This window comes from Microcaecilia unicolor, chromosome 7 (genome assembly GCF_901765095.1).
Source record: "Microcaecilia unicolor chromosome 7, aMicUni1.1, whole genome shotgun sequence".
Lineage (NCBI taxonomy): Eukaryota > Metazoa > Chordata > Amphibia > Gymnophiona > Siphonopidae > Microcaecilia > Microcaecilia unicolor.
The window spans coordinates 68,150,375-68,294,553 of record NC_044037.1 but is presented as its reverse complement, the minus strand read 5'-3'; the positions used below and the strand labels follow the sequence as shown (position 1 = coordinate 68,294,553).

The following is a 144,179-nucleotide window of genomic DNA, read 5'->3' as shown; positions in this document are numbered from 1 at the left end:
CTAACCAGTTAGCGTGCGGTAATGTAGCCACACTAGCTGTTTAGCACAGGAATACCCATGCTATGCCCCCCGGTATGTCCCCTCTAAGAAAAAATAAAAACAATTTTTAGAGCATGCAAATTTGGCACTTACCACAAGATGTATGAGCGCATCCTGGGCCCCTTTTACAAAGCGGCAGTAAGCCCAATGCAGGCTTACTGCTCACCTAAAAGGAAGTACCACCAAGCTACTGCTACAACTCTGCGGTACTTCCCACCCCCAGTGTGCCCAGTGTGTACCCGGCGATAATCGGGCAGTACATGTTCAATTTCACTGAAAGCGTGCTCAATTTCACTGAAAGAAGCATGCAGGACATCAGGAGGAAGAGCGAGCAGGGCAGGGAACGCGGCGGTGCCCCAGACCGGCGCAAGAGAAGGCTTCAGCTGGTGGGGGTTGGGTAGGGTTACCATTTTTGCTCCACCCAAAAAGAGGACACATGCCCCACCCCACCCCATCCCGCTCCCTTTCACATACCGTCCCACCCCTTTCACACTCCCACCCTGTCAACCCATCACAACCCCCCTAAGGGTATCCTATACTCCCCTTCCCTTACTGTACTGCTCTGGTGGGCTAGTGACCTCTTTGGGGCAGGAAAGAGCCCCCCCTCTTTCCTGCCCGGAACAGCTGCAGACTGTTTCTTGCTGACTCCGATCCCAGCGCTGATTTAAAATGGCCACTGAGAGTGACCTTGCAAGACTTCTGCAGAAGTCTTGCGAGGCCGCTTGAACTCTTGGCAGCCATTTTGAATTGGCCCCAGGAACGGAGTCAGCAAGAAACAGCATGCAGGTGCTCCAGGCAGGAATGAGGGGGCTCTTTCCTGCCCTGAAGAGGTCACTAGACCACCAGAGCAGAACAGTAAGGTAAGGGGAGGGGAGGGTAGGACACTACTAGGTACGCCCGCCCACCAGCCTGCCCGTTTGTCCGCAAATCGAGTCAAACGGGCAGGCTGGCAAAACCCACCCAGTTGCCCGGCCATATCCTCAAAAAGAGGACATGTCCAGGTAAAACAGACATATGGTAACCCTAGGGTTGGGGACCCCTGCCAGCAAAACCAGGAGCCCATATAAAATTTGGGGAGGCCATGCCCCTGTGGCCCCATCTAGCTACGCCACTGATCAGAGGTCATGTTTTTTACTTACGTATTTATTGGGATTTATTAACTTTATAATGACTCAACGAGTACTACTCCCAATGTTGGGTGTGTGCCAAAGAAACTAACAAACAAGGAACAGAAAGAGAAACTCTACCAACAGACACTTTCAACTTACAGACTTCTCACACAGATGTACAAGAAAACTGGGAGGTAAGAATACATTTTGTTCTAATTCTGACTGATAGTTGAAGTAGTTTGTATTATGCTTTTATTGGCAGGAAGGTCTTTTAAAGAGCAGCAGCAGGGAACTTGCATCTAGTGCTTAAAAATCCTCTTTTTCTCCTGTGGTTTGGTGTCCTGCCTAGAGTGTGAAAAATGTGATTGTAGTAAAACTCAAACCATCATTTCTTCAAAACTCCCAGGCTATTGTGTAAAATGATGATGCAGTTGTTTCTTTTGGGGGGGAGGGGGAGGGCAGGTTTCTCTACATTAGCATGAGGAAATTGTTGTGTTTCTTTGCTAGCATATTCTTGCAAGCATACTCTTATACAAACCATTTCCTGAGCTGTGAGTATCAAGGATATCTAAAAAGTGGCACCTAAATTAAAGCACCAAAGGAGTGTGCTTATAGGACAGTAACATTAATCTGATTGAGTATTTATTTTAAATATTTCTTGCCTGCTTATACCCTAAGTGAATCCCATAAAAACAAGCATAATAAAACACACATAAAAACTACAAAAAAAATCAGCTACCATCAAAAATGATAACAAGTGCTGCCATTAAGACCCCTCTATCATTGCCCATCAAACAAAAGAATGGACAAAAAGCTGTGTTTTTTAACATCATCTTAAATTGCTGAGTACTTCAATATTTACATAGAAACATAGTAGATGACGGCAGAAAAAGACCTGCACGGTCCATTCAGTCTGCCCACAAGATAAACTCATATGTGCTACTTTTTGTGTATACCTTACCTTGATTTGTATCTGCCATTTTCAGGGCACAGACCGTAGAAGTCTTGCCCAGCACTAGCCCCGCCTCCCAACCACCATCCCCGCCACCCAATCTCTGCTAAGCTTCTGAGGATCCATTTCTTCCAAACAGGATTCCTTTATGTTTATCCCACGCATGTTTGAATTCTGTTACCTTTTTCATCTCCTCCACCTCCCGCGGGAGGGTATTCCAAGTATCCACCACTCTCTCTGTGAAAAAATACTTCCTAACATTTTTCTTGAGTCTGCCCCCCTTCAATCTAATTTCATGCCCTCTAGTTCTACCGCCTTCCCATCTCCGGAAAAGGTTTGTTTGCGGATTAATACCTTTCAAATATTTGAACGTCTGTATCTCCTTTCCTCCAGAGTATACATGTTCAGGTCCGCAAGTCTCTCCTCATACGTCTTGTAACGCAAATCCCATACCATTTTTGTTGCTTTCCTTTGCACCGCTTCAATTTTTTTTACATCCTTAGTAAGATACAGCCTCCAAAACTGAACACAGTACTCCAGGTGGGGCCTCACCAACGACTTATACAGGGGCATCAACACCTCCTTTTTTCTGCTGGTCACACCTCTCTCTATACAGCCTAGCAACCTTCTCGCTATGGCCACCGCCTTGTCACACTGTTTTGTCGCCTTCAGATCCTCAGATACTATCACCCCAAGATCCTTCTCCCCATCTGTACATATCAGTAGTCTCTCCCCACCTAATACATACATCTCCCGTGGATTTCTACTCCCTAAGTGCATCACTTTGCATTTCTTCGCACTGAATTTTAATTGCCAAACCTTAGACCATTCCTCTAGCTTCCGCAGATCATGCAAGAGACCAGGCAAGGCATTCCACATAAGTGGCCCTGCAATAGAAAATGCTGAAGCACAAGTAACAGCATAACGTTACTTTCCTTTCCTTACATAATTTCTATCCTTTCCTGCCTAGCTCTGATAGAGGATAGGCTTTTCTAACTGCTTCTGGTCCTGTAGCATTCTAACTTTGTGGAAAGGTTCTGCCAGTCCTAGGCAAAAACAAAAACTTAGTCTCCCAACTGGTTATAAATTTGCATTTTACATTGATGAAACTGCTATAATTATTGGGAATATTTAGATTTATTTACTAAAGGAAAGCTATATTCTAGTGCAATTTGATAGTTAAATCAACTGAAAATTCTTTGATCAGACTGCATCAGTTCTGGTCATACCTAGAGAACTTTTTTTGGCTGACTTGGCTGACTCACTGTGAGGTGGGTTGAGCTCTGAATAGGGAGACACAGACCACTTTGTTTGTAGCATTCCATGAGCTGGACCAGAACCAAAATACTGCTAGGTGATTTCTGATTATTTTATTCTAATTTCTCAACTTTTTGGCTATAGGCTTAGCTACCTGATATAGCTATACTCTTGAATTTAATTGCTTAATTAATTTGTCCTGTGAATCTGTATTGTGGTGCACTTCTCTGTCTTCTAACCCTGCCCCCTCCCAAAAAGACAAAAAAAACAACAAAAAAATAATACCCTCTTTCCTTTCATTTCCTGCCTAGCTCTGATAGAAGATAAGCTTTTCTAACTGCTTCTGGTCCTGTAGCATTCTAACTTCGTGGAAAGGTTCTGCCAGTCCTAGGCAAAAACAAAAACTTACAGGCTTATTTTCGAAAGAGAAGGGCGCCCATCTTTCAACACAAATTGGGAGATGGGCATCCTTCTCTCAGGGTCGCCCAAATCGGCATAATCGAAAGCCGGTTTTGGGTGTCCCCAACTGCTTCCCATCACGGGGACGACCAAAGTTCCCGGGGGTGTGTCGGAGGCGTAGCGAAGGCGGGACTGGGGCGTGACTAACAGATGGGCGTCCTTGAGCGATAATGGAAAAAAGAAGGGTGTCCCTGACGAGCACTTGGCCGACTTTACTTGATCCATTTTTTTCTTACGACCAAGCCTCAAAAAGGTGCCCGATCTGACCAGATGACCACCAGAGGGAATCGGGGATGACCTCCTCTGACTCCCCCAGTGGTGACTAAACCCCTCCCACCATGAAAAAAAACAACTTTAAAAACTTTTTTTGCAGCCTCAAATATCGCAGCAGTATGCAGGTCCCTGGGGGGGGAGGTGTGTGTGTGTCAGCGCAGACATAGCAAAGTCGTGGACGTCCTTTTTTCAAACATTTTGAACGTTCTGAACTGCGCCCCCTCCCACAAGGACGGCCAAATTTCAAGGGAGTGGAGTAGAGTTGAGTGGAGGAGTAGCCTAGCGGTTAACGCACTAGTCTTGCAATCCAGAGGTTGCTGGTTCAATTCCCACTGCTGCTACTTGTGATCCAAAATCCAAATAAATAAATAAAGGGGGTGTTGGAGGCATAGAAAAGGCATGGACATCCTTCTCACAGAAACATCCACATTTTGAACATTCTCAACTGCAGGGACAAAGACATAGCAAAGGCACCCAACACCTGGATGTCCTTCACCCATACTCAAAAAAAAAAGACGCCCCTGACGAGCACTTGGGACGTTTTCACCTGGACTTGTGTTTTATGAAGGTTGTAGACGGCAATTTATTTGAGGTTGTAGACGGCTATTACACAGGCAGCTTGTCTGCATGTATGAAGCCGTCTTTGCCATGCGCAGAGCAGCCACGCATAATGCTTGGCTGCTCTGCACTGGCTTCCCCTCCTTAGGAAGGAAATCGTGTGCAAATGAGCATGCCCATTCCTTTCCGAATCGCTAACGGATCGGAAAGGGAAGGGCTTTTTCCGTTCAGTTAGTGCATCAGTTAGTCCACTGCAGTGGCCCCTAGGGTGCCCGGTTGGTGTCCTGGCACGTCAGGGGGACCAGTGCACTACGAATGCTGGCTCCTGCTATGACCAAAAGTGTTGGATTTGGTCGTTTTTGAGATGGGCGTCCTCTGTTTCCATTATCGCTGAAAACCGGGGATGACCATCTCTAAGGTCGACATAAATGTTGGGCATCTCCCTACCCCTTCGCGTCCTCAGGAAAACTTGGGCACCCCGTTCGATTATGCCCCTCTTAGTCTCCCAACTGGTTATAAATTTGCATTTTACATTGATGAAACTGCTATAATTATTGGAAATATTTAGATTTATTTACTAAAGGAAAGTTATATTCTAGTGCAATTTGATAGTTAAATCAACTGAAAATTCTTTGATTAGACTGCATCAGTTCTGGTCATACCTAGAGAACTTTTTTTGATGCAGCACTTGGCTGATTAATGTGAGGTAATCACTGCACAGCAGGAGGCGGGTTGGGCTCTGAATAGGGAGACACAGACCACTTTGTTTGTAGCATTCTTTTGCTCCATTACAGCACTGTGATAGTAACATAGTAGATGATGGCAGAAAAAGACCTGCACGGTCCATCCAGTCTGCCTAACAAGATAAACTCATGTGCTACTTTTTGTGTATACCTTACCTTGATTTGTATCTGCCATTTTCAGGGCACAGACCGTAGAAGTCTTGCCCAGCACAAGCCCTGCTTACCAACCACCAGCCCCGCCTCCCCCCACCGGCTCTGCCACCCAATCTCGGCTAAGCTTCTGAGGATCCATTCCTTCTGAACAGGATTCCTTTATGTTTATCCCACGCATGTTTGAATTCCGTTACCGTTTTCATCTCCACCACCTCCCGCGGGAGGGCATTTCAAGTATCCACCACTCTCTCTGTGAAAAAATACTTCCTGATATTTTTCTTGAGTCTGCCCCCCTTCAATCTCGTTTCATGTCCTCTAGTTCTACCGCCTTCCCATCTCCGGAAAAGGTTAGTTTGCGGATTAATACCTTTCAAATATTTGAATGTCTGTATCACATCACCCCTATTTCTCCTTTCCACCAGGGTATACATGTTCAGGTCAGCAAGTCTCTCCTCAAACATCTTGTAACGCAAATCCCATACCATTCTCATACCTTTTCTTTGCACCGCTTCAATTCTTTTTACATCCTTAGCAACATACAGCCTCCAAAACTGAACACAATACTCCAGGTGGGGCCTCACCAACGACTTATACAGGGACATTAAAACCTCTTTTCTTCTGCTGGTCACACCTCTCTCTAGACAGCCTAGCAACCTTCTAGCTATGGCCACCGCCTTGTCACACTGTTTCGTCGCCTTCAGATCCTCAGATACTTTCACCCCAAGATCCCTCTCCCCGTCCGTACATATCAGACTCTCACCGCCTAACACATACGTCTCCCGTGGATTTCTACTCCCTAAGTGCATCACTTTGCATTTCTTTGCATTGAATTTTAATTGCCAAACCTTAGACCATTCTTCTAGCTTCCACAGATCCTTTTTCATGTTTTCCACTCCCTCCCGGGCAGTGTTGTGCTGGTAAATGTTTAACAGGCTGTCTCCCCTGTTCCCCTCTGTGCCCCTGTCCCCCTCTGCGCCCCCCCCCCCCCCAAATTGCAGAACTGGCTATAGCCAGGGAGAGAGCCTGGGGGTGGGGGGCAATGCATTATTCCAGGAAAAAAAAATTAAATGATCCCTGGTTCCAACCTAATTCATGTTTAATGTGCAATAAAATGCCATAAATAAGTAAATAAATATAAACTTTTAATGTTGAGCACCTGATTCTCAAAGTGAACATATTCCAAACACTATAATGAAAATAAAAGGATTTCTTCTACCTTTGTTGTCTGGTGACTTTGTTTTTCTGATCATGCTGGCCCGGTATCCGATTCTGCTGCTATCTGTCCTCTTAACTCCGTTTCCAGGGCTTCCTTTCCATTTATTTCTTTCCTTTCCTCCTTTCTTCTTCATTTATGGTCTTCTGCAGACTTGACTGTCCAGTGGATCCAGCTTCTGCCTATTTTCTTCATCCATGTGCAGTATTTCTCCTCTCTTCCTTTTCCCTCATCTCATCTCCTTCCTCATTCTTCCCTCTCCTCCATCCATGTCCAGCATTTCTTCCCTATCCCCTGCCCTCCCCTCCATCTATCCATGTCCAGCGACCCTCCTCTCCCCTGCCCTCCATCTACCCATGTCCAGTGACCCTCCTCTTCCCTGCCCTCCATCCACCCATGTCCAGTGACCCTCCTCTTCCCTGCCCTGCCCTCCATCCACCCATACCAGCGACCCTCCTCTCTCCCCTGCCCCCCTCCAGCCACCCATTCCCAGCGACCCTCCTCTCTCCCCTGCCCCCTCCAGCCACCCATGTCCAGCGACTCTCCTCTCTCCCCTGCCCCCCTCCAGCCACCCATGCCCAGCGACTCTCCTCTCTCCCCTGCCCCCCTCCAGCCACCCATGCCTAGCGACTCTCTTCTCTCCCCTGACACCCCTCCTCCAGCCACCCATGTCCAGCGACTCCCTTCTCTCCCCTGCCCCCCCCCCCCTCCAGCCACCCAGGTTGTCCAGTGGATTCTTCAGGGCAGGCAGGAAAGATCCCCAGTCTTTCCTGCCCGCTGCCGGTGCTGACTCTCCCCCGCTGCCGGATCGCTCTTCAAAATGGCCGCCAAGACTTACAAGGGCGGCCTCCAAGACTTCAGCAGAAGTCTCACGAGGCCACCGCTGGAAGTCTCGGTGGCCATTTTTAAAGAGCGATCCGGTAGCGGGGGAGGGTCAGCGCAAGCAGTGGGCAGGCAAGACTGCCTGCCCCGAAGAATTCGCTGGACAAGGGAGGGGAGGGCAGGGACAGGACCCTGTAGCTGGGAGGGAAGAAGGAGAGCCAGCTCGCCCTCAAGAACAACCAGCTCGCAAATCGGTAAAAAATTTATCAACCGGCTCCAGCACACCACTGCTCCCGGGTGTCCACTCTGTTACAAATCTTAGTATCATCCGCAAAAAGGCAAACTTTACCTTCTAACCCTTCAGCAATGTCACTCACAAATATATTGAACAGAATCGGCCCCAGCACCGATCTCTGAGGCACTCCACTACTCACCTTTCCCTCATCTGAGCGAATTCCATTAACCACCACCCTCTGGCGTCTGTCCGTCAACCAGTTCCTAATCCAGTTCACCACGTCAGGCCCTATCTTCAGCCCGTCAAGTTTATTCAAGAGCCTCCTGTGGGGAACCATGTCAAAAGCTTTGCTGAAATCTAAGTAGATTACATCTATAGCACGTCCCTGATTCAATTCTCCATTCACCCAGTCAAAGAATTCAATGAGATTCGTTTGTCACGATTTACCTTTGGTAAAACCATGTTGTCTCGGATCCTGCAACTTATTGGCTTCCAAGAAATTTACTATCCTTTCTTTCAGCATCGCTTCCATTACTTTTCCAATAACCGAAGTGAGGCTTACCGGCCTGTAGTTTCCAGCTTCTTCCCTATCACCACTTTTGTGAAGAGGGACCACCTCTGCCGTTCGCCAATCCCACAGAACCTCTCCCGTCTCCAAGGATTTATTAAACAAATCTTTAAGTAAGAGGACCCGCCAGAACCTCTCTGAGCTCCTTCAATATCTTGGGGTGGATCCCGTCCGGTCCCATGGCTTTGTCCACCTTTAGCTTTTCAAGTTGTTCATACACACACTCTTCCATGAACGGTGCTGTATCCACTCCATTCTCATTTGTACTTTTGCCAGTCAATCGCGTCCTTCTCCAGGATTTTCTTCTGTGAAAACAGAACAAAAGTATCTATTTAGCAAATTTGCATTTTCTTCATCATTATCTATGTAGCAGCATCTTTAGGTCTCACAATTCCTTTTTTAGTCTTCCTCCTTTCACTAATATACCTGAAGAAATTTTTGTCACCCCTCCTTACCTTTCTAGCCATTATTTCTTCTGCTTGCGCTTTCGTCAGACGTATCTCTCTCTTGGCTTCTTTCAGTTTCATCCGGTATTCCTCTCCGTGTTCCTCTTCTTGAGTTTTTCTGTATTTCAGGAATGCCAACTCTTTAGCCTTTAGTTTCTCGGCTACTTGCTTGGAGAACCATATCTGTTTCTTTTTTTCTCTTGCTTTTATTTACTCTCCTTACATAATGGTTTGTGGCCCTATTTATAGCTTCTTTCAGCTTGGACCACTGTCCTTCCACTTCTCGTTCATCCTCCCAGCCCATCAGTTCCTTCCTCAGGTATTCCCCCATTTTAAAAAAGTCAGCACGCTTAAAGTCCAGGACTTTGAGTTTTGAGTGGCTGCCCTCCACTTCAGCTGTCATATCAAACCAAACCGTTTGATGGTCACTGCTGCCCAGGTGTGCACCCACTCGGACATTTGACACACTATCCCCATTTGTGAGCACCAGATCCAGCATCGCTCCCTCCCTCATTGGTTCTGTCACCATTTGTCTCAGCAGAGCACTTTGAAAAGCATCCACTATCTCTCTACTTCTTTCCGATTCCACAGATGGAACCTTCCAATCTACATCCAGCAGATTGAAATCTCCCATCAACAGAACCTCTCCTTTCCCAACTTTTGAATGTCTGCGATCAGATCTTTATCTAGTTCCTCCATTTGTGTTGGGGGTCTGTAGACAACACCCACGTGGACACAGGTTCTATCCTCTCTTTTTAAGGTGATCCATATCGCTTCTTTCTTTCACCAGGTCCCTGTCATTTCAGTTGTTGCGATATCATTTCTCACATACAGAGCTACTGCTCTACCTTTACGACCATCTCTATCCTTCCTAAATAGATTATAGCCTGGTGTGTTTGCATCCCATTCAAGGGAACCATTGAGCCACGTCTCTGTGATTGCAACAACATCTAAGTCTGCCTCCAACATCAGGGCTTGAAGGTCATGAACTTTATTGCTTAGACTGTGAGCATTTGTGGTCATCACTTTCCCTCTACATTTCCTGGTATGTGTTTCAACATTAGCGATTTGGGGGTGTCTTTTCTCTTTGAGTACCTTCATATCTTTTTGTTTCACCTTCATTGCTTTTTCTTCGGTTTCAGTTCTATTTTCAGGAACATCACAGTGCTGTAATGAAGCAAAAGAATTCTGTAGGGGCAACACTTGTGAGGGCGGATGCTTTTGTGTTACATTACGAAATCTGCCTGAGCTTACTGTGACAGAACAAGTCAAACCAACAAAAGAAAGGTCCAAGTCTCCTGTAAAAACCACATGAAACAACAAAAAGAATGGAAGATAACCAAGATAGACCAGATACAAATTGGAAAGAGTAAGAGCACCAAAAAAATCTATAACAAGGCATTCGTATCTATGCTTGATATCCGATAGCACCAGCGACCCCTGAAACACGGACCGTGTAGGGTCTTAATAAAAGATTTTTTTGTGCTCTTACTCTTTCCAATTTGTATCTGGTCTATCTTGGTTATCTTCCGTTCTTTTTGTTGTTTCTTGAGCCTACTGTGATCCATCTATTCTTAGGTGGTTTTATCCTTTGTGGCAGTGATGGGAATTTGGTATGATTCTGTGCAGTATGATTTTGTGCAGGCCTAGATGTTGCTTTAAGTACATCCAGTTCCTGCTTCACTTTACTGAGCTCGTGTTTTAAACTAGCGAGCTGAAGACAGGACAAGCCTTAAGTCTCCAGATGATTGGCCTTGAAACTAAAGCACCACAATTATTACAGATAATAAAAGTCATCCTGATTGATTGAAATAGGTATGAATAGGTGTACTATGATAGAGTCAACAGTCTGCAAGACTGCCTGTGCGTGACCGAGAAGTAAAGCCAACGAGTTTTGGCTTTATATATGATTGGAAAACTCTGGGGTGGGTGGGATTATTAGTCCCAGTGAGTTAGCCAAGTGCTGTATTAAAACGTTCTCTAGGTATGACCAGAACTGATACAGTCTGATCAAGCTTAAGAGCTGTGGAATGTGTTTGCTGTAACCTATCTATAGAGCTGCATTTAAATGCACCAGAAATGCCCAGAACCACAGCTCTAAGGATTTGGACAAGCAAATCACAATTTTAGCAGAGTAGATAAAAACAGTTTGTTTTTTTTGAAAGATATAAATGCAGAATTAAAGCCAGAGCAATCTTATTTATTTATTTATTGCACTTGTATCCCACGTTTTCCCACCTATTTGCAGGCTCAATGTGGCTTACAAAGACCTGTTATGAAAACGCCATTCCAGGGTAGAAGATACAATTGGTGTTACAAAAAGATTAAAGATGAAAAAAAAGAACTAAGCACACAGTGATAGAGAGAGTGGGTGTCCTTCAGGCAGGAGTCAAGAAAAGACCTTGTGGGTTAACTGCAGCTCATTCACAGAAGCTTTAAGCCACACCTGATCTTACAAATTGTCTTTAAAACTAAATACCAGGTGGGGGAGGGTTCAGCACACTTTTAGGAAGCAAAAGAGATCTAATACTTTTTGGCAGTTATTATATCTATCTAGTTTTCAGATTAAACAGATAACAAACCAGTTTGAACACAGCAAGCAAATCACAATATTAGCAGAGTAGTTAAAATCAGGGGGGGGAGGGGTTAGGAAAAGAAGACCAGTGGAATGTGTTTGCTGTAACCTATGGAGCTGCATTTAAATGCACCAGAAATGCCCAGAACCACAGCTCTAAGGATTAGGACAAGCAAATCACAATATTAGCAGAGTAGTTAAAATCAGGGGGGGGAGGGGTTAGGAAAAGAAGACCCGTGGAATGTGTTTGCTGTAACCTATGGAGCTGCATTTAAATGCACCAGAAATGCCCAGAACCACAGCTCTAAGGATTAGGACAAGCAAATCACAATTTTAGCAAAGTAGATAAAAACAGGTTTTTTGGAAAGATATAAAGATATAAATGCAGAATTAAAGCCAGAGCAATCTTATCTGTGGGTGTCCTTCAGGCAGGAGTCAAGAAAAGACCTCGTGGGTTAACTGCAGCAGAAGCTTTAAGCCCTGAAAATAGAACTGAGGCGGAAGAAAAAGCAATAAAGGTGGAACAAAAAGATATGAAGGTGCCAAAAGAGAAAAGACACCCCCAAAGCACTAATGTGAAACTCATACTGTTGCAGGAATTGAGATAGGAATTTGTGATACTTCAGGAGTCAGACAGCACACACCAGAATGAGGGAGAAATCTTCTTTATTTGCCAGCAAACAAAGCAGGACATCAGTTCTAGCTCTCTTCTCTTTCTCTCAGCTCTTTTGTATCATGTGGCTTCTGTCTCAGCTGCTTCTCTTCTGCTGTCTCTCCTGTTGTCTTCCAGCTTTCTTCCTTTCTTCTGACGTAAACTGCTTCTGCTCTTACTTAAATACAGTTTCTATCCCCCTCCTAGCCTAGCCCCCCCTTACTCTCCAATTGGTTAAGGAATAGATTGGTCACTTTGCCTCAACCAATCATTACTTTTGAAATATCAGTTACATAGGTTTGGTATTCCTCAAACTGACCTCTAACCTGGGGCCCCTCAAGCCAGACAATATGGCACTAGAACTCTTATATTCTCATCATGATTGATTTCTCAGCTATAGCTTAAATTGCTTACTGGACTCTGGCATTCATTAAAGGGGTCAAAAGTCAGTCTTACTTAATGGCATTCAGGACCATTTCTACATTTACCTACAATTAATCAAGGAGAAGAGAGCTGACTAGTCCTGACCTCGTTCACCTATCAGCTTATACATTGAACCAGCCAGAACTGCAGATAAGTCAAAACACGTTTGACCTCTTCACTGCAGTCCTTGCTTAGAAAATACAGCAGAGAGTAACATTAGATTTAAAAAGGTATTCTACATTTAACTACACAGAGTAAACATATTCTAAAATGAGCATCCTTATAAGACATATTCTAAATATCAAAAACTTGTAAATACTAATCTATTGCCTCTCTCTCTAAATAGTATTTTCTATCTTGTAAACTACAATATATCTGGCTCATGCCAGAGCTTACAAAGGCTGCTCAGCATGCCTAATAATATACAGATGTTGAGCTAGCTTTCATCATTCACCAGGGTGAAAGAAATTCCTGTCTCTGACCTTTCTAACCCAGCCCGGCAAACTAGACTTCTAGTAATCTGAACCAGCCTGCATTCCTTTATCTTGCTTGCAAGGTAAAAAGCTAGAATTCAAACACCACTTTTAAACCCCAGATTTTAACAGAATTAACCCTTAATATGATTTCTCAGAATTATTCTTTGCCCATGGCTGCCTCATTCCCCCCTTTGAGACTAAAATCAGCTTATGCAGAGATAAGTCTCACATCTCAAACTCTGGAGATTATAGTGATCCTAACTGGGAATAGACTTGTGAATCACCATTACCTTACTTGTTAAGGTCCGACGGCATACTGCCGAAGCACATGAGGCCAGGAAACAAAACAAAAACCCTGCTAAAACTAAGACTATTAGGGAAATGAACAAGGGACGTATCCAGGAGGTCAATGACCACCACCAGGAGGTAAGGTCTAATCCTCCTCGGTAATCCTCCACATTAAGGCTAGCCAACTGTAGGACTTTATCCATGGCATGCCTAACTACATGCGTCCTATTTATGACAATAGTACAGCACTCTGAAGAATTTAACACTGTGCAGAGACCACCCTGGGCTGCAAAGAGGTAGTCAAGACCCATACGATTATACCGAGAAACTATACTTAATTCATTAATTTGATCCTGCAATGCATTGACTACCACGTTCAGCTCATGAACTAAAACATGAAGTAGGGACTGAAGTCTCCGAGTAGCCATACCTAGTTCAGTAATACCCGCTACCGGGCCTCCAATTGGAATCCAGGCCGTGGCAGAAAGGGCTACAAGTCTCTTTTTAGTCAGAGGATAAGTAGAATTAATATACTGGAGGGCTAATTCAATCGCCTCATCCTCTGTGGCAACGGAGGAGGGTAAGGACAAAGCCTCTCGCTTAGAACGGTGCGGGGATAGTGGCTTAAGAGGAATAACTTTAGGAAAATAATTCAAGGTTACCAATACACAAAAATCATATGTGGAGGGAAGAATCATGTGGAGGACATTATCACAGAGCCAGTAATGACAAAGGAGAGGGTGAAGAAAGTTCCCAATAAATGTTGGCTCAGGCTGGACAAGGTACTTAGGGTGCCCATAATGCGAGCCCCTATCCCAGGGGGAACGAAGACGAAATGGAGACTTTGCACACCATAGGCGCCAATCCCCAATTGTGACAGGCTGCTCATTTGTTAGTAACTCTTCATACCCCGGGGACTTATGAAAGTAGAAAATAAGCTTGGACGCTATAGTCCTCTCAGTGGTACGCTTAGGAGCCAGATAATCACCTGGGTCATAATCTGCAGGTACGGTAGCAGGGCACATAGGAGTACCTGGAGAAACTACCCACACAGATTCTCCTTTTTCTGGGAGAACATTAGTATAGTTACAGGGAATGGGAAGAACAGTTGAGATGCTTCTTGTTAAACAAAACACTCCAGAGGCTGGATAGGGAGACGTAAAAACTGGCCTTAGAGAAGAGTCAGAGGGGGAAGTAGCATTATAAAAGGACCACCAAGTATAATCCTGGCTCCAAGGACCTGAACTCGAAAAATAGGGAGGTATAAGAGCTGGGAGCTGCACAGGGACAGGTACAGCTGGGACATCTGTAGTATAAGGAGAAAATCGGGAACACACAATACAAGGGGAAGTAATCTTTGCCTGGCTAATTAGTTCCTGGACAGAGTGTAACCAAAGATTGGAGCGAGTTGGGGTATTAGGAACAAGGAGGCAAGGAGTAGAAAACAACAAAAGCATCCAAACTACTAACATTTTCTTTCTTCCTAATCTAAAACAAATACAGCAAACTAATTAAGCAATAATATTTCAACAGTCTGTGCTAATCACAGATTACTCTCATATAGTGTTCTCAGTCTTTGAGTTCTTATACCAGTTGGGATAGACCCTCAACTGACAAGGATCAAGCTTTCAAATTCCAAGAAAGCCAGAATCAGGCAAGAAAGAGTCTCAGTGTGAAGCCGAAGTTCAGCCGCTCCTGCAGTATACAGTTGACCCTTCTTTTCAGCTAGTAGATTCTTTGGTTCGGGTCAAGCGCAACTTCAATGGCTCCGCTGGATCTCTTTCTGCTCTCCACTGTCTAGGCTCCGTCTGATCCGTGCTGGGCTCAGTCTGGTCAGCAGACTTAATTCGAGACCAATGGACCCATGGAGTTATCCCTGCGACCTTCACAGCTGTAGGGGTAGAAAGCAAAACAGTAAAAGGTCCTTTCCACCGGGGCCCCAAAGGCTGAAGCCTCCAATCTTTCACCCAAACTCTATCCCCTGGCAGGAAGGAATGTACCTGAGCCTGGAAGGGGACAGGGTTTATTTCTCTCACATAAGACTGAAGCTCAGAAATTATCTTTCCCAAGAGGGCTACCTGCTCCTGCACCTGGGCAGACCCTAAAATCCCTATGTCTCCCTTAATTCCCTGTAAAATGGCTGGGGGCTTCCCATACACAATTTCAAAGGGAGAGAGGGCTGTTCCTTTAGTTGGGGTGCATCGGAGGCGGAAGAGGGCTAGTGGCAATGCCTGTGGCCATTTCAATTGGGTTTCCTGACAAATCTTTGCTAGGCTATTTTTCAAGGTTCTGTTTGCTCGCTCAACCTGCCCTGAACTCTGGGGACGATAGGCACAATGCAATTTCCAGGTAATGCGCAATGCGCGGGACAGGGCCTGAAGTGTAGCTTCAACAAAGGCGGGACCATTATCTGAACCTATGGCAAGGGGCAGTCCATACCTGGGGATGACATCCCTAAGGAGAGCTCGAGCTACTTCTGTGGCTTTCTCAGTGACTGTAGGATATGCTTCCACCCACCCAGAAAAGGTACAAACCATAACTAAGAGGTATCGGAACCTACCACTCCTGGGCATTTCTGTGAAGTCTATAACTAGGGACTCAAAGGGTGTTAGTCCTCTAGACTGAACTCCTGGTGGAATACGGGGTCCCTGACGAGCATTATTCTGGGCACAGAGAGTACATCGGGCAGAGGCAGTGGCAACCAGACTATCCAATCCTTCCAGCACCACTACTCGATTGAGTAGGCGGGCTAGTGCTGTTTTCCCTAAGTGTGATAGGTCATGAGCTTGAGACACTACAGGCCAAGCTAGATGGCGTGGCACCAGAACTCTGGTATCAGGGAGATGTAACCAGCCATCAGGTCTCCTTACTGCACCTTCCTCTTGAGCCCATCTCTCTTCCATTTGGGTATACATAGGTGTCCATTCTTGCAATCGAATTTGGAACAGGGGAGTCACAGTACTTGCTGGGGGTCCTCGAGCAGCTTCCTTGGCCACCCGATCAGCATGGCGATTCCCTCGGGCCACTGGAGTATCTATTCTTTGGTGTCCCCTACAGTGAATGACAGCTACCTTCTTGGGGGCCCAAACAGCCTCTAGCAGCTGAAGTATTTCAGGTCCATACTTAACAGGTTGGCCTGCAGCATTTATGAGTCCCTTTTCCTTATACAAAGCTCCATGAGCATGTAGGGTTGTGAAGGCATACTTAGAATCAGTATAAATATTGGTTACCAGTCCTGCTGCTAGCTCCAGAGCTCGTATGAGGGCCACAAGTTCTGCTTTCTGGGCTGAAGTTCCTTGGGGCAGGGCTCTTGCTTCTATCACCTTGTCCTCTGTCACCACAGCATAGCCTGCCAGTCGCTTAGAGTTCTCCACATAACTGCTTCCATCTGTGAAATAAATTACATCTGGGTCCCTCCACGGAACATCTTTAAGATCTGGTCGACTGGAGTACACTTCATCCATAGTTTGGATACAGTCATGATCCGGTGGTCCCTCAGATGCTGGCAAAAGAGTGGCAGGATTAAATGTAGCCACTGTTTCCAGGTGTATCCGTGGATTCTCACACAAGCTAGCTTGGTACTTAACCATGCGGTTATTTGTAAACCAGTGGTTGCCCTTATACTCCATGAGGGTGAGAACTGCATGGGGGACTTTAACAACCAGTTCTTGCCCCAAAGTCAACTTATCAGCTTCCTGGACCAGTAAGGCTGTTGCTGCAATGGCCCTCATACAGGCTGGCCATCCTTTAGCCACTCCATCCAGCTGTTTAGACAGGTATGCAACAGGCCTCTGCCAGGATCCCATCATCTGGGTCAACACACCCAGAGCAACCCCCTGTCGCTCGTGGACATACAATGAGAAAGGTTTCTCCACATCAGGAAGGCCTAACGCAGGGGCTTGGAGTAGGGCTTTCTTTATAGCAATGAAGGATTGTTGAGCTGTAGGTCCCCATTCAAATGGTTCCTTTTCACCCCCCTTTGTGGCTTGGTAAAGGGGTTTCGCCATCAGTGCAAAATTTGGAATCCAAATTCTGCAGAATCCAGCTGCTCCCAGGAATTCCCTAACTTCCCTTCTGGACTTGGGTTGGGGAATTGCAGCTACCGCTTGCTTCCTACTAGCATCCAGTCTCCGACTTCCCTGGGAAATGCAAAAGCCCAAATACTTCACTTCTGACTGACAGAGTTGGGCCTTTGAGCGTGAGACCTTATAGCCTGCATCCAAGAGTAGCTCCAGTAATTCTCTAGTAGCCTCAAAACACTCTTCCTGGGTCACTGCTGCAATCAGGAGGTCATCTACATACTGGAGTAAAACTCGCCTGGAAGGCTCAGATTTAAAAGTCTTAAGGTCTTGCCCTAGGGCTGTCCCAAAAATAGTGGGGGAATTCTTGAACCCCTGTGGCAGGCGGGTCCATGTATACTGAAGCTTCCTTCCTGTTACTGGGTTTTCCCATTGAAAGGCAAAAGCAATTGACTGGCTGGGGCCACCCGAATACAAAAGAAGGCATCTTTTAGGTCTAGTGTCGTGAAATGGGTAGCTCCAGAAGGTATCAATCCTAGCAGGACATATGGATTAGGCACTACAGGGTGTAATGAGATAGTGGATTTGTTGACCACTCGTAAGTCTTGGACTGGCCGGTAGTCCTCAGTCCCTGGCTTCTGAACTGGCAATAGTGGCGTATTCCATGGAGACTGGCAAGGACGAATAATTCCATGGGATAACAAACGATTCAGATGTGCTTGAATCCCTTCCAGAGCCTTTCGGGGAATTGGGTATTGGCGAAGATGGATTGGCCGGGCACTTGGGAGTAAATCTACATGTACAGGAGGAATATTTCGGGCCAACCCTGGGGGATTATCTTCTGCCCATACCCCACTAACCTGAAAGCTGTCTGCCAGGGGTAGGTCAACTTGGCTATGTGACTGATGCAGCCGCCATTCTTCCTCAAGAGGGCAGCAGAAACTCAATATACCCTTAGGGCTGGATATCGGGGGCCGAAAGGAGACTGAAGTCTGGCCATCAGAATCAAAGGAAATTTGGGCCCTAAGCTTGGACAGCAGGTCTCGGCCTAACAAAGGGATTGGACAGTCTGGCATATACAGGAATTCATGAGTGACTGTGTGTGAGCCTAATTGGCATCTACGGGTCGTCAGGAAAGGCCTCCGGTTCTGCACCCCCGTGGCACCCACCACTCGGACAGTTTTTCCAGACACAGGCGCTAATCGCTCCGTTACAACAGAATGTTCAGCTCCTGTATCAATCATGAATGGAATTGAGCGGCTCCCTATAGTTAACTTGACCATAGGTTCCTGGGAGCCCAGTTTGTAGGAACCCGGTCTGTCCTATTCATCCCATTCTGCCATCTCAGCTATCCCGATGATGTCAGATTCAGGAGGCTCATATCTTCCCTCTCGAACTCGGCCTCGGCTTCCTCGATCTCCTGGTCCCCTTCTCAGTCCCTGGCGCCTCTGGGGGCATTCATCTTTCCAGTGCCCTCTTTCCTTACAATAGGCACACTGATCCCTCTCCAATCTTGGTCTGGGATTCTCCCCCCTTGGCCGGGATTGATTGAAGGAATCTCGGGGCCTGGCTGGTGGTCCGGGGTCCCACTTTGGCTTCCCATTAGCTAGAGGTCGACCTCGGTTAAGGGTGGAATTAGTAATGGCTGCCGCTAAAAGGTCGGCCTTCTTCTGCATCTTCCGGTCAGCCTCTCGGCGCACCTCCTGATCTCTATTAATGAAAACCTTGGTTGCGATCTCAATTAGCTGGGTGGTATTCATCCCTGCGAATCCCTCCTGACGCTGCAACTTCTTCCGGATATCTGGCATACTCTGGGCCACCAATGCGCTATTCACCATTCTCTGGTTTTCTAGGGCTTCAGGGTCAAATGGGGTGTATGTTCTGTAGGCTTCAATTAGTCGCTCTAGAAAGGCCCCAGGGGATTCAGTTGCCCCTTGGAGAATTTCAGAGACCTTTGCCAGATTAATGGGCCTCTTTATGCCTTTCCTCATACCTTCCAGTAAGTCCCGGCGATAGCCAGACAACAGTTCATAGTGCTGCCCATCATTTGGATCCCAAACTGGAGCTGCGCGAGGAAACCGAGCTCTAACCCATCCCTCTGGGTCCTGTGTCCCCCCAGGGACACGCTCTCGCGTGATGGCCTCAGCATTTTGCAAAATCTTCCGCCTCTCCTCAGTTGTGAAGAGGGTCAGGAGAAGTTGTTGACAATCAGTCCAGGTTGGGTTATGGGTGGCCATAATGCTAGTCACTAGGTCCACCACTGCCTGAGGCTTTTCAGTATAAGAGGGGTAATGCGTCTTCCAATTCAGGAGATCGGTGGTTGTGAAGGGTACATACTGGTAGGCCTGTGCCTGTATAACCTGACCCTGATTATTAGGATCCGGTCGAGTGGTAGTTACCTGACGAAGTGGCAGAACTCTCGAGGAGGTGGGAATGGAACCTGAGGTAGAGCTAGGAGCTACCCTCCTATCATGCTCAAAAGTAATTGCAGCAGGTCTAACCCATTCAGTGGAGGTAGGTTGAAATCCTGAGGGATGGGGAGGGGTACTCATAGACTGAGAGGTGGTCACAGGTGAGTCAGTCCATTGAAAGGGATGCCGGGCCCCTGATGAGTGGGTAGGGGTACTAGAGGGAGAGGCTGGGCTGTCAGGAGTTGAGGAGTCAGGGAGTGGAGCCCAAAGTGGGTCTTCGGAGGTTAACAGGAGAGGATGTGGCAGAGGAGGATAGAGACTGGGTGAAAAGTCCAACCTAGGGTGTGGCAGGTTTTGCACAGGAGGGGAAGAACTATCCGGAGAAGCCTGTGCTGGAGAGGCTTGGGCTGGGCGGCGTGGATCTCTAGGGGTGGCACGGAACCCCAACAATGGGCCATAAGGTGGTGGCTCAAGGTCTGAGGGGTCATCAGAGAGTATGGGTTTCTCGGACAGGGTAGGGGCGGAAGCCACCGATTGGGTGGTAGGCTTCCTGGGGCTCTTTCCCTCTTCTAGTTTAGATTTTCTAATCTTTCTTTGAACTTGGCCTAACATGAATTTTACTGGGGATCCCATATAAGTTTTCAACCACGAGGGAGGGTCAGTCACAAGGCTGTCCCAGGAATCTATATAAGGGAGTTGTTCAGAATATTCTGGTTCTCCTACAACTATGCTGTAGACCTTCCAGATTACTTCAATATCTAAGCTGCCACTAGGGGGCCACCCCACTCCCATAGATGGCCACTCAACTTCACACAAGGTTCTTAGAGTACTTGAGCTTAAAGTCTGTCCATAGTCATTAATTAAAAATCCTTTTTTGAAGTTCTTAAGCATACAATCTAGGGGGGTAGCAATTTGTCTAGATGATGTCCCACCCATAATGCTTACAGTTACAACACACAAAAGGGAGGGAGTTTTTGGATTTGCGGTAAGGGGTCCGCAGATCCGGAAACAAAAGGGTAGAACAAACAACAATCGCTTCCTTCCGTTGCTGGTCAATTGAACTCGCGTTAATTGAAAACGCAGCTATAAGAAGTCCGCACTCAGTTAATCATTCACGCATCACACATTCCATACAGAAAATCCCACCCAACAATTTCAGATTTCTCAGATACAGATAAGCTCAAGCGTTTTCGCTTCTAATCTCCTCTAGATTAGAAGGTACTAGGGCCTTCGCTGAGAGTTGATCAGGCTCTCCTTCCCTCAATTTTTGAGGGGCTGATTTACAATTTTCTAGCTAGAATTACAATACAAAATACAGAATACATACCCGGTGAATGTTCTCCAGTCAGTTGGGTGCTGGGATTAATGCAGGATTCAGGATCCCACCGCTGCCACCAAGAATTGTTGCAGGAATTGAGATAGGAATTTGTGATACTTCAGGAGTCAGACAGCACACACCAGAATGAGGGAGAAATCTTCTTTATTTGCCAGCAAACAAAGCAGGACATCAGTTCTAGCTCTCTTCTCTTTCTCTCAGCTCTTTTGTATCATGTGGCTTCTGTCTCAGCTGCTTCTCTTCTGCTGTCTCTCCTGTTGTCTTCCAGCTTTCTTCCTTTCTTCTGACGTAAACTGCTTCTGCTCTTACTTAAATACAGTTTCTATCCCCCTCCTAGCCTAGCCCCCCCTTACTCTCCAATTGGTTAAGGAATAGATTGGTCACTTTGCCTCAACCAATCATTACTTTTGAAATATCAGTTACATAGGTTTGGTATTCCTCAAACTGACCTCTAACCTGGGGCCCCTCAAGCCAGACAATATGGCACTAGAACTCTTATATTCTCATCATGATTGATTTCTCAGCTATAGCTTAAATTGCTTACTGGACTCTGGCATTCATTAAAGGGGTCAAAAGTCAGTCTTACTTAATGGCATTCAGGACCATTTCTACATTTACCTACAATTAATCAAGGAGAAGAGAGCTGACTAGTCCTGACCTCGTTCACCTATCAGCTTATACATTGAACCAGCCAGAACTGCAGATAAGTCAAAACACATGTTTGACCTCTTCACTGCAGTCCTTGCTTAGAAAATACAGCAGAGAGTAACATTAGATTTAAAAAGGTATTCTACATTTAACTACACAGAGTAAACATATTCTAAAATGAGCATCCTTATAAGACATATTCTAAATATCAAAAACTTGTAAATACTAATCTATTGCCTCTCTCTCTAAATAGTATTTTCTATCTTGTAAACTACAATATATCTGGCTCATGCCAGAGCTTACAAAGGCTGCTCAGCATGCCTAATAATATACAGATGTTGAGCTAGCTTTCATCATTCACCAGGGTGAAAGAAATTCCTGTCTCTGACCTTTCTAACCCAGCCCGGCAAACTAGACTTCTAGTAATCTGAACCAGCCTGCATTCCTTTATCTTGCTTGCAAGGTAAAAAGCTAGAATTCAAACACCACTTTTAAACCCCAGATTTTAACAGAATTAACCCTTAATATGATTTCTCAGAATTATTCTTTGCCCATGGCTGCCTCAATACCAGGAAACTGTTGCTACTAGGGGATTCCATTATCAGAGGCATTAACTTTGAAACTCCCCATGCAAAGTGAAATGCCTTCCAGGCTCCTCAGCTACCAGGAGTACCAAGCAAATAATCTCTATAATCAGAGAAGAAACTAAGGAGTCAAACACTGATGTTGTTATCCACCTGGGAACAAATAACTTGTCCTGTAATACCTTACTTACAGTACAGAGAGCTTTTCAGGAGCTGGGAGAGGGATTAAAACCTTTGATACAAACAACAGCTTTTTCTGAAGTACTACCTACCTTTGGAAACGGAGAGAAAAGATTGCAAAGTACTGAAAATTTCAATAGCTGGCTCAAAGACTAGTGTCACCAAGAAGGATTTAGGTACATAGGAGGATGGGGCAATACATGGAAAAACAAAAGACTATATTGTACGATGGGCTGCATCTCACTGTGAAGGGAAAAAAATCCTTGGGGAGAAGTACAGACAATATATTTCTAGGCATTTAAACTAGAAGGCAGGGGTGGCATATGGAGGCAGTTCACTTCAAGTGGTCACCCCCAGCTAAAGCTAAAGACAAGATGCAACTGTAGAAAAGAAAGCAATGAAAACAACAATCTTCACAAATCACTTCTTACCAACACAGCAGAACAAAAAACTAAACAGAAGATAAAAATTCCACTGAAATGTAGATGGAAAGCGATGACCACAAATGCTCGCAGTCTAAGCAATAAAATTCACGACCTGCAAGCCCTGATGTTAGAGGCAGACTTAGACGTTGTTGCAATCACGGAGACATGGCTCAATGGTTCCCGTGAAAAGGATGCAAACGTACCAGGCTATAATCTATTTAGGAAGGATAGAGATGGTCGTAAAGGTGGAGGAGTAGCTCTGTATGTGAGAAATGATATCGCAGCAACTGAAATGACAGGGGCCTGGGAAAAGGAAGAAGATATATGGATTACCTTAAAAAGCAATAATGGAATCTCTGTCCATATGGGTGTTGTCTACATGCCTCTGACAGAATCGGAGGAACTAGATAAAGATCTGATCACAGATATTCAAAAGTTGGGAAAGAAGAGAGAGGTGCTGTTGCTGGGAGATTTCAGTCTGTCGGATGTGGATTGGAAGGTTCCATCTGCAAAATCGGAAAGAAGTAGAGAGATTGTGGATGCTTTTCAAAGTGCTATGCTCAGACAAATGGTGATGGAATCCATGAGGGAGGGAGCGACACTGGATCTGGTGCTCACAAATGGGGATAGTGTGTCAAATGTCCGAGTGGGTGCACACCTGGGCAGCAGTGCCCATCAAACAGTTTGGTTTGATATAACAGCTGAAGTGGGGGGCGGCCACTCAAAACTCAAAGTCCTGGATTTCAAGTGCGCTGACTTTAGTAAAATGGGGGAATACCTGAAAAAGGAACTGATGGGCTGGGAGGACATACGAGAAGTGGAAGGGTAGTGGTCCAGGCTGAAAGAAGCTATAAATATGGCCACAAACCTTTATGTAAGGAGAGTAAATAAAAGCAAAAAAAAAAAAGGAAACCAATATGGTTCTCCAAGCAAGTGGCTGAGAAAATAAAGGCTAAAGAGTTGGCATTTATGAAATACAGAAATTCTCAAGAAGAGGAACACGGAGAGGAATACCGGATGAAACTGAAAGAAGCCAAGAGAGAGATACGTCTGGTGAAAGCACAAACGGAAGAACAAATGGCTAGAAATGTAAGGAGAGGTGACAAACATTTCTTCAGGTATATTAGTGAAAGGAGGAAGACTAAAAAGGGAATTGTGAGACCTAAAGATGCTGCGAACCGCTATGTAGATAATGATAAAGAAAAAGCAAATTTGCTAAACAGATACTTTTGTTCTGTTTTCACAGAAGAAAATCCAGGAGAAGGATCACAATTGACTGGCAAAAGTACATATGAGAATGGAGTAGATATAGCACCGTTCACCGAAGAGAGTGTGTATGAACAACTTGAAAATCTAAAGGTGGAGAAAGCCATGGGACGGGATGGGATCCACCCCTGGATATTGAGGGAGCTCAGAGAGGTTCTGGTGGGTCCTCTTAAAGATTTGTTTTATAAATCCTTGGAGACGGGAGAGGTTATGTGTGATTGGAGAAGAGTGGATGTGATCCCTCTTCACAAAACTGGTGATAGGGAAAAAGCTGGAAACTACAGGCCAGTAAACCTCACTTCAGTTAAAGGATAGTGAATTTCTTGGAAGCCAATAAGTTGCAAGATGCAAGACAAGGTGGTTTTACCAAAGATAAATCGTGCCAAACGAATCTCATTGAATTCTTTGACTGGGTGACCAAAGAATTTAATCATGGACGTGTTATAGACGTAATCTACTTAGATTTCAAAAAAGCTACATAAGTACATAAGTAATGCCATACTGGGAAAAGACCAAGAGTCCATCGAGCCCTGCATCTTGTCCACGACAGCGGCCAATCCAGGCCAAGGGCACCTGGCAAGCTTCCCAAACGTACAAACATTCTATACATGTTATTCCTGGGATTTTGGATTTTTCCAAGTCCATTTAGTAGCGGTTTATGGACTTGTCCTTTAGGAAACCGTCCAACCCCTTTTTAAACTCTGATAAGCTAACCGCCTTCACCACATTTTCTGGCAATGAATTCCAGAGTTTAATTACACGTTGGGTGAAGAAACATTTTCTCCGATTTGTTTTAAATTTACTACACTGTAGTTTAATCGCATGCCCCCTAGTCCTAGTATTTTTGGAAAGCGTGAACAGACGCTTCACATCCATCTGTTCCACTCCACTCATTATTTTATATACCTCTATCATGTCTCCCCTCAGCCGTCTCTTCTCCAAGCTGAATAGCCCTAGCCTCCTTAGTCTTTCATCATAGGGAAGGCGTCCCATCCCCGCTATCATTTTAGTCGCCCTTCGCTGCACCTTTTCCAATTCTACTATATCTTTCTTGAGATGCGGCGACCAGAATTGACACGGTTCCCCACAGGAGACTCTTGAATAAAATTGACAGGCTGAAGATAGGACCCAACGTGGTGAACTGGATTAGGAACTGGTTGAACGACAGACACCAGAGGGTGGTGGTTAATGCAATTCGCTCGGATTCAGGAAAGGTGACTAGTGGAGTTCCTCAGGGATCGGTGCTGGAGCCGATTCTGTTCAATATATTTGTGAATGACATTATCGAAGGGTAGAAGCTTGCCTTTTTGCGGATGATACCAAGATTTGTAACAGAGTGGACACCCCGGAGGGAGTGGAAACATGAAAAAGGATCTACAGAAGCTAGAAAAATGGTCTAAGGTTTGGCAAGAAATGCAAAGTGATGCACTTAGGGAGTAGAAATCCACGGGAGACGTATGTGTTAGGCGGTGAGAGTCTGATATGTACAGACGGGGAGAGGGATCTTGGGGTGATAGTATCTGAGGATGTGAAGGCGATGAAACAGTGTGACAAAGCGGTGGCCGTAGCCAGAAGACTGCTAGGCTGTATATAGAGAGAGGTGTGACCAGCAGAAGAAAGGAGGTGTTGACGCCCCTGTACAAGTCGTTGGTGAGGCCCCACCTGGAGTGGGTTCAGTTTTGGAGGCCGTATCTTGCTAAGGATGTAAAAAGAATTGAAGCGGTGCAAAGAAAAGCTACAAAAATGGTATGAGATTTGCGTTACAAGACATATGACTTGATGACCTGAACATGTATACCCTGGAGGAACGGAGAAACAGGGGTGATACGATACAGACATTCAAATATTTGAAAGGTATTAATCCGCAAACGAACCTTTTCCGGAGACAGGAAGGCGGTAGAACTAAAGGACATGAAATGAGATTGAAGGGGGCAGACTCAAGAAAAAAGCCAGGAAGTATTTTTTCACGGAGAAAGTGGTGGATACTTGGAATGCCCTCCCGTGGGAGGTGGTGGAGATGAAAACGGTAATGGAATTCAAAAATGCGTGGGATAAACATAAAGGAATCCTGTTCAGAAGGAATGGATCCTCAGAAGCTTAGCAGAGATTAGGTGGCAGCACCGATGGTGGGAGGCAGGGCCATTGGTTGGGCGGCGGGGCTAGTGCTGGGCAAACTTCTACGGTCTGGGCCCTGAAAATGGCAGATACAAATCAAGGTCAGGTATACACATAAAGTAGCACATATGAGTTTATCTTGTTTGGCAGACTGGATGGACCATACATGTCTTTCTCTGCCGTCATCTACTATAGAATATTGGGTATTATTAGGAAAGGTATGGAAAACAGGTGTGAGGATGTTATAATGCCATTGTATCGCTCCATGGTGCGACCGCATCTTGAGTATTGTGTTCAATTCTGGTCGCCGCATCTCAAGAAAGATATAGTAGAATTGGAAACGGTGTAGCGAAGGGCGACTAAAATGATAGCGGGGATGGGACGACTTCCCTATGAAGAAAGACTAAGGAGGCAAGGTCTTTTCAGCTTGGAGAAGAGACGGCTGAGGGGAAACATGATAGAGGTATATAGAATAATGAGTGGAGTGGAACAGGTGGATGTGAAGCGTCTGTTCACGCTTTCCAAAAATACTAGTACTAGAGGGCATGCGATGAAACTAAAGTGTAGTAAATTTAAAACAAATCAGAGAAAATTTTTCTTCATCCAACGCATAATTAAACTCTGGAATTTGTTGCCGAACGTGGTGAAGGCGGTTAGCTTAGCAGAGTTTAAAAAGGGGTTAGACGGTTTCCTAAAGGACAAGTCCATAAACCACTACTAAATGGACTTGGGAAAAATCCACAATTCCATGAATAACATGTATAGAATGTTTGTACGTTTGGGAAGCTTGCCAGGTGCCCTTGGCCTGGATTGGCCACTGTCGTGGATAGGATGCTGGGCTCGATGGACCCTTGGTCTTTTCCCAGTGTGGCATTACTTATGTACTTAATGTATAGAAGACACTAATCGTAACATTTAGGGGCCCTTTTACAAAGGCATGGTAGGCTCTACACGTTTGCAGTGTGTGCCAAGATGAGACTACCGCCAGTCTAGCATGCCCCCCTGGTGGTAATTTGGGATTTGGAACACGCCCATAATGCCAGAACAAATTATTTTTTTATTTCCTACCCTTCATATTTTCAGCTTTAATCAGCAGTTGGCACTCACCAACCGGTCACTGCACATGTAGTACATGAGCCCTTACCGCTAGGTCAATGGGTGGCAGTAAGGTTTGAGGCTGAAAATGCACATGCACTGGTTTCGATTTTAGCACATGTCCATTTTCCGGCCCCTTAAAAAAAAGGTATCTGCAATATAAACTATGAAAGTCCCATTTCATCACTCTGGTTGCTCTTTTCCAGCTCTTCCACACGCTTCCATGAGGAGGTCATAAGTACACTTCCCTGGGAGTCTTTTAATGGAGAAACAGAAAATCCAATGTCATTCTCTTATCATTTTCTTGTTCAAAACACCAAACATTAAAAACACAGGGTTCAACAAAAATATGGCCTTGGCTTTCTGGTTTTTGCTAAGGCTGTGCAGCCGTCCCAGTGTTTGAAATCACACTAGATCCACCTGCAACTGTTGTTGACCCTTTCAAACTGAAACCTTCCAGCCCTGTTTTCTTTATAAAAATCACAATAGCAAGATAATGCTCACGAACTTAACTCTATAGGTTCAACGAGATTAAGGTCTTCTGCTCCTGCAGTCTCCTTGCAGTTTGTCTCCTCTGCTTCTATCTGATTTAAAAGGGGTTTCCTTACAGTCCATGGGCTCAAGATCCTCCCCTTCCTGTCTCAACAATCTCCCATCTACATCTGCCCTTCTAGTGGGCTGGGGGGGGGGGGGGCAGGCCCAGTCTCCCAAGATCCTCCTTCCTTGTTTCTTGGGCCAAGCTTGGGTGTCTTATTGGGATACCTTTGCTATTCTTCCCCACAATATATATGTGTGTGTGTGTGTTTATTCAGCACTGCTATACTGTATGACACTGAGTAGAAGTAGAATACAATGATTGATGCTAGCTATCACCACTGTGAATATAAAGAGTATAAGTTACTTTAGGACTGCAAGCTGTGTTAAAAGTAAACCACATAGCCATACATGTGGAGGGGCATTTTTAAAAGAATGCCCAAGTCAGAACTGGGATGTCCTGCTCAACAGGAAAAGTATTGACGTTTCCTGTTCAAATTAAAATATGTGAGAATGTCCAAAATGAACAGCCATTTTCCAAAATAAACCCCTACATTCTATATATATGATGCCCAAAATTGGGTGCTGCTTTTTGGGCACCGATTCAAAATATGTGCCCAATTTAATTGACTAACAAGCCACAGTGCCATTGAGTGCTAATTGGCATTAATCAGCACCAGTTTGGAATTGCACACAAATCTTTGATACTCTCAAAACTGGACTATTGTAACTCGATTTATATTGGTTGCACAAAGTTGTTGAAGTCTAAATTACAATGAGTACAGAATGCAGCAGCAAGATTTATTTTTGCAGCAGACAAATATGGTCATATTACTCCTGTGTTATTCCTTTTGCATTGGTTACCACTGGAGGCAAGAATTCAATTGAAGGTATCACCTTTGACCTATCAAACATTTGTATAGATCAACTCCTGCTTATTTAGGTGTTCATCTTGGTTTTTTTAATGATTTAGGGGCCCTTTTACTAAGCTGCATAAACGTCTATAGTACCCAATGCGTGCCAAAATGGAGCAGTTTCAGCAAAACAGTCAAGCTGCCCCCCCCCCCTACAGAGTTACCACATGGCTACTACGTCAGCTACGCACGCCAAGTGGCATTTGGCGCATGTAGGTCATTACCACTCGGTTACCGCATGAGACTTTACCTCTAGGTCAATGGCTGGCGGTAAGGTCTCAGACTCAAAATGGATGCGCGGCAATTTTCATTTTGCTGCACGTCCATTTTCAGCAAAAATTTTAAACAAGCCTTTTTTATAGGTGCGCTGAAAAATGGTTTGGCACATGCCCAAACCCCGCACCTACACTACCGCAAGCCATTTTCAGCGCATCTTAGTAAAAGGACCCTTTATTTTTAGACCTACGAGAAATCAATTTTTACTAAACTTTCCCTCATTTTGCCATGTAAAGACAAATAGGATTTTTCAATCTACTTTTTCCAATCAGGCTGCACAGTTTTGGAATTCTCTTCCTTCTTTTCTTTTAAGAATTGGTGGTTATCTTCAGTTTAGGAAAGCTCTTAAGACATTTCTTTTTAAGAAAGTATACTAATTTGTGGTAACGGTGTATTTTTTGAAAATTATTGTATAATTTGGTTTAAAATATTGTAATTTCTGATGTTTGTTCTGCTTTTGTCTGTTGTTACCCACAGTGAACGTTTGGTATTTTTCTGGTTATAAGACTGTAATTATAATAATAATAATCTTGCTACATGTTATTAACAGGGGCGTAGCCGGACTTTGGCAGGAGGGGGGTCCAGAGCCCGAGGTGAGAAGGCACATTTTAGCCCCCCTCCCCCCCGGCACCGCCGACTCCCCCCCTGCTGCCACCCCCCCCCCCACCACTGACCCTCTCGACCCCCTCCCACCGCCAACCCTCCCCCGCCATGGGCTACCTTTGCTGGCGGGGGACCCCAATCCCCGCCAGCCGAGGAGGTCCTCTTCTTCCCCCGAAGGCGTCGTTCTGTTTCTGACGTCCTGCACATTGTACTTGCAGGACGTTAAACTCACAGAAACAGAACGACTTATACAACGGCACTATCACCTCCTTTTTCCTGCTGGTCATACCGCTCTTTATGGACCCAAGCATCCTTCTGGGTTTGACCATCACTTTTTCTACCTGTTTGGAAGCTTTAAAGTCATCAGACACAATCACCCCTAAATCCCGCTCCTCCTTCGTACACTGAGGCACTTCACCTCCTATACTGTACTGTTCCCTCGGGTTTTTGTGACCCAAGTGCATGACCCTGCATTTTTTGTGATTAAACCTTAGTTACCAAATATCGGTCCATTCCTCCAGCTTCGCTAGGTCCTTACTCATGTCATTCACACCATCCAGGGTGTCCACCCTGTTGCAGAGTTTAGTATCATCCACAAAGAGAAAAACCTTACCAGTCAGCCCTTCCGCAATATCGCTCACAAAGACGTTAATAAGAGCCGGTCCTAGGACCGATCCCTGACGACATTCTTTTCTTCAGAGCAAGCTCCATTTACCACTACCCTCTGTCTCCTACTAGTCAACCAATTTTTAACCCAATCAGTTACTCTAGGTCCCATACCGAGGGCACTCAATTTATTAATCAGTCGCCTGTGCGGAACCGTGTCAAAGGCTTTGCTGAAATCCAAGTATACCACATCAAGCGCCCCTCCCACATCAAATTGTTTGGTCACCCAGTCGAAGAAGACAGTCAGATTCGTCTGACACGACCTGCCACTAGCGAAGCCATGCTGCCTCGAGTCCCACTTTCCATTTAGTTCAAAAAATCTCACAATCCTTCTCTTTAGAAGCGTTTACATTCGCTCACCACCGAGGTCAGACTGACAGGTCTGTAATTCCCAACCTCCTCCTTACTTCCACTCTTGTGCAAAGGAACCACATCCGCCCTTCTCCAGTCCACCAGGACCACTCCAGTTTCTAAGGAAGCATTGAAAAGGTCTGTCAGCGGAGCCGACAGAACTTCTCAGAGTTCCTTAAGCACCCTCGGGTGTATCCCATCAGGCCCCATTACTCTGTCTACTTTTAGTTTGGCAAGCTCCTCACGAACACAGTCCTCCGTAAACGAGTCTTGGTCTACCATACATCCATCCCCTTTAGCCTTTGTTTTCTGCAGCCCTACCCCCGGTCTTTCATTCGTGAACACAGAGCTAAAATAATTGTTAAGCAGTAAAGCTTTATCCTTATCTTCCACATATTTCTCTCCCTCAGCTTTGAGCCTCACAATGCTATTACGGCACATCCTCTTGTCACTTATTTATTTTTATTTTATTTATTTGTTGCATTTGTATCCCACATTTTCCCACCTCTTTGCAGGCTCAATGTGGCTTACAATACATCATGAATAGTGAGAATACATGAGACAGTATACATTTAGTAATAACAGAGAGATTTTGGGTAACATGATGATGATAAAACATGGTAGTGTTTTAGCAAGCAATTATAGTAAGAAATATTTAAGAAATATATAAGAATTATGTAGAAAATGTACATTTAGTAATAGCAAGAGAAAAAAGCATGATAGTGGTTTGGCAGCAAATGTATGGGCAGTTCTGGATCTGTATACAGGAGTTCATATTTATTGATCATTGTTGTATGCCTTGTTGAAGAGATGGGTCTTCAGTAGACTTCGGAAGTTGGCTTGTTCATAGGTCGTTCTTAGGTTTTGCGGCAGCGCATTCCAGAATTGTGTGCTCAGGTAGGAAAAGGTTGATGCATGCATTAGTTTGTATTTAAGGTCTTTACAATTTGGGAAGTGAAGATTAAGGAATATACGGGATGATTTTTTAGCATTCCTGGGTGGTAGGTCTACCAGATCTGACATGTAGGCTGGTGCGTCTCCGTGAATGATTTTGTGAACTAGGGTGCATATTTTGAACGTGTTTCGTTCTTTGAGTGGGAGCCAGTGCAGTTTTTCTCGTAGGGGTTTAGCGCTTTCGTATTTTGTTTTACCGAATATATGAGTCTAGCTGCAGTATTCTGAGCTGTCTGGAGTTTCTTGATTATTTGCTCTTTACAGCCGGCGTAGAGTGCATTGCAGTAATCTAGATGGCTGAGTACCATTGACTGTACCAGGTTGCGGAAGACGGTTCTTGGGAAGAAAGGTCTTACTCTTTTTAATTTCCACATTGAGTGGAACTTCTTCTTGGTTGTATTTTTCGTGTGACTCTCAAGTGTTAGGTGTCGGTCAATGGTAACTCCAAGATTACTTACATATCTGAAAATGGTCTTATCCCCCAATTTTACCTTATTAGCTATATTAAATAACAATATGCACCCAAATCCCATAGCACACAACCCAAAAGGGGGTGTGGTCATGGAAGGAGCACGGGCGAGGGGGGGGGGGGGTCGGGGCATTTCTAAAATTTGCACATACATAATATAGAATACCAGGGATGTATGCCCAAATCAGGTGCTGAGAATTACACCAATATTTAGACTCCTAACTTTAGGTGCCAACTTCTAGGTACCAACACCATATAAACGGCAGATGTGAATGTTAACATGTTGGATTTAATTACTTTCCTTTCCAAATCTGAGCTCAAGGCAAACTACAAGAGGGCTGACAATCTAATCCCTATTTTCTAATAGAGATTACACGAGTGTTTGTGTAATATAGTTACTGAATGCTTCACTAACTAGTGACTCTCACTGCAAAGGTATTTTTGATTGTAGCACACCGTACTCTGGTATTACATTTTTATGGTGTTGGTGAATTTTTAAAACTTTCCCCCACTCTGATCCCTGATGCATTGAAAAATTCTAAAATCCCCCCTCCCCCTCTTTGCCAGAGGATGTGGTAACAGTGGTTGGTGTATCTGGGTTTAAAAAAGGTTTGGACAAGTTCCTGGAGGAAAAGTCCATAATCTGCTTTTGAGACAGACAATTGCTTGCCCTGGGATTGATAGCATAGAATGTTGCCACGATTTGGGTTTCTGCCAGATACTTGTGACCTGGCTTGGTCACTGTTGGAAACAGGATACTGGGCTAGATGGACCATTGGTTTGACCCAATATCGCTACTCTTATGTTATCTTATACTATTTATGATGATATATTGGAAAGAATGAGAATATTTTCTTGTGTACGTGTACAGTCTTAATCAAAAATGTACTGCATGTATTGGATCTAACAGAGACAGTGTACATCTTTTTTGTTTGTTTTCTCTCCTTGTAATATCCTTGTTGAAATTTATTCCAGTACAAAATTAAAACTCCCTCATATGTTGAAAGACCTGTTAAATGTTGGCATGTGTCCTAAGAAACAAGACCATATGATTTCATTGACCTTGTAAATTAAACACACCCATTTGTTCAGCTTGTTTTTAAGCTGGCAAAATGCAAACAATAAAATTGCTTTTCAACTTTGAGTGCAGCCACTGTTGAAAAACTACTTATACTTTGAGGTGACTTTTGCCAAAAGTGAACATACAAAACATTTTTTTGAGGGTGTGGGAAGGAGTAGGAGATGTGATAGAATTGAATAAGCTAAGGTGAAGGCAAATTATATGTTGTAACAGATTAGACACGAGCAGTGCAAGTTAGTTTTTGCACTCATATAAATACACTGCACTTTTATCTATTGAAATTCTTATATAACACTATCGCTTCCAAAAAGATAATTGAAGCAGTGTACATTGGAAAACCAAATAAAACAAAAACAACCAAACTCACCCCAGCCATCCAACAAAATACAATTAAAAATAGCATAAAAATAGAACAAAATTAAAACAGCACTTTTGTGTTCTTTCAAGAAGGAAAATGATTCACCCAAGCAACCTGCCTAGATGTACTATGGGACTTTTGCCTGAAGTTGCTCAAAAAACCAGGCAAAATTTCCAGTGTTTTTTGTGCATGTTTTTGCTTCTATATATTTTTCCACACCTACCCCTGACAAAAATCTGAGCCTGCCCCGACACCCCACCCCCACCGGCCCACCTGGCCCTACCCTTGCAAGGTCCCTGGTGTTCTATGGGGAAATAGGCAGGAACGATGTCCACTTACTCCTGCGGCGCCAGTGGTGTGCTGGAGCTGGCTCGCACCGGCTCCCAAGAGCCGGTTGTTAATATTTTATGAATTTTGCGAGCCGGTTGTTCAGCACTCCAGAGCAGCTCCCATGGCAAGAAGAAGAGGGAGGAAGTCACTTCCTCCTCCTGCACCGACTTAGACCCCACCGTTTATGTGAACCATGAGCTCGCAATTCACATAAACAATCACATCTAATCTGCACAGGAGTATGCAGGCGATGCAGCACAAATCAATTTACATGTGCCTGCCCTCGTGCGGTGGTCCATAGCAATGAAAGGGAGGAAGGAGGAACTTGAGAGAGCCAGAGAACCTAAGCCAAGGCAACAGGGCATGGGAGGGAGGGAGGACACTCCCACCCTGCATTGCCTCAACTTCAGTTCTCTGGCTTCCTCCTGCAGTAGCCTCTGCCCCTGGCCAAGCTTTCTCAGTCAAGGAAGCATTTCTGAAAGAGAGAGGGCAATAAAAAAAAGGCTCAGGGAAAAGCTGCAGCTCTAGAGGGGACCTGAACTGACAGTAGCTCCTGCTCTCCACAGGCAGGGAGAGGGAGAGAGAGAGAGAGAGAGAGAGAGTTTCAATGATCTTCTGCCCAGGGCCAGGGGGAGGGGAGACTATGGCTGCCACAGGAAGGGGCGACAGCTCTGCCTCCCTCCCCTCTCTCTTCTGCTTCTCACTTGCTTTCCCGAATCCCCAGAGTTTAAGGTGCTGCTGTTTCTACTGCAGGATTTGTTTTCTATCTCTCTGTCTCCCGGGTCTCCCAAAGAATAAAATTACTTCTGGGCTTACTAACAAGTGTACTTGTTTTACCTGAAGGCTGAAGGGGATTTCAATGGAAATTGCTGCCTCCATAGGACACAGTGTGTCCTTGCTAATGCTTGCCAATGCCATGGAGTCTCGGGGGGGGGGGGGGGGGGGGGGGGGAGAAGTACACATTTCAAAATCTGGGGTAGGGGTGGTAAGTATCTCCCCCCCACCCCAGTATGTCCCATGAATAGGGCAGATTGAAGGGTTGAAAGGTGAGGACATTAGACTAGGATTCACCTGTTCTCTCTGACCTGTAGTCTGTCTGGTTAGTTGTCTTTCTGTGATTTCACAAGTTTAAGCAGCTGTGTGTGTGTTTTTAAACAGCTTTCTGCTCACGTTGATCTATAAAAAGTGTCACTTATTAATATAAACAACTGTACCTCCGTTTATAACACATCTTAGCAATCCGCTATACTTACACCTCCCTCCTCCATCCACCTACAGGCACAACACTACAATGTGCCTGGGGGGTGGGGGATGAAGTAGGCATGAATACTTTGAATTTCAAAGCCAATAAAGTGTTGCCAGATGGGTGGTTTTCCCGCCCAATTGGGCTCCTTTCCGTGACCTGCTGCGGCTTTTTCACTCCATATGTGGGTTGCGAGATTTTGGGCAGCTTTTTTTTTTGCCCCGCCTTGATTTTTTCACCGGCCACGGGTTCACTGGTTTTCCCGCGGAAGTGGCCAATAGGAGTCCCATGGAGGCGGGCTTAATGATGTCATTTGTATGCAAATGACCTCATTAATATTTATTAACAATGTAATTTGTATGCAAATGACTTTGTGCAGTTTTGGGGCTGGTTTTGGGCGTGGAATTTTTTTTCCATCTGGCAACCAGTACAGGAGTTGTCACATGGAGTTAAGTTAACGGCAAGAAGCCCAAACCCTAAGGAAGTCCTGCTGTGTGCCACAGTGCTGCTGCCGCCAGAGTATGCCTGTGTCTGAGTATATTTGTGCCCTGAGGCAAGCAGACCACTGTTCCCGGGCCTTCCGAAACAGGATTATTCCACATCTGAAGGTAATTTTGTTTAAGGCTACCATCACCCCTTCCCTCCCTTTTATCTCACGTACATGATTACAAAAATTAAACGGCCAGACAACAAAGGTAGAGAAAATAATTTTATTTTAATTTAGGGTGAAGTAGTGTTGTCGTGCTGTTAGTTCAGTTTAAAGGTTAATAGATTTAAATAAAAAAAACAAAATAACGTGATACCTTTTCATTGGACTAATTCAATACACTTTTGACTTTTTCAGAAGCCAAAATCTGATCTGAGGAAGGTGCCTCTAAAGCTAGTCAAAAAATGAATCAGTTCAATAAAAAGGAATCATCTTATTTCATGTCTTTGTTAATTTGTAATGTAGTGATGGGAATGTATCAGTTTTTTAAAATTTGTCTTTCTTTATAGTTAGCACAGTACATTGGGACATGCATCACTATTTCTCATTCTTTGGTGTTGCACTATATGCAGAGTTTGGCTTCCTGGGAGTTCAGTTTAATTGTTGTCTACTTATTTCTATACTTGGTGAGGCTCTATCTATATTAATGTGTGAAAAAGGCATTGAATGATCAGTACTAATCTATTAGTTTTCCCAATAAGTGTATTGATGTTCTGCTCACTGCAATGTTTACAGCGTTGCCTTTTCCTAGGTACACCCAGTGGTGTGCTGGAGCAGGCTCTCACGGGCTCGCGAGAGCCGTTTGTTAAGTTTTTAAGAATTTTGGGAGCCAGTTGTTAAAGTAGGCCTCCCCATGGCTACTTTAACAACTGACTCCCAAAATGTGGGCTTGGGCCCCCTCCTGAATTCTCTTTTACTTTGCTGACAGTGATGCTGGCCCCACCAGCCAAGTAAATAGACTGCTGCTGCTGCTCCATGCTCCTTGTTTCTGACTCTGAGCATCAGGCTGGGACTTTTCATGCAAGCGCAAGAAGGTTCCATCATGCTGCTCAGAGCCAGAAACAAGCAGTAGAGAATGGTGGCAGTCCATTTATTGGCTGGTGGGGCTCGGCAAAGGTATGCCTAGCGTGCCCGCACAAGGGAGAAGAGAGAGAGAGGCATGTATTCCCCCCCCCCCCCCCCCCCCCCAATTTCAGGGCTGGCTATGCCTGGAGAGAGAGCCCGTTGTTAAAATTTTACCAGCACACCCCTGGGTACACCCATGTTGTGTGACTCCTAGAAGTTAGTGCTATATGGTACAGTAGAATTGTCTTATAGGTCGTGAGAGACTTTTGTAAGGTGAGTGTGCAATGGGGGATTGGAGGCAGAGTAAAGGGATGAATGAATCACGTGCAGGCGGATGGGATTGGGGGGCAGAGTAAAATGGTGAATGTGCCATGGGGAGGGGTGGTTGGGAGCATAGTAAAAGGGTGAGTGTACCATTGGGGGGGTCCCCTTTCTGCTGAGCAAGGCAAGGAAGGGCAGTGACAATCTGGGTGTCTTAGGTTTTTTTTGTTTTGTTTTGTTTGAGAGAGAGAGCCTGTTGTTAATTTTTTACCAGCACACCACTGTCAGTACACCACACATGAGGATGGTGGATAGATAACAAGGTTGTCCTGCACAGTGTTCTGGGCCCTCCCAGCCAAATGAGTTGAGGCATGTGAAATAACCTCTGGTGTAATGAAATGACACACATGCCTGAATGCAGTCTAAGGACAATCTGGGATCTTTTCTCTGGATTCAGAAGAGTATGAGTAACAATGAATCAGCAGCCTGCACTTGGGGCTGAATTTACCTGTGCGTTGCTGGGCCCCCATTAAGCAGGGGGTCCAGGACAACTATCCCTTTTGTCCATGTGTAAAAGTGACCCTTCACCCTCATGGTTTCTGATTCAGGCTTCTCATTTATTCTGGATCTCTCTCAAAACAGAAGCCACTGTCAGATTTGTAGAAAAACAATTTTTTTCAACAAACAGAAGCACCCCGTTTTCTTTCATATAATATATTCAAGCCAAATTATACGTGTAAAAGTATTATTGTGCTCAGACTATCAAGTGCTATTAATCTCCTTTAGAAACTGGCAACTTGTGCCAACACTGCACCACGTTTATAATCACAGTCGTTAAACGATAATGCAATGTCCACTTATCTTATGATGTGGATGATGACAATAAACCTTCAAGCAGTGGTGTGTTGCCATTCCAATTCTGAAGTCTCCTCTAAGAGTTGCACATGAAAAATCTTTAAAAATGTATCAAAATTCCTCAATACTTCCTCAAAACACCACTGTAACAAAATTTTCACTGGAGAGTGAGTGGGAGAGGGCCAGAACCGAGGTGGGAGGGCACATTTTAGTCTGCCGCCCTGCTGCCCTGCCGCTTCGCACCCACTGCCGCCGCAAATACATTGGCTGGCGGGGGTCCCCAACCCTCACCAGCTGAAGTCTTCAACCATCGCCAGTCTCCAGCACCGCCGCATTGCCTGCCCTGCTCTCTCTTCCCCTAACATCCTGCACACTCCTTTTAGTGAAATTGAACATGCTCAGTTTCACTAAAAGGACCATGCCAGATGTGAGGGGAAAAGAGAGCAGGGCAGGCAATGCGGCGGTGCCAGAGACTGGCGCTGGATGAAAGCCTCAGCTTGCGGGGGTTAGGGACCCCACCAGTAAAACCAGGGACCCAGAGGAAATTTGGGGGGCCCAGGCCCCCTGTGGTCCCATGTAGCTACGCCACTGCCATAGAGACTAAAACTCACAGTAACAACTCTTTCAGGTACATCAGAACCATAAAGCCTGTGAGGGAATCCAAGGGACCGTTAGGTCATGAAAGTGCAAAAGGGGTGCTCAGGGAGAACAAGGCAATAGCAGAGAAACTGAATGAATTCTTTGCGTCTGTCTTTACAGAAGAAGATGCAAGAGATCTGTCTGTACCAGAAATGGTTTTCAAGGGTGATAAAGCAGAGGAACTGAAAGAAATCTCAGTGAACCTGGAAGATGTACTGAGTCAAATTGACAAATTAAAGAGTTCTAATCACCTGGACCAGATGGCATACATCCGAGGGTACTAAAAGAACTCAAGCATGAAATTGCTGATCTGCTTTTAATAATATGTAATCTGTCTTTAAAATTGGCCATAATACCTGAAGATTGGAGGGTGGCCAATGTGACACTGATTTTTAAAAGGGGCTCCAGGGGTGATCCGGGAAATTACAGACTGGTAAGTGTGACGTCGGGGCCGAGCAAAATAGTGGAAACTATTATAAAGAATAAAATTACAGAACACTTAGACAAACATGGTTTAATAGGATAAAGTCAACATGAGTTCAGCTGAGGGAAGTCTTGCCTTACCAATTTGTTTCATTTCTTTGAAAGCGTTAATAAGCATACGGAAAAAGTTGAGCTGGTTGATATAGAATATATAGATTTTCAGAAATCTTAAGTTCCTCATGAGAGACTCCTGAGAAAATTAGAGTCATGGGATAGGGGACAAGGTTATAGTGTGGATTAGGAATTGGTTATTGGACAGAAAACAGAGGGTACGGTTAAATGGTCATTTCTCTCTATGGAGGAGGATGAACAGTGGAGTGCCACATGGATCTGTACTTGGACTTGCTTTACTTATGGATAGGGAGGCTTACCTGTAGGCAGCTAACAAACAACTGGTAGATCCCCCAGTATGAGCCACTATCTGGGGACCCAACAATGGATTTCCAACAAGAAGTAAAAAATTATTGTCCATAGCTAATTGAGAGGGAGTTTTTTTTTTCCTTTTAAGGAATACAAATATCTATACTGTCAACATCTATAATACCTTATATAGAGGCTGACTGAAACTGCCACTGAAACTGTCTGATAGGTTTCGGCCAAAACCGCAGCCAAAACTCATCACCTGGTCCAAAACCTCAAGTATGGTTGTGTGAATGTGAATCAGTGAAGGCCACTAGGGATTGTCAGAGCTTGCAGTCAGCATTCCTCTGCTAAACCCTCAGTATCCAAGTCGAATATAATAATTTAAATAATGAAAGACCATATTTTACCTCCAAGCAAAATAGCCTGTATATAATCTATATAAATAATTCTCAATTCCAATTCTGAAGCTCACAGTGTGGCAGGGGAACACTGAAGCCCTGTCCTGTTGTAGTCTGTCAGCACCACTCACTCTCACTCTCACTCATACACCCACCCTCAGCCACGCCCCTTCCGGACATAATTCGCAACCTGAGCGTTCTATTGAGGCCCCAAGCTCCAGCCACTTCCGTGAAGGGTTCGTTAGTTCATGGTGGTGAAGCCTCTCTCCACTCACCATGTCTGTCTGTCACGCCCTCGCGTCGAACGTCATGACGTCGGGGGCGGAGCAAGTTCAATGAAGGATGAACGACAGGAACGCAACGGGCAGGGAAGAGTAAGGAAACACGCAGACCGTGTTTCCCTACTCCTCCCCCTGCCTCACAATGGTCTGCCACTGCTTGAATGCAGGGAGGACTGGAGGTGCTGAAATTGGCAGAGTCATAAAACAAAAAAAAACGACACGGAGGCACAGTCTTACCAGCAACAGCACACAATGCAGATCGCCAGGTTCCCCGGCTTTCTCCTCCCCCACCCCAACAAATAACACAACTTTAGAAGTAATTAAGAGAACTGCTAGCAAGTTCCCACATTCATGCCCTCTGCCAAGAGTACAGCTTTTTCAAGAAGCTGTCCAGCCCAGTGCTTCAAGGAAAAAGGCACAGCTCAGGTTTCGTTTTCTGCCAGGGAGAGGTGAATGCAGGGAGGACTGCAGGAGCTGTGTTCTGTATGTTAGCTCAGGCACGCACTAGCACCTAGAGGGCACTGTTTGGGGGCTGCTCTCGAGACCACAACATTGTATATTCGCTGCTGCTGCTGCTGCTGCTGCTGTGACTGATTCAGTGTCGGCTCCTCTCCAAGCTTAGGAGTCTGTGTTTCATTTACGCAGAGGATAGCCGGTACAAATATTCTTTCCACACACAAAAAGGCAAGTAGTTGAACGCTTACCGGAAAAGTGTATCTCAGTCAAGGCTGTGCGACAGGGAATGTACTGAGCGAAGCGTTTTGCCGCTGGCCTTCTATTTATAGTAACGTTTAATTTGTCTTTCCAGGTCTTTCATTTTTTTTTCTCTTGGGTTTGCAGCAACATAAAATGATGTAGGAAAACGGTAACCACCCCCCATAAAACCCCAGAAAACCAACATATCCGCACAGATTACTCATGCAACTCACAAACTCCCCCAAAAAACAATAACTAACCCACCCTCAAAATCCTCTCTCTACAACAGGACAAAGGGAAGTACAAGGGAACAACATCAAACTCACTCACAGAAGCACGCAACTACCCTCTACTCCCCACACACACAGTCCCCCAACCACAAACACAACATACATGATTTCTGTCTGCCATTAACACGCACATTCCCTTACAAAACAACCCTATCCTCACCCACAAACACCCCCCCAAATGCCAAACACTACCCCCCCCCAAAAAAAATACACAACATCTAATATGAAAAATCAACATCTCTCACTCACACCTATACACACAAGCAAACTCACCAGCTCCCACACCAACATACACACACTCTCATGGAAACACACTCTCTCTCACACTCACTGTCTCTCACATATGCTCTCGCACACAGTCAATCAGACACACACACACTCTCTCACAGACACACTCGCACCCAGTCTCACTCTCTCTCTGACACAAACACACACTCGCACAGTCACTCTCTCACACACTCACTCACTCGCACACACACACTCTCGCAAACATACACACTACGAGGAAAACTTTGCTAGCGCCCGTTTCATTTCAGTCCGAAACGGGCCTTTTTCACTTGTAAATATAATAAATGTAAACCACTTTGGTCGAACCACAGAAAGGTGATATAATGAATCCATGACCCTTTGCATGAAAACTGAAACTAAAAATCATGGTGCTTTTGTAGTGGCTGACTTCGTGCCACACTCTGAGAGATATCTGACATCATAACTCCACAGAAAAGCTAATTCCTAAGGAACTTATCATCCCAAATTTACAGACTTAAATTCCAGCTAAAATTTTGTGTCAAAAGCATTTATTTGGAGCACGCTGTTTAGCATATACACTATTGTGCAAGACATTATTCCAGCCTCAAATGTCATACCCAGCTCCATCAGAGCAGTATGCAGGTCCCTGTAGCACTTGTTAGTGGGTGCAGTGGACTTCAGCCAGGTGGACCCAGGCCCATCTCCCTCACCTGTTACTTGCAATCACAGGGCAAAAAAAAAGAATATAAAGAGTAGCCCTCCCTCCGCTGGACTACCTTACATCCCTGGTGGTCTAGTGGTATAATCAGAGCATTAGTGAAGCCCCAGTCACAGTAGCCATTTTGAGAGCAGAACCAGAATGGGCAGGAATAACTGGGGATCATCACTCCTTCCCTCCTTCCCCAACTACAGCCATAGACCACCAGGAATTAGAAACTAGGCCCAGGTTGTTCTTTATGCGCATGGATGCCAATTAAATTTTATTAGTGATAATTGCTTGCTAAAAAGCCAATTATCACTAATTGGCTCATTATTCAACTAAAGTGTGCATGCACCAAAATTTGCATGCATAATTTTTCACAACTTTTATAGAATATGGGGGTTTAATGAGTATTTTATCTTATTCACCTAAAGGAATTGGAATAAGAACATAACAGAAATCATACTGGGTCAGACCAATGGTCCATCTAGCCCAGTATCCTGCTTCCAACAGTGGCCAAGCCAGGTCACAAGTACCTGGCAGAAACCCAAATTGTGGCAACATTCCATGCTACAAATCCCAGGATAAGCAGTTGCTTCTCTATCAGGGGCATTTTCGAAAGAGAAGGGCGCCCATCTTCCGACACAAATCAGGAGATGGGCGTCCTTCTCTCAGGGTCGCCCAAATCGGCATAATCGAAAGCCGATTTTGGGCGTCCTCAACTGCTTTCCGTCACGGGGATGACCAAAGTTCACGGGGGCATGTCAGCAGCGTACCAAAGGCGGGACGGGGGTTTGCTTAACACATGGGCGTCCTCAGCCGATAATGGAAAAAAGAAGGGCGTCCCTGATGAGCATTTGGCCGACTTTACTTGGTCCCTTTTTTTTCACGACCAAGCCTCGAAAAGTTGCCCGAACTGACCAGATGACCACCAGAGGGAAATGGGGATGACCTCCCCTTACTCCCCCAGTGGTCACCAACCCCCTCCCACCCCCCCCACCCCCCAAAAAAAAAATTAAAAAACATTTTCCAGCCTCTATGCCAGCTTCAAATGTCATACCCAGCTCCATCACAGCAGTATGCAGGTCCCTGGAGCAGTTGTTAGTGAGTGCAGTGCACTTCAAGCAGGTGGACCCAGGCCCATCTCCCCCACCTGTTACACTTGTGGTGGTAAATGTGAGCCCTCCAAAACCCACCCGAAACCCACTGTACCCACATGTAGGCGTCCCCCTTCATCCCTAAGGGCTATGGTAGTGGTGTACAGTTGTGGGGAGTGGGGTTTGGGGGGGCTCAGCACTGAAGGTAATGAAGCTATGCACCTGGGAGCAATTTGTGAAGTCCACTGAAGTGCCCCCTAGAGTGCCCAGTTGGTGTCATGGCATGTGAGAGGGACCAGTGCACTACAAATGCTGGCTCCTCCCACAACCTGCCTTGGATTTGATCGTTTTTGAGATGGGCATCCTCGGTTTCCATTACCGGCAAAAACCGAGGTCGCCCATCTCTAAGGTCGACCATCTCAACATTTAGGTCGACCATCTCTAAGGTCGACCTAAATGTTGAGATTTGGGCATCCCCGACCATATTATCGAAACGAAAGATGGACGCCCATCTTGTTTCGATAATACAGAATGTCCCGCCCATTCACGGGGACGTCCTCAGAGATGAGCACCCTTAGAGATGGTCATCCCCGTTCAATTATGCCCCTCCACGTCTGTCTCAATAGCAGACTATAGACTTTTCTCCAGGAATTTGTCCAAACGTTTTTTTAAACCCAGATAAGTTAACTGCCGTTACCACATCCTCCAGCAAAGAGTTCCAGAGCTTAACTACTCTACTACTACTATTTAGCATTTTTGTTGAGTGAAAATAATATTTCCTCCTATTTGTTTTAAAAATATTTGCATGCAACTTCTTTGAGTGTCCCTAGTCTTTGTACTTTTGAAATGAGTAAATAAAAAAAATCGATTTACTTGTACTCATTCTACACCACTCAGGATTTTGTAGACCTCAATCATATCTCCCCTCATCCATATCTTTTTCCAAGCTGAAGAGTCTTAACCTCTTTAGCCTTTCCTCATACGAGAGGAGTTCCATCCCCTTTATCATTTTGGTTGCTCTTCTTTGAACCTTTTCTAATTCCACTATATCTTTTTTGAGATATGGTGACCAGAACTGAACACAATACTGAAGGTGCGGTTGCACCATGGAGCAATACAAAGGCATAATAGTATTTTTGGTCTTATTCACCATCCCTTTCCTAAACATTCCTAGCATCCTGTTTGCTTTTTTGACCACCACTGCACACTGAGCAGAAAATGTTAGCATATTATCTACAACGACACCTAGATCTTTTTCTTGAGTGCTGACCCCCAAGGTGGACTCTAGCATCAGTTAACTATGATTCGGATTATTCTTTCCAATCTGCATCATCTTGCATTTGTCCACATTAAATTTCATCTGCCATTTGGATGCCCAGTCTTCCAATTTCCTAAGATCTTCCTGCAATGTTTCACAGTCCGCATGTGTTTTAACAACCTTGAATAGTTTTGTGCCATCTGAAAATTTAACCACTTCACTCATTGTTCTGATTTCCATATCATTTATAAATATCCATACTGCAGATAAGCCTCCCTATCCATAAGTACCACTCCACCCCCCTTATCTCCTCTCTGAATAACTTACTAGTGATTTCAAAATTGTCCAATGAGTGAAAGATAATTGTTATATCCCAAAACTTGTTGAGATTCCATGGGGCTCATTTTCGAAAGAGGATGTCCATCTTTCGACATAAAATGGAAATGGACGTCCTTCTCCCAGAGACGTCCAAATCGGTATAATCAAAAACCCGATTTTGAACATCTCCAAACTGCAGTCCGTTGCAAGGATGCCCAAATTTCAAGGGGGCATGTAGGAGGCGTAGTGAAGGCGGGACTTGGGCGTGCCCATAATAAAAAAAAAGGAAGCCCCTGATGAATACTTTGATGTTTTCTCCCGGACGTGTTTTTATTATGAATAAGGCAAAAAAAGGTGGCCAAAATGATCAGATGACCACCGGAGAGAATTGGGGATGACCTCCCGTTACTCCCCCAGTGGTCACTAACCCCCCTCCCACCCTCAAAAAAATTATTTAAAAATATGTCATGCCAGCCTCAGATGTCATACTCAAGTCCATGACAGCGCATGCAGGTTCCTGGAACAGTTTTAGTGGGTACTGCAGTGCACTTCAGACAGGTGGACCCAGGCCCATACCCCCCTACCTGTTACATTTGTGGAGGAAACAGCGAGAGCTCCAAAACCCACCACAAAGCCACTTAACCCATATATAGGTGCCTCCCTTCACCCGTAAGGGCTATGGTAGTGATGTACAGTTGTGAGTAATGGGGTTTGAGGAGCTCAGCACACAAGGTAAGGGAGCTATGTTCCTGGGAGCATTTTATGAAGTCCACTTCAGTGCCCCCAAGGCTTCCCGATTGCTGTCCTGGCATGTCAGGGGGACCAGTGCACTACAAATGCTGTCTCTTCCCACCTCCAAATGGCTTGCATTTGGACGGTTTTGACATGGACGTCTTTGGTTTCGAAAATCGCCGAAAGTCAGAAACATCCAAATCTAGGGACGTCCAAATTTAAGAATTTGGACGTCTCTGACGGTATTTTCGAAACGAAAGATGGACGTCCATCTTTTTTTTGAAAATACGGGTTTCCCCGCCCCTGGATTAGGACATTTTGCAAGGACGTCCAAATCGCAACTTGGACATTCCTTTCAAAAATACCCTCCATATGCTCCAATTCCTTGATGACTAAGTTCTCAAAGGTAGCAATGATTGGGTCTGTTGGATTGGGAGAAGATCAAGAAGATTTCAAATGTTGAACCACAAAAAATCCTTGTGATTGCTCATTATCAGCGTCATGGAAGTGCAATTTCAATTAAATTAAATGATAATGTAAAGCCCACTAATCTTATGATATGGGAAATGACAATAAATCTTCAAGCAGTGGTATGTGGCTTCCAACTTTACACCCGCATGGAGACTTTTGCTACTTTGACCCCCAGTTTTTATAGTCTGGCTAGCCCCTCCTTTCAGGTCCTACCGCTTTGCCCACCCCCACCCCCCTCGCCTATTACCTCCTCAGGCTTCAGCCTCCACAGTTCTCTCACTCCAACTGCAATTATATTACCCAGCAAAACCCTTAATTCCATCTGCTCCCAAGATCTTCTGCATGCAATACCCCCACCTCTCATTCTGCCCCCACACAAACACACCTCTCATTCTTTCTCCTCCTCTCCCCAGCTCCCCATGGCACACCCTCTATTTTGATCTCTCCGAACACCAGTGGCACATTCTCAACTTTTGCTGTCCCCCCAAACCTCAGGGCACACTCACTTTGCTTTGCCCCCTTCCCAAGGCACACTGTCACCTTGTTCTGTATCCCAGGGGTGTTGCCAGACAACAGATTTTGGGTGGGCCTAGGTAAGAAGTGGGCATCTATTTTGGGTCTGAGACCTTACCGCCAGCCATTGACCTAGCAGTAAAGTCTCACACGGTAACCGAGCAGTAATGACCTATGCATGCCAAATCCCACTTGGCATGCAGCCAGCTGAAAATAAAAATGAAACGCACGCCAAAAATGAAATTACAGCAAGAGCCACGCGGTAGCTGTGCAGTAACGCCATTTTGGCGCACATTGGGAGTGCGTAGACGCTTACACGGCTTAGTAAAAGGGCCCCTTATTCTTTCCTCACACATATACCCCTTCCTCAACTTCTCTCTTCTCTATTTCTCTTTTCTTGCCACAGTTTTCTTGTCCTTCTTCCTTTATCTTACGTCCGCTTTCCCTCTTTTTCACCTTTCTTTCCATTATCTATATGTTCCAATGCTTTTCTTTCTTTCACTCATTCCTCCCTTGTCTCTTCTCCACCTCTTCATTCTTTTCCTGCCCTCGCTCCTTTCTCCTCTACAACCTCTCTCCCTCATTCCTTTCTCCTCTACCCAGCCTGCCCTTTCTTCTGCCATCCCTTTCCCCTAAGTCCTTAGTTATGCAACAAACCTTTGATCTTTCAGGACTTACCTCAGAGTATCTCAAACTGTGGGTCAGGACCCAAAATGGGGTCACAAAGCCTGCTTTGGGGGTCATGACCTGGGTGTGCACTCAATCATTATTATGTGGGGAAGAGGAAAGGACAGCTACTTTAAATCCAAAAGACAAAACACCTGCATATTACTACTACAATATCACTTCCAGGCTTTCTTTTGATGGATTAGTCAATTGAATGCATAAACATAATAACTGATACTGTAAATGTAAAAAATATAAGGTGACACCTTTTAATTATACTAATAGTACAATTCCTGACTACCTTTCAAGACTTAAAGCTCCCTTCCACAGGTAATAGAAATATGCACAATAAAATTTCAGTTTGTCTTTGGTCTGTCTTTCTGATTCTTGCCTTATTTTTCCAGTTCATTTCACACATTCATGTTACCAATTTTTTAACGCATATTAGAACTTTATTAACATATGCAAATCAATTTACATCTATTAATTTGTAAGTTAACAACTTTCGATCTATTTTGTGCTCACCAAGGAGGTAATATTCAGCCTGCAACAATCAGCGGTCTTTAAGCCGTTGACAGGCATGGACTAAACTGAGCCAGAATATTTAACGCTGGACCATGTCTGAGCACCTGTATTGAAAATTTGGTTACAATGGCCAGATGGAAGTTAACTGCATACCTGCTGATAATCAGGCTGGTGCACGGTTAGCTTAGCAGATAAAGGGACACTTATACTAAGCCACAGCAAAATTGGGGTTAGAGTGTACTAATGTGGGACTTCTTGTTCACTAAGCCCAGATTTACTGTGGCATAAAGTTGGGCATTTCTGTATTTTTATTTATTTATTTATTTATTTATTTTTGTGGATCATGTGGTAATGTTCAGATTAGCTCCCTGTGCTGACAAAATAATAACGCAGGGTGGGGAATTCTGCTCAGATTTTGCACTGTGCAGAATTCCCCTAGATGTGATGTATTAACATTCCACCAGCACACACAAAATTCTTCAAACAGAAATGCAAGAATTTCAGAGAAACATGCAAATTATAGTAAAGTTATTTTTCTTCATATTTGTTTCCAAATTATGAAGGCATTTCTTTATTTTAGCATTTTAATATTAATTTGCCAAGATAAAGGTGTGTACATTCATTGTGCAATAACAGAATAACTGACAGTACCATCTGCCAGCATCTGAAGTCACTCATAATAACTCCAGGTAATCCAGGCTTTCCTCCTCCTTTACTTTTATTTATTTATTGGATTGGGATTTATTAACTGCTTTTATAAAGAGATTCACCCAAGGCGGTGTACAGTAGGTACAGTTTAACATAAAATTTACAATTTTAACAGCATAACAGTGGTAAAAATGGTCTGTGTTATGTGCCTTTAGAAAATAGGCTACAAATAGTTACCATCTTGCCCTCTCAACCTAGGACACCTGTTCCCCTAGGTTTTCCTTAAAAATAAATTCTTTCATACTAAAGGAATATATTGGAAATTAAGTGGATTGTGTGTGCCTTTCATAAATTACAGGCGAGTAACTTATTTATTTAGATTTTGCTCATACCTTTTTCAGTAGTAGCTCAAGGTGAGTTACATTCAGGTACACTGGATATTTCTCTGTCCCAGGAGGGCTCACAATCTAAGTTTGTACTTGAGGCAATGGAGGGTTAAGTGACTTGCCCAAGATTACAAGGAGCAGCAGTGGGAGTTGAAGTGGCCACTTCTGGATTGCAAAACCAGTACTCTAACCACTAGGCCACTCCTCCATTCCACTTAGCTGTACAGTTTTATGGTAGTCCTATTATTATTAGGTTTCAATTTGCTGTTTTCAGGTTTACCTCATTTAGGACCTCTTATCAAACTGCACTAGCAGTCCTCAGTGTGATAATGCAGACAAAGCCTTCACTTTGAATGGGTTTTGTCGGCATTGTCACTAAGGAACTGCTAGCTAAGTTACTCACCTGTAATTTGTGAAAGACACACACAATCCACTTAATTTCCAATATATTCCTTTAGTAGGAAAGAATTTATTTTTAAAGAAAATGTAAGTTATAAGCAAATTGAACATGGCACCGCCGATAGAAATCAATAGATCCTTATTGTGTGGCTGCTGTATGGACACATTGCAGAATTATGAAATTTCAGACATTATACAAACAATCCACCAGATGGAGATAAAGTGCTATTTACTGACCAGGTATCCTGTATCCTCTTGAATGTAAAAGCAAAAGTTACCAAACAAGCTGTAGAGCACAGCTTCACAGTCTTTTTTTGTGACTATGACCCCCTAATATGGCCATATAAAATTGTGTGACCCCCTCCCCCCCAGGTGTACAGAATAATGATTACCTATGGAAAGCCCACCTAGCTTGTGACCCAAAGGCAGGTTTTGTGACCCCATGCGGAGTCCCAACCCACAGTTTGGGAATCTTTGCTGTAGAGAGTAATTTTATAACAGGTTTCCTAGGTTGAGAGGGCAAGATGGCAACTATTTGTAGCCTATTTTATAAAGGCACATAACATAACCCCCCCCCCCCCCCCCCCCCATGTATATTTGTAAAACTTTCCCAGGAAAGCTGCAGGAATTGCATATAACATGAAGCCTCTGACATTCATGTCTGCTCATAAACAGGTAAAGGTATAAATGTTCCGTCTATGCTCCATGCAGAATCTACTCCAAAAATGCCCCCACTTACATCACATGAAAGTAGATACACCTAGTGGGGCAATATTTATAAGCAGCATTTTAGACATGTCTACTCTCATATATGCACAAAAATGCCTTTATAAATTACCCCATACTCTACACTGTCAGCTTTGTTTTGTTTGGTAGGTTCTTGTTGTTGTTTTTGTTACAGAATATTTGGCCTATTTTGACCAGAATCCAAACAGTCTAATGTACCCCATAGGGTTAGGTTGCAGAATGATATCTTTCCCCCACCCCAAAAAAAGGGGGCACAAAGTGATAGTTATAGCTATAGTTTAATAAATTTGCTAAACCACCATGGTTAGCTAGCAGATCTTGGCGGTTTATAGTAATCTAAATAACTTGAAAGGAAAGGAACTACAAAACATTGATAGGAAAGAAAATCAGCCATTCCAGAGAACACATCCAGACAGGAACAAGGAGAGAAAGGGGATGGGACAGGGAGTAGACACAAGCAAAATAGGAGGGGTAGGAATGGGATAGTGCAGAAATAAGAATGGTCAGCCTCAAGATTATATTTTAAAAGGTGAGGTGAAGGCCTGAGTAAAAAGCCAGGTCTTTAATCCAGAATTTTTGAATGAAAGTTCTGCATGAAAGTGTAGGGGAAGGGAATTCCACGGGAATGGTGCAGTAAAGAAAAAGGCAAGATGCCTGATTGATTCCAATTGGGCAAACTTAGGGCCAGGTAAAACTAAGCGGTGATCATTAAGAGAACAAATGAGGTGCTCAGGTGAATAAAGAATGGTGAGAGAGGATAGGTATGGAGGCCAACTCTATGGGCCTTAAATGCAAGTGTGAATAATTTGAAGATTATGCGCTGGTTGACAGGAATCCAATGATATTTCTGTAGTAGAAGAGAAGTATGGTTGTGGTGTTGGGCATGGCATAGCAAACAGATGGCTGCATTCTGGAGGGATTGAAGTCTCTTCATGTTGGACCAAGTGCAACCTAAATATACTAACAGGCTTATTTTCGAAAGTGATTGCCGGCCATTTCCCGACATAAATTGGGAGATGGCCGTCGATTTCTCAAAAGTGGTGAAATCGGTATAATCGAAAGCGGCTGTTTTGACAGCATCGCCGTTTTCCCATCGCTTCGCCGGCGAACATTCAAGGGGCGTGTCAGCAGCGTAGCGAAGGCGGGGCATGGGCATGGCTACCAGATGGCCGGCTTTCGCCGATAATGGAAAAAAAAGCGGCGTTAAGCAGTATTTCGCCGGGTTTACTTGGTCCTTTTATTTTCACAACCAAGCCTCAAAAAGGTGCCCCAATTGACAAGATGACCACCGAAGGGAATGGGGGATGACCTCCCCGTACTCCCCCAGTGGTCACCAACCCCCTCCCACACTAAAAAAATTAATATAAAAACCTTTTTTGCCAGCCTGGATGCCAGCCTCAAATGTCATACCCAGCTCCCTGACAGCAGTATGCAGGTCCCTGGAACAGTTTTTGTTGGTTGCAGTGGACTTCAGGCAGGCGGACCCAGGCCCATCCCACCTACCTGTTCCACTTGTGGAGGTTAATGTAGAGCCCTCCAAAACCCCCCAAAACCCACTGTACCCACATATAGGTGCCCCCTTTCACCCATAAGGACTATGGTAATGGTGTAGAGTTGTGAGGAGTGGGTTTTGGGGGGGATTTGAGGGGGCTCAGCACACAAGGGAAGGGAGCTATGCACCTGGGACCAATTTTTGAAGTCCACTGCAGTGCCCCCTAGGGTGCCTAGTTGATGTCCTGGCTTGTCAGGGTGACCAGTGCACTACATATGCTGGCACCTCCCACGGCCAAATGGCTTGGATTTTGCCGGGTTTGAGATCGCCGGCAGTTTTTTCCATTATCGCTGAAAAGCAAAAGCGACTAAATCCAAGGCATTTGGCCGGGCTAGACCGTATTATCGATAATACGGTTCCAGCCAGCTGTTGCGCCGCTGCCAAAATAGATCACTGGCGAACTATTTCGCCGGTGACGTTCGATTATGCCCCTCCACAGGTCCTAGAGGGCTCACAATCTAAGTTTTTTTTGTTTGTTTGTTTGTTTTGCATTTGGGGCAATGTTGAGGTTGCTAATACCATTTTGTTGTTCCTGTAGGAATGGAAGGGTGTTATGTTGCAGCTGCTTAGCCCTTTCAGTTGTTCTTGTGAGAGTGGGAGGTGCTGTGATGGTACTGATGAACCTTTCTTATTATTTGGAACAATTCCTGAATGTCACTGCACATCACTGGAGATGTCTCATTCATTTGAAAGAAAATTCTGTGTCCAGAACCGCCGCACACAGTGCGCAGCGTCCAGAAGCAGGACCAGGAGTACCAGAATCGCAGACATGTCTCTTTCTAACAAGCTCACGCTGGACAGGGTGGATGTGAAGGGCAAGAGGGTGATAATGAGGGTTAACTTCAATGTTCCAATAAAAAATAACCAAATCACAAACAACCAAAGAATCAAGGCAGCTCTTCCTAGCATTCAGTACTGTTTGGACCATGCTTCCAAGTCTGTGGTTCTTATGAGTCACCTGGGCTGACAAATACTCATGCCTGACAAATACTCACTAGCTTCAGTGGCAGCTGAAGACCCTGTTGGGAAGGGAGATCATTTTCCTGAAAGACTGCATGAGTTCAGAGGTAGAGAAGACCTGTGCTGATCCTGCTCCTGGCTCCATCATTTTCCTGGAAAACCTGCGCTTCCATGTGGAGGAGGAGGGGAAAGGAAAAGATGCATCTGGAAACAAGATCAAGGCTGATGCTGCACAAATGGATGCTTTCTGAGCATCCCTTTCCAAACTGGGAGATGTGTACATGAATGATGCCTTTGGTCAGCCCACCTGGTCATCTCTACCCTTCCACTGTTTGTCCCGGACCTAGCCTGAGATGTTTCTGGGAACTCTAGTGCTCCTCCAGCAGCCAAGTTAAACTGTCTTTTCTTGTAGTTTTCTTGTTGGGAAGGGGAGCCTTATCAGGGTTTTAGCCTTAGGGCAAACCTGACTCTGCTGGTGAGTGTCTGTTATAGTCCCAGAGGTCAGATGTCAGCTTTAGCTTTGGTCTGGTTCTGGATTCCTTTCTCTGGTCCCAGGTCCACTTCTTAGGGGCAGTGGATTTGGTAGCATAATAATACTTAACATTTAACACTATTTCTCCAGAAAACTATTTTTGAACAATATTTGTCTTAAAATACAACATACAAATGTGGCTTTGAAAAGGGTATTTTATCTAGAAATAGGCTGACTGCACTTAGGGCAGAAAGATAATACAGCACTGCTTTGTCTCACAGGCTGCACGTAAGAAGGGGTGTGTGGATGTATATCTGAAGGTAGAGGTATAAGTGGGTGGGTCTGTGTGTGTCTGAAGGTAGGGGTGTGTGTGTGTGTGTGTGTGTGTGTGTGTGTGTGTGTGTGAATGTGTGTCTTTACATAAGTACATAAGTATTGCCATACTGGGAAAGACCAAAGTTCCATCAAGCCCAGTATCCTGTTTCCAACAGTGGCCACTCCAGGTCACAAATACCTGGCAAGATCTCAAAAAAGTACAAAATATTCTATACTGCTTATCCCAGAAATAGTGGATTTTCCCCAAGTCCATTTAATAATGGTCTATGGATTTTTCCTTTAGGAAGCTGTCCAAACCTTTTTTAAACTCCGCTAAGCTAACCACCTTTACCACATTCTCTGGCAACGAATTTCAGAGTTTAAATATATGCTGAGTGAAGAAATGTTTTCTCAGATTCGTTTTAAATTTACTACATTCTAGCTTCATCGCGTGCCCCCTAGTCCTAGTGGCAGGAGTGTACTACTGTCCACCTGGTCAGGATGAACAGACATAGAAATGTTATCAGAAATTAGGGAGGCTAACAAACTGGGGAACACAATAATAATGGGTTATTTCAATTACCCCGATATTGACTGGGTAAATATAACATCAGGGCATGCTAGGGAGGTAAAATTCCTTGAGAAAATCAAGGACTTATTTATGGAGTAGCTGGCACAGGAGCCAACAAGAGGAGGAAAAATTCTAGACCTAATCCTTAGTGGAGTACATGATCTGGTGCAGGAGGTAATGGTGCTGGGGCCGCTTGCTAACAGTGATCATAGTATGATCAGATTTGATATTTACTTTGGAGTAAGTACACACGGGAAATCCAATACTTTAGCATTTAACTTTCAAAAAAGAGATTATGGTAAAATGAGAACAATGATGGAAAAAAAAAAACTTAGAGGAGCAGCTGTGAAGGTCAAGAATTTACATCCAGCATGGATGCTGTTCAAAAATACCATCCTGGAAGCCCAGGCCAGTTATATTCCATGTATTAAAAAAAGGAGGAAGGAAGGCCAAGCAACAGCCAACATGGTTAAAAAGTGAGGAAAGAAACTATTAGAGCTAATAGAAAATCCTTCAGAAAATGGAAGGATCCAACTGAAAATAATAATAAACAAAATAAGGGATGGCAAGTAAAATGAAAGCGCTAATAAGGAAGGCAAAGAGAGACTTTGAAAAAAAAAGATTACGTTGAAGGCAAAAACATAGTAGAAACTTTTTTAGATATATTAAAGCAGGAAGCTGGCAAAATAATCGGTTGGGCCAATAGATGACCAAGGTGTAAAGGGGCACTCGGAGAAGACAAAGCCATAGAGGAGAGATTAAATAAATTATTTGCTTTGGTCTTCACTGAGGAAGATTTGGGAGAGCTACTAGTAACAAAAAGAAGCAACACTGGGCCTTCAAGATTGGGATAACCAATATTCTCCTTTATTGCGAACTTGGCCCGACACGGGCTGTGTTTTGGCACACAAGCGCCTGCTTCAGGGGTCAGAGAATCTTGATTTTTGACTTTCCAAGAAATGTATAACCAGACACAGTCGAGATACAATGCCTCTAGTGTCAGTGGTGTTTACTCGCTCATAGAACGCTGTCAGCATACGGAAAAACTGCCAAATACCAGAAGTTTGGAGGGTGGCCAATGTAACGCCGATTTAAAAAAAAAAAAAAAAGGTTCCAGAGGTGATCGGGGAAATTATAGACCAGTGAGCCTGACGTTGATGCCGGGCAAAATGGCGGAGACTATTATAAAGAACAAAATTACAGAGCATATTCAAAAGCATGGATTAATGAGATAAAGCCAACATAGATTTAGTGAAAGGAAATCTTGCTTCACCTATCTACTACTTGAGCTACTACTGAAAAAGGTGTGAGTAAAATCCAAATAAATAAAATACTATATTTCTTTGAAAGAGTGAACAAACATGTGGATAAAGGTGAGCCAGTTGATATTCAGGCTTATTTTCGAAAGAGAAGGGCGCCCATCTTCTGACACAAATCAGGAGATGGGCATCCTTCTCTCAGGGTCGCCCAAATCAGCATAATTGAAAGCTGATTTTGGGCATCCTCAACTGCTTTCTGTCGTGGGGATGACCAAAGTTCACGGGGGCGTGTCGGCACCATAGCGAAGGCAGGACTGGGGCGTGCTTAAGAGATGGGCATCCTTGGCCAATAATGGAAAAAAGAAGGGCATCCCTGACGAGCACTTGGCTGACTTTACTTGGTCCATTTTTTCTTGCAACCAAGCCATGAAAAGGTGCCCGAACTGACCAGATGACCACTGGAGGGAATCAGGGATGACCTCCCCTTACTCCCCCAGTGCTCACCAACCCCCTCCCATCCTAAAAAAAACTTATACTTTTTTTTTTGCCAGCCTCAAATGTCACACCCAGCTCCATGACAGCAGTATGCAGGTCCCTGGAGCAGTTTTAGTGGGTGCAGTACACTTCAGGCAGGCGGACCCAGGCCCACCCCCTACCTGTTACACTTGTGGTAGTAAATGTGAGCCCTCCAAAACCCACTCAAAACCCACTGTACCCACATGTAGGTGCCCCCCTTCACCCCTTAGGGCTATGGTAGTGGTGTACAGTTGTGGGTAGTGGGTTTTGGGGGTGGGGTTGGGGGCTCAGCACCCAAGGTAAGGGAGCTATGCACCGGGGAGCAATTTCTGAAGTCCTGTAGTGCCCCCTAGGGTGCCCGGTTGGTGTCCTGGCATGTCAGGGGGACCAGTGCACTACGAATTCCGGCTCCTCCCATGACCAAAGTGCTTGGATTTGGTTGTTTTTGAGATGGGCGTCCTCTGTTTCCATTATGGCCAAAACCGGGGACGACCATCTTTAAGGTCGACCTAAATGTTGAGATTTGGGCATCCCCGACCATATTATCAAAACGAAAGATGGGCGCTCATCTTGTTTTGATAATATGGGTTTCCCCGGCCCTTCATGGAGCCGTCATTGGGCACCCCGTTTGATTATGCCCCTCATTGTGTATGTGGAGTGGCCTAGTGGTTGGAGTGGCCTAGTGTTTAGGGTGGTGGACTTTGGTCCTGGGGAACTGAGGAACTGAGTTTGATTCCCACTTCAGGCACAGGCAGCTCCTTGTAATTCTGGGCAAGTCACTTAACCCTCCATTGCCCCATGTAAGCCGCATTGAGCCTGCCATGAGTGGGAAAGCGCAGGGTACAAATGTAACAAACAAAAAAAAAAGAATTTGACAAAGCACCTCATGAAAGACTCCAGAGGAAATTGGACAGTCATGGGATAGGAGGTAGTGTTCTATCTTTTAACCAGTTTTTAATCCACAATAGAAAACAGAGGGTAAGGTTAAATGGTCAGTATTCTCAATGGAGAAGGGTAGATAGTAGGGATCCCCAGGGGTCTGTGCTGGGACAGCTGCTTTTTAACATATTTATAAATGATCTGGGTAATTAAATGTGCTGGCGAAACAAAGTTATTCAAAGTTGTTAAATTGCAAGAGGACTGCGAAAAATTACAAGAGGACCATATGAGACTGGGAAACTGGGCATCCAAAGGCAGATGACATTTAATGTGAGCAAGGGCAAAGTGATGCTTGCAGGAAAGAGGAACCCGATCTATAGTTAAATGATGCACACTAGGAGTCAATGACCAGGAAAGGGACCTAGGGCATCATCGTTGATGATATGTTGAAACCCTCTGCTCAGTGTGTGGCGGCGGCAGCTAAGAAAACAAATAGAATGTTAGGTATTATTAGGAAAGGAATGGGAAAAAATGAGGATGCTTTAATTCCTTTGTATTACTAGGTGCGACTGCATCTAAAATGTAGGTCACCACATCTCAAAAAAGATATAGTGGAATTAGAAAAGATACAGAGAAGGACGACGAAAATGATATAGGGGATGAAATGACTTCCCTATGAGGAAAGTCTGAAGCAGCTAGTGTTCTTCAGCTTGGAGAAAAGACAGCTGAGGGGAGATATGATAGAGGTCTATAAAATAATGAGTGGAGTGGAATGGGTAGACGAAAATTGCTTGTTTACTTTTTCCAAAAATACTAGAACTAGGGGGCACGCAATGAAGCTACAAAGTCATGAATTTAAAACAAACCAGAGAAAATATTTCTTCACTCAATGTGTAATTAAACTCTGGAATTCATTGCTAGAGCATGTAGTAAAAGCAATTAGTTTAGTGGGATTTAAAGAAAGGTTAGTATGGCTTCCTAAAAGAAAAGTCCATAAGCCATTATTAAGATGGACTTGGGGAAAATCCACTGCTTATTTCTAGGAATAGCAGTATAAAATGTACTGTTTTGGGATCTTCTAAGAAAACAGCAAGGCAGACGATCCGCAAACTCCAAGATGGAAAACAACAAAGCAGATCAGTGGAAAAGCAAAATGGACTTTATTAATAAAATAATATCTAGAGTAAAAAGCCCGACACAGGCCATGTTTCGCCCAGCAGGACTGTGTCAGGGGCTACAAGAAAACAAATAAAACGCATGAATAAATCATTAGCAATAAGTTAGGTCAATATCTAGATTGTTCACTTGTCTTTAGTTTGTTCTCTTGTCTTTTAGATTGTAAGCTCTTTGAGCAGGGACTGTCCTTCTATGTTTAAATTGTACAGCGCTGCGTAACCCTAGTAGCACTTTAGAAATGTTAGTTAGTAGTATATGAATACAAATATAACAAAAAAATTGTAAAACAAATAATCAATAAAACAAAGCTCGCCTGATAGTCACCAAGACATAGACTGATGTGACAAGATAGATTATATAAATTACATATTCACATAAAAGATCATAAAACATAAATATTCCTCTCTATAAAAAATTGCCAATAAAATACAAAGTATATATTCTTGACATAAAACAACATCCATCATATGACTAGAGAACATATGGGCCAAAAGATACTAGAAAACGCCCAGAAAAGATAAGTGCTAATTCCTGCATATAAAGTATAATAGAAAAACAATGTATGTGAATTAGCACCATAGAAAGGATTTTGGACTTATGAGGATGCCCGCCTGTAACCGCACTGGCAATGTTGAGAGCCAGTGGCAGAGCGAAGCGGTGCTTTTCAATATTGAATGAATTAGCACCGGGTATCTGAAGTCACTTACCTCTCAACAAAAGACTGGGTGTAACATTATAGTTTGCCATTGGTTTAATATAATTTGAATTCACAAGCAAACATTGGGTAGATTAAATTCACATTATTTAAACTAGACAGAATTGTAGTATGTACTAAAAAAAACTTCAAAACCAGTCTTTAAATTGCAAAATATATGCTCAACCAATACATGTAAAATGTTAATACATAGTGTGGAGGAGTGGCCTAGTGGTTAGGGTGGTGGACTTTGGTCCTGAGGAACTGAGTTCGATTCCCGGCACAGGCAGCTCCTTGTGACTCTGGGCAAGTCACTTAACCCTCCATTGCCCCATGTAAGCCTGCCATGAGTGGGAAAGCACGGGGTACAAATGTAATAAAACAAAAAATAATATCCATTAAAATTTAAAATGTGTATTTTGTAATAACAGATAGGACACCCACCTACTCTACTCAATGATCCTTATTATCAATGTTTATAACTGTGCATACCAGTTATCGTGACTAAAAAAAACAAGGAAAGAAAAAATAATGATACATAAGAAAGTACATATGCGTGGAATATAAAAAATATATAAAAGCATAAAAAGGTGGTGCAAATAGTGAAACTATAAATGGACTCATGTACAGGAAACAAACAGTGTATCCTTTCAAGCACAAGGTTAAAAAAAACCAGCACAAACTAAATGACAAACTGATGATGACCTAAATCAAAAAGGAAAATAAAAAAGAAAAGAAGATGGGGAAGAAATGAAATTAGTAGAGCAATGAAATACAAAACCAAGACCACAGAATGTTGTCAGCAATCTATATTTTATTTTTAAATTTTGTTGAATAATACCCAGGTTACTACTTGATACATTTCGAAGTTACTATACAGATTTCTTGACAATAGTTATGTACAGCACTTTTGTATATATATATGCCAATGTTAATCAATATATTAGTACGGAAGGGGGGAGGAGGGACACAAAAGGAAAATGTTGATGATAGCTGTTTAGCTGTATTAGTACAGGTTTGAATTGCATATTACCAAAGTTATACTGATTGGCATGGAAATGTTTCATATGTGCATTCGTCAATAAAAATTATTAAACTCTAAAAAGAAAAGAATAAAATTAAGAGTGTACATTCAGATTCACAGTGGGCGCTAGCTAAGATCGAGAGAACTGTCTCATCGCAACTTCTAAAGACGTACCCAATAACAAATACCCCCAGTCTGCCTCAAATGAACTCCAAAAGGACACAATGAATGAACGATGCAAGCTAAACAAACGTTACATGCAGGAGCAAGTAAATAGTAGAATGTTTTTTGTATAGCAGTACAGCACTGCCACAAATGTAAAATTTAATTTACATTTTAAATTGTATTTATTTATTTATTTGTAGAATTTGTATCCCACATTTCCCCACCCATTTGCAGGCTCAATGTGGCTTACATTTGCCGTTATGGCGATTGCCATTTCCGGACTTAAGATATGCACATGATTTTGCAATCAAGTGCGTACATACGATGCATCTATGGAGAACACGCTCAGATCATGACCCCAAATTCTGATTTTGTCCAGACCCACTTTTTGGAAAGTTCTGAAGTAGAGAGAGCAATGCATCACTGAAAGTGCTACTTAATTTTTTTTCCCCTTGCTTTAAATTTTAGCATACAAATGAACTTTTCCGATCAGTTTAGCTCATTTCTGCCAATTAACACAGATTTCATAGTTGCCATGTGCTGCGCATATCTTTAGCTTCTCACATCAAAATAAAGTGAAATTTTAAAAATCTACACTAATTCTTAGCACACACCCCAGTGAAAGCCGCTAAAATCTAAGTAAGCGTATGGGTGTATAGAGGTCCTTTCCTCGTTTTAGAAAGACAAGCAATATATATGTTTGTGCAATACTACTGAACGACATTGTGTTCAATTTTGGTTTTTTTGGATAGCAGTACAGCACTGCCACAAAAGTAAAACTTAATTTACATTTTAAAATGCTATGCATATAACTATTAAAAATTTTATAGCGGCAATCATTTGAAAATATAAAACACAAGACTCTTTTCCCGCCTCCACCCTCTCACAAATAAATTTAACAAACTTGCTACAAAAGGTATTAATTTAAAATTGTATTTTTTTGTATTAAGTTTTTGTTCCATTGTACCCACAGAAGATTTAGACAGATTACAAATTGATACAGGAATCACACAGTGTAATCTCTGCTAAAGGAAGTTATGAAATCCCTACGCCCTCCCTTTATTACTGATCTGCAGCCGAAGAGAAAACCATTTCTCTGAAAGCTGCCTGCCAGTGCCAGCCAACCCTGCCGCATCCCTGTCAGCCTAAGTGTTTTATTCGTCGAAGAGAAAAGAAAAGAGCGAGCATCTCGCCATAGCGGTCATGAAAATGCCAGGTGCCTTCTACGTCCCGATCTTCATAGCCATGGCACAAGCGCTAAAGGATCCACACTGCCCGCGTAAGTTCAGCTCTGCGAAGTTTTGCGCCTTCTAGTTACCTTCAGCAAAACTTCTGTCACCTGTAGTAACTGGCTGCGATTGAATGGGAGCAATGTTAAGACTTTTATCCGGTCTCTGATTAGGCCATTAATGAGAGCTCAGAAGTCACCGGCTAATTAGGGACAGGGCCCGATTTCGATTTTTTCTTTTTAGGGGGGGGGGGGGGGTCCGGAAGTGTGTTAGCAAGTGGGAGTTGGAGGCGAGGAATTGCCGGATTTCGTGTTGTTATTCTGGGGCGCTTTCGTCTCCCCGGTACTGGAGTGTACGTGGGAGCCGCGGGACACTTGGGAGACCCGACAGAGCCGAGCTGAACAGCTGAGGAGAAACGGCCGATGAATCGACTCGGTTCACCCCGAGTTACTTTTTTTTTCTCTATATTCAACGCCAATCAACATAACACTATTATTACAGGCTAAACTATATAGCACAAACATTAGTAACAGGATGAGGGAATTTTAACACAATCTGCATACAAGTACATGCCCCAAAGCTATTATTCCATTGTGCTGAAACTGCTGGCTCACTCTCTCTATATATATGTAGTTGCAAAAAAAAAAACCACAGCAAGGCGGTATATCAAGTCCAATTTCTTTTTTTTTTATATTTTTATTTATGCATTTTATATATTCACAAGTATTTAAGCTTGTTACAAGAAATATTAGGCATGAATGAAACATATAATTTCAAATATAACTTAAAGAAGAAAAAAACATTATTAATTCACCATGTCTACCTTAGACCACAATAAAACAGATAAAAGGGAGAGGAGTCTAAACTGATTCAGGGAATCTGGTCAAAATATAATTAACAGGAAAGGCATAGCCTAACTTCCACCATTTCTCATTGAATTATACTGGATTCATAACTTAACAATCTTTTTCAAATTTATAAATTCTCTCAGTTGAGTTGGTGCAAAAAACACATATTTTATACCTAAGTATTTTACAATACACTTGCAGGGGTAAGCAAGTAAAAAAGTTGCACCCAAAGATCTAGTTTCTACTCTCATTTCCAGAAACTGTTTCCTTCTCTCCTGAGTAATTTTAGTCACATCAGGAAAGATCCAAAGTTTCTGACCACAAAACTCTAATTGAGTATTCTTGAAGTAGAGTTTTAATACTGCGTCAAAGTCTTGTTCAAATACAAATGAAATTAGAAGAGTCGCTCTTGTCGTTACTTCGGATAATGAGTCCTCCAAAATCATTGAAATATCTTTTAACTCCTCAATTTTCTCCGAATTTAAAGGGGTCTCTACCTGATTCTTCTTAGTAGGTAAATAATAAATCTTATTTATTGGTGGAATATTTTGAGAGGAAAATTTTAAATTTTGCACAAGAAATTTTTTGAACATATCATATGGTGAGACTCCTATTGGTTTGGGGAAATTGAGAATTCGCATATTCAGTCTTCTATTATAATTCTCAATTTGTTCAATCTTTTGGCGCATATTTATATTATCTTTTATCACTGCTGAAACATTTTCTTTAAGTTTTCCAGTTTCTTCCTGAGAGCTCTTTTGTTGATCATTTAAGTCTTGTTTCATTTTTTCCATAGACTTAGAAAGCTGATCAACCGTAATTGCAAGATTTTTAGTCTCTTGTGTAGAGGTAATTATAAGTTTTTGCATTTTCTCCATTGCCAACCACAACATATCAAGGGTTACCACTTTAGGCAGGTTTCCCCGCGTTAGATTACCTTCCACTGCCGCCTCCATTTCCAAAGGGGGACTCTCTCCGCTGACCACATCTTCACCAACTTCCGGGTTGTGTAGTTCAGCTCTCCCCTCTCGAATCGCGGCAGGACAGAGTGGCGTTCCAGTATCTGGAGGAGACAAAGATATCTCACTCTCCAACGACGCCTGAATCCCTGCGCCAGCGTCTAGCGGAGTTTCTCCTCCAGTTTGTGTTGGTGGGCGCTGAGCTACGAAGTCATCGAGCGTTCCTTGCCTTGGAGAAAATGTGCGAGCCTGGAGGGGTAAGGCTCTCACCGTTCCCTTTCTTTTAGTATGGGGCATTGCAATCAGAAGAAAAGCGGTAAAGCAATTCACGATCTCCACAGACTTCGATCACTCAGCGTCTTGGCGCCATCTTGACTCCTCCCCCCTTATCAAGTCCAATTTTTCTTTCCAGTGCTGAGAATTGTTCCTTTGAGTAGAGGACAGAGTACCCATCCGTGTCCTCTGGAAAAAAAAAACCTAATATTTTGCAGAGGATATTGCATAGCACTGTTTCAAAGTTGGCTCACTGTGTTTTCTTTACTGATTCCCTTCCAAAAGTGAAGGCATTCTGCAAAATGCTGATACTACAGTGCTCCCACACCTCTACTTTTTAGCAAGATTCTTTCTTTGTATCTTCAGAGCTGCCAAGTTACTGGGTGTAAGTTCAGAGCCAGGTCAAAAAGCGGAACTGGGTAACTTGGAAACTCGGGTACTGCTGCTGCTGGGACTAAGGTTGAGAAGCTTAAGGGCAAGAGGCATCATCTTTCACCCTGAGCTACTTGCTATGGCTGGACAGTGATCTAGGCCCAGGCAGTATTAGTTATCAATTCACCTGCTACAGTATCTGTCTGTGCCTGTTCACTGACTATCCTGTTATTAACCAGCTTCTCCAAATCCTCCACAGTTACAGAGTTTCAGTAGGCACGTATTCTGTCTTCAAATCCCAAATATAGGCTCTTGAAAGATCTGCTCTAGGCAGTGCTAGGATAAAGGAGGAAGTCAGAAAAATAGAACTGCAATGGGCACCTGTCTTCCCAATTTAAATCCTGATGTAGTACCATAGGCGTCAGTTGATCCCAGGCTTTCCTAAACTCCTTCACAGTTTCTTCCTCCAACACCTCCTTCAGGAGGTCATTCCATGCATCTACCATCCTTCACATAAATATTTTCTGATGCTATTCCCGAGTCTCCCCCTCTATGAGTCTCATACCATGGCCTATTATCTACAGCAAACTTTCCCCCTGAAAAACAGCTACATTTTTCTTAATGTGCTATTTATAATTTCAAGTAACTTAACAGTCTGTTTCATGACTCCCCATCTCTTTTTCTCAGTGTATATAGATTTAACTGCTTAAATCTCAAAAGACGTTTTGATATAAATTTCTCAAGTCCATTCCACTCTTTTCATAGCTTTTTGGAGATACTGCCTCCAAAACTGGACATAATATTCTAGAGATGTGCTTATTCCTTTACTCCCTGACATCTGGTCACTACCTTAGCACACTGTTTTATTATTTCAAGAGCGAGAGACATGATCACACTAATCTCTCCCTCCCGGTTAGCCCACATTTGTATCTCATTCCCCATCGTGGGTCACTTTCTGAGATTTTTATCTACTGTGCTCTGTACCTCTGTGTCATCTGCCAAAAAGGAAAAACATTTTCCTTCTAATCCCTCTGCAATATTGACCTCATGATCATGGCCAAATAAAATTATGTGAACTGCTGGAGGCGCAAAATACGGATGTATCTATGGAGAACATGCTCAGATCATGGCCCCAAATGCTGATTTTGTCCAGACCCACTGTTTGGAAAGTTCTGAAGTAGAGAACAATGCATCACTGAAAGTGTTACTTAATTTTTTTTTCCTTTGGCTTTAAATTTTAGCATACAAATGAACTTTTCCAATCAGTTTAGCTCATTTCTGCCAATTAACACAGATTTCATAGTTACCATGTGCTGCGCATATCTTTAGCTTCTTACATCAAAATAAAGTTAAATTTTAAAAAATCTACACTAATTTTTAGCACACACTTTGTAGGTAGCTGAAGTGGCAGCTCTTATTACCCTATAGTTATGTTGTCTAACAGCAGTGAGCTTTTGATGAAGCTATAAACCCTGCCAAGACACACAGCTTGCACAGAGTACTCAGGTGTACAGCTGCAGCAGAGGAACCAGCTTTTCAAAGTAAATAGAGGTACTGAACTCAACATACTACCCATCTGTCACACTCTGCTTATCTAAAGGTGTAGGCTGGGTGTTTAATTCCAAAGCACCATCCACCTGAAAGTATAGACCAAGTATCAAAACTCAAGGTATGAATTCCAATCAAAAGTCTATCCACCAATAATCTACTAATATATATTCTTTAAATGCATTCCAATTCTGCCACCTGGTGTCCTGTCTTAATTCTTCCCTTGAGGTTAGGGGGAATTCCCACAATTCCCCAGAATCTGACAATATACATTATATGTAAATTTGGGTTATTTTACTCAGTTCCTGGACATCTGTCTCTTGTACCCAGCTATCAGGGAATTATGTTAGCATCTCACAGAAGGGTTAGTCTCCCCCTCCCCCCGTCACCTCCCATGTAGTTTCCCTGACTGCTACTTCTGAACAGGGGTCTAAACTTCTCACCTTAAATGTAAGGGGTTGCTGTGATCAGATCCATGTAGAAACTCTACATAGCATTGTTCTAGCTTGGTTCTTGGGCTAGAGGCTCTTTTTGCTTCATAACAGGCACTTATGAAATATAGAAGAAAAACAGGTGCTTATGTAGGAACAGTAATGATTCATCCCTCTAGTCACATTAGTAGAGGAACAGCTTAAGGGTGCCTAATTATAGAGAAGTTTAGGTGTGGCTGTTGGGTAAAAATCATAACTATACAATATGCTCTTACTTGAAATGAATTTTACTTTGTTCAGCTCAATCCTGAAGTCGTCATTACCCAATATACTTTATTTTCCTGTGAAGTTTCTTTTTGTTGTTCATCTCTTTATAGGTCTGTGATGTAAGCTATCTCTTAGACAGAGACTTTTGCCAGCTGAATATTGACAAGTATGATATATGGTAACTGTCTTGTCTGTCTGTATTATTTAGATTGTAAGCTCTTTTGAGCAGGGACTGTCTCTTTGTATCAGGTGTTCAGCGCTGCGTGCGTCTGGTAGCGCTATACAAATGCTAATAATAATAAGTATGATATTTGTCTACCTACAATATATTAGTTGTTACTAAGTATATTGCCTATTACCTAAATCTGTCTTCAAACACTGAAAAATATTACTCTCACTGCTTAAGCTATGTGGTATAAGAAGTGATAGATCTGCCTTTTTGATTTTGTACCCTTTTTTGCTACATAAAAGAAGAGCAGGGACAGAGCTAGGGTTGCTAGCTTCCCTGCAGTTATGCAGTAGTGCCCTCCTTGGTTCACTGCCATCGCCATCTCCACCTACACCCCCCTGGATCTGCCACCACCACTGCAGTGCTCATGTGAGGTCTACCTCCATAGGCCTGCACTCTAGCGCTGCTGCATCCTGCCCCCTCTGATGGCTTCCTATTGGAAGAGGCAGAAAATTCAAGTGGCCAGCATCTCCCTTTCCTTCCTTTCCTCCCCTCTCCTCCAGTTTCCAAAATCTCATCATTCCCCCTCCCCTCCTCTTTACTACTGCCACTGCCACAGCCACCCTTCTCTGTCAGCCACTTTCAGCTGCTATCTGCATTGAAACTGGGCTCTGGCTTTGAGCCTTAAGGACAGGGCTGCACTCAAGCGCTACCGAGTCCTGTCCCTCTCCGGTGCCATATTTTTATTTTTTTAATCAGAGGGGACAGGATGTGGCAAGCCTTGTGCAAGCCCATATATAAGCAGAGATGCCAAGTTACTCAGTTCCAGGCTGAAGATTTTGGGACAGTCCTGGATTTTTCACCACCCCATCCTGTGCTTTTTGGGACTTGCAGCACTGATTTCAATGGACAGAATCAGGCACTACAAAATCCCATACTGCTTTGAGATGTACGTTCAGAATATAGGCGCTCGGTATAAGAGGCCTGGAGAGGCTAAGCTTCCCCAGCCCAGCTGTGACCTTCCCCGCCTGCTTTCTCCTCCAAATTGTATCCTCCACCTCCCACCCTCTGGCTGAGCCCGCCCTCAACTCCCTGACATACCTTCCATTCCGTTCCCGGCATAGCCGCCCTGTGTTTAAAGCTGTTATTTTGAGTCGCAGCTCAAGCTCAGTCTTTCCCTTCCTATTCAGTGTTCTGCCTTCCTCTGATGAGGTATGTCCTGTTTCCGTGAGGGCGGGACATTAAGTGGGAAGGGAAAGGCTGAAGGCGAGCCGCCGCTGTGACTTTAAAATAACAGGTTTTAAACGCAGGGCGGCTGCGGCAGGAACGGAATGTTGGCTGTTGGGGAGCTGAGGAGACAGGCAGGTGGGGCTGGGTTACATCTCGAAAAGGGGGGCTGGGGCAAGTCACCGGACATGGATGGGAGCACAAGGCAGGGGCAAAGGAGAATCGTTGGACATGGAGGGGGGGCGAGGGGAGGGCAGAGGAGAATCATTGGACATGGATGGGAGGGGAGGACAGGGTAGAGAGGAGAAATCACTGGGCATGGAGGGGAGGACAGGGGCAGAGGACAATTGCTGGACATGGAGGGGAGGACAGGGGAGAGAAGAAAAGAGAAATCACTGGACATGTAGGGGAGGGCAGGGGAGAGAGGAGAATTGCTAGATATGGAAGGATGGAGGGGCCAGGGGACAGAGGAGATTTGCTAGATGGATGGATGGAGGGGCCAGGGGAGAGAGGAGATTTGCTAGATATGGATGGAGGGCAGGGGAGGGAGGAGAGTTGCTGGACATGGATGGATGGATGAATGGAGGGGAGGGGAGAGAGAAGAGTTGCTGGACATGGATGGATGAAAGGAGAGGAGGGGAGTGAGGAGAAATGCTGAACATGGATGGATGGAGAGGAAACTGCTGAATTTAAGGACTGGATCGGTACACTTTGAGGGCAGATGCTGCAACTGGAGGAAGGATAGGGACATGGTGCCACTGATGGTAGACAGAACGCATAAGGACAGAGGAGGATGGTGGACATGGTGAGTGCAAAAATATCAAATGGAAAGGAGACACCATAAAACAGAAGACACTGGGACCAAAGCGAATAAAAAAAATAAATGCGCAGACAACAAAGGTAGAAAAAAAGTATTTTATTCAGAATTTATTAATTGGAATATGTCAGCTTTTGGAAATGTGCATCTGTGATATTTTGCATGTAATTTCAATTTCTCTAGTATTGCTGCATGCCGAGTCTGACTTCTTGAGGTAACTTTCCAGTTCAGTATTTTGCCTTCATTTCTTTTGATTTCTAGTTCCTTGTGTCATATCAGTTGTCATGTGTTTTTCGTGTGTGATCAAGGTGCAGTATTCTGCTAGCATGTACTCTTTGCAGCCCTTTTGGTTTTGTTTTTTTCACTAGGTAGTGTATTGGTGTCTTAGAGCCTGGTGTAATTACAGTGCTGCCTTTTCACGCATTAGATTGTATTTATTTATTTATTATTTATTTATTTATTGCATTTGTACCCACATTTTCCCACCTCTTTGCAGGCTCAATGTGGCTTACAATACATCATGGATACTGGAAATAAGAAGAGAATATACATTTGGTGTTACAGAAGGATTTTGGGTTGCATGGTAATGGAATACATGATAGTAATATAACAGAAGACATTATTAAACATTTCTGGATATATGTGGAGAATTTCACATGTGTTGATCTTTGTGGTATATCTTGTCAAAGAGATGGGTCTTCAGTAGTTTGCGGAAGTTGGTCAGGTCATAGATCGCTTTTAGGTTGCTTGGCAACATGTTCCAGAGTTGCATGCTCATGTAGGAAAAGGTAGATGCGTGCATAAATTTGTATTTTAGACCTTTACAGTTGGGAAAATGAAGATTAAGGAACGTGCGAGAAGATTGTTTTGCATTCCTGGGTGTTAGGTCATTAGGTCTGACATGTAGGCTGGGGCATCGCCATGGATGATTTTGTGAACTAGGATACATACTTTGAACGTGATGCGTTCTTTAAGTGGGTGCCAGTATAGTTTCTCTCGTAGCGGTTTTGCACTTTCATATTTTGATTTTCCGAATATGAGTCTGGCTGCCGTGTTCTGGGCTGTTTGGAGTTTTTTTTGAGTATTTGCTCTTTGCAGCAGGTGTAGAGTGAGTTGCAATAGTCCAGATGGCTGAGTACCAATGATTGTACCAGATTGCGGAAGATTGTCCTTGGGAAAAATGGTCTTACTCTTTTTAATTTCCGCATTGAGTGGAACATCTTTTTGGTTCTGTTTTTCGCGTGATTCTCAAGTGTTAGGTGCCGATCAATGGTAACTCCAAGAATTTTTAGGGTGTCCGAAATTGGTAGATTTAGTTTTGGTGTGTTGATGGAGGTAAATTTGTTTGTGTTGTGTTGCGAGGTGAGTATTAGGCATTGGGTTTTTCTGCAAACCATGTCTGATGATTGTAGCTCGTGCTGTTATGGTTTGGTAAGGTTCTGACTGTGTTTTTGCACAAGTTTGTGTATAGTATTTTGCAGTGGAGAGATTGTGTGTTGGCCGTACTAAGGTGACATCAACACTTTAAATTAATTTTAGTTTGTTTGTCATAACATCAGACATGGTTTTATAATATTTTGGAGGATCAGATGTTGAATTGTTAAAGGTATTAATTGTGACTTTTACTTTTATTTTTTTTTCCTATGTGTTGTCAGACAATTATGGATGTAAGCCCCGCCCCTGGGCACCACCCATAACCCCACCCCCTTTAGCCTCCCCAAACAGTTGGGCCACCAACCGCCTATTGTTCAAAACCAGGACTATTCCAAAAGCTCCAGCTTGGAACTGGGTAACTTGGCATCTATGCTTAAGGTCTCCATGCCATGCTGAGACCAATAAAGTGCTGTTCGTCTGCTACACAGGTGCAGTGCCTCTGTTCCCCAAGTTCTGCTGCCCTAGGCAGATGCCAACTCCACCTAGTGGCAGGTCAGCCCCGGCAGTAAGGTAATTTAAACATGTATAGCCTGCACAGACCACCTAACATCTCATACACAATTCTCAGGCTACAAAAATTCATTCGGGTCAAACATCATTCTACAAAAGACAAACACTTCTCATATTGCCATATAATGCATCCGTTAGATATAACTAAACAATATTTTCCAAGTGTTGAAAATGTATTGAAACTGCATAGATGTTTATAACGAAGGAAAAAATGGCCTCACAGAGCTCCTGGATTAATGCAATCTATTAGGAGCTCTGTTGAGGCCATTTTTCCTTCATTATAAACATCTATGCAGTTTCAATATATTTTTAACACGTGGAAAATATTGTTCAGTTATATCTAACGATTGTGTGTTGTTCCACACCCCGATTTAATTATATTTAGCATATAATGCATCCTACATGCAGAACATGTTCTCTGCTTGCATAATTACTTGTGCCCATACAATAAAAACATATAATGTAAATAAATTTCCTTAAATTAAAAATGATTATTTAATTAGCCTTCATAATGTGCCTGCAAAATGGGAGTTATTAAAACACCAAAACAAAACAGACAACAAAAGAAAACAATAACCGAAATCATTTTTTTAAAAACCCCAAAAAACACTGTTATCAGTCTACTTGGGTAGGAATACAAGACTAGTGAAAAAATATTCAAATGAAATCATTTCACAGAGGTAAACTATCCTCAGAATCCCACTCAGCCTGTGGCACCTGTTCTAAGAAAGTGGATCCGGGAAGGATCAAGCACAAACAAAATATCAAGGCAATTAGGCAAAGGACTGTAGACCTTAATAATGTTTGAAGAAATCTTTGAAAACTTCAACGCTAAAACAATTCAGGAAATACAATTTGTTCTTTTCTTCTCTGGGCTGGTTGCCAGAAAGGTCCCTGCAAGGCAGTAGAGTAGCCAGACATGACATTTTGGGTGGGCCCAGAGCTAATATAGGTGGGCACCATGGGGTTGATATTCAACTGCTGGCAGGCTGTGCAGTTAAAGCCTGCTACCAGTGCTGAACCAGGAAATCCAATGTTGCGCCCTATCCGTCAATCAGCATTGAATTTCTAGTTTTATTTTTGGGCGCTGGAACTTAAAACTGTTAACAGATATTCAGCGCTAAATGGTTAAGGTCCTATCTTTAGACAGGACTGCTATTTATGCAGTACTATTTAACTGCTTAACTCAGCACTGACCATCGGCACTAACTGGCTAAAACGGGCGACATAGCTGGTTAGCCGCTATGTGCTAGCTGCAAATATTTAGCGGAGATTACTGGCTATCTTCTGCTGAATATTTGCGGTTAGCCAGTTAAATGATATTTAAGTGGTCAGTGAATGTTGCTGACTGGTTAAATAGCACTGAATATTGTGGGGGTATGTATATATAAATTGGGGGGGGGGGGGTGGTATGTATATATAAATAATGCCTTAGAATGCTCTTGATGATGGATATCTAAGTAAATAGTCTGCCCAACAGCTGTCCTGCATCAACATAAATAGAGAACAACAACCAAGAAAGTGCCAACCAAGGGATATTTATGAAAAATATCAAAAACAAAAGGTCAACTAAAATGATATACAGTTCATAGGATCTATTTTTTTTTTTAAAAAGGTATCAAGACTCGATGCAATCCTGTGTTTTGGTGCATGGGGCATCTGCCTCAGGAGTCTCAATTTTAGTCGGACATGTAAGTCCTTTGTACTGTTAAAGGACAGATATGAACACAACACAGTCAAACAGCCACACACACTATTAGGCTGTTTAGGCCAGTTACAGAATAAATGACCAAAAATTAGAAATGGACCTGTAGCCTGGCATAAACAGTGGCCTTCCCTTCCCTACTCCCCCATCCCTCCCTATAACCCAACATCAACACTGCCCTTCCCTACTCCCCCATCTCTCCCGGCATCAGTTCTACCCTTTCCTACCTCACACAACTCCCTGTACTCCAGCATCAGCCCTGCCCTTTCCAATCTCCCACCCCCAACCAGAAACACATCAGCATGAAATATAATTTTTTTTTTTTTTTACCTGGGGATTGCAGAGCCCAAGCCCACCAAAATGAAATTATAAAACTTTTTTTTAAATCACCATTATACATACAACTGTTTTGTTTAACCTGACCAGTGCAAAGCCCTCCCCAACTAACCCCCCACCCCAGCAATCCAACTTTACACAGAGACTTTTTTTTTTAAACCTGGGTAGCACTTCCCTGCAGTCTACTGCAGTACCCCTTGATGAGGCCCTGAAGCAGTGTGCTGAAGAGGCGGCCACTGGGGAGAGTAGGCTTGGCTGGGGGGATGCTGCACTTCTAGCCTCTGCTCCTGCCCCCACGCACCTGTATGGCACTGCTGCTTCCACTGTGCAGCAAAATCGGCCCAGAAAGTTGTTTATTTGGAGCTCTGGCGCGCCTTGTTTTTAACTTAGCTTCTCTTCCCCCCCCCCCCCCCCCCCCCCCCAGTGCTGTGCCATGCTGCTGGAGAAATATGGATCAGCCCCAGACGCTGAACCCGGTATCTGGGGCTGATGAGTGTCCAAATTTCTTAAGCAGCATGGCACAGCATGAGGAGAGGGGGGGGGGGGCAGCTGCTAAGTTTAAAAAAGCAGTGCCAAGCTCCAAACAAATAACTTCCCGGGCCGATTTTGCTGCATTTCTTTTCCCCAGTGGCACAGCAGAGGAGGGAGCAGCATTTAAGTTATAAAAAAAAAAAAAGCAGTGCTGGAGCTCCAAAACTTCCTGCCCTGGGCTAATTTTGCTGCAGAGCAGGAGCGGTGCCTTACCCTTATAGATAAGTTTGTAGTGACGGGTCCTCCCCCTCCCGAATCCATTCCCAACTCGACTTCAGGGCAGCCCAAACAGCAGCAAAAAAGTAGCTCTGCAGCTGTGCTGTGTATGCAGGGTAATTAGTTTATAAAGCACCTGATTGGTGCAGAGGCAGAGATTGGGCGGGCCTAGGCCCATCCAGGCCCACCCGTAGCTACGCCCCTCTGCCTCAGTGCAAGGGCTCCGCTCAACCGCGTGTTTCCGCTCCCCAGACTCCCCACCCATAATTAATCGAAGAAGACTCCAGAAAAGAGTTAAGCAATTCGAAGTAGCGGCCATGATCGTGCAAGGTGTTTTTCTGCTTGTTCTCTGCATGGGATGGATGGTAGCTTACCCACAGGAATGCCGAGGTAAGCTGTCATTTTAGGGAAACAGGTAAAAGCCAGATCTTCTCAGTTGCGAAGAATAACCATCATTGCTGAATGAAGTATAGGGCAGTGACGATCCGAATGAAGTAATCCCGTCGCAGAAACTGATCTCGAAAACTTTTTATCAGTGACCGTTCTTAAGGTGAGAGTTAGAGGCGTCATGTTTTCATGCGCTTTTCGTCTTGCAGCCGCTCTGGCTATGCGGGGATTATAATTCAAACCGCGGCACACTTGTTAGAATGATAGATCGGGGGAGGGGGGACGACGACGACATTTAAGGCCGAGAAGGGAAAGAGGAAGAACGGGTGGAAGTCTGATACAGGAATTACTGTGTATCTCAGGGCTCACAAAGAATTTTCTTTTAAACCTGGTCACATTAATTGAATAATTGCGGGATACTCAGAGCCGAGATCTAAAGCCAAAGAGGATGCGGGACAGGGAGGAAGACGTGAGATGGGCAGAAACTCAACGCGGTTCACAAAAAAATTGCTTTTCTCTTCACACCAATTTAATTGTTTTTAACAATACAGCCATCCTGAGCTAAATTGTAGCAAGATGCTGCACAGAAACATGAAGCTATTAAAAGCCAAACTGTATAAAATAACAACATCACTAATTAAGTATGAGGGGATTTTAACACAATTTACATACTAGTACATGAACCAAAGCTGCATGTGGAATTATTTCTGATATTAGAAAGAATGCTACAGTGGTGATAGGGAAGAAGCTGGAAAGTACAGGACGGTAAGCCTCACTTCGGTTATTGGAAAAGTAATGGAAGCAATGCTGAAGGAAAAGATAGTGAATTTCATGGAAGCCAATAAGTTGCAAGATCCGAGACAACATGGTTTTACCAAAGGTAAATCGTGCCAAACGAATCTCATTGAATTCTTTGACTGGGTGACTGGAGAATTGAATCAAGGACGTGCTATAGATGTAATCTATTTAGACTTCAGCAAAACTTTTGGCATGGTTCCCCACAGGAGGACAGTACGAAGATAGGACCTGACCTGGTGACCTGGATTAGGAACTGGTTGACGGACAGATGTCAGAGGGTGGTGGTTAATGGAATTCACTCGGATGAGGGAAAGGTGAGTAGTGGAGTGCCTCTGGGATCAGTGCTGGGGCCGATTCTGTTCAATATATTTGTGAGTGACAATGCCGAAGGGTTAGAAGGTAAAGTTTGCCTATTTGCGGATGACACTAAGATCTGTAACAGAGTGGACACCCCAGAGGGAGTGGAAAACATGAAAAAGGATCTGCAGAAGCTAGAAGAATGGTCTAATATTTGGCAATTAAAATTCAATGCGAAGAAATGCAAAGTGATTCACTTAGGGAGTAGAAATCCATGGGAGACGTATGTGTTAGGCGGTGAGAGTCTGATATGTACAGGCAGGGAGAGGGATCTTGGGGGGATAGTATCTGAGGATCTGAAGGCGACGAAACAGTGTGACAAAGCGGTGGCCATAGCCAGAAGGTTGGTAGGCTGTATAGGAAGAGGTGTGACCAGCAGAAGAAAGGAGGTGTTGATGCCCCTGTACAAGTCGTTGGTGAGGCCCCACCAGGACTATTGTGTTCAGTTTTGGAGGCCATATCTTGCTAAGGATGTAAAACGAATTGAAGCAGTGCAAAGAAAAGCTACAAAAATGGTATGGGATTTGCGTTACAAGACATATGAGGAGAGACTTGCTGCCCTGAACATGTATACCCTGGAGGAAAGGAGAAACAGGGGTGATATGATACAGACGTTCAAATATTTGAAAGGTATTAATCTGCAAACGAACCTTTTCCGGAGACGGGAAGGTGGTAGAACTAGAGGACATGAAATTATGTTGAAAGGGGGCAGACTCAAGAAAAATGTCAGGAAGTATTTTTTCACGGAGAGAGTGGTGAATACTTGGAAAATTCCTTTATTAAATGAAAACGGAAAAAACAATATTCAAGACATTGCATCGTGCAGTTGTAAAACCAGCCCCACTACACTTTTATACAAAACCTACAACCCCCCCCCCCCCCCACCATACATTCAAATCAACTTCAAGCGTACATGCTTCCACCAAACCCCAAAATTATGTACCCCCCCCCCCCTCCACCTTTTCCCAGCGCACCACTTCCTGGACGGCTCGGACAACGTCCCAGGAAACCTGCTCAGCAGACCTGCACTCCTGGCACATAGACACCCCGCATTGGGCCACCCACAGGCAGTACCTGTTAATAACTGATATGAGGAAGGCGGTACCTGGCTCCAGCTGCCCCGTCCCCTGCTGTCTCCTGTACACCCAGTCTGCATAGGGTTAGGACGTGAAGCCGGGGATGGCCAGCAAGGTGGCCACTCTTCGACAAACTGCTCTGGAGAATGGACACTCCATAAGGAAGTGTGACTGGAGGTTGTCAGGGCCTTTCCCCCCGAGGCCATCCTTTCCCGGTTGATGTAAACTTCTCTCAGAGGGTTCCCAGAGCCCTTTTTCAATGCCCCCAGCAAATGTTCTTTCTTTTGAAGAAGCTTAAGTAAACGGGTTACCTCCTTTGTATAGGTCTTGCGGTGCTCCACTAGGGCTAGTTTGCACAGGGCTTTTACCATCTTAACCCGCTTACCCAACTCCACCACCTCCTTTTTCTGTACTTTTTATCTTCCTCACCCTTTTAATCAGGCCACTGGTCGGGTCCTCTGGATCCTGGCAATAGTCCATGAAATCTTCCTCCTCTGAGGAGTCACTGTCCTCCTCCTCTGACACCGGTAGAGCCTCCCGGCAGATCTCTATTACCTCTTCTCTCTCCTCCCTCTCCTCCAACCTGCTCTTCTCTGGGGCCTCCCCCAGCTCTCTCCCCGTCTCACCTGCTAGATGGCATGCCACTGTGAGGGGGGTACCGGTCTGGGTTCCTCCCGTGGAAGCCTGTACTCTTCGATCCACAGGGCTCCTTTCCCTCCTCTCTGAAGCCCTGCCAGAGAGGGAACCACTTCTCCTGGCCTTCTGGTCCCTGAATCCAGGGGTCCCATGGCCTGGGCAACTGACTTGGAATGCCCTCCCGCGGGAGGTAGTGGAGATGAAAACAATAACGGAATTCAAAAAGCGTTTGATAAACATAAAGGAATCCTGTTCAGAAGAAATGGATCCTCAGAAGCTTAGCAGAGATTGGGTGACAGCACCTGTGGTGGGAGGCGGGGGTAGTGCTGGGCAGACTTCTACAGTCTGTGCCCTGAAAATGGCAGATACAAATTAAGGTCAGGTATACATATAAAGAAGCACATATGAGTTTATCTTGTTGGGCAAACTGGATGGACCGTACAGGTCTTTTTCTGCCATCACTTACTATGTTACTATGTAGATGGACACCCAAAAGTTTTTATTTGTGTTCATTTGTTTGCGTGTCTGTGTGTGGAAACAAATGCTGTTAAGAGCCTACACTATGTGCATAATGGGCCATGCTGAAAGTTAGGAATCAGGAAAAATCTGCACGTATAGGTCGATGATCAAAACTCCTGCACGATACTGAATAGCACCATAAAAATATCGCCAGAACAGCACAGAAGAGCAACACCCTAATTCTCAACGCTAATGAGATGCCAAATTAGGGAGTTCAGCGCTTTGGTGTGGAAGGATTAAGAGTTTAGCAGTAAGCTCAGCTCCTGTGCGCATGCGCCTGGTAAAAACCTGAATGTGAAGCACACATTGGCGACTGTTTTCAGCAGCCTAAATATACGCGTTTTTTTTTTTTTTTTTTTTTTTTCTGGATGCTTAGTACAAGTAACAGACACCAATGTGTACTCTGGATTTTTTTTTTTTTTTTTAAAGCATGGCCACTTTAAATTTAGACGGAGGACAAGAACGTCAATATGTGTGCTTCACGTTTTGGTCTGCTGTTTCTCACAAGTGCTGAAGGGCTTGCACGGGCTTCCTTCTGTATCTGAAAGCAATTAAACCCAGTAGATTTCCAGAGAGAAGCATGAGAATCGTGGGAAATCCTCTCTTCCAACACCTTAACGCCTGCACAGGCCTGGTGTTATTTTTTTACAGCGGTAAGGCACTTTTGTTTCAGGCACTCTTTTCTGATCATTGGGGAGGAATACAGAATGACCTCATTTTAAATGAGCCTGACTACATTTGCATGCTATCTGTGCTAAGGCCTGATGCACTCATTGTTTGCCACGCTAGACCCCTCTGATCCTTCTGGGCTGGTAAATGTGGGCGCTATTCTGAGCACCCTTTAGAGAATAGTGCTTAGCATGGATGCTCACAGCCAATTTTGGGTGCAAAGACCTGCTGAAACCTGGTGTAAATGCTGGCACATAAATAACCCTGTTCTATAAAACTGCATCAAAATGTTTGAAATGCCTCTTTTCGAGTTGCACGTGAGACAATTTGGGTACGTAGCATTATAGAATAACGCACAGGCAGATCCATACTTAAGTCCAAATTTGTCAATTAATCAATTATGGATTAACAGCTCGTTAATGAATTAGTTTGCACATGAATCATGGATCTGTGCCCAAATTTAGACAACATCTGGGGGATTGTGTGTTCTCCTTATAAAGTGTGTACTATTTGCTCATAGTGTTCAATCTTTCCTGATAGATGTGTATGCGCGAACCATCACTCGTGTGCATTCTAGTGGGAAGTGTATGCATATTAGGAGCTGTATTTTTTTAGACAGCAGAACATGAAAACATGCAATAACACTATACCACTACAATTTCAGACAATTTCTGACTTTCACCTACGTCCTGCTCTATGATTCTAGCCTGAGAAGACCAGAACTTCTGAAGAAGAATCAGAGGAGTTCTCCATTTCTAATTTGTTATTGCTCTCCACCCCCCAACACAACCACCACACCTTCTCCATGTGGCTTTCAGTTTCCACTTCATTGGAAGAGATTATACAGTCACTTTGGGGCCCCTTTTACTAAGCTGCATAAGCTTCTACGTTTGCCCAGCGTGCGCCAAATAGAGTTACTGCCCGGCTACTGCATGTCTCTTGTGGTAATTTCATTTTTGGTGCGCGACATGCGTCCAAACATTTTGGGTGTGCCAGGTGGCATTTGATGTGTGTAGGTCATTACCACTTGGTTACCACGTGAGACTTTACTGCTAGGTCAATGGCCATTTTTCAGTGTGGCTTTGTTGTAAAAGGGCCCCTTTGTAAGAAAGCATAGTTTATTGTTGTTCAAAGGTATTCTAGCGCCCCATCTTTTCTGTTTTATTCCAGCAAAGGGGTTCAAATCAAGGAAACATTTTGATATGCTGTGATGGAAATTATAGTGTTTTAATTTTACCAAACTGATAATGTGATCTTTTCTTTTTGAGAGGATGAACATTGCATGCATAGAAAATTCAATTATCTAACATGTGCTCTGATTATTTATTTTAAAGATGAGAAGACTCAGAATCTCACTGCTACCACAAGCCAGTCTGTTCATATTCCTGCCTTTAGTGATCTTTCAACTTACACAAGTGGAGTCATGACATGTACATTTTATGGAAGGAGTGGCAAAATAGACATTTTACGCTACAGGGTTGACAGTCAAAATACTACCTTTACTGATAGTTACAAAGATCGCACTTACGTCAGCATATCAGATGGAAGTATTCACATAAAAAATCTGAGTAAAGAAGATGAAGGGGACTATGAATGCATTCTGAAACCTGATATGAGGCATGCATGTGTCCGTCTTCAAATACAAGGTATGTGTGTAGCTCCTGTGATATGGTCATGGCATAGTCTGATATTCACAGATAAACTGTTTCCAGCTTTTCTTTTCTCATCTCTTTGTCAAATCTTATATGATCAGATGAATCCATCCACATGTACTGTCTTCCTTCCTAACTTTAGAATTTAGACTATCAATAGCCTCATTATAACCGAGGCATTTGTTTCTAGTGCTTAAAATTCTGTCTTTGACTGTGCTGAGGTTTAGACTTGTAGTTATATATTGAGGACCATATTCAGTAAATGGTGCCCAAAGTTAGGCACTGGGAAGAATCCACACTAGGTACTATTGTAAGGACACTCTCAGCGTGGGTTCTTGCACCCAAAGTTGGACATGAGGACTTACGGCTGCTGAAACCTGGTGTAAATTCTGGCATGCAAATTGGACGTGTGACCTCAGTATTCTATAACACTGTGTCCTATATTTTGGGGATATCCCTGACCCACCCATGCCCCTCCCATGGCCATGCCCCTTTTGAGTTGCACGTGAGATAATTTAGGCATGCAGCATTATAGAATAGCGCACAGGCAGAGCCACACGCAAATCCTAATTGTTGCCACTTAACATCAATGATTGATTGTTAATGGCACATTTAATACTTAGGGCCCTGTTTACTAAAGTGCGTTAGTGTTTTTAACACGCCTACAATTAGCCCGTGTACTAACCGTGTAAGTGCCTATAGGGATATTGCAGGCTAACGCACATACAAGGTTAATGCGCATTAAAGACGCTAATGCGCCCATAACATGGCTTAGTAAACAGGGCCCTTAGTTTGGGTGCAGATCTTGGCTCTACACCCAAATCTGGGTAACTTATACAGAATCCAAAGGTTATTTACTAATAGGCACATCCACACCAAAGATTGTACATTTCTATAGGACTATGCAGTGTAGGGCCTTAAGGCTCTAGTCTTCAACCTTGAAGATTATTTTGAAAACAGAATTTTGGATCTTCATGTAATAAGCTTGGAAGTGTCAGACCAATTCCTAGTTCCCATGTGTAATGAGTTTTGTGATCTCGGAGTGCTTTCCAGTAAAAATTTGTCTTCCCAGTTCAATGTCATTACAAACTCTGCTAATAAAGACACTTATAATAATATATAACAGAGGCTTGGTTGCACCCAAGGGCTCTATTTTATTCCATTATTGCCCCCCCCCCAAGCATTATTGTTGTTGTTACCTTTCAAAACAGGACCTATGGGAAGGGGGTGGGAGGGAAGGGATGGCCATTATAGTATGAGAGTTATTGACATTCAAGTAGAATATCCTGTACTTCTTATACTAGGAGCTTTCAATATGTGGACTGGGGAATCTCTAATGAACTCGGAGGGAAATTTTTATTCTGCACTGTTATCTCAAGGGTATTAGCAATATGTAGTTTCCTCAAAGTATGTCGAAGGTCACATTTTAGATCTTATATTTGTATATAGTTCAGGTGGGAATAGCTGGCTAATTTCTTACCTATGGGTGAATCCAACTGCATGATCTGACCACTGTAAGATAACTTTTCTCCTGGTGGGCACCTGTTCTACTAAGGCACAATAGGATTTTTAGGCTTACAAGGATTTTGATGCCAGATAAGATTTGGGAATATTTTGATGTTTTCAAAATTTCAGGCAGATATCACTGTAGGTGGGTTGGTGGATAGTTGGTATCAGAAGAATTCATAAGCAAACTACTAAACAAAGTTTATTAAACCATGTTCCTTGTCATCAAGCAGATGAAGCCATTACGTATGGGTTGTGTCCATCAACCAGCAGGGGGAGATAGAGAGCACTCAACTTTTCACAGTGCCTCATGGTCAGCCAGCTCCACTGCCTCTTCAGTATTCTCTATCTCCCCAAGCAGGGTGGCTGCAGCTTCTTCGAGCTCCATCAAAAATCTGCCTGGGGGTGGCTCCTGGCTTGCCAGTTGTTAGCCGCGGTGTTAGAGGCTATAGCAGCTTCACTTTGAAGGCACATAGGTTAGCCCTTTCCCTGCCTTACCCATGCCCCCGTGGATGTGGACATATTAGCTTGCTTTTCCCTGTCCTTTCCCACTCAGTGGATGCAGGCACATTGGTTCGCCTTTCCCTGCCTTTCCCACTCATCTGAGCCTCCGGAGTTCTTATTACCTCTGCTTTCCTCACAGCGTTTAAAAAAAAATGGAACAGAGGTTTTCCTTTGATTCTTCTATGGGACCGGAGCTGTGATACTCGGTCCGGTGAGGTAAGAGTGTTTTCTAACTCCTCCGGGGTGGGCCTGCGGTCGGGGCTTTTTTGGCGCAAAACCGCCACTTTGAATTTTCCCGCCGTTTTCGGCGATGGCTGCAGAGAATGTAAAGCGCTGTTCCCGGTGTGGCAAGCGCAAATCAGCAGCGGGGCTCCGTAAATTGTGCTGTACAGGTGTAAGAGCCGGCCCGAGCATGGTGAGCGATGATTCTTCCCGCTCAGAGCTGGCAGCGGACGCCATTTTGAATTCTCCGCATGGCGCGGCCTCCGTAGAGATGGAGAGCCCTGAGCCCGGGGGGGGGGGGGGGACCTCGAATTGAGGCTATTTCAGGGAGCGGCTAGACCCCCCCCCCCCCCCCCCCATGGTCGGGCTGGGAGGAGCCAGAGTCAGGTGCAGAATTACCACAGGATCTGGATGATCCCTCCGCGGTGAGGATTTTCCACCGTGATGAGCTGCCAGTGCTTATTTCAGATGCCCTATAGGTCCTTTCTATTGAAGAGCCTGACAGTACCAAAAAGCCTGCTTGAGCCTTTCCTTTGCATGACTCCATCCAAGAGCTTATTTCCGCTCAGTGGGCTGACCCCGAGGGACCTTTGAAAGTTTCCAGGGCTATGGGGCAATTATACCCTCTGCGTGAGGAGCATTTGGCTCGCTTTGCAGTGCCTAAAGTAGATGCCCTAGTCACTGCAGTGACAAAGAGAACTACCCTCCCTGTGGAAGGAGGAGTTGCCCTGAAGGATATACAAGACTGTAGGCTGGAAGCAGCACTTAAACAGTCCTTTGAAATTGCAGATCTTACTGTTTGGGCGTCTGCATGCAGTTGTTATGCTGCTAGAGCCTGCCTGGCGTGGTTGCAACAGGCAGTGGAACAGCCCGGAGATGGAACGGAGCCCTTCTCGGATGTGGCTCCGCGGCTGGAGTCGGCCTTGTCCTTTTTGGCTGATGCCCTTTATGATATTGTCAGACCTTCGGCTAAACAAATGGCAGTAGCAGTGGCGGCTCACCGTCTTATTTGGCTACGACATTGGGCAGTGGACATGGCCTCTAAGCAAAGGTTGGTGAAGTTGCCCTTTCAAGGCCTTCTCCTATTTGGTGAGGAGTTGGGGGAAAAAAAATTGTTAAAGGCCTGGGAGATCCTAAACCCCAGCACTTGCCCGAAGATAGGCCGAGGCCTTCCTCCAAGGGCCAGGCGGTCCACTCCTCTTATAGCCCTCGCTTCCATGAAGCTAGAAGGTACCGCCCGGGACGTTCTGCTGGGTTCACTTCTCGTGCCCGTTTTTCAGCAGAGGAACTCCTTTCGCTCGGACAAGCGTTCCGCAGCCACCGGCTCTAGGCCTGGCGTTCAGGGGCGACCCTCTCAATGATGGTGTGCCGGCCCCCTCCTCGCTTCCTGTCATCGGAGGACGTCTTTCCCTCTTTGCCGAGGAGTGGGCCAATATTTCCTCAGATCAGTGGGTTCCGGACCTGATCAGAGATGGCTACAGAATAGAATTCAACGCCCCAGTAAGAGACGTGTTTGTGGAGTTCCGATGCGGTTCTGCCGCCAAGCGGGCGGCGGTAGAGGAGACTTTGCAAGTTCTGATTCAGTTAGGGGCCATGTCCCCGGTACCTCCCGCCGAACACAGCTACGGCCGATACTCCATCTACTTTGTGGTGCCGCGAGAAGGTGGGTCTTTTCGCCCTATTCTGGACTTAAAAGAATTAAACAAGTCCCTGAGAGTGTGGCATTTCCACATGGAAACCCTGCGCTCCGCCATTGCTGCGGTACAGCCAGGACAGTTTCTCACTTCTCTAGACCTGAAAGAAGCTTACTTGCACATACCAATTTGGCCCCCGCACCAGAAGTTTCTGAGGTTTGCGGTGTTGGGAAAACATTTCCAGTTTCGGGCCTTGCCTTTTGGCCTCGCCACAGCTCCCTGAACCTTTTCGAAGGTAATGGTGGTATTAGCTGCTTTGCTCAGGCGAGAAGGTATCAGGGTTCACCCGTACCTAGACGATTGGCTCATCAGAGCAGACTCTGTAAGAGAGAGCTATCAAGCTACAGCCAGAATGGTCAAAAAGACAAAGAAAAATGGGATAGCTTAACTGGATATTAGATTTTTAACTTGTATTGATTTATTATGTAGTTTATCTTGATTGCTGTGCTTTCCTGTCATGAATGGAATTCCTATGTCTGTTTATTTGTATATACCAATTTTTTTTTATATATATGTAAACCGTTCTGTTTTGCAGATGCAATAAGATACGGTATATAAATTAACATAAATAAAATAAAAATAGTACTTCAATCTCTAGGCTGGGTCGTCAATATGGCCAAAAGTCACCTGACCCCCTCGCAATCTCTAGAATATTTGGGGGCCAGGTTCGACACAGACTCGGGCTCTGTATACCTACCCGAGCTAAGGTGGTGCAAGCTTCAGAATCAGGTCCGTCTGCTCCTGAGGATGCCCCGCCCACGAGCTTGGGACATTGTCCAGCTGCTGGGATCGATGACAGCCACATTGGAAGTGGTGCCCTGGGCGAGAGTGCACCTTAGACCTCTACAGTATTCCCTACTTCAAAGTTGGTCTCTAGTTTCTCAGGATTATCAATGCAGACTTTCTTGGCTCCCTGCGGCCCGACTCAGCATGGAGTGGTGGCTCTCAGACAGCATGCTGTGGCAAGGAATGCCGCTGTCACTCCCCGATTGGTGACTAGTAGTGACAGATGCCAGCCTGAAGGGCTGGGGCACACATTGCAAGGGGAAGCATGCCCAGGGTCTATGGACACCCGAGGAGTCGGAGTGGTCCATCAACCACCTGGAGTTGAAAGCGGTGTTTCAGGCGCTTCTGGCCTTTCAAGTGACCCTGGAAGGATTGGCTGTCAGAGTGATGTCGGACAACACGACAACAGTGGCCTACATAAATCGACAAGGCGGCACTCAGTGTAGAGTACTGGCCGCGCAGGTCGAACAGATTTGCCACTGGGCCGAGCTGCATCTTCAGTTTCTGTCGGCAGCTCACATTGCAGGTCAGAGCAACGTGCAAGCCGATTATCTAAGCAGGCATCAGATCGATCCAGCAGAATGGGAACTAGCAGACGAAGTATTCCTGCAGATATGTGCCAAATGGGGCAAGCCCGTGATGGATCTTATGGCGACAAGTTCAAATGCCAAAGTCCCGTGCTTCTTCAGCAGACGGAGAGATCCTCGCTGCGCAGGGTTGGATGCCTTGACTCAGCCCTGGCCTCCGGGCCTACTATATGTGTTCCCTCCGTGGCCCTTGATAGGGTGCATGCTCCTGCGGATTCGGCTGCACCCAGGAGAAGTGGTCCTCATCGCCCCGGATTGGCCCAGGAGGCCTTGGTATGCGGACCTCCGACAGATGCTAGTGGAGGCTCCCCTTCCTTTACCTCTGGTACCGAACCTGTTGTCACAGGGCCCGGTAGCCATGGAGGACGCCTGCCGCTTTGGTCTTATGGCATGGCGATTGAGAGGGTGCAATTGAGGAACAAAGGCTATTCAAACACAGTCATTTCCACTCTCCTGCAGGCCTGCAAGCGTTCCGCTTCCATGGCTTATGCCAGGATTTGGCGCCAGTTTGAGTCTTGGTGTGCTTCAAAAGCGATCACACCCATGCGGGCTTCTGTCTCGCCGATTCTGGACTTTTTGCAGGATGGTGTACAAATAGGCTTGGCCTATAATTCCCTGCGGGTGCAAGTGGCAGCGTTGGCCTCTCTTCGTGGTAAGGTTGAGGGCGTGTCTTTAGCTGCTCATCCAGATGTGGCACAGTTCCTTAGTGGGGTGCTTCGGCTCCGGCCTTCCGTGCGAGCACCCTGTCCAGCTTGGAACCTGGGGCTAGTTTTGAAGGCCCTGCAGGCTTCTCCTTTTGAGCCGCTTCGGCGAGCATCGGAGAAAGATTTGACACTAAAGGCCGTTTTTTTTGTGGCCATTACTTCGGCGAGACGGGTGTCAGAGCTCCAGGCGCTGTCCTTTAGAGACCCATTTCTGCAATTCTCAGAGTCCGGGGTCACGGTTCGGACTGTGCCTTCCTTCATGCCTAAGTTGGTTTCAGCGTTTCACCTAAACCAGCCTATTTTCTTGCCCTCCTTTGATAAGGAGGAGTTTCCAGAACCTTTTGGGCAGTTGCATCTGTTGGATGTGCGCAGGACTGTGCTGCACTATCTGCGAGTTACTATCTCTTTCAGGATCTATGTTCATCTGTTTGTTTTGCGTCTAAAGCCACTATTGCCCGCTGGCTCAAAGAAACTATCTTTTCAGCTTATCTGCTTGCCGGCCGTTCTCCGCCTGTAGCCTTTAAGGCGCATTCTACCATAGCGATTTCTTCCTCTTGGGCTGAAACTGGAGCACTCTCTCGTCAAGAGATATGCAGTGCAGCAACATGGGCTTCTAAGCTCTCTTTTGCCCGACATTACAGGCTGGATGTGGCTGCTAGGAGGGATGCGCGTTTTGGAGCACAAGTGCTAGCGCGTGGTGTGACCTGTTCCCACCCTATATAGGGATTGCTTTGTTACATCCCATACGTAATGGCTTCATCTGCTTGATGACAAGGAAGGGAAAATTAGGTTCTTACCTTGGTAATTTTCTTTCCTTTAGTCATAGCAGATGAAGCCATGAGCCCTCCCTGTATGATTGTCTGTATGCTGTGAATCTGTTTCAGGTTCTGTTCTTGTTTCCTGAAGTTCCTTCCTTGGGAGAAAGTTGGAAAACAGTCTTCAGGATTCATGTTCACTTATAGGAGGATGAGTCCATTCCCTCCAGTTTATGTTTTGGAGGATGCGTTTATTCCCTCCAGGAGGTTGCGTGTATCCCCTCCAGTTATTCAATAAGGAGGATGAGTTTATTCCCTCCAGGAGGATGTGTTCATTCCCTCCTTTTGAGTTCAAGCCCTTGTTAAGGGGCCATCATTCGCTGTGAGGAAAGTTCATGCTATTCCCATTGCAGTTTGCCATACTGCTTTGGAAGCTTCAAATACTGAAGAGGCAGTGGAGCTGGCTGGCCATGAGGCACTGTGAAAAGTTGAGTGCTCTCTATCTCCCCCTGCTGGTTGATGGACACAACCCATACATAATGGCTTCATCTGCTATGACTAAAGGAAAGAAAATTACCAAGGTAAGAACCTAATTTTCCCCTCCTCAACCCAGTTAATCTCTTTGCCAATGTGGCAGCTTTAAACACAATACAATACAGAGTCTTATAGATTGTTTAGCAGATAGCCATCAGTCATTCATGGCAGTTCCATTATAAATCTTCACCTTGCTTTTTAACTTCAAACTGAAGGGGTTGAAACAACTTGGCAGGAAACTAAGGGCGGACCAAAACTGGTGTCCAAAATTCACCAATCAGTTTCATCCAGAACTGAAGCCAAAACTGAAATGGTAACCATGGTGCCGCTCTCCATGTTGTCGCTGCTGCAAGTCAATCTGCCCTGAGCAAGCCATCCCCCCTGGAATGCCCACCACCCCCACCCATAGGCCTTCTGTGAGCCTACCTTCTAGAAGCCCTGATAGTCTAGTGACCTCTTCAAGGCAGGAGCATTTCAAGATTGGAAATGGCATGATCAGAAGTGACTCTGGATTGCTCCTGCCCATGCCAATTCCAATCCCAAAATGGCAGTCACGTCCTCCCATGGCAGTCTCATATTTTCACAACGCAGCTGCCAGGGTCAGGAACAACTCGGGATGTTCCTGTCCTGAAGAGGCCACTAGACCACCACGCCTTTTAGAAGGTAGGCCTGGGGAGGGCCTACTGGTGAGAGGTAGGTTTGACTTAAAAAATTCATCTTTTTATTCAAGCTTTCAGCAAATCTTAGGTACCGAGGGACTCAGCAGTGTCACATTTGTCTGCCTGCCCTGTTTGCACTGACCTTTCAGAAATAAAGTTCTGTTTCTACTTTTCTGATTGAACTGTGTTTTGTCTCCAAAAGGGTCTATTAAAGGGAAGGGAAATGGGACTTGATATACCGCCTTTCTGAGGTTTTTGCAACTACAGTCAAAGCGGTTTACATATATCCAGGTACTTATTTTGTACCGGGGCAGTGGAGGGTTAAGTGACTTGCCCAGAGTCACCAGGAGCTGCAGTGTGAATTGAACTCAGTTGCCCAGAATCAAAGTCCACTGCATTAACCACTAGGCTACTCCTGCAATAAACATAAATAAACATCTTGAAGGCCAGCCAGCTGTGACATCTCCCACCCCTCCCCTTCCAAACCATTAGATTTCCTCTTTTTTTATTCATTATTCAACCACAACATCTTTTTTACTCATTATTCAACCACAACATGTTCTGACTCATCCCATCCTCACTGCTATGTTTGCAAACAAAACCCATTTCAGCACCACTGTTAACAGAGCCCTTGCTAGCAGTAAAAGTGGTACCCCCGGAGAAAGGTGGAAGAGAGCATTAAGAATGGAGGAAGGAAGTTTTGATGAACAAAGGTGGGGAAAAGAAGAGATGGAATGAAAGTTGAGAAGAGGACATCATGGGGAAGGAATGGCATGTGAGAGAAAAAAAAGGGTGAAATGAGAGCTGGAAAAGTAGAGGCAGTGGAGAAAAGGCACGTTTGAAATGCAGAGAGAGAGAGAAGGCAGGAGAATATAGAAGTTCCAAAACTGTACTGCAAAGTTTCCATCCCTTACTGCTAAAGATACTCATGATTTCATGGACATTTAGGAACCCCTGTTTATACAGTTTTCATAGGTACAGTTATAGTATTCCTGCACCAAACAGCATATAATCTAAATTTAATTACATAGAAGTTAAGTGATTGGGCCAAGGTCATACAGTGAATTGTGGACAAGGAATCAAACTTTTCTGTATTTTTGGGACTTTCCTAATTTTGGGGTGCTTTTTCAGTTTGTTGAAGACCTTAATTTAAAAAAATGTAATGCATACTACAACTTTTAATGTGTTCTACTTTATCCTACATACAATAATTCATGCATTAGTGTGCATTAAATCAATTTGTGCATAAAGAAGTGCTAACAAACACAAAGCATTCTAGCAATTGCACATCTGTACTATAAACTTTTGTTGATACTGTGGTAAACTTAAGGACCTCTTTTACTAAGCTGCATTAAAATTGCGCTGTTACTGTATATTAACTAACAAAATGAATGTGCACTAACTGCAAACCTCTACGTTAAATATTGGAGCTTACCCAGTGTCTTCCCATACAGGTAACTCGAACAGTATGCTTACCATAAGTACATAAGTAATGCCATACTGGGAAAAGACCAAGGGTCCATCCAGCCCAGCATCCTGTGCACGACAGCGGCCAATCCAGGCCAAGGGTACCTGGCAAGCTTCCCAAACGTACATTCTATACATGTTATTCCTGGAATTCTGGATTTTTCCCAAGTCCATTTAGTAGCGGTTTATGGACTTGTCCTTTAGGAAACCGTCCAACCCCTTTTTAAACTCTGCTAAGCTAACCACCTTCACCACTTTCTCCGGCAACGAATTCTAGAGTTTAATTATACGTTGGGTGAAGAAACATTTTCTCCGATTTGTTTTAAATTTACTACACTGTAGTTTCATCGCATGCCCCCTAGTCCTAGTATTTTTGGAAAGCGTGAACAGATGCTTCACATCCACCTGTTCCACTCCACTCATTATTTTATATACCTCTATCATGTCTCCCCTCAGCCGTCTCTTCTCCAAGCTGAATAGCCCTTGCCTCCTTAATCTTTCTTCATAGGGAAGTCGTCCCATCCCCGCTATCATTTTAGTCGCCCTTCGCTGCACCTTTTCCAATTCTACTATATCTTTCTTGAGATGCGGCGACCAGAATTGAACACAGTACTCAAGGTGCAGTCGCACCATGGAGCGATACAACGGCATTATAACATCATCACACCTGTTTTCCATACCTTTCCTAATAATCCCCAACATTCTATTCGCTTTCCTAGCCGCAGCAGCACACTGAGCAGAAGGTTTCAGTGTATTATCGACGACGACACCCAGATCCCTTTCTTGGTCCGTAACTCCTAACGTGGAACCTTGCATGACGTAGCTATAATTCGGGTTCTTTTTTCCCACATGCATCACCTTGCACTTGCTCACATTAAACGTCATCTGCCATTTAGCCGCCCACTCTCCCAGTCTCGTAAGGTCCTCTTGTAATTTTTCACAATCCTGTCGCGATTTAACAACTTTGAATAACTTTGTGTCATCAGCAAATTTAATTACCTCGCTAGTTACTCCCATCTCTAAATCATTTATAAATATATTAAAAAGCAGCGGTCAAAGCACAGACCCCTGAGGAACCCCACTAACTACCCTTCTCCATTGTGAATACTGCCCATTTAAACCCACTCTCTGTTTCCTATCCTTCAACCAGTTTTTAATCCACAATAGGACATTTCCTCCTATCACATGACCCTCCAATTTCCTCTGTAGCCTTTTATGAGGTACCTTGTCAAACGCCTTTTGAAAATCCAGATACACAATATCAACTGGTTCCCCTTTGTCCACATGTTTGTTTACTCCTTCAAAGAATTGAAGTAAATTGGTCAGGCAAGATTTCCCCACACAAAAGCCATGCTGACTTGGTCTCAGTAATCCATGTCCTCGGATGTGTTCTGTAATTTTGTTTTTAATAATAGCCTCTACCATTTCCCCCGGCACTGACATCAGACTCACCGGTCTATAATTTCCAGGATCTCCCCTGGAACCTTTTTTGAAAATCGGCGTTACATGTACCACGCTCGATTTTAAGGATAAGTTGCATATCACTAGCAGTAGGTCCGCAAGCTCATTTTTCAGTTCTATCAGTACTCTAGGATGAATACCATCCGGTCCAGGAGATTTGCTACTCTTCAGTTTGCTGAACTGCCCCATTACGTCCTCCAGGTTTACCGTGAAGTCAGTAAGTTTCTCCAACTCGTCCGCTTGAAATACCATTTCCGACACCGGTATCCCACCCAAATCTTCCTTGGTGAAGACCGAAGCAAAGAATTCATTCAGTCTCTCCGCTACATCTTGCCCCTTTTACCCCTCGGTCATCCAGCGGCCCAACTGATTCTTTTGCCGGCTTCCTGCTTTTAATATACCGAAAAATTTTTTTACTATGTTTTTTTGCCTCTAATGCTATCTTTTTTTCATAATCCCTCTTGGCCTTCTTTATCTGCACCTTTGCATTTGCTTTGACAGTCCTTATGCTGCTTCTTGTTATTTTCAGATGGTTCCTTCTTCCATTTTCTGAAGGCGTTTCTTTTAGCCCTAATAGCTTCCTTCACCTCACTTTTCAACCAGGACTTCCGTCTTTCTTTTCTAATTTGCGGAATATGTATGGCCTGGGCCTCCAGGATGGTATTTTTGAACAGCATCCACGCCTGTCGTACAGTTTTTACTCTCTCAGTTGCCCCCCTAAGTTTTGTTTTTTTTTTTTTTTTTTTACCGTTCTTCTCATTTTATCATAGTCTCCTTTTTTAAAGTTAAACGCTAACGTATTTGACTTTCTGTGTACAGTTACTTCAAGGTCGATATCAAAACTGATCATATTATGATCACTGTTATCAAGCGGCCCCAGTACCATAACGTCCCTCACCAGATCATGCGCTCCACTAAGGACCAAGTCTAGAATTTTTCTTTCTCTCGTCGGCTCCTGCACCAGCTGCTCCATAAAGCTGTCCTTGATTTCATCAAGGAATTGTACCTCTGTAGTGTGCCCCGATGTTACATTTACCCAGTCTATATTTGGATAATTGAAGTCACCCATTATTATCACATTGCCCATTTTGTTCGCGTCTCTGATTTCTTTTATCATTTCTGCGTCTACCTGCTCATCCTGGCGAGGCGGACGGTAGTACACTCCTATCACCGTCCTTTTCCCTTTTATACATGGAATTTCAACCCACAATGATTCAAAGGTGTGATTTGTATCCTGCTGAATTTGTAATCTATCTGAATAAAGGCTCTCGTTAATATACAGTTCTACCCCTCCACCAGTGCGGTCCACCCTATCACTACGATATACTTTGTACCCCGGTATGACAGTGTCCCACTGGTTATCCTCCTTCCACCAGGTCTCAGTAATGCATATTATATCCAATTTTTCATTTAGTGCAATATATTCCAACTCTCCCATCTTATTTCTTAGACTCCTAGCATTTGCATATAGACATTTCAGAGTATGTTTGTTGTTCCTATTTGCATGATGCTTAGTACCTGACACTATTGATTTGCCATGTTTTGTCTGATCTTTAGTTGTATTTAAGGGCACCTGGCCTACCACGGTCTGTTGTGCAACCTCACTATCCAGAAACCCTATCTTCCCTGTTTGTGAGGTATCTTTCCAAGATACCTTTTTCCGAACCATGCGCTTTTGACCGACTGTCGGCCTTCCCCCCATTTCTAGTTTAAAAGCTGCTCTATCTCCTTTTTAAATGCCGACGCCAGCAGCCTGGTCCCACCCTGGTTAAGGTGGAGCCCATCCTTTCGGAATAGGCTCCCCCTTCCCCAGAATGTTGCCCAGTTCCTAACAAATCTAAACCCTCCTCCCTGCACCATAGTCTCAAATAATGCAGATTCAGTTAACACCACCTATTCAGATGTCTCAAATGTTCAGTTAGCAGCTGAATTAACAGTGCATGGTACTGGACTGAACATTAGGGGGCAATTCTAGAAAGTGTGTGCCAAATTAGACACCAAAATATAGGGGGTCTTTTACAAAGGCGCATTAGCGTTTTTACTGCGTGCTAAACGCTAGAGATGGCAATAGTAATATATGGGTGTCTCTAGCATTTAGCACATACTTATTTTTAGCATATGCTAAAAACGCTAGCACGCATTTATAAAATGACTCCATAGTGTTTATCCCCGATTCTATAAAAGGCGCTAAAAATTATGCATGCAAATTTGGGCGCATACCCAAATTGCATGCATAATTTGATTAACAAGCTAATTAGTGCCAATAATTGGTGTTTTAACAAGCAATTAGCAGTTAGATTTAATTTGCATGTATGTGCATAAATTTAGGCATGGGATCCATGCCTACATTTTATGCACGGCCCAAACAAGGGGAAGCGGAAATCGGAGGGTCATGGGTGTTTTGGGGCAGAACATGGACGTGATTTCTAGTTACACATGCAATTATAGAATAAGGGGGCAACACGCATCTAGTTGCGGGCATTCGCACCACATTTTCATTGATGCAAATGGATGCACTTACATTTATACATGGCCGCTGCACCTAAGTGCTATTCTATAAACCAGGCTTAACTTCGGCCTTGTTTTATAGAATAGTGCTTAGGCTTGTTTTTTTTCAGTGCCAAATTTTTAAGTGCCTTTTTTAGAATTAACCCCTAAGTGTGAATTCTGTATCAGAATCTGTGCACTCAGATTTCATTATAGAATACTAACTCGTCAGCATTTATGCACGAATATTTAGCTGCGCCCACTTATGCCATGTCTATAACTGGTATAAATGGTTTTGCCTAAATGTTGGTACTTATGTGTATACCTTAAAGTGCTCTATATGTTTCATGTGCAAGAGTGCACCCTACCTGTGGCCTGCCCCAGTGCTTGCCCCCTTTGTTACACACTAAAGCACATAGGGCCCTTTTTACCAAGCTGCAGCAAAACGGGGACGATGCTGGCGTCAGCGCGTGTTTTACATGCTTGCCGAGGCCCCCTTTTACCCAGCTGGTAAAAGGGAAGGTCTCGCTTCCCTGCAGGAAATTGCCACATGGCCATTGGGGGGGAACCCCTTACTGCCACCCATAGTGGTTGTGGGAAGGGCTCCCAAACTAACCTGGCAGTAACTGGGCAGCGTGTGGCACTGCCCAATTACCGCCGGGTACAGTCCTGCACTACAAAAATAAATATTATAGTACCGGAAATGACAGCACAGTAGGGGTGGGAAGTACTGCAAGGCTGCTGCGGTAGCCTGGCAGTACTAATATTATAGCGAGTGGTAAGCTTGCATAGAGCTTACTGCCACTTAGTAAAAGGAGCCCATAGGCAATAGCTTATAGAACAGCACCAAATTGCACGGACCTTCCATTTTAGCATGGAAGTTTCATACCAAATTGGCACCTAACTTTTGGCACACTATATACAGTTGGGGGGTAGATGTAAAGTGCAGTTCCTGTCTAGTCCTCACCCATTTCCTGCCCCATTCTGCATTTGTCAGTTAAAGCAGAAATTAGCATAAACTAAGTGTGAAGCCATTGCATTAACTGTTAGTGCAAGAACAGCAGATGTTAATGTCCGCATGTGGATGATAATTCTACAACAGGGTACCTACCAAAGGTGCTAGATAAGGTGCTTGTTTAAGGCCTATTGTAGTAAGAAAATTAGCACACACACCCCCTCCTCCACACACACTCACCCACACACTTTTCTTGACAGAGTACTAGTGCAAATGACAGAAAACATTCTTACATTTAAGGAGCAAGCACTTATATTAACCAACCCTATACTATATATATCTGTGCCTAGTTGTGAGCTGTATTGCACATAAATGAAAGTATTCTATAATTTATGCATGTTTGTGTGCCCTCTGCTGATGTTCCTCCCCCAAACTCCGCCCATCCACACACTCACCAACAAAGTCCAAATCAAATCATGGTGCATACTTTGCTGCTAGTCAGCATTCTATGAGGTCACTTATTCACACAGATGACTAGAATACTGCCATTTATGCCCTTCCTGGCACCTGAAACTAGTCTGCTTCTTATAGAATTACCCCCTAACTGCTTAATTCACTTTAGTATTTAAAAACGGTCCTGACTCCTTTCTATATGTTACTATGGGGCTCTTACTAAACTAAATTAAGTACCTAATACAGGTTTACTACAGACGTGCACTAATGTCTTCTGTGGTTAAAAAAACAAAACAAAACAGCCAGTGCAGTAAAAATCCTGCATTAGCTATCCAACGCAGGAGTAGGTGGAAGTTGGGCATGACATGGGCAAGCGGATGAGTGGTCAGTTTTGATAGCTAGCGCATGGGTCCATACTACACACTAGCTGTCACAACAGCTGATAGCCCAGTTGAACTTACTGCCAGGAGAAGGTGGTAAGTGCCACTGTGCTACCAGCAGTCCAATAGTGTGGCTATAGCCCTAACAGAGATCAAAAGTCCAATTCCACCTGCTGATCAACTGTCCAATGCTCCTTCCAAGCCCCCAATCAGATATCTGATGTCCCCCACCAACCCCCCCCCCCCCCCTTTACTATGTAAAGCCTGATCTCCCACCCTAAATCCTCCATACATCTCTGGAGCATACCCAAAGCCAAGGCATGGGAATTGTCCCCCTCCACTCTCGCTCTGTCTAGCTCTGGATAGATGGGAGGGGTCTGTGGGTAGTTTGGGGAGAGGTGGGAGGGGCTTTATATATTTGGAAGAGCTTGGTGGAGGTTTCAGAGTATGTGATCTGAGGCTTGGGGGGCATTGTACCTGTAACATCCCCTTGTGAGTATTCCTGGGTCTGGGGCCAACCTTGCTGGAGTCTTTCTGGGGCAGGCTCCATTGGGCCCTAGAATAATTGGTGCCTCTACCTGGGAAGGAAAGTTGTTAATGGGTAGGATTTCCCTCTTTTCCCCTGAAGAAATTCAAAAGACCAGTGTGAACAAGGCTGGCTGAAATGTCAAACAGTTTATTGACAAAGTAGCAAACAGGGAAGGGACCTCTATGGAAAAGCCAGTCAAACCAAAGTGAAGTAGGGGTTGACACAAGGACCAGCTAATGCAGGAAATGTTGCTTAGGATACTTTATTGAAGGCACCAGACACACTTGGCCCGGCACAGGCCGTGTTTTGACGGATACAATCCAGTGGCGTAGCCAGACCTGACATTTTGGGTGGGCACTATATATATAGGTATGAGTAGTATTTCTTGGAATAATACTAAATAATAACTTAGAGTGGCCTTCCCTCCACTTCTCCCTCTAGCCCAGCATCAGCCCTTCCTTACCTCCACATCCTTCCCTCTACCCTGGGATCAGCTCTGCCCTTTCCTAACCTCCACATCCCTCCCTTAAGCTTGGCATCAGCCTTGCCCTTCATAATCCCCTATCCCCACCCAGGTGACCAACAAAAGGGTTGGTTTGTTTTTTGCCTGAGCACTACAGAGCCGACCCCCACCCTGAAGCCCAGCACCATGAAATATAAAACTTTTTTTTTTTTTTACATGGGTGCTGCAGAGCCCATCCCACCCAAAAGCCCACTACCATTTTATAATATATATAGTTTTACCTGGGCACAGCAGAGAAAGTTTCCAGCCCCCGAAGAGGCCCTGATCAGTGTGTGCACATGATGCAGTGCTGGAGAGGAGGACCAAGCCGGCTCCTATCAGTGCCCGTTGACCACTGTAGTGGCTCCTGACTCCTGACCTCTGGGGCTGGATGAGTGCCCAGATTTCTCCGTGGCTCACTGATGTCTGGTGCCGTGGCAGGACGCCCAAGCCAGTCAGACCATTTTGCGCGGGCCGAGAGGGCAGACATTAGTGAGCAGAACCCGCCTCCTCCCCTGTGCGCATACAACGGTCCGGGATCGGGGAGGGGGGTTCGCATACACACCTCTGCTCCAGTGTTCAGTCTGCCTTTGTTCCCAGCGACTTCTGCTGTTCTGCTCAGTGATGCCTACCAGCTCCATCGATGAACATCTCCTGCCGCCCAGCCTTAAAAAAAAACAGTGAAGCGCCTTGTGTCTGCTCTGCAAAGCAAGCAAATGGCCTCGTCGGCCCTTCCCTCACTGTGTCCCGCCCTCTGATGTAACTTCCTATTTCTGCGAGGGCGGGACAGTGAGGGAAGGGCCGACGAGGCCATTTGCTTGCTTTGCTCCTGGGTGGCAGGAGATGTCCGTCAATGAAACTGGTAGGCATCACTGAGCAGAAGTCGCTGGGAACAAAGGCAGACTGAACACTGGAGCAGAGGCGTGTATGTACACCCAGATCCCAGACCGTTGTATGCGTGCAGGGGGGAGGCCCTGGTAGGCAGGTGGGGACTGCGGCGCCAGCGGAGCACCCCCCCACCTGCTGACACCCTTGATACACCGGATGTTGGCTGGGCCGTCTGGAGGGAAAGTGGCTGGGCCTGGGCCCGTCCAGGCCCGCCCGCGGCTACGCCCCTGTCAATCGCCTGCCTCAGGGGTCACCAAAATTCTTTTGAAAGACAAGATAGCTCTTGTGGCTGGTACAAAAGGTGGTAAGCACTGCAACAGTATCAAAAGAATAGATGCCAACAGAACATAGAGTGGAATCTCAACCTCATTATCATAACAGTTTATTGAATCATTTACAATTTATACTATATGAAAGCATTCAGACATTTGCTAATGAGAAATATTCATGATAATCAACTTATTAAGTCTTCTGAATGAATAGCTTTCCATAAGCAAACTACTAAACAATCTTTAAACCATGCTGTTTAACCCAGTTAATCTCCATGCCAATGTGGCAGCTTTAAACACAATAAAATACAGAGTCTTATATTCCATAACTTACCCAGCAGTTTAGAGCGGATTACAAAATTATTTTAAAAAAAAAATAGAATAGTATTCTCTGATAAACAATATACTAAAAATATATTGAACAAATATTTCCTTAAATATAAAACAATAAAAGAAAATAAACTATTTTCAACCTATCAAATATTTCTTAAATAAATATGTCTTCAACATTTTCCTAAATCTTAAGTGTAAGGCTTCTTGTCTTAACATAAATGGCAATGAATTCCAGCACTTAACAATCTGATAAGAAAAAGAAGCAGAATGCTAAAAGGTTTATAGCGAATATTGCGCATTGACGGACCTTTTACAAAGCAGCGGTAAGCCCGGGCCTACTACTCGCTAAAAAGGAAGTGGGTTATCGTAGCAACCTGATGGTACTTCCCATCACTAGCCACCATCATATCCGGTGCTACAAAAATATATTTATTTTTGTAGTGCCAGTGTGCACCCAGCAGTAATCGGGCATTGCCACGTGCTGCCCAGTTACTGCCGGGTTAGCGCGGGAGCCCTTACTGCCACCTCAATTGGTGGTGGTAAAGGCTCCCCCTGAAATGGTCATGCAGGGAGTGCTTCACTTGCCACTTAATAAAGTCTGTTTATCAGAGCAGCAGTATTAACTAGGTTCCTTTTTCTTCCTTTACTGAGTTTCTCCCCCCTGTCCATCCACACCCAGTCCCCCAGATCCAATCACTCTGGACAGGTGGCTGCTGGATATCCAATGAGAGCTGAGTTAGTCTGGCTTAGCCAGTCTCTGTTGCTGGACTCCAAGTGCCAATTTCACTCCCAGGGGCCTCCGCCAGGGCTTTGGGCTCTGAGCACTGATCGTGCTCCGAGGAGCCTCTATGCCACTGTGCCCCCAAGGGCTGCTTCACCACTGGACCCCCTCTTCTTTCTGATCAGCCAATCTTCTGTACACAAGAGGTGCCTCCAGGAGCCCCTTCCCAGCAAGGTTCACAGCACACTCTCTCTCTCTCTCTCTCTCTCTCTCTCTCTCTCTCTCTCTCTCTCTCTCTTTGACTCCAGCCTTTCAGAGCCTATGACCTCTTTGACCTTCAGTTCCTGGTTTTTCCACCATTGAGGGGAATCTCCGTCAAAAGACCAAGAGCCAAAGAACCTAAACAAAATCTCTGTATAGCAAAGGAAGAAGATCTGTGAGTCTGAAACCCAGGGAAGGTCATGGTTAGCCTACCCCACTTATATTATGGTTAGGAGTTTTCTCTGATTCTCCTACCTAGCTTCAGTTACTTTTACTTAGTGTGTGTACATTAACCCCAACTTATCAACATTAATAAATAATGATCAGGGCCACTGAGACACACAGCCGGGCCCAGGGCAGAACTGCCCCCCCCCCCCCCCCCCCCCACCTGGGCCACCACCATGCCATGCTCCCGCACACATTCTTGGGCTGCCCCCACCCATGCCCCTTACCTTTCTGTGTCTGACTCTGCTCCTCCTTCGGTCTGTCATTTTCTGCTCCTTTGTGCTGGGACCTAGGTTATCACGTTAGTGCAAGCGTCCAGGTCCTGGCACACAGGAGAAGGAGAGAGACAGACCAGGAAGCAGGCAGGAAGAAGATTTTGCTTTCTCACCGGGTGGGGGGGGGGGGGGGGGGGCAGGGAGAATCTTGTCCCCCCTCTCTGCAGCTTTGATAATGATCCCCAAAGTGTGTAGATGTGGATTATTTATTTGCCTTTTCTCCCTAAGAACAATTAGCATATCTAGCCATCTGTGCTGTTCTGTTCTCTGGTGGTAACTGGGCCTGGCAGAAAAAAATAAAATAATTTCCGGCATGCTAGAAATGATGCGTGGGGGTTGGGGGGACTGCACTACCACTGGCTCCCACAGTGAGCCAGTGGTAGTGCCAGATTGGCATGCGACAAAACAGTGGTAGCTCACCACTGCTTTGTAAAAGAGCCCCTTGGAGAGGCATTATCCATAGTGTGTATTTTGTAAAAAAAAATAATAAACACTTTTACATTAAAATTAAAAAAAAAATGTAAAGAAGAACCTCAAAATGTGTTATATTGTTCCAGATGCTGTATCAACTCCTTCAATCACTAACTCCAGCCTGAATAGATCCAATATCATACCTCAGAATAACACCTCACAAGGTAAGATGAGAAAAGTCTTCCCACTACTGCTATTCTGCAGGATAACAAGACACTTCTGAATAAGAATGCTAATGCTTCAAACTCTGGTTGGCTCAGTTGCACTGAGCAAAATGCTTTTAGTGAAGACACAGCTGTTTATGAACTTTCTAAAAGGTAAAGAGAGCTTTTCTTACATCTTAACATACTGCAGCATCTTAGCAGGAGATCTTCTTATATAATAATTCTTACCTCCAATGTTCTAGGCATCTTGCTGCCTGTGTCTGTGGCTTCTTCAGAGTTGGTGAGCTAGGCTCCATAGCTCAGGCTGACGTCACCGTAGCCATTATACTGTCAACTTCAGAACCCACGAAAAAAGAAAGAAAAAAGCATGCCTCACAGCTGATCCATGTCCAGTGACCCTTCTCTCCCCCTGCCCCGGTCTTGCCTGCTCGCTGCTGGCACTGACCCTCCCCCGCTGCCGGATCGCTGTTCAAAATGGCCACCAAGACTTACAAGGGCGGCCTCCAAGACTTCAGCAGAAGTCTCGCGAGTCTGTCGCTGGAAGTCTTGGCGGCCATTTTGAAGACCGATCCGGCAGCGGGGGAAGGTCAGCGCCAGCAGCGGGCAGGCAAGACCGGAGCAGGGGGAGAGGAGGGTAGCTGGACATGGGTGGCTGGAGGGGGGCAGGGGAGAGAGGAGGGTCCCTGGACATGGGTGACTGGAGGGGGCAGGGGAGAGAGGAGGGTCGCTGGACATGGGTGGCTGGAGGGGGCAGGGGGAGAGGAGGGTCACTGGACATGGGTGGCTGGAGGGGGCAGGGGGAGAGGAGGGTCGCTGGACATGGGTGGCTGGAGGGGGGCAGGGGAGAGAGGAGGGTTGCTGGACATGGGTGGCTGGAGGGGGGCAGGGGAGAGGAGGGTCGCTGGACATGGGTGGCTGCAGGGGGGCAAGAGGGACCTGATAGGGGGAGGGGGTCCTGGGACCTGATAAGGGGGGGGGGGGGTCCTGAGACCAGAGAGGTGGGGTGGAAGGGGGTCCTCAGACCATAAAGGGGGGGGGAAGGGGGGTCCTGAGATGGGGGTGGGGGCACACACTCTCTGTCTCTCACATACACTCTCTTTCTGACACACTCTGTCTATCACATTCTATCTCTCTGTCACACACACACACAGTCTCTTTCTCTCTGACACACTGTCACACACACTCACACACACACACAGATACTCTGTCTCTCACACACAAACACACACACACACACTCTGTGTCTCTCTCTCTCTCTCTCTCTCTGACACACACACTCCATCGCTCAAACGCACTCTCTCTCACATACACTCTGAGGAAAACCTTGCTAGCGCCCATTTCATTTGTGTCGGAAATGGGCCTTTTTTATTAGTTACTAAATAATATTACCTCCAAGTCTCTGGTGATATTAACAAATCATAGACTTTTATGCAAAATTTAGTTGAGTTGCAAATGAGCACTTGGAATGAAAGCCTTCATGTGTTGCCATAGTCAAGAACATCAGATGTTAAGGGCTATGGGAACTTGTGAAAAAAAATCCTGTGGCCCCCTGAAACAACCATGTTTTTAAAATAAAGAGTGCTCCAGCTGAAATCTGAGGTCTTTTGGAATCCTTTTCGTTGGGGGACCTCAAATCCCTTTGGCCCAGTACAGGGCTGCCAAGAGACGGGGCAGTGCCCAGGGCAAACAATCTTAAGGGACTCCACAGCCCCGGGTCCCCAGTTTGACAGTCACTTACTGCCTCTGCTCCCTCGGTATATCTGCTGTCTCCTGTTCCTGTGCGCTGGGACCCAGGTTATCATGTTAGTATGTACTCTGCTGTGCTGGAAACAGGACGTACTTCACACATTGGAGGCAGGACAAGACAGGAAGAAGGACCTGTGGTGGCAGAGCAGAGTTAATGCAGTAACCTGGGCCTGGTACACAGGAGCAAGAGTCCAATCCAGTCTCTGCCTGCCTGCCACTGGAAGCCTTTCTGGTGCCGGACCCCCCCTTGGTGGCTGGACCCTGGGTAATCTTCCCCCCTGCCCCTCCTCTCGACAGCCCTTGCCCAGTAGGTCTGCCATGACTCTCCCAGCCTGACACAATGTTTTGTTTTGCATTTTTATTTAAATTTACAATTTTACCAACCAAACATCCAGTTTTACAAAAAAAAAGAAATAGAGAAACAATTTTACAAACTGTAATCTTAATTATATAAAGAAAAATAATCATCAAATAACTGTAGTCCTCCATAAGGGAAGAAGCGCTCCAAGTTCTTAAAATATAAAGAAACTCAAGAGAGAGAGAGGAAAAAAGCTACTTAACACCAAGTTCTTAGTATAGAAGACAATTCAACTCAATGTGGATCTTCTGCCTCTTGTATGGGAGAAGAGGTCCTATCATGTCCCGCCATTGTCTCTCTAGAGAAAATAAATGTGGGGAGTTGAACAGAATCCAAAAACACATATTTGTGTGATCTATACTTGATTACACATTTACACGGCAAATTAAGGAAAAACAGTGCTCCCATCTAAAAAATTGCAGGTCTCATCAATAGAAATTGTTTCCTCTTCCTCTGCATTTCACATGAAATGTCTGGAAAAATACAAATCTTAAAGTTCAAACAATTCTTATCCCATTTTTTAAAGTACAGACGCAGAATCCTGTACTTATCCTAAATAAATCAAAGGTAACTAAAAGAGTGGCCAGTTGAGTCGCCTCTGTATCTGAAGTCGCAAGCAAAGCAGAAACGTTCAAAGGCTGAATCCGTTCCAACTAAGTTCCACCATCAGCTCATTTAAAGGGAGGCAAATACCGTGTTTCCCCGAAAATATGACATCCCCCGAAAATAAGACCCAGTAGAGGTTTTGCTTAATTGGTAAATATAAGGCCTCTCCCGAAAGTAAGACCTAGCAAAGTTTGAGGGAGAGAACCGCCAAGGTCGCCACCGCCCCCCTCCACCCGGCCCGGGCCCTTTCTTCGCTATTCAACTTACAGCGCTGAAACCGCAGCAAGCAAATCAGCTTCAGCTACCGTCGGCCTTCCTTCACTGCCTGTGTCCCATCCACATGTGACGTCACGTCAGCGAGGGCGGGACAGAGGCAGGGAAGGAAGGCCGACAGGAGCTGAAGCTGGTCTGCTTGCTGCGGTTTCGGCGCTGTAAGTTGAATAGCGAAGAGAGGGCCCGGGCCGGGTGGAGGGAGGTGGTGGCGACTCCGGGGGAGGGGGGGGGGGGGCAGGAGACATGGGAGGTCTGAGAAGGAGGGGGGCCTTGCAGCTGGGAGGGAGGGGGACCTTGCAGCTGGCTGGGAGGGAGGGACGGAGGGGGGCCTTGCAGCTGGGAGGGGCCTTAGAACTGGGAGGGAGTGCAGGGGGCCTTGGAGCTGTAAGGGGAGGGGGCCTTGCAGCTGGGAGGGACAGAGGGCCTTGCAGCTGGCAGGGAATGAGGGGGGCCTTGGAGCTGGGAGGGGTGGACAGAGGGGGCCTTCGAGCTGGCTGGGAGGGAGGCACAGGGGGCCCTTGGAGCTGGGGGGCAGGGGACTTGGAACTGGGAGGGAGGGAGGGCAGGAGGCCTTTACAGCTGGGAATTCTTCTTCATGAAAAAAATAAGACATCCCCTGAAAATAAGACCTAGCGCATCTTTGGGAGCAAAAATTAATATAAGACACTGTCTTATTTTCGTGGAAACAGGGTAGCAAGTTTTTACTATCGGTGGTAAAAGTTCTGATGACACATTCAAAACCCCGTTAAGATATCTGACAAACAATTCTTTAGCAGAGGAAGACATTAAGAGCCCTGTTTACTAAGGTGCGCTAGCATTTTTAGCGTGTGTTAAAAATTAACATGCGCTAACCATATAGATGCCCATAGGAATATTATGGGTGCCTACAGTGCGCGCTAATGCTTAGTGCGTGCTAAAAATGCTAGTGTGCCTATAACGCAGCTTAGTAAACAGGGTCCTAAACATAGAAAGTTAAGTTATCTTGCAGGATTTTCCAAAGCTTCAACCTTAGCTTTAAGAATTATATTCTCTTTAATTATTGCAGATTCAACAGTTTTCACGGTAGTCAAGATTTCTACTTTTACCACCATGTCAGAAATGGGATTTATATCAGTTTCATTCTTACATATCTTTTTCTCCAAATCTTGAACTTTATGACCCAATAAAAGAATATTGAAAAGTCAAGAGTCTAACCCAATTCAATAATAGCTATCCAGATCGATTCCAAGGTGAACGTTTCAGTTTGAGGAATATTAAAAGAAACAGATTCAAAATGTGGTAATCCTGACTGTACTGAAGAAATAGAAGAAAGAGGGAAAGACAGGCTCACACCACTCGTCGATGGTAGACCACAACTGCCCACAAGTTGCTGCACCCAGGCGATCCCTTCGGCTCCACGCTCTCCTCAGGTGCCACTCCAATGATTCTCCCTCATGCTGCGGCAGAAGAACTACCTCCCAGTGCCTCCATTGTAACGGGGATCTTGCCGTGGGCTAACGGCAGCAGTTGAGGTGGGGACCCCTCCGTCCTGAGCTCAAAGAATGTTCCACACCAGGAGACTACATAAGTACATAAGTGTTGCCATACTAGTTATTCCCATATCGAGATCATTTATAAATATGTTAAACAGCAGCAGTCCCAGCACAGACCCCTGCAGAACCCTACTATCAACTCTTCTCCATTGAGAATACTGACCATTTAACCCTACTCCCTGTTTTCTATCCTTTAACCAGTTTTTAATCCACAATAGAACACTACCTCCTATCCCTTGCCTTTCCAATTTCCTCTGGAGTCTTAAATGAGGTACTTTGTCATAGGCATTCCCAGAGCAGGAGCAGAACTGCAATGTAGATGCATATGTTATAAAGAATGTGTATACACACACTATCTTCAGATCAGGTGTAACTTTGTTTATGTGAATTTGTGCACTACTGAGGCTGGTTCCGAGTGCCTATTTGATAGAGCAGTGATTTTTCAACCTTTTTCATCTTGCAGCACACTGACAAGGTGCAAAAATTGTCAAGGCACACCATCAGTTAAGGATATGTAGGTTATCATTTAACAAACAAGTATTAAGATTGTGTTTAAAGTTCAGTAATTACATTTTTAATCATTATGTTATATTTATAGTTGAATATTTTTATTTAAGACACAAGTTGTCAAAGGGGCAACAAAATATTTCAAATATAAAATTAGCCACAAATAACATGCATTCAAAAATATGGAAGGCACCATTCAAAAAATATTCTGATGTCATATGAGCCATAGCAAAATAAAACTCTCGCTGCTAAGCCCATTGTGAAAAAATACAAAACCTGAAAAAATCCTAACATTCATGTATAAATATGTTATATAACAGTAGCACTAATTCCTATGATTAAAATAGAAAGAACCCTACGTATGAATAGGCAGAACTACAGATATTACACTGGGCCCAAAAAGACCAATACACCACCTCCTACTGGTTAAACAGAACAAGTGGGACAGATACAGATATCTACACAGAAGCTATATGCCCACAGAATACCGTACCTCAGTCACATGCAAAACACAGTCACCAAATACAGAATGGGATCACAAATTAGAAATAGGGAAAAAAATTGAACTGGGAGCCCCAAGAAGTGAAGCTAGTTGGGATACAAATAAAGTAAAATAAATATATGTACCACAACATGGGAGAAATAAAAACAGAAATGCATTTCCTCTTATAATGAACATAATACAAAGGCATCAGGGCCAGTGCTAGGGTTTCTGGTGCCCTCCTGCAGCCTATTAGTCAGCACCCCCTAACCATCCAGGTGTGGGGTCACTATCCAGCTTATTTTCGAAAGAGAAAAACGCCTATAGTGCGACCTAAATCGGGAGATAGACGTTTGTCTCGCAAAGGCGCCCAAATCGGTATAATCGAAAGCCGATTTTGGGCGTTTCCAACTGCACTCCGTCGCGGAAACGAATAAAGTTGACGGGGCGTGTCGGAGGCATGGTGGAGGCGGAACTGGGGCGTGGTTATCAGCCGAGGAGAGATGGGCGTCTTTAGCTGATAATCGAAAAAAAAGGCGCGTGATTTTGGGTCACTTTTTTTGGACCCTTTTTTTTCACGAACAAGTCCCAAAAAAGTGCTCCAACTGCCCAGATGACCACTGGAGGGAATCAGGGATAACCTCCCTGGACTCCCCCAGTGGTCACTAACCCCCTCCCACCAAAAAAAACCCCACTTTAAAAACTTTTTTTCCAGCCTGTATGCCAGCCTCAAATGCTGTACCCACCTCCATGACAGCAGAATGTGTTCGATCCTCTCACAGCCTTTCCCTGGGTCAGATGTAGCTCTCGGGTGCAGTACACGGTCACATTAGCATTGCATTGTGGTGGGTGTAGGGTATTGGGCTCCGTGATTGCATTAGCTTGTGTTACAGTCTCACGATGTTGGTAGTTGGTAGGCTCTTCTCCCATGGTGCTTTTCCCCCTGCCTACTGGGTCAGAGTGTGCCCTGTTGTGTTTCCTGTTGTAGTCCATGCGGTAGTGGCCATTTTTGTAAGCCAGTTTTAGTTCCCTTTCCTGTGTTAGCCACGTTACAGAACTTAGTTCTTACCTTGAATGTGGCTGAAAGAGGGCATTGTACAGCATTCTGCCAGCTCTGACCTACTGCTAATCTCAGTACCAGGGAGACTCGTTGCCAGTGGGGCACAACCTCTGATCTGCAGTTAACTGTGAGTAAAGGCGGTTATTCCAATAAAGGACGTTTTTGGAGAGATTAGTCTTCAGGTGTCAACTGGTGTGCCAATGTTATATAGCAGCAGCCAGTCCTAGAGGCCTGTGTGTATGCAGGTCCCTGGAGCACTCTTAGTGGGTACCGCAGTACACTTTAGCCGGGTGGATCCAGGCCCATCCCCCCCCCCCCCCCACCTGCAACACTTGTGCTGGTAAATGGGAGGTCTCCAAAACCCACTGTACCCACATGTAGGTGCCCCCTTTACCCCTAAGAGCTATGGTAGTGTTATACATTTGTGGGTATTGGGTTTTGGGGGAGGGGGATTAGGAGCTCAGCACCCGTGGTAAGGGAGCTATGCATGTGGGAGCTTTTTCCGAAGTCCACCGCACTGACCTAGGGTGCCCAGTTGGTGTCCTGGCATATCAGTGTACTACGAATCCTGGCCCCTCCCACGACCAAATGGCTCGGATTATGACGTTTTTGAGCTGGGCATTTTTAGTTTCCATTATCGCTAAAAAAAAACAAACGCCCAGTTCAAAAACGTCCATTTTTTCGAAAATACGGTTCGGCCCGCCCCTTCACGGACCCGTTCTCGGAGATAAACGCCCATGGAGATAGGCGTTTCCGTTCGATTATGCTCCTCCACGGCTCCTCCCCTACAGTAGCCACACCCCTTTTACCAGCCATGGCACATATAAACAGGCATCATTGAAAACATTACATCAGTATAGGATAGGAAAAATAACTTTTTTTTCATTATAAATAATTTCTGTAAGCTGTTACAGCTCCAGTATACCTAAAATGACACAAACCAAATTAGCATACAAACCAGGAACTAGGAGAACAGTCTTGCCAAACCTGAAACAATATGTTATCACAATCTCAGAACCTAACAAACAGATCCCTATTGAGACACTTGGCCTTGCAGTCACACCTGCAGAACAGATATAGCCCCTCTTCAAATTTAACCTGAAATCTTAAGAAGCTAGACTCTGCATGCAGCACAATACCAGAAAAACAGAAAGAAACACATTGCTATACATTGCAAAATAAGACAGCAGATATAAATTCTCAAATTGGACATATTCCAAACACTAATGAAAATAAAATGATTTTTTCAACCTTTGTTGTCTGGTGACTGTTTTTCTGATCATGTTGGTCCCAGTCTCTGATTCTGCTACTCTCTATCGGCTTCCTTTCCATTTATTTCTTTACTTTCCTCTTTTCTTCTTCATTACTTGCCCTACATCCATAGGTAAAAGCTGGATCCTCCGCAGACTTGATTGGAGAAGGTATAGAGTGGATCCAGCTTTTGCCTATTTTCTCCATCCATGTGTAGTTTTTCTCCTTTTTCCCTTTTCCTCATCTCTGTTCAGTATGAATCTCCTTCCTCTTTCTTCCCTCTCCTCCATCCATGTCCAGAATTTCTCCCCTCTCCACTCCATCCATGTGCATCTCCTTCCTCTGTCTTCCCTCCCTTCCATGTTCAGAATTTCTCCTCTCTCCCCTCCTTCCTTGTGCATCTCCTCCTCTGGCTTCTCTCCCTTCCATCCATGTCCAGCATTTCTCCTCTCTCCTCTATCCATGTGAATCTACTTCCTCTGTCTTCCCTCTCCTCTATCCATGTGCATCTACTTCCTCTATCTTCCCTTCCCTCCATCCATGTCCAGCATTTCTCCTCTCTTCCCTGCCTTCCCCTCCATCCATGTGCATCTCCTTCCTGTCTTCCCTCTCCTGATCCATGTCCATCATTTCTCCTGCCCTCCCCTCTATCCATGTTCAACTCTCCTCTCCTCTCTTCCCTGCCATCCCCTCCATCCATCCATCAATGTCCATCAACTCTCCTCTCTTCCCTGCCTTCTCCTCCATCCATATCCAGCAATTCTCCTCCTGCCCCTGCCCTTCCCTCCATGTCCAGCAATTTCTCCTTTCTCCCCTGCCCTGCCCTCCCTATTCATCCATATCCAGTGATTTTCCTCTGCCCTCCCATCCCATCCTTGTGCAGTGACTCGCCCAGCTCTCACATGCTCCCCCTTTTAAGCCCCCAAGTTCTGCCCTCTTCTCCCACAACAGCCCTCCTTTCCTTCCTGCCACCCTGCCTTTAAAACTTTTATTTTACCTCAAGTTGCGGCGGTGGCTGTGGTGAAAGCAGCAGGCTCAGCTCGCCTCCAACCTTTCCTTCCCTCTCAGTGTCCCGCCCTCCTCTGATGTAATTTCCTGTTTCCTTGAGGGCAGGACACTGAGAGGGAAGGGAAGGCTGGAGGCAATCCGAGCCTGGTTGGTTTCACTGCCACCGCTGCCGCCACTGCGACTTGAGGTAAAATAAAAGTTTTAAAGGCAGGGCTGCAGGAAGGAAAGGAGAGCTGTTGTAGGAAGCTGAGGACGGGCAGGTGAGGGTCGTGAGGACCAAGAGCTGCCTGCAGGAACTGTGAGTCTCCCAGCAGTGGTAAGCATGGCTTGTGGTGCTGTTACAAGAAATGATTTACTTGGTGGAAAGAGCTCTAGAGCACTCGCTACTGTTTATAATTTAAGAGCAGGCGCTGTATTTATAAGCTTTAGGATATTAATTTCTCCACCAATCACCAAAGGTGATAATTGCAATAAATTAAATAAATTAAGTATATATAAAAGATACCATATACTCAGAACACAAACAGACCGTATTTTTAGCTTCAAAAAGGTTGATTTAATATACAAATAATATTGCAAACAAGAGATAGCTTTCAAAAGGATCTTAGAACAGAGAATTTGTGCATAAAATAGAACAAAGTAGCAGGTAGGTTAACTTACAGTCCTTGTTACAAGCATGCTGTGGTCCAGCTGATTGATGAGCACATGGTCAGGACAGGAGCAGGGCTTCTGCAGTGAGTGGATCTGAGTTTCTTGCAGCTGAAGAGAGAATCTGAATCTTGGGGAAACAGCTTTTGCTTTTATATCTTGCAAACTGCAGGAGGATATGATCACAGAGTCCCAGCACCTGCTTCCTGGTTTGCACTGGATAACTTGCAAGGCATTATGGTTATTGTAGTCTGTTCACATGATCTGCAGATGTCCTGGCGTCCATTTGTCTGATAGTTGATGGGAGGGGCAGGTATACCTCTGATGACAGGCAAATGTTTTGTTTATGCTTTTCCTCTGAGTTCTTTGTTTTCAATGGGGTCTCCAGACTTTCTGTCTCTTGGGTCTTTGGCTTTCGGAGATGTCTGGATGGAGTATTCAGGTACCCACCTTAGTCAAGCTTTTGTTAGGTGGGAGGGCAGAGGAAGCTATATATCTCTCTTTTGTCTTTGTTAAGTGTTTGTAATTGACTATCCCTGCTATCAAAAGTCCCCAGGAGAAAGGGAGGGGGAGAGAGGGGCTTGAAATGAAACTATTTTCTCTGCTGTAGTTTAAAACTGTATTTTTGTATTCCTATATATGAACCAGCAAAATATCATGCTACATATTTCAATAATAAACTGATACCATTACAGTGCCCTCCAGAGGTTGGCGCCCCCTGCCATGCTTACTGCACTTACCGGGTTGTGCCGGCCCTGGACAACCACAATGTACATTTCCTAAACTAACATAGGGGTCTGTTTACTAAGCCGCGCTAGTGGCGTCCATGCTGCATTGCTGACTCAGCGCATTCAAAGTGAATGGGCTGTGTCAGCACTAGCACACAGCCAACCACGCTAGTGGCATAGTAAACTCTAGCAATAGTTAATAAATTCAAAATAAAACACTTTTTTCTATCTTTGATGTCTGGACATTTTTGCCGTCATGTTGACCCTAATTTTTTGTTTCTGCTTTCCTATCTTCTCTCTTTCCAGGGGCTGCTGTCCATTTCTCATTTCTCTTCTCTCTTCCTGTCTTGTTCCATTCCCTTATTACATCTGTTTCTGATGTAATCTGCCACTACTTAATGTTGCCACTAATTGGATTTCTGCCAGGTACATGTGACCTGGATTGGCCACTGTTGGACGCAGGATACTGGGCTAGATTAACCATTGGTCTGACCCAGTATGGCTATTCTTAAGCTCTTATGTTCTTATGTTGATTGTTGTGTTTTAGCTCTTTCCTCCCTTTCTTTTTCAGCCTCTATCAACTCAAATTTCAACCGCTTTTCTCATCACACAGTCCTCCATCATCTTCTTTCTATTTTTCATCTACCAATTTTTCATCTCCTTCTCTCACCCCCTAGCTCTCCCAGTTCCTATCTCATTCCTTCCTCTGCCTCCTAATCCCTTCTATCTTTTCTCTACTCCCCATTACTACATTTTTAACCTCTACATAAAATCCTTCTCTCACTTATCTCCTTGACATTCCCCTATGACTTCTCCCTTATGGTTTCCCCATTCCCAGTTTGTCTCCTCCCTCCAACTCCTGCATTTGTTGGCCAGCATCCCTTCCTCTCTCTTCCCTCCCTCTCTAACCCCTGTGGTCCCAACATCTTTCTCCCTGTCCTCCACCTTCAGGTCCATCATTTCTCTTTCTTTCCCTCCACCCCTTGGATCCATCATTTCTTCCCTCCTTCCCCTCAGAGCCATCACTCCCCACCCCGCCGCCCCTCTGGTCCATGGCTTCTCTCCCGCTCCAGTCCATGCGTTTTCTCTCCTTCTTCCCTAACTCCCCTCCACTCCCCAGGTCCAGCATTTTTCTATTTCTTCCCTCCACCTCCTCATGGTTCCAGGATTTTTCTCTCTCTTCCTTTCCTCCCCCCCCCCCCCCCAAGTCAACCTCTCTCTTTCTCTCCCCCCCCCCCCCCCCCCCCCGATTGTACGTTAAGCCACAAACTGTGCTTTCAAGGAGTTTCCCTGGCAGCGACAATAATTCACCACTGCTGCTTGGAGCCTCTCTTCTGCCACAGCCAGCCCCCTTCTGATGCAATTTCCTGTTTATGTGAGGCTGGACTAGGGCAGAAGAGATGCTCCAGTGTGCTGCAAGCAGCAACTGTGAATTACTGCCGCTACCAGGGAATTTTCTTCCAAGATGTGGTTTAAGGTAGATGGGAGAGGGAGTCGAAGAAACAGGGAGAAATGCAACACTGGGCCCCCTGCTGCTCTGGGTCCTCGGTAGCTGGAACAGTCAGTCTGCTTCTAACCACGGTACACCTGGGGAGCAGCTGCAGCACAGCAGTGTGCCATGGCACACCAGTTGAAAAACGTGTGATACAGGCACAAAAGACTAAGGGCCCTGTTTACTAAGCCGTGCTATAGGCGCACTAGCATTTTTAGTGCACGCTAAAAATCAGAGTGCACTAATGCTAGAGACACTCATGGGTGTCTCTAGCATTAGTGCACGCTAAAAATACTAGCGCTCCTTAGTAAACTAGCACTCCTTATGAATTTTTTTACATAAGGAACCTGCTATATAATTACCCCGCTGTTATTTGTGATGGATCATATGGCTTCTGTTATAATTCAAAGGGAGTCTTGAATAGAAAAATTTAGGAAACACTGCTTTGGTTTCCTATCATTGGTAGTTTTCAGATATTTAAGATGGTAACTGCTATATCCATAGGTTTTGGGTTTTTTTTTTTTTTAGAGCATAGACCATTTCAAGATACTGTTAAGCCTTGTTTTTTTACTTATTGAATTAACTAACATCGAACCTCTGTCTTAATTATTTCAGATTCACATTGGGTTGTCCCTTTATTTGTACCATTCACAGTGATGGCGGCGGTGGTGGTGGTGGTGGTGTTGGTGGTGTCTCTAGTCTACTTTATTAGTAAGTAAATTATTCATCTTCTCAGATGTTGTTGTGCTTAAGTTACTTAATATATATTCTCTTATTGATTTTGTATATTTTATGTTTGTTTTGTCATGTTACCATTTTCTTGGTTTTTTTTTAAAGTGATTTCTATATTTGCAAATAAATATAACTTTATGTGGGACATGTTATATATTGTGATATAGATACTAAAATACTATAATTTTTGATAAATTGCCATGGGCAGCATCCCAAAATTATCATGCATAAAAAGTGGATAATATTGTGTTAAATATGAAAAGAATGAAAATACAAAAATAATCACATGGTATTTTTTACCAAGTTAATGCAGAGTGTCAGTGTGCAGCAAGGTGCAATAATAACTATTTATTATGCAGTAGTTTTAGAGTTACCATATGACTCCAGTAAAAAGAGGACAGATTGCTTTCAGTGGAAGTAAAATATGGACTGCCTCAATGTCTCAATCTGTCCTTCTTCTAGAGCCATATGGTAATCCTAAGTATTTTCACTGTACAAGAGCCACACCCCCTTAACAATGCTAGATCTGAATGTGTATGTGCAAAAATCTCACATAAAAGAGGCTGAACATCTGTGGGGGCAAATGTGAGAGGAGCATGGACAGCCAGAATTAAGACATATTCAATGCAAGTAGCTGCCTAGGGCATCTAAAGGTGCCAAAATACCCAGGCCAAAGATGAGTCTGCTTCTACATACTTTCTCCGAGGACAAGCAGGCTGCTTGTTCTCACTGATGGGTGACGTCCACGGCAGCCCCTCCAATCGGAACACTTTCTAGCAAAGTCCTTTGCTAGTCCTCGCGCGCCGATGCGCACCACGCATGCGCGGCCGTCTTCCCGGCCGAACCGGCTCGTGCCGGCCAGTCTTCTTTTGACCGCGCTCGGTACGGTCGTGTTTCGCCGTTCGCGCCCCAAAGTTGACCTCGCGCGTCGTTCTTCGACTTGTTCTAAAAAAAAAAAAAAAGAAGAAAGGTGTCGGGAGGAGGCCTTTTGGTTTTCTCCCTTCCCGTACTTCGAGTTTTTTGCCCCGGTAAGTTTTCTTTCGTCGTCGGGGTAGGCCCTATTTAGGCCTCGGTCGAAGTTTTTCTTCCCCCTATTTTTGTGGTGCCATTTCGAGTTTTGATCTCGCCGGCGCGATTTTTCCGCCCATGACATCGAAGTCTTCCAGCGGCTTCAAGAAGTGCACCCAGTGCGCCCGGGTAATCTTGCTCACTGAAAGGCACGCGTCGTGTCTGGGGGCTGGGCACCGCCCTCAGGCCTGTAGTCTGTGTTCCCTCTTACAAAAGCGGACTCAGGTAGCGAGGTTAGCCCAGTGGAACATTTTGTTCTCGGGCTCTTCGTCGGCATCGGCACCGGGAGTATCGACTGCCTCGACGTCGTCGGCGCATGGACCTTCATCCTCGCCCCCGATTGCATCGAGTGCATCGAGGCATCGGGGCGACATCGGAGGGCTGCGTCGGTGTCGGTGGTATCGAGACCTCCTCGTTTGCTGATGTCGTCGGACGGTGGTGCTTCGTCTGGAGTGCAGGTGAGGGCTGTCCATTCCCCTGCTGGTGGCGGTGAGCCTTCGGGTGGGTCTCCCCCTACCCTGAGGGCTCCTGCGGTACAGCCCCCCCCCCCCCCCCCCCGAGACCGACCCTCTTCGGCCTCGGCCCTGAGGAAGAGACGGCTGGATTCTACGTCCTCCTCGTCGGTGCCGGGAAGCTCCGGTGACGTGCTTCGTTCCAAAAAATCGAAGAAGCATCGTCACCGGTCCCCTTCCCGTGTCGGCACCGAGAGCTCTGGGTCACCGAGGGAGTCGGCACCCAGTAAGCATCGGCACCAAGAGGACCGCTCGCCCTCTGTTCAAGAGGTGTCGATGCGCTCCCCTTTGGACAGCCTGGAACAGCCTCCACGCCCGGAACAGGTTCTGACATCGACTCCTGCATCGGCTTCTATGTCTTTTTCCACAGCCGCTCTGCACGAGAGCCTCCGGGCCGTTCTCCCAGAGATCCTGGGAGAGCTATTGCGCCCTTCCCCTCCGGTACCGGGGGTGCTTGCGCCACCGGTACCGTCGAGCGAGGCGCCGGCCGGCCCATTGTCCGGGGTGAGGCCTCCGACATCGGTGCCGCTTGCGGTACCGACTGCGGTAGCCTCCCAGGAAGGCTCCCCGACTACGTCGGCGGAGGGAGCTTCGCCGGTGCGGGCGAGGGAGTCTACCTCTCGATGCTCCCACCGTGGCCGTGGTTCCACGGAGTCGAGCCGGGCACGGTTGCAGACACAGGTCCGTGAACTTGTGTCTGACACCGATGGTGAGGCCTCGTGGGAAGAGGAAGAAGACATCAGATATTTCTCTGACGAGGAGTCTGAGGGTCTTCCTTCCGATCCCACTCCCTCTCCTGAAAGACAGCTTTCTCCTCCTGAGAGCCTGTCTTTCGCTTCCTTTGTCCGGGAGATGTCTACGGCCATCCCCTTCCCGGTGGTTGTGGAGGACGAGCCCAGGGCTGAAATGTTTGAGCTCCTGGACTACCCTTCTCCACCTAAGGAAGCGTCCACAGTACCCATGCATCATGTCCTCAAAAAGACATTGCTGGCGAACTGGACCAAGCCATTGACTAATCCCCACATTCCCAAGAAGATCGAGTCCCAGTACCGGATCCATGGGGATCCAGAGCTGATGCGCACTCAGTTGCCTCACGACTCTGGAGTTGTGGATTTGGCCCTAAAGAAGGCCAAGAGTTCTAGAGAACATGCTTCGGCGCCCCCGGGCAAGGACCCTAGAACCTTGGACTCCTTTGGGAGGAAGGCCTACCATTCTTCTATGCTCGTGGCCAAGATTCAGTCCTACCAGCTCTACACGAGCATACACATGCGGAACAATGTGCGGCAGTTGGCGGGCTTGGTGGACACGCTCCCCGGTGAGCAAGCCAAGCCATTTCAGGAGGTGGTCAGGCAGCTGAAGGCGTGCAGAAAATTCCTGGCCAGAGGGGTGTATGACACCTTTGATGTTGCGTCCAGGGCCGCTGCTCAAGGTGTGGTGATGCGCAGACTCTCATGGCTGCGTGCCTCCGACCTGGAGAATAGAATCCAGCAGCGGATTGCGGACTCGCCTTGCCGTGCGGATAATATTTTTGGAGAAAAAGTCGAGCAGGTGGTAGAGCAGCTCCACCAGCGGGACACCGCATTCGACAAGTTCTCCCGCCGGCAGCCTTCAGCCTCTACCTCTACAGGTAGAAGATTTTTCGGGGGAAGGAAGACTGTTCCCTACTCTTCTGGCAAGCGTAGGTACAATCCTCCTTCTCGACAGCCTGCGGCCCAGGCTAAGCCCCAGCGCGCTCGCTCTCGTCAGCAGCGTGCACCTCAGCAAGGCCCCTCGGTTCCCCAGCAAAAGCAAGGGACGAGCTTTTGACTGGCTCCAGCAGAGCATAGCCGCCATCCAAGTGTCAGTGCCGGGCGACCTGCCAGTCGGAGGGAGGTTGAAAGCTTTTCACCAAAGGTGGCCTCTCATAACCTCCGATCAGTGGGTTCTCCAAATAGTCCGGCAAGGATACACCCTCAATTTGGCCTCAAAACCTCCAAATTGTCCACCGGGAGCTCAGTCTTACAGCTTCCAGCACAAGCAGGTACTTGCAGAGGAACTCTCCACCCTTCTCAGCGCCAATGCGGTCGAGCCCGTGCCATCCGGGCAAGAAGGGCTGGGATTCTATTCCAGGTATTTCCTTGTGGAAAAGAAAACAGGGGGGATGCGTCCCATCCTAGACCTAAGGGCCCTGAACAAATATCTGGTCAAAGAAAAGTTCAGGATGCTTTCCCTGGGCACCCTTCTCCCCATGATTCAGGAAAATGATTGGCTATGCTCTCTGGACTTGAAGGACGCCTACACGCACATCCCGATACTGCCAGCTCACAGACAGTATCTGCGATTTCAGCTAGGCACACGTCACTTCCAGTACTGTGTGCTACCCTTTGGGCTCGCCTCTGTGCCCAGAGTGTTCACCAAGTGCTTGGCTGTAGTAGCAGCGGCACTTCGCAGACTGGGGGTACACGTGTTCCCATATGTCGACGATTGGCTGGTGAAGAACACATCCGAGGCAGGAGCCCTGCAGTCCATGCAGATGACTATTCGCCTCCTGGAGCTACTGGGGTTTGTGATAAATTACCCAAAGTCCCATCTTCTCCCAGTGCAGAAACTCGAATTCATAGGAGCTCTGCTGGATTCTCGGACGGCTCGCGCCTATCTCCCAGAGACGAGAGCCAACAACTTGTTGTCCCTCGTCTCGCGGGTGCGAGCGTCCCAGCAGATCACAGCTCGGCAGATGTTGAGATTGCTGGGCCACATGGCCTCCACAGTTTATGTGACTCCCATGGCCCGCCTTCACATGAGATCTGCTCAATGGACCCTAGCTTCCCAGTGGTTTCAGGCTGCTGGGGATCTAGAAGGCGTGATCCACCTGTCCACGAGTTTTCTCGAATCCCTGTATTGGTGGACAATTTGGTCCAATTTGACTCTGGGACGTCCTTTCCAAATTCCTCAGCCACAAAAAGTGCTGACCACGGATGCGTCTCTCCTGGGATGGGGAGCTCATGTCGATGGGCTTCACACCCAAGGAAGCTGGTCCCTCCAGGAACGCGATCTGCAGATCAATCTTCTGGAGTTACGAGCGATCTGGAACGCTCTGAAGGCTTTCAGAGATCGGCTGTCCCATCAAATTATCCAAATTCAGACAGACAACCAGGTTGCCATGTATTACGTCAACAAGCAGGGGGGCACCGGATCTCGCCCCCTGTGTCAGGAAGCCGTCAGCATGTGGCTCTGGGCTCGCCGTCACGGCATGGTGCTCCAAGCCACATATCTGGCAGGCGTAAACAACAGTCTGGCCGACAGGTTGAGCAGGATTATGCAACCTCACGAGTGGTCGCTCAATTCCCGTGTAGTGCGACAGATCTTCCAGGTGTGGGGCACCCCCTTGGTAGATCTCTTCGCATCTCGAGCCAACCACAAAGTCCCTCAGTTCTGTTCCAGGCTTCAGGCCCACGGCAGACTGGCATCGGATGCCTTCCTCCTGGACTGGGGGGAGGGTCTGCTGTATGCTTATCCTCCCATACCTCTGGTGGGGAAGACTTTGTTGAAACTCAAGCAAGACCGAGGCACCATGATTCTGATTGCTCCTTTTTGGCCGCGTCAGATCTGGTTCCCTCTTCTTCTGGAGTTGTCCTCCGAAGAACCGTGGAGATTGGAGTGTTTTCCGACCCTCATCACACAGGACAAAGGGGCGCTTCTGCATCCCAACCTCCAGTCCCTGGCTCTCACGGCCTGGATGTTGAGAACGTAGACTTTGCCTCGTTGGGTCTGTCAGAGGGTGTCTCCCGCATCTTGCTTGCTTCCAGGAAAGATTCCACTAAGAGGAGTTACTTCTTTCTGTGGAGGAGGTTTGCCGTCTGGTGTGACAGCAAGGCCCTAGATCCTCGCTCTTGTCCTACACAGACCCTGCTTGAATACCTTCTGCACTTGTCTGAGTCTGGTCTCAAGACCAACTCTGTAAGAGTTCACCTTAGTGCAAGCAGTGCATACCATTACCGTGTGGAAGGTAAGCCGATCTCAGGACAGCCTTTAGTTGTTCGCTTCATGAGAGGTTTGCTTTTGTCAAAGCCCCCTGTCAAGCCTCCTACAGTGTCATGGGATCTCAATGTCGTTCTCACCCAGCTGATGAAACCTCCTTTTGAGCCACTGAATTCCTGCCATCTGAAGTACTTGACCTGGAAGGTCATTTTCTTGGTGGCAGTTACTTCAGCTCGTAGAGTCAGTGAGCTTCAGGCCCTGGTAGCCCAGGCCCCTTACACCAAATTTCATCATAACAGAGTAGTCCTCCGCACTCACCCTAAGTTTTTGCCAAAGGTTGTGTCGGAGTTCCATCTGAACCAGTCAATTGTCTTGCCAACATTCTTTCCCCGTCCTCATTCCTGCCCTGCTGAATGTCAGCCGCACACATTGGACTGCAAGAGAGCATTGGCCTTCTATCTGGAGCGGACACAGCCCAACAGACAGTCCGCCCAATTGTTTGTTTCTTTTGATCCCAACAGGAGGGGAGTGGCTGTGGGAAAACGCACCATATCCAATTGGCTAGCAGATTGCATTTCCTTCACTTACGCCCAGGCTGGGCTGGCTCTTGAGGGTCATGTCACGGCTCATAATGTTAGAGCCATGGCAGCGTCGGTAGCCCACTTGAAGTCAGCCACTATTGAAGAGATTTGCAAAGCTGCGACGTGGTCATCTGTCCACACATTCACATCTCATTACTGCCTGCAGCAGGATACCCGACGCGACAGTCGGTTCGGGCAGTCAGTGCTTCAGAATCTGTTCGGGGTTTAGAATCCAACTCCACCCCCCTAGGCCCCTGTTTATTCTGTTCCAGGCTGCACTCTCAGTTAGTTGGTAAATTTCTTGTCTTGGATATTTCTTCCCATTCCATTATTGCTGAAAGACGTCGTAATTTTGGGCCCACCCTAGTCCCACCCAAAACACACCTCTAACACACCCCCTTACTATTTGGACACACTACAGTGTAAAACATCCAAATTCTGCCGTTCAAAAATCATGATCTGGATGTTTTCAGCAGATGGACTTTTTGTCCTTTTTCAGACATCCATCTACTTTGACAATCACTGCCACTAGTACACCACTTTGGATGTTTTTTTTCATGATTGAGAATCTTTACATATATTTTTTTAATAAAGAGGGATGCTCAGAAAGGACAATGGTGGGAAAGAAAAAAAAATATATGCCTGTATATATGCTATATGAGTTAAAATAAGTTAGTTTTCAGAGGTAGTCCAGGTACTCTGGGCAAGACCAGAAACAAAAAATAACGTGTTAGTGAAAACCATGTACTAATATTTCCATTCAGAACAAATTTCACCAGGCTTTGTTCTGCTGCATCACTCTTCCTTTCCTAGTGGTCATGCTGGTTTGGGAATCAGTTCTTGCTTTTAAGAGTTAATAAGAAACTCTTTTATACATTTTATTTAATCTTCCTCTAGAGGTGATTTTTTTTTGTTCAATTTTTTTGTCTTCACAAATCAGATTACAACCACATTGTTCATTTAAATATGACTCTGCAATCCAGGCTGATTAGGAATCAGAGAATACAAGCTGGATTAGAGCCAACTTGCAGATGATGGAGATATTTCTAATCAAGACCCCTGTTTGTAAACAGATCTCAAGATATGAATAATATATATTTCCATATCATCAAGCTGATCAATCCATAGACTGGTGGGTTGTGTCCATCTACCAGCAGGTGGAGATAGAGAGCAATCCTTTTGCCTCCCTATATGTGGTCATGTGCTGCCGGAAACTCCTCAGTATGTTCTCTATCTCAGCAGGTGGTGGTCACACACAGCAGCAGCTCTGGCTAGGCCTCCAAGCCTAATTTTTAGGTTTTGTTGAGTGCCTGGGGTTGAGGGCTCTTCTTGAGCAAGTGCAAACCTGGTGGCGCCAGGTCCCTCCTTTTCTCCCCCCTCCCGCTGGCTCCGTTAAAAAAAAAAAAAAATTTTTGAACGTCCTTAAAGGCGTTTATTTCGACGTTTATTTAAACGTTTATTGCAGCATACTCACTGGGACACCAGGTCGTTACAGCTCGGAGCGGAAAGCAGGTAATTTTTACCTTTTTATAGCGGGCAGGGGGTTCCCCGATTGATCTCCACGTGGCATATGGCGTCGGAGGGCGAGGGCGCAAAGGGTCGCTCCCCGGATCGCTTCGGCGCTTCTAGAGGGGATGCGGGGGTCTTAAAATCTGATTCGCCCTTGTTGGGTGACAGTTTCGTGACCGATAAGTGTCCCGGTCCTTCCTCCGGCGTGGCGGTTTTTCCCGCCATAAACGCCCATCCCCCGCTGCTCGCCTCCGCCATCTTGGCCGGCCACGCGGCTCGGACGGCTTCTTCTTGGGCCGCCCTTGAGGGAGACATTAATGCCATGGACGCCCTTAATTTGGGCGACGGCACCAAAACGGCTAAAGTTAAGCGCCATTCTTCCCGCGCGGCTCCTTCGCAGAGTGTCGCGCCGGACGCCATCTTGGATGCGCAGCATGTCTCTCCCCCGCTCTTGCGAGCGCCGGTTGAGGGTGCGTCTAGGGCTGTAGCCCAGGCTGCGGAAGTGCACAGTCTGGGGGGTTTCTCCCCCGAGTTTGTTTTGCTGCTGCATCAGGCCTTCCTTATGCAAAACGCTGCCCCTGCTCCCTCGTCTGGTAAAGAGGTTGAGGTCCCCGGAGGTAAACGCCCTCGGGTTGATTCCCAGGCCTTGGAGGACCTTGTCTCCTCCGATGTAGATGAGGGCAGCGTATCTGAGTTCTCCCAACGGTCCTTTGCGGATTTCTTGGAGGAGACGGATCCCCGCTCGGTTGGAGCGGATGACCCCTCTGCAGCGCGGCTTTTTAGCTCAGAGGATTTGCCCAACCTGTTAGTGCAGGCCATGGGCATTTTGAAGATTTCCTCTCCGGAGGACGTCTCTCCCTCAGCCCCTGTTGGCTCTGCCATTATGCTGGGACGAAGCGCCCGCCTAGAACCTTCCACGTGCATGATGCCATGCACACCTTAATTTCGGCTCAATGGGATGTCCCGGAAGCGAGCCTCAAAGTGGCTAGGGCTATGTCCCGCCTCTATCCTTTACCTGAAAGTGAACGTGAGGCCTATCTGTGGCCTACCGTGGATTCTTTAATCACTGCGGTGACTAAGAAAACGGCGTTGCCGGTGGAAGGTGGCACGGCCCTAAAGGACGCCCAAGACAGAAGATTGGAGGCGGCCTTAAGGTCGTCCTTTGAGGCGACTGCTTTAAGTTTGCAGGACTCAGTTTGCGGTTCCTATGTGGCCAGGGCGTGCCTGACTATGGTGCAGCGGGCTTCCCCCTCGGATCATTCCTTGAGGGCTGATTGGCCGGCCCTGGAATCGGGCTTAGCCTATTTGGCAGACTTGCTGTATGATGTCTTGAGAGCCTCAGCTAAAGGCATGGCTCAGACCATCTCTGCGCGGCGGTGGCTTTGGCTGAAGCATTGGTCTGCTGACCACGCCTCTAAATCCCGCCTGGCTAGATTGCCTTTTAAAGGCAAGCTGCTCTTTGGGGTCGAGCTGGACAAAATCGTGACCGATCTCGGCACGTCTAAGGGCAAGAAGTTACCAGAGGTCAGGGCTCGGGCTAGTACTCGCCCCGGTACCTCCAGAGGACGGTTTCAGGAAGCCCGTCGGTACCGCCCGGGCAGGTCGAGCTCCTCTGCCCCCTCTTCCTTCAAGAGGAATTTCTCCCCCAAGCAGCATTCCTTTCGCAGAGACCGCCGTCCCGGAGGTGCTCCCTCCGGTCCTCCCCCAGGGTCTCGTACCCAATGACGGGGCCTTGGTCCACGCCCCAGTGCAGATTGGAGGACGGCTGTCCTCGTTTCTGGGCGAGTGGACCACAATAACTTCAGACGCTTGGGTGCTGGAAGTCATCAGAGACGGCTACAAGCTAGAGTTCTGCCGACCCTTAAGAGACGGGTTTGTACTCTCTCCCTGGAAGTCTCCGGTCAAAGCTGTGGCAGTGCAGCAGACCTTGGACAACCTGATCCGCCTGGGGGCGGTCGTTCCAGTGCCAGAAAATCAGTTTGGCAAGGGACGTTACTCCATTTACTTTGTGGTACCAAAGAAAGGAGGTTCTGTCCGTCCTATCCTCGACCTCAAAGGGGTCAATCGGGCCTTGAAAGTGCGGCACTTTCGCATGGAGACTCTCCGCTCTGTTATAGCGGCAGTGAAGGCAGGAGAGTTCTTGGCTTCCTTGGACATCAAGGAAGCGTACCTGCATATTCCCATCTGGCCTCCTCACCAACGCTTTCTGCGTTTTGCAGTCCTGGGACGACACTTCCAGTTCAGAGCCCTCCCTTTCGGGTTGGCTACTGCTCCGCGGACCTTTTCCAAAGTAATGGTGGTCATAGCGGCCTTCCTGCGAAAGGAAGGAGTACAAGTCCATCCTTATCTGGACGACTGGTTGATCCGAGCCCCCTCTTATGCAGAGTGCGGCAAAGTTGTGGACCGGGTAGTTGCTCTTTTGAGCTCCCTGGGATGGATCATCAACTGGAAGAAGAGCCAGCTGCGCCCGACTCAGTCCCTGAAGTATCTGGGAGTTCGATTCGACACCCGAGTGGGCAGAGTGTTCCTGCCAGACAATCGGATTGTCAAACTTCAGGCTCAGGTGGACCAGTTCCTAGTAGCCTCTCCTCTTCGGGCTTGGGACTATGTGCAGCTGTTGGGCTCTATGACGGCCACGATGGAAGTAGTGCCCTGGGCCAGGGCTCATATGAGACCACTACAACACTCTCTGCTGCAGCGCTGGACTCCGATGTCGGAGGATTATGCTGTGCGCCTTCCCTTGGACCCAGCAGTGCGCAAGGCGCTGAGCTGGTGGATGCAGACAGACAAGTTGTCTGCGGGAATGCCTCTGGTGACCCCAGAGTGGATTGTCGTCACGACGGACGCCTCTTTGTCGGGCTGGGGAGCCCACTGTTTGGGAAGGACAGCGCAGGGGCTCTGGTCTCCTGCAGAGGCAAAGTGGTCTATCAACCTCCTGGAACTCAGAGCCATTCGGTTGGCGCTTTTGGAGTTCATCCCGGTACTGGCCTTGAAGCCAGTACGGGTCCTGTCGGACAATGCCACGGCTGTGGCCTATGTCAACCGCCAGGGAGGTACCAAGAGCGCCCCTCTAGCCAAGGAGGCCATGAATCTATGCCAGTGGGCGGAAGCGAACCTGGAACAGCTGTCAGCGGCCCACATTGCTGGAGTCATGAATGTCAAGGCGGACTTTCTCAGTCGCCATACCTTGGAGCCCGGAGAGTGGCAGCTATCTGCTCAGGCGTTCTTGGACATCACGAAGCGCTGGGGCCAGCCGAGCCTAGATCTGATGGCGTCATCGGCCAATTGCCAAGTGCCGCGCTTTTTCAGCAGAGGACGGGACCCTCGATCCCTGGGAGTAGATGCTCTTCTCCAACAGTGGCCGACACAAGAGCTTCTCTATGTGTTCCCGCCCTGGCCCATGCTGGGCAGGGTGCTAGACCGGGTGGCAAAGCATCCGGGCCGGATAATCCTGGTGGGTCCGGATTGGCCCAGACGTCCCTGGTATGCGGACTTGATCAGGCTCTCAATCGACGATCCTCTGCGACTGCCAGTGGAGCAGGGCCTGTTACATCAGGGTCCCGTGGTGATGGAGGATCCCTCCCCCTTTGGTCTTACGGCCTGGCTATTGAGCGGCAGCGTCTGAGAAAGAAGGGCTTCTCAGACAAGGTCATCGCTACTATGCTGAGAGCGAGGAAGCGCTCTACTTCTACTGCTTACGCCAGGGTTTGGCGTATCTTTGCAGCGTGGTGTGAAGCAGGCTCATTTTCTCCCTTCACTGCTCCAATTTCTTCAGTGTTGGCGTTCCTGCAAGAAGGTCTGGAGAAAGACCTGTCGCTCAGTTCCCTTAAAGTCCAGGTAGCGGCTCTGACTTGCTTCAGGGGCCGCCTGAAGGGTGTTTCCCTGGCTTCTCAGCCAGATGTGGTGCGCTTTCTCAAAGGAGTTAATCACCTGCGCCCTCCTCTGCACTCTGTGGTGCCTGCGTGGAATCTCAACCTGGTGCTAAGAGCATTGCAGAAGCCGCCTTTTGAACCCTTGTCGAGGGCATCTCTGAAAGACCTGACGTTGAAAGCAGTCTTTTTGGTGGCTATCACTTCAGCCAGAAGAGTTTCCGAGCTCCAGGCACTCTCATGTCGAGAGCCTTTTCTGCAGTTCACTGAGGCAGGAGTGTCTATTCGCACAGTGCCTTCCTTCCTGCCCAAGATTGTTTCTCGCTTCCATGTGAATCAGCAGCTCTGTCTCCCTTCCTTTCGTAGGGAGGACTACCCAGAGGAGTACTCTGCTCTCAAATATCTGGATGTGAGACGTGTCATCATCAGATACTTGGAAGTGACCAATGATTTCCGGAAATCGGATCATCTGTTTGTCCTGTTTGCAGGTCCTCGTAAGGGTCTGCAGGCTGCTAAGCCTACAGTGGCAAGATGGGTCAAGGAAGCCATTGCAGCGGCTTATGTGGCCGCGGGGAAGATGCCGCCTATCCAGCTGAAGGCTCACTCCACAAGAGCTCAGGCGGCCTCGATGGCAGAGGCCGGGTCCGTCTCCTTGGAAGAGATATGCAAGGCGGCAACTTGGGCATCGGCCCATACATTCTCCAAGCATTACCGCTTGACTGTGGCTGCTCGGGCGGAGGCCCGGTTTGGAGCCACAGTGTTGCGGTCAGGGATTTCAATGTCCCGCCCTGGGTGAGTACTGCTTCGGTACATCCCACCAGTCTATGGATTGATCAGCTTGATGATATGGAAGGTAAAATTATGTATCATACCTGATAATTTTCTTTCCATTAATCATAGCTGATCAGTCCATAGCCCCTCCCAGATATCTGCTGTTTATATTCTGGTTGAATTTTAGGTTCAAGTTTAGTCTTCAGTTACTTCAGGAGGACTTCGTGTTCAAGTTTTTTCACTTGGATCCTACAAGAGTTGAGACGAGTTTGTGTAACAGTGAGCTGCTGCATTCCTCTCCCCTCCGTTTTACGGGGCTGGATTGAGACATAAATTCTGCCGGCACTCCCTCCCGCTTCGTGCGGCTGTAGGGCAGCTTTGTACCCCTCCCGCTTCGGCGGTGTTAGGGTCAGTCAGCTCCTCCCGCGGTTGCAGGATAAGCCAGATCCCCCCGCATCGGCGGGTGTGGTGTCCCTCCCCCGCTCCACGGGGATGAGCTGGACGGATTCCCCTCCCCCACTTGTGTGGGGATGAGCTGGGTTAATTCCCCTCCCCCGTTTCGGCGGTGGTGAGCTGGGCAGAGTGTCCCTTTGTGGGTGTAATTCTCTAAGTGCTGAGTCCTGCGGATGGAGCTTTGATATCGACATACTGAGGAGTTTCCGGCAGCACATGACCACATATAGGGAGGCAAAAGGATTGCTCTCTATCTCCACCTGCTGGTAGATGGACACAACCCACCAGTCTATGGATTGATCAGCTATGATTAATGGAAAGAAAATTATCAGGTATGATACATAATTTTACCTTCTTGTACAGATGACGAGTACAACATGACGGATTTCTCTTCTGATCAGAACATGGGTTTCTCTGGTACTCATAAGAGGACCTTGAAATAATTTAAGTTATTGGTTGAGGAAATGAATGATGAACGAGGCTTGCCAATAGAGTGCATTGCACAAAATTGTTTGCTACTACAGTATTTGTTTTATCTTTGCATGTTAAGCATCAATCTAAAATTGTCCCATAAATTGTAAAAGAAATATTTTATTTTTAGAATACTGTTTAGATAAGAAGAAAAGAAGAACTGAAAATGGCCAGGTACATCTATCAGTTTTTGAAATGAATATAAGCACTTACCCATTATTCCTTTCAGGCTCCAAAGACACTTCATACCTCTAGGCACCTTTGGTATTGATGGCCCAACAGCGCAAATTTCAGGACAGCTTCTGAGTCAACCAAGCATCAACTTGCAGTAATACAAACAAAAGTATTTACTGAGTGGTCTAGACAGACATCCAATAGTTCCCAGCACGCACACCTGATCCCCATGTCTACATGACATATGATGTAATGTTTTGAAATGCATTCATCTCATGGGGATGGAGACTAGGGAAGCACTGCTGAACATTTCTGTTATTGTTAGATGTCTTTCAGTTGATAAAAGTTGTGTTCCCTATTTAATACATACTGAGAGAAAATGATTATTATGGTAAGATATGAATGTGCATCAAGTTGAACATATATTTCATTATCGTCATTCCAGATTTGCAGCTAGTGTATAGTATGTAGGAGTGTTTTATTCATTGAAGCACAAAACAGCTTGAAAGAGAAATTGTGTCTGGCTGTTTCTCCACCTGAGCAAGCTTTCAGTAGTGTTGTAAAAGTAATACATAACCACTCCAAAAAGTGTAGTGTATGTTTTTGGGGACTGCCATTCAAACAAGGGTAATATATGATGCAGCAATAAAAATTAGAGAACAGAGGAATATTAGTGAGTTTTGTATGGATACCCTCATATATATATATGTATTTATGTCTTGGATAGACTACAGCTTTGCATTGTGAGTCATTTATTAATAGCATATGCTAACACTATTATCACAAATTATCTATCACAGGTCTTATTTAGCAGCTTAACCCCAACTACACCTCCGGGAAACTCCCCAGTAAGAGCTGGGGGTGAGGGAACAAGAACGTGGAGGGATTATGAAGTGATGGCAGGAGATATGGAGGGGGGGAGAGTTGTATGAAGTGGTGTCGGGGGGGGGGGGAGGTTTGGGGAATGGGGAGTAAAGTTACCTATCCTACTACCAGATTTTTAAAGAGACAGCAGGCCTGATTTGGGAACAGCTGTTTTTGCAGTCAGAAACCCACAATGTTCCTGGCTTCAACAACTCAAGGGTAAGAGATGGGGGCATGCTATTTTTCAGCATCTTCATTTGTAAAATCACTGTTCCTGCTAGACATGCCAGCAAGTACACATGTAGTTTATAAAAAGGCACTGCTTTCAGAAGAGGCTTCTGTAAAATACAGGGGGACTTAAGCATGTGCCAATGTGAATATCTAACTTCCCATTTGAAAGTTCTATATAAAAAACAAAAAATCTGACATGGCCATGTTTCACCTGTACAGTGTGTCCAAAACAGCAAAAAGAAAGCACTAAGGGGCCCTTTTACTAAGCCACGTAAGAGTCTATGTGAACCCAATGCGCGCCAAAATGGAGGTACCACCCGACTACCGCGTGGCTGTTGCAGTAATTTCATTTTTGGCACACATTCGATACGCGCGTCTGAAAAATATTTTTTATTTTCGGGCGCGCGTAATGGACGCGTGCTAAGTGGCATTTGACACATGTAGGTCATTACCGCCTGGATTCTTTACCACTAGGTCAATGGCTGGCAGTAAGGTCTCAGACCCAAAATGGACACGCACCAATTTTGAGTTTGCCGCACATCCATTTTCGGCAAAAAAAAGGCCTTTTTTACAGGCATGCTAAAAAATGGATTGGCGCACGCCCAAAACCCACGCCTACACTACCACAAGCCATTTTTCAGTGCGCTTTTATAAAAGGAGCCCTTAGAGCCTTCAAAACAGGACCACAAAGAGGGGCATAATCGAAAGGGGTGCCCAAGTTTTCCTGAGGATGTCCTCGCAGGACATCTCGGCGAAGGGGCGGGGAAACCTGTATTATTGAAACAAGATGGGCGTCCATCTTTTGTTTCGATAATACGGTCGGGGCGACAAAATCTTGAAATTTAGGTCGTCCGTAGAGATGGTCATCCCTAGACTTGGTCATTTCTGATTTTCGGTGATAATGGAAACCAAGGACGCCCATCTCAGAAACAACCAAATCCAAGCCATTTGGTCATGGGAGGAGCCAGCATTTGTAGTGCACTGGTCCCCCTGACATGCCAGGACACCAACCGGGCACCCTAGGGGGCACTGCAGTGGACTTCAGAAATTGCTCCCAGGTGCATAGCTCCCTTGTGTGCTGAGCCCCCCAAATCCCCCCCAAAACCCACTCCCCACAACTGTACACCACTACCATAGCCCTTATGGGTGAAGGGGGGCACCTAGATGTGGGTACAGTGGGTTTCTGGTGGGTTTTGAAGGGCTCACATTTACCACCACAAGTGTAACAGGTAGAGAGGGATGGGCCTGGGTCCGCCTGCATTTAGTGCACTGCACCCACTAAAATTGCTCCAGGGACCTGCATAGTGCTGTGATGGAGCTGGGTATGACATTTGAGGCTGGCAAAATATATTTTTAAAAGTGTTTTTTTGAGGGTGGGAGGGGGTTAATGACCACTGGGGGAGTAAGGGGAGGTCATCCCCAATTCCCTCCGGTGGTCATCTGGTCAGTTTGGGCATCTTTTCACGGCTTGGTCGTAACAAAAAAAAAAAGGACCAAGTAAAGTCGCCCAAGTGCTTGTCAGGGACGCCCTATTTTCCATTATGGGTCGAGGTTGCCCATGTGTTAGGCACGCCCAAGTCCCGCCTTCGCTATGCCTTTGAAACGCCTCCTGGAACTTTGGTCATCCCCGCGATGGAAAGCAGTTGGGGATGCCCCAAATCAGCTTTCGATTATGCCAATTTGGGCGACCCTAAGAGAAGGACGCCCATCTTCCGATTTGTGTCGAAAGATGGGTGTCGTCCTCTTTCGAAAATAAGCCTGAAATCCTTTTAATCATATAACTTGAATGCCAATGTTGTGTTAATGACCTGATACGGGCCGTGTTTCAGTGCACAGTGCCCGCATCCGGGGTCTACAATGAATAATAAACAATAATACAAATTAGACATATCAACAGTCAAAAATGCAATGATATAAATCAAAAATACCAGCAATAACAAAAAAAATGAAACTGAATATAACAATGAAATGGAACCCTGGAAACATGCACATTAATAATGTAAACATGCATATTGTTTGCATATTAAAGGTGAACATACATATTCATTGTAAAGCCCTGTCGCAGACGCTGTGCGCCGAAACATGGCCCATGTCAGGCCATTAACACAAGATTGGTATTCAAGTTATATGATTAAAAGGATTTGTGTTTCCGTTTTGAAGGGTCTTATGGGGTGTTTTACTAAGGTGCGCTAGTGTTTTTCGCGTGCACTAAAAGTAGGCATGCACTAAACGCTAGAGACACCCATAGGAATACATTGGCATCTCTAGCGTTTAGCACGTGCTTATTTTTAGCGCATGCTAACAACGCTAGTTCGCCTAAGCAAAAGAGGCCCTTAGTGCTTTCTTTTTGCTGTTTTGGACTTTGTCTTGTATTTCGTACCTTCTCTGTGTATGTTTTTGGTCACCTGTAGACTGTCAGCAGTAAAAATCAGACATGAAGATTATCAATGCAAAAGCAGATTTGTGATAACTACAAAAATCACAGCATGTCTGTAACAAATATACTCAAACTATGCCATGGAAATGGAATATGAGCCAGCCAAGTTGAGTTTTATGTTCTTTAAATTTGCATTAATTCACTTTTAATAAAATAATTGGCAAGTTTATTCTACCAGTACTATTTTCATTTGGATCTCTGAAAAACAGCTATAGACATAAGAACATAAGAATATCCATACTGAGTCAGCCCAATGGTCCATCTTGCCCAATATCCTGCTTCCAACAGTGGCCAAGCCAAGTCACAAGGACCTGGCAGAAATCTATGCTACCAATCACAGGGCAAGCAGTGGCTTCCCCCTTGTGCATTTCAATAACAGACTATGGACTTTTCCTCCAGGAAATTTTCCAAACCTTTTTTTAAACCCAGATATGCTAACTGCTGTTACCACATCCTCTGGCAAAGAGTTTCGGAGCTTAACTATTCTTTGAGTGAAAAAATATTTGTTTTAATAGTATTTTCATGTAACCTCATTGAGGTAGTTTGATAGGATGCAGATGTCTAAAAAGGCTCCTATATTAGAGCTATTTTTTTAATAAAACATAGGGGTCCTTTTACTAAGGTGTGCTGAAAAATGGCTGCGGTAGTGTAGGCGTGTGTCTTGGGTGCGCGCAGATCCATTTTTCAGCGTGCCTGCAAAAAATGCCTTTTTTAAAATTTTGCCAGAAATGGACGTGCGGCAAATTCAAAATTGGTGCATGTTCATTTTGGGTCTGAGACCTTACCGCCAGCCATTGCCCTAGCGGTAAAGTCTCATGCAGTAACCAGGTGGTATTGACCTTTGTGCGTCAAATGCCAGTTGGCACGCGTAGTGGATGCACACCATAAAATAAAAATTATTTTTCGGATACACACCAAAAATGAAATTACCACAAGATCCATGCAGTAGCCAGGCGGTAACTCCATTTTGGTACATGTTGGGTGCACGTAGACGCTTACATGGCTTAGTAAAAGGGCCCCATAGATGTTTATCTGCCTTTATAAAAGAAACTCCCAGTTACAGCCCCAATAGTGTGCATATGTGCACACACAAATTTAAACCTGCTCTGAAAAAGGATTCTGTATGTGTACACACATATTTTATGAACTACGTGTGAACATTGCAACTCTGCCTTCAGTGCACCTAAAATAAGCTCGCAGGAATACCTTCACACACATGGCATAAAAGTGGATGCACGCTTGAGGTGATTTTACAAAACATTTCTGTATTTTAAGATGAGTATCATATTTTTGGCATTTATAAATCTAGCAGAAGTGGTCTGCACAAGCTGAATTTTGTTAGGGAGTTTCTCAATGAGACCAATATAAATTGCACTGCAGACAACTTAAGACAGAAAAATTGCCGCCCTGAGTAGTCATACCAGCATTGAATATCACTGTTATCTGGTGGTCAGAAGCATACCCAATTATTCAGCAATAATATTCTGACAGTGGCTGGCACTGATTATCTAAGAATATGTTTAAACATCATGGCCAGTATTTAAAAGAAATGTCAACTGTGGAGTTTAAAATTTGACCTGATGGTTTCTTAGTGAGTAGTTGCAAGGAATGGCTGCCCCCCCCCCAAATAGCTGAAAGCTTTCCACTGCAATAGGCTTTGGGGGTAAACTTGCTTTGAGTTTTGATCCTTCACTTTCCATTTCTTATAGGATAACACAGATAGACAAGATTCTGATGCTCAGACCCAGCCTGGAGCTGACTCCATCAACCATCTGCCTCTGGTCCCGCCCTCATTTCCTGTTTGCGGAAGGGCGGGACCAGAGGCAGAGCTGAAACAGAAGCGAAGGCAGTGTGAAGCGCTGTGCCATGCCTACTCGACTTCTCTGTTGCCGGCGGACCAGGAGGTAAGACGTTTTAAATAACAGCCGGCACTTACGAAGGGGAGGGGCAGCCGCACACGTCCAGCTTCTACTCGGAGGGCACAGAGAGAGAGGGAGGGAGGCGCGGGGTGGTGGAACTCGGAAGAGAGACAGCCGGCACTTACGAAGGGTAGGGGCAGCCGCACACGTCCTGCTTCCACTCGGGGGGCACAGAGAGAAAGGGAGGGAGGCATGGGGCGGTGGAACTCGGAGGAGGGGGGGCGTGGAACTCGGACGGGACTGGAAGGAGGGAGGTAGGGGGGCATGGAACTCGGAGGGGAGGGGGCTTCCCTTCCCAGGTCGTCATTGCACTCCGAGGGAAGAGAGAGAGAGAGACCTCCGGTGGCTGGTGCTGGCTTCCCTTCTGTCTCACTTCCCATTGGTCCGCCCTGTGACGTCATCCCCAGGGCGGATCAATGGGAAGTGTGTTACGAACCCAGGCATCCAGACGGAGGTGCAAATTATTATATAGGATAAGTGTTTGTTTATATATTGGGATTTTATTAACCACCTTTTTACAGAGATTCACCCAAGGCGATGTACAGCAGGTACAGTTTAATGTAAAATGTACATTTTGTTAACAGCATAACAATAGTAAGAATGACCAAATTTAAACACAAATACAATAAATGAGGTAAACTTGAAAACGCAAATTAAAACCTAATAATAGGACTACCATGAAACAGTATCAAAAGTATACACATTTAACAGCATAGGAGATTGATGTTTTCAAGCTTAAGGTCACCACCCAGTAATGGGTCACAGTCCTGTTTTGGTTGAAGTACAGCTTTCAAACTTCAGAGCATGGATGTGCCTCCTGAAAAGGCTTGCTGGTGGCGTTGCCATACTGGGATAGACTAAAGGTCCATCAATCCCTGTATCCTGTTTACAAGTACCTGGCAAGATCCCAAAACAGTAAAACAGATGTTTATGCTGCTTATCCTAGAAATAAGCAATGGATTTTCCCCAAGTCAATCTTTAATAATGCCTTATAGACTTTCTTTTAGGAAATTAACCAAACCTTTTTTAAACCCTGCTAAGCTAACTGCTTTTACCACAGTCTCTGGCAGTGAATTCCAGAGTTTAATTATACATTGAGTGAAGAAATATTTTCAATGGTTTGTTTTAAATTAACTATTTAGTAGTTCCCTTGCCTGCCCTCAAATCCTAGTATTTTTGGAAAGAGTAAACAAGCAATTCGCGTCTACTCTTTCCACTCCACTCAGTAATGCATAGACCTCTATCCTATCTCCTCTCTGCCTCATAGTTGCCTTTTTTGTTCAGGAAAGGTAGATATGTAGTTAGCAATTTGAAGGCAATTCCTGAGTGTTTATGTTTACACATGTATTACATGCATACATTTACAGAATGCTGATATTTACACAGGCTTGTGGGTACATACATGCATGAAATGGGACTTGATATACCGCCTTTCTGAGGTTTTTGCAACTACATTCAAAGCGGTTTACATATATTGAGGTAATTATTTTGTACCAGGGGCAATGGAGGGTTAAGTGACTTGCCCAGAGTCACAAGGAGCTGCAGTGGGAATTGAACTCAGTTCCCCAGGATCAAAGTCCACTGCACTAACCACTAGGTTACTCCTCCAATAATTGCCCTGTGTACTATTCTGTAAATGCCTGATTAATTTACAAAGCAGGTATTTACAAGAGGGATACACAGGGGAAGAGCATGGGAGGGACATAGGTGGGGCTTCCCTTAGGTGTGCAACTTATAGAATACTATAAGTTGTGTTCTTCCCTTCCACATTTAGGTGCCTGTACTTACACCAGCTGTAAGGCTGAGGTAATTGTGTGTGCCTAAACTTTAGACATGCCAATACTGGATTGCACTAGTATTCTATATCAGAACCTGGACACCAAGGTTCCATTATAAAATAGATTCCTACTGCATTTATTTATTTAATTTCTTAAATACTGTTTGCAAGCCCAAAAGCTATCGCACTTGACTCAGGGAATTCACTTATATAACATTACCCCCTTTGTGGACTGGCCTTGATGATTAACCACAAGCACAGAAGAATTAATCTCCATGGATACACACAGCAAGCACACAACAGTGGAGGAGACCAAAAACCTCCTCACACAAATGGTGTTCCAAAAGGTACTTTATTAAATCTTCACAAGACCCGACACAACTCATGTTTCAGACAGAAATGGCCTGCCTCAGGGGTCGGTATCTTTCAGAACATAAGACCCCGCTCCACTGTTAAGCCAGCATGTGCTACAAACCAGTCAGGTCCGCCACACAGTGGTGCAAGTTTCTTGCATGCTGGCTTAACAGTGAAGCAGTCTTACGTTCTCGAAGATACCATGTGTCGGATTAGTGTTTTTTGTATTTTTTTTTTGGAAAGTAACCAATATATAAATGAACATCTAGACCTCTGAAGCAGGCTATTTTTGGCCGAAACACAAATCATGTTGAGTCTTTGTGAAGATTTAATAAAGTACTTTCTTGGATACTATTTGTGTAAGGAGTGTTTTGGTCTCCCCCACTGCTGTGTGCTTGCTGACCTTGATGATACCTGCAGATAGAAAAGTTGCATTTACGTATTTAGAGGAAAATATTCAGCCCACGGCAGTAAGCAGCTTGCAAGCTGCTCCCACGTGCGGGCTGAACTAGCCCAGATATTCAATGCTGGGGCATGCATGGCTCCTGGCATTAAATATATGGATATGTTTGCTGACCCTGAAGTTAACTTAGCATCAGCCAATATTCAGACCAGTGCCCAGTTAACTTGGCACATAAAGGGGTCCTTTTACTAAAAATGTGGCCTGCAGTAGTGTGGTCACATGTTTTGGGGCGCGCTGGGTCATTTTTTACCGTGGCTGGGAAAAAGGGCAAAATGAACAGTAGCACATGCCTATTTATAGCCTGAGCCCTTATCACCAGCCACACACTACCCACGCAGTAATCATGCAGCACGCGCCAATGTGGCTGTGCTGCTGATTACCACCAGGAATGCCCACGCAGTAGAAAATCGAAAAATATTTTCTACCACGGGAACCAGGGTGCGCCAACCTCAGAATTACCGCCGGGCACTTGCGCTACCCCAGCAGCAGTGCTAATTTGGCGCACACTACCCGTAGCCCCTCCAAGGTTAGGATAGCCTTTTTGCTGCCCGAACTTTATGCGTTTCCGTAGCCAGATACTAGTCTATTACCACCAAGTGGCAAAGTACTAGCTCCACCCCTGGACCACCCATAACCTAACTGGTTAGGGAATGGCTGGTTAGCAGAGAGATTCAGTGGCACCACCCAGTGAATTGCTACCTAATATCAGCAACCATCCAGATAAGCAGTATTTAACAGGGTACGAGCCTCTCCTGCTCTGTTAAACCCTTTTGAATGTTGACTCTTAAGAGGCATAGGAGCCCTTTTTCAAAGGCGCAGGAGGGCTATCACACACCCAATTGGCACTACTGCTGGGGTAGCATGTGTGCCCACTGGTAATTCCAATTTTGGTGTATGCCAAATCCCGCGGTAGAAAATAATTTTCTGTTTTCTACCACAGGGGGTGTTTGCGACGGTAACAGGCAGCCCATCCATGTTGGCGCAAGCAGCTTAGTTACGTGGGTAGCGCATGAGTCCTTACTGCTAAGTCAATGGGTGGTGGTAAGGGCTCAGGCCATAAATAGGTGCACGCTAGTTTTAATGTTAGCGCAGGCCCATTTCTCGGCCCATTAAAAAATTGCCTTTTTCCCAGCCATGGTAAAAAAAATGGCCCAGCGTGCACCTAAAAGACATGCCCACAGTACTGCAGGCTTTGTAAGCTATGGGTAAAATGTGCTATTTGCAATAAAATTTACTACAGTACTGCAGGTTAGTGAGTCGCATGGTAAATTGAATTTTTGTGTTGCTGCAGCTGTAGTCTTTTAAAGGGCCAGGCATGTGCAGGGAAAAACTAACCACCCCACTGAGCTGATGCACCAATCCAACATTCTCCAATTCCTCTGATTCCCTCTTCTGGCTTCTACCATAGGGGCCCTTTTACTAAGCCGCTCAAGCGTCTATGCACGTCCAACGTGCACCGAAATGGAGTTACCACCCGACTTCCACATGGCTATTGTGGTAATTTCATTTTTGGCACATGTCCAAAAAATATTTTTTTATTTTCGGGTGCGTATAATGAATGCCCACCAAGTGCAGTTGACGCTCATAGGTCATTACCGCCCAGATTCTTTACCGCTAGGTCAATGGCTGGCGGTAAGGTCTCTGACCCAAAATGGATGTGCGGCAATTTTGATTTTGCCGCACGTCCATTTTCAGCACACAAAAAAAGGCCTTTTTTACAGGCGAGCTAAAACATGGATCGGCACGTGCCCAAAACCTGTGCACAACCACAATTTTTTAGTGCTTCTTAGTTGAAAGGACCCCATAGAGTCCCTGATGGATGGTTGGGGGGAGAAGTAGGAATAATCCCTAGACATCCATGTCTTGTGGCTCCCAGCTTTAGTATGACTAGGGCTCATGGTCTCTTCATGGAAATGGCTGATTTTGTTCTCTCTTTTAATTTCATCTCTATTTTTGAATCTAATATATTTTATTGTAAACTGCTATTTTAAAGGCTTTGTTTATTTAACTTTTGATATCTGTTGGAATGATGGTTGATAAATCACTGAATAAACATACGTTCCTCAACCAAGCAAATGAAGACAACACTGAGAGAAAGTGATGCTTAACATTACTAAAGCAAGTCCTATTGTATTTTTTAATGTACAGATTTTAAAATAAAATGATGCATGTATATTTTAAGTATATTTTAATTTTATTTTGATGCAAACTTTAGAAAAATTCTGTACTGCATATTTTTAGTGAATTTCATTTTCTAACGCAGGTTCTTGCTTCATATTTACACTCAGGGACATGATCCCTGTAGTAGAACAATATTTTACAAGGTTGACTTTTGCTTATATTTCAGGAACAAACTGAAGAGGAGGATGAACACACAGTATAAAGGTATGAAACTGGAATATGCAAGATCAGTGGTTCTCAAACCTGTCTTGAAGGACCACTAGCCAGATAGGTTTTTAGAATATCCCTAATGAATGTGTACATGAGAGATTTGCCTTTAATGGAGTTAGTAGGATGCAGATCTCTCTCATTTATATTCATGGTGGATATCCTGAAAACCTGACTGGCTGGAGGTCCCCCAGGACAGATTTGAAAACTACTGTGCTAGATCAAAACTGAACAACACAAAAATAATAATTCTACACTCAAAAAGACAATGGGCCCCTTTTACTAAGCTGCCGCAAAAAGGGGGCCGGCGTCGGCGTATGCTTTTGACTTAAACCAAGGCCCATTTTACTGCAGCGGGTAAAAGGTAGGTCTTTCTTTTTTTCAAGAAATGGACGTGCAGCAAGTGAAGCACTTGCTGCGTGGTAATTTCAGGGGGAGTCCAATGGGTGGCAGTAAGGGATTCCACGCTAACCCAGCGGTAACTGAGTACATGCCGGCGCTACAAAAATTTAAATACTTTTATAGCACCAGATGTGACGGCGCACTGGGGGTGGGAACTACCGCTGAGCTGCAGAGGTAGCCCGGCGTACTTCCTTTTTAGGGAGCAGTAAGCCCGCGTTGAGCTTATCACCGCTTTCTAAAAGGTGCCCAATATGAGGTAAAAAGTATGCTCAAACTGTATATAGGACTGGGAATCAGTGAAGCTGACCCGCCCTCTTAGCCCATGCAAATATATAATCACTGAACGCCTCTCAATGAAAAAAAAAGAAATAAAAATCAAACAATAGGCAAATACTTGGAAAAAACACATCATTGTCATTACATATGATAAATATTACATTCATAAGTACCTAGGGACTTTTTAGTTGACTGGACACCCTTTCTGCTATTAATAATAATAATAAAAATACTAAAAATAACAATGAAAATATAATTTTGCAGGCTTCAAGCCCTTGCTTTGTTTATAGGTATATAACTCTGAATATTTAAAATTCTTCCTAAGAAAAAGCATATATCAATCTGATATTTTGGTTAGGAGATGTTTTATATCCTCTGAAGGGAGGAACACCACGATCCCGGGTTTTCCACGATCCCGAGCAGCCGGACATGCTGCTTCAGGGGTCTTCTTTAAAACAGGATGAGACAAAAGTTTACCATGATACTTATGAAGCGTCATGGAAGGATCAAGAACAACGACGGAGCTGGACCCCATCTGGGCGGGTGATCTTGCCGGGCTCATGGCCTTTTGCAATCTGTCAGGTTCTCAGGTTCAGAGCCCGTGGGGCCAGGCTCTGGAGCAAACGTGAGCCCTTGGGCTGCTGACGAGGAGCGACAGCAGCAGGCAAAACCCACCAACCAATGCTGGGCAAGCACACCGGCACCAGCAGGGACTGCAGGCACCGCCCAGCAAGCCGGAACACACGGACTGGAGGACAGGACTGGAACACACCGGACTGGAACACACTAGACCGAAACACACTGGTCTGGAGCACCCTGGACTGGTCCGTACAGCTTCACCTGCACTTAGCCACTGCCCCCCCAAGGGTTGAGCGCCTGGGTTTGAGTGGCCGGCAGGACTTACCGGATACTGGATGACACAGGGACCAGGACTAGAACAAGCTGGAAACAGCAGTACTCCTAAATCCTAAACTGACATAAATGCTCCCAAGCCCTAACCAACAGAAGAACTCCAAACAGAAACCAACAAAAGTGTTCCTAACAATAAACCAACAAAAGGACTTCCTAAGCCCTATACTAATAGAAGTGCTACCAATAGCACCACTAGGAAAAGCAGGCGAGCAACAGGGAAAGAACAGGGAACCTAAACACATAAACTAGCACAGGTGCTCCTAAGCACCAAGCACAACAGCTCTACAACCCTAAACTAACTACGGTGCTCCTAAGCATCAAACTACCAGCAGAGCTCCTAGCACTAAAAGGGAAGACAGGGGAGCCACAAGGGAAAAAACAGGGAAGCTAAACACAGAAGTCAGAAGTGCTTCTAAAGCACCAAACACAGAAGAGCTTCCAAAGCCCCCAACACAGAAGTGCTTCTAAAGCACCAAAAGGGGAAGCAGGGAAGCTAAAAGGGAAAAGCAGGAAAGCTAAACACACAAGCCACAAGGGAAAAGCTGGGAAGCTAACACAGATCAAAAGTGCACACTGCACTACCACTAACCTGGACCTAAAGCAAACGACTAAGCAAACGTTGCAAAAGGCCCTGAAGGGAGGAACACCACTTCCTTATCAAGGCCCTGCCCGATGATGTCACCACTATCAGACCCAGGCAGACAGCATACTGAAACAGAGCTAGAGCTAACTCAGGCTTAACCCCCACAGCTGCAGTATAGCAGAGCAATTAGAGCCACACTGGAAGCAACCAGCACACAGAGGCAGCTAGCTCAGGTAACACACACAGCTGCAGTATAGTAAAGCAATTAGGGACATGCTGCTGGAAGCAGCCAGCACAGAGAGACAGAGCTAGCTCAGAAAGGACAGACTGAAGAAACAGAAGCCAGCTAGGAAGCTGACCACCAGAAATAAGGTAAGTTTGAGAGGGGTTCTGACCACAATCATGACATACATACGGTGAAATAATCTAAATCCCATCGACCACAACATAGGAAAACAACCCTACTAGATCCAAGAAAGGAAAATAAAATATAATCATATAATTATACAATTATATAATATATATAGTTAGACTAATCTACACGGAAATTGCCAGCACCCTATTTCATTCCTCCAAGCTATCTTATGCAGTGCCCTTTCTGTTAATCACACATTCACGTTTACATTTACTTCTTCTTTAGAAACCAAAAATTCCTCAAGCTGCCTCGGGTCAAAGAATTGAAAAATTTTTGATTGATATAATAGTCGACATATACATGGAAATTTAAGGACAAAATTAGCCCCTAAAGCTAAAGTCCATTGACGCAGCGCCAAAAAGGCCTTGCGCCTCTTCTGTATCTCCCTAGATATAGCTGGGTAAATTCTTATGTTAGCACCAAAGAACAGCGAGTCCAAATGTCTGAAGAATAGTCTCATAACGGCATCGCTATCCATCTCCAGGGCAAAAGTCACTATAGCAGTACATCTTTGAGTAATAACTTCTATTGACGATTCCAAAAAGGATGTTAAGTTCATACCATCTCCCATTTGAGGTAAATCTATTCCATTTCCAGATTTTACATTCTGAAGATAATATACACAAACTATAGGAGGCAGTGATTCACTCGACATCCCCAGGACCTCAACCATATATCTTTTAACCATATCCACAGGTGATATCAACGGAGATCTTGGAAAATTAGTTAGTCTCAAATTAAGTTTCCTTGATTGGTTTTCTAGATATTCTATCCTACGTAAGGTAGTTTCCTTAATTGAGACTTGGCTTAAATTTTCCACTTTACAAAGCTTTTCCCCAGTCTGATTAACTTCAGAGTACTGTTGGGTGTTTATTCATTCCTGGGTCAGGATTGCCTCAGACAAAACTTTAATTTCCAATGTATTTTTTGAAATCAGTTTGCTACTGCTGTGCCCATGGCAACGCCCTTCGTTTGGAGAAAAAAGTGAGTCGAACATAAAATAATTCTTCTTCAATACTAATTTGGCCAAAGACTACAGAAATGTGGATGGAATTCTCTCACCTTGGGGTCTTATGGCTAATGTTCATTCTACAATAGTCAGAGCTGCTTCTTGAGGGATATTTGAATACAAAGACTCAATATCCAAAGTGACATGTAATGCTTCTGATGTCACATCCTCAATGTCCATCAGGCAAATTTATATGTTAGCGACTTTGAGGAACGTCATCTTTATAATACCGGTTGGTTTACTAACATTTCCCATTGGCACCGATTCATAGATGATATATTGTGAGACTAAAAGATACTGCGAACCGCTATGTAGATAGTGATGAAGGAAAAGCAAATTTGCTAAATAGATACTTTTGTTCTGTTTTCACAGAAGAAAATCCTGGAGCAGGACTGCGATGGACTGGAAAAAGTACAAATGATAGTGGAGTGGATACAGCATCATTTACAGAAGAGAGTGTGTATGAACAACTTGTAAAGCTAAAGGTGGACAAAGCCATGGGACCGGACGGGATCCACCCCAGGATATTAAGGGAGCTCAGAGAGGTCCTGACGGGTCCTCTTAAAGATTTGTTTAATAAATCCTTGGAGACGGGAGATGTTCCGAGGGATTGGAGAATGGCGGAGGTGGTCCCTCTTCACAAAAGTGGTGATAGGGAAGTAGCTGGAAACTACAGGCCGGTAAGCCTCACTTCGGTTATTGGAAAAGTAATGGAAGCGATGCTGAAGGAAAGGATAGTGAATTTCCTGGAAGCCAATAAGTTGCAAGATCCGAGACAACATGGTTTTACCAAAGGGAAATCGTGCCAAACGAATCTCATTGAGTTTTTTGATTGGGTGACAGGAGAATTGAATCAGGGACGAGCTATGGACGTAATCTACTTAGATTTCAGCAAAGCTTTTGACACGGTTCCCCACAGGAGGCTTTTAAATAAACTGGATGGGCTGAAGATAGGACCTAAAGTGGTGAACTGGATTAGGAACTGGTTGACGGACAGACGCCAGAGGGTGGTGGTGAATGGAGTTAGCTCGGAGGAGGGAAAGTTGAGTAGTGGAGTGCCTCAAGGATCGGTGCTGGGGCCGATTCTGTTCAATATATTTGTGAGTGACCTTGCCGAAGGGTTAGAAGGTAAAGTTTGCCTATTTACGGATGATACTAAGATCTGTAACAGAGTGGACACTCCGGAGGGAGTGGAAAACATGAAAAAGGATTTGAAGAAGCTAGAACAATGGTCTAAGGTCTGGCGATTAAAATTCAATGCGAAGAAATGCGAAGTGATGCACTTAGGGAATAGAAATTCACGGGAGACGTATGTGTTAGGTGGCGAGAGTCTGATAGGGTCAGACGGGGAGAGGGACCTTGGGGTGATAGTATCTGAGGATTTGAAGGTGACGAAACAGTGTGACAAGGCGGTGGCTGTATCTAGAAGGTTGTTGGGCTGTATAGAGAGAGGTGTGACCAGCAGAAGAAAGGGGGTGTTGAAGCCTCTGTATAAGTCGTTGGTGTTCAGTTTTGGAGGCTGTATCTTGCTAAGGATGTAAAAAGAATCGAAGCGGTGCAAAGAAAAGCTACGAGAATGGTATGGGATTTGCGTAACAAGACGTATGAGGAGAGACTTGCTGACCTGAACATGTATACCCTGGAGGAAAGGAGAAACAGGGGTGATATGATACAGACGTTCAAATATTTGAAAGGTATTAATCCGCAAATGAACCTTTTCCGGAGATACGAAGGCGGTAGAACGAGAGGACATGAAATGAGATTGAAGGGGGGCAGACTCAAGAAAAATGTCAGGAAGTATTTCTTCACGGAAAGAGTGGTGGATGCTTGGAATGCCCTCCCGCGGGAGGTGGTGGAGAGGAAAACGGTAACGGAATTCAAACATGCGTGGGATAAATAAAGGAATCCTGTTCAGAAGGAAAGGATCCTCAGGAGCTTAACCGAGATTGGATAGCAGAGCCGGTAGTGGGAGGCGGGGCTGGAGGTTGGGAGGCGGGGATAGTGCGGGGCAGACTTATACGGTCTGTGCCAGAGCCAGTGGTGGGAGGCAGGACTGGAGGTTGGGAGGCAGGGATAGCGCTGGGCAGACTTATACGGTCTATGCCAGAGCCGGTGGTTGGGAGGCGGGGCTAGTGCTGGGCAGACATATACGGTCTGTGCCCTGAAGAGCACAGGTACAAATCAAAGTAGGGTATACACAAAAGTAGCACACATGAGTTGTCTTGTTGGGCAGACTGGATGGACCGTGCAGGTCTTTTTCTGCCGTCATCTACTATGTTACTATTTGGCAATCTACAGATTATCAGCTGTCTCTATTTTTGAGGTGGTTAAGCAGTGTGGATCCTTGCCTGAAATTTATCATGACTAAAAATGAGATGAACATCTCTTTTCTTGATACGTGGATTTACAAAGCACATAGAGAATTACATACCACTGTTTACCATAAACCCATAGATCGTAACACCTTGTTATCGTTCAACAGTCATCATCCTCATAGATTAAAATGGTCCTTGCCTGTTGGGACAATTTCTACGTTTGCGTAGAATATGCACCACAGATGTTACATTCAAACAACAGGCTAAGGAGTTGTCATCTAGACTCCAGGAACAGGGTTATTCTGAAGCTTGCATACGTCAGGCTTACAAGAGAGCATGGTACGCACAACGGTCTTTACTGTTATTAGATAGACCTAAAGAATGGATGGATAATTTAGTTTGTATGCTGGGATTTTCCACTTTGGCTCCCAAAGTAGCCCAACTATTGCATAAACATTGGCAAGTCCTTACATTTCACCCTACTTTCATGCAACGTCCATGTATTGTGTACACACGGGGACGGAACCTTAAAATCAATTTGGTCCACACTTCCTTAATTGATGACAATCAGTGGACCAAGGAAGGTCTACATTAGAGAGTTGCACGGGAACGGGGTTCCCGCGGGGATGGAAGCAGTTCTGCGGTCTTCTCGTAGAAGTGTAAGCTGCACCTGCACCAGCCTCTCAACTACCGAACACCAATTTCTTTGAGTGCTGTCTTCTCCTCCTCTTCTTCTTCCTTGCTTTAACAGCACAAATGTGGAAAGTCTTCCATTAAGGAGGTGGTAGACTCACCAATGATGACGGAATTCAAAAAGGCGTGGGATGAACACAGAGGATCTCTAATTAGAAAATGGAAGTTATATAAAACCTAACCTTAAATGGCTGCATGTGTGTGGATGTGGCAAGTGACGCTTAGATGGCGACTCTGGCTGTGATGAACTAGGGCTGATACCTGGCAGACTTGTATGTTCTGTGGCTCATACATGGCAATCTGGTTTAGGATGGGCTGGAAAGGGCTTAGACAGCAACTTCAGTGACTGGAACATGAGGACAGTGCTGGACAGACTTTTACGGTCTGTGTCCCGCAAATGAGAAGACGAATAGACTGGAGTGAGCTTCAACGGCAACTCCAGTAGTTGGAACATAAGGATAGGGCCAGATAGACTTCTGTGGTCTTTGTTCCAGAAACACGAAAGAAAGACTATAATCAAGTATATAATATCACACTCGTTGATTTAATGATGAATTGATCATGAGTGTGACTATTGGCAGAGTGGATGGACCGTTCAGGTCTATTTGCTGTCACTTACTATGTTACTATTAATCCTCTTTGCTACCAGGCTGGTGCACAGACCTCAGCTCTGACACAGGCACGAGAATCAGATGTCACCTGACCTACTGGTGCGTGCATGTGGCGACCTCTCAGCACACAGTGCAAGTGATTCAGAGACAAGTCTTACATGTGCGCACCAGAGTGTTCCAACTTCCGTTCCTTCCTTGCCTACAGTGCTGTGGCTCAAATCCAGAGAGAGACTGAGGGAGCTGACTGGAATTTTATTTTATGTACCATTAAATTCTTACGGGGATGGATTAAATTCTTGCGGGGACGGGTTAAATTTTTTGGGGATGGGTAAGATTCCAGTCCCCGTGCAACTCTCTAGTCTACATCAACACTGTGGGGAGTGTCAGTTTTACTCTCAAACGAGTGTTATGCAAGAATGGACATATCCTGGGATACAGCAAACATACAGATTGAGTCACATCACTACGTGTCAATCGGCATTTGTGGTGTATATAATCAAATGTCCGTGCCATCTATATTATGTAGGATGCACCAAAAGGAGAATAAGAATTTGATTGACAGAACACAAAAGCTTGCAACAAGAAATTTGGCAGCTCCCCTTGTAACTGTCTACAATTCAATCATAAGTTCACGGACTTACAGTGGTTTATTATAGACCACGTTCCTGAAACTCCTTCCGGTGGGGATCGGGTTTTGGTCTTAACCCACTGGGAACAATGGTGGATTTACAAATTACAGGCTATCAGCCCAAAAGGGTTGAATGAGAACATTGAGTGGAACTATTATTTGAGACTGTAATTTGTTTGGGGATTTTCTATTTGAGAGTATATTCATCAATTATGTCATGAAGTAATAATGTCATGAAGGTATGTCTGTGTGTGTACATAGAATTTTGCACATAATTATACAAAAAAAACCTTTTTATTATGTAGTGACGTCAGCAGAGTGATTTCCGTTTCCTGCTTCAAGATGGGCGCCTATATAAGCTACTGCAGTGAACATGGTGAATGTCTTACAACTTGTTTCATTAAGAGAAGACTGCTTTAACCCGAGTCCCTGAGGGGAAGGAAGTCGGAGACCAGTTGTTCCTGTTCTTTCAGTCAGTGAAGCAAGGACTTCTCTGAGAACACTGACAAAATGACAAATATAAGTTCACGTTTTTAATTGATTGACTAGATTAGTTTAAAACATTATTGTTCTGTTCTCTGACAGCCTCGTACTAGTTTATAGTGTGATCCTAAAATGTGTTTAATGCTTTTACTGTTGTTCTCACTTTTAAGAAGTTTCATTGCTGTAGTTCTCACTGCAAAGATATGAGCAATGCATTGTGTGTAATGTAGTTCACAGGCAATGCAGCCACACTTGCTTGTCTGTATAAGAACTATTATCATTGGTTTGTGCTGCAGCCCAGACCTCCTCTCTTTCTCAGCCAAGCTTGGCTCCTTTGTCTACCTGCTATCATTTCCTGGTCATTCTTACTATCTCTGTCCTGAGAGGCCAGCCAGGTACGACCTTTCTCTCCACTCGAAGGCTGTCCTCTAGGACCACCCCTTCCTACCCGATGGCAGGCTCTGTCCCCATTGGTCTATTTATCCCCTCCTCCCTGGGCCTGTGTGAGCCCTTCTTAGCCTCTCTCTCCCCCTCGCCATGAGGCATTCTCCATCTTGCTTGAAACAGCACTTGCCCTGCTAAAACTCCCTGGAACAAACTTGGTTTTTTACCTTGAATATATCTTCTTAATGAGATATTGCACTTTCCAGTCACCTAGCTCCGAGATACTTCTCTCTGTTCAACTATTTCCCACTTCTGCAATAAAGCTGCCTCTCTTCAGATTTCTACCTCCAACTACTGATACAGCTCTCAGACTTACGGAGTCTGGGGCAACAATTCTGAACATCATGACTGTGAGTAAATTATCTGTATTTATTCAATAAAAAGAAACTTCAGAAAATAATAGAGACTTCAGGTGTGCCAAGGTTATACTTCAAGATATTGAGGCTTTAAAGTTAAACAAGTCTTAAGAGGCTTGACAATTATAACGATTGTATCACTATAAGATATTAACAGCACACTCACAACAAAGAAAAAAAAAAAGAGTAGCCCGATGAAAGAAGTGCTATGCCACAGGGCAATATACATCTGGTTGCCTGAAAACAGTGGAATTTACTGAGGGGTACTCTTTGCACAAAATTATTTGGAAAGTTGAAAAAAAGCAAATATATTTGTGTATGTTTTAGTAGTGTGGGCTTGAGTAATTGCCAGCTATTTTGTCTAGGTAGCGGTAGTCTTGGTTCTAGTGAAGCACATTGGATTTTTTACCAAAGACTGGGGGATTCTTTTGTTTGTATATCCGGTAGTGATAATTAGGACAGCTTCTAACTGACCTGGAAGTCCAAGCCTAGCAGTTAGAACAGCAGGCTGAGCCCAGGTACAAAACTCTGCTTTTCCCACTGATGCGTCTTGTAAACTGGGACAAGTCTGTTAAGACCATAACATAAGAATAGCCATACTGGGTCAGACCAATAGTCCATCTAGCCCAGTATCCTGTTTCCAGTAGTGGCCAATCCGGGTCACAAATACCTGGCAGAAACCCAATTAGTAGCAACATTCCAGAGCCCGAAAGAGTAACAAGATTTTGGAATCCCAAATAGCAACATTCCATGCTACCAATTCTAGGGCAAGCAGTGGCTTCCCCTGTGTCCATCTCAATAACAGACTATGGACTGACCCTTTAACTTCCTGAGTGGCCGGACATATGATTTTACCTGTACACTT

The 144,179-nt window shown here is 45.2% G+C and overlaps 1 protein-coding gene, 1 long non-coding RNA gene and 1 pseudogene across 2 annotated transcripts; all 3 read left to right on the top strand.

The window, feature by feature from the left end:
• Window positions 1-51,911: 51,911 nt before the first annotated feature.
• On the top strand, window positions 51,912-52,430 carry LOC115474128 (annotated as a pseudogene).
• A 19,965-nt stretch (window positions 52,431-72,395) lies between these two features.
• LOC115474996 lies at window positions 72,396-123,552 on the top strand. Its single transcript, XM_030210737.1, has 5 exons — window positions 72,396-72,471; window positions 77,858-78,169; window positions 97,890-97,967; window positions 110,273-110,368; window positions 123,473-123,552. The coding sequence occupies exons 1-5, from the start codon at window positions 72,399-72,401 to the stop codon at window positions 123,550-123,552; spliced, it is 639 nt and encodes a 212-aa protein (XP_030066597.1). The 5' UTR covers window positions 72,396-72,398.
• A 163-nt stretch (window positions 123,553-123,715) lies between these two features.
• Window positions 123,716-143,010, top strand: LOC115474127. Its single transcript, XR_003942816.1, has 4 exons — window positions 123,716-123,754; window positions 128,996-129,190; window positions 134,147-134,184; window positions 142,337-143,010. It is a non-coding gene; the product is annotated as an uncharacterized LOC115474127 (long non-coding RNA).
• The last annotated feature ends 1,169 nt before the right edge of the window (window positions 143,011-144,179 follow it).

Bases quoted from the DNA above. Each gene is read 5' to 3' on its own strand.
- LOC115474996 (XM_030210737.1), top strand. From the start codon at position 72,399: ATGATCGTGCAAGGTGTTTTTCTGCTTGTTCTCTGCATGGGATGGATG. The intron at 72,472-77,857 runs GTAAGCTGTCAT...TTTATTTTAAAG, and splicing joins TTACCCACAGGAATGCCGAG to ATGAGAAGACTCAGAATCTC. The intron at 110,369-123,472 runs GTAAGTAAATTA...CTTCTTGTACAG, and splicing joins GTCTCTAGTCTACTTTATTA to ATGACGAGTACAACATGACG.